This window comes from Zootoca vivipara, chromosome 5, assembly GCF_965207765.1.
Source record: "Zootoca vivipara chromosome 5, rZooViv2.hap1.1, whole genome shotgun sequence".
NCBI classification, from domain to species: Eukaryota; Metazoa; Chordata; class Lepidosauria; order Squamata; family Lacertidae; genus Zootoca; species Zootoca vivipara.
In genome coordinates, this window is record NC_142588.1 from 97,170,593 (window position 1) to 97,310,847 (window position 140,255).

The 140,255-nt window shown below is 49.4% G+C and overlaps 3 protein-coding genes across 21 annotated transcripts in view; all 3 read left to right on the forward strand.

The window, feature by feature from the left end:
* The first annotated feature begins 3,902 nt into the window (after positions 1 to 3,902).
* DLG1 (discs large MAGUK scaffold protein 1) lies at positions 3,903 to 94,705 on the forward strand. Of its 16 annotated transcripts, none has more exons than XM_035134092.3 (25): positions 3,903 to 4,142; positions 4,524 to 4,655; positions 6,461 to 6,627; positions 23,804 to 23,974; positions 57,674 to 57,763; positions 59,023 to 59,076; positions 61,813 to 61,863; positions 62,574 to 62,698; positions 63,434 to 63,603; positions 64,170 to 64,309; positions 67,155 to 67,299; positions 68,102 to 68,228; positions 70,728 to 70,884; positions 72,390 to 72,492; positions 76,804 to 76,918; positions 79,041 to 79,217; positions 80,513 to 80,582; positions 84,014 to 84,113; positions 87,923 to 87,964; positions 88,882 to 88,932; positions 89,433 to 89,534; positions 91,522 to 91,694; positions 92,853 to 92,962; positions 93,461 to 93,552; positions 93,678 to 94,705. In XM_035134092.3, the coding sequence occupies exons 1-25, from the start codon at positions 4,124 to 4,126 to the stop codon at positions 93,782 to 93,784; spliced, it is 2,790 nt and encodes a 929-aa protein (XP_034989983.1). In that variant the 5' UTR covers positions 3,903 to 4,123; the 3' UTR covers positions 93,785 to 94,705. The 16 variants fall into 16 exon arrangements, 15 of the variants coding, with proteins under 15 accessions (XP_034989983.1, XP_060130216.1, XP_060130217.1 ...); XM_060274233.2 differs by having other exon boundaries at positions 3,976 to 4,142; positions 84,017 to 84,113; XM_060274234.2 differs by lacking the exon at positions 84,014 to 84,113 and adding an exon at positions 84,546 to 84,579 and having other exon boundaries at positions 3,976 to 4,142.
* Positions 94,706 to 97,388: 2,683 nt separating this feature from the next.
* On the forward strand, positions 97,389 to 119,992 carry MELTF (melanotransferrin). The gene is made up of 16 exons (XM_035133903.3): positions 97,389 to 97,615; positions 99,871 to 100,025; positions 101,197 to 101,296; positions 101,673 to 101,855; positions 102,577 to 102,733; positions 103,310 to 103,377; positions 103,905 to 104,095; positions 104,668 to 104,848; positions 106,068 to 106,219; positions 108,125 to 108,221; positions 109,019 to 109,213; positions 110,001 to 110,157; positions 110,495 to 110,562; positions 110,667 to 110,854; positions 117,387 to 117,582; positions 119,127 to 119,992. Exons 1-16 carry the CDS (start codon positions 97,567 to 97,569, stop codon positions 119,195 to 119,197), a joined length of 2,208 nt encoding a protein of 735 aa, XP_034989794.1. The 5' UTR covers positions 97,389 to 97,566; the 3' UTR covers positions 119,198 to 119,992.
* A 3,945-nt stretch (positions 119,993 to 123,937) lies between these two features.
* Positions 123,938 to 140,255, forward strand: part of PIGZ (phosphatidylinositol glycan anchor biosynthesis class Z (Gwada blood group)) — a 16,750-nt gene continuing 432 nt past the window's right edge. The window contains exons 1-5 of one of the 4 annotated variants that reach the window (XM_088669375.1): positions 123,938 to 124,044; positions 124,460 to 131,951; positions 133,827 to 133,945; positions 134,741 to 134,939; positions 135,405 to 140,255. The exon at positions 135,405 to 140,255 is cut by the window's right edge and continues 432 nt beyond it. In XM_088669375.1, coding sequence (XP_088525501.1) covers positions 134,819 to 134,939; positions 135,405 to 137,011 — 1,728 coding nt within the window. In that variant the 5' untranslated portion in view covers positions 123,938 to 124,044; positions 124,460 to 131,951; positions 133,827 to 133,945; positions 134,741 to 134,818 and the 3' untranslated portion in view covers positions 137,012 to 140,255. Of the gene's footprint in view, positions 124,045 to 124,078; positions 131,952 to 133,826; positions 133,946 to 134,740; positions 134,940 to 135,404 lie in introns of those variants that run through there. The other 3 variants (XM_088669377.1, XM_088669376.1, XM_088669378.1) reach the window with 3 other exon arrangements.

The following is a 140,255-nucleotide window of genomic DNA, read 5'->3' on the forward strand; positions in this document are numbered from 1 at the left end:
TGGCTGAGAGGGGTGCAGGGCAGCTTCCGGATAAATCCTTGAACAGCAGCAAAGGTGCTTCATGCAAAAGAGAGAGTTGCAGGATGGCAGGAAGCCATTGTGATGGCCGGGGGGGGGGCAGGAAGGAGTACACATTCCGCAAATGTGGGAATAAAATAAATGCTGAAGTGGCCCAAAGGGGGCCTTGGGGGCTTCAAAGTCTACCTGGATGCAATTAGATGAAGATCAGCATCAAAGCACAATGCACAGCATTGAAAGCCAGGACCAATTTCCAGTCACTGTGCAGCATGGCCTCTGAGCAACCACCACTCCCTCATCCAGCACAAATAGCAGGGGCCACGAATCCTGGTATTATGGGATGCCAGCTCCTATCATCAGCCCAGGCAGCCAGCATGACTAGTGGTTAGGGAGGAGGGTGAGGGCTTCAGACTCTCTCAACTCCTCTGGCTGGCCACACAGGGCGCCCTCTGCCCTGCCCAAAACTCTCGAGGTGTGGCTGGCACTGCTGATGGGACAGAGTCCAACAGCCACACTGGAAGGGAATGAGCCACTGTTCAGAAAGAATTCTACAGGAAACTACACATCAGGATATTTGTGCTTTTATTATGCTCTTCTATTCTGAAGAAAAAGCAGGTGGAAACATCTCTGTTGGAAAGTAAAGAGTGTTTGTTATTCCCACTGAAAATCAAATATTGGATGCTTTTACTTGACTTTGAACAGATGGAGCCAGTTCTATGAGCTACAGAGAATATGGGTGACCTGTGTGACTGGACAGGGCCCTTCCGGTGATGGCTCCCTCCTTGCTTTGGGATGGATGCTGACAAGTCACAGCCTACCTTGCCCTGCTTTGCCCAACCTGCTCATTGGCTGGAATTCCAATGGCTGGAAGGAGAATACCTCTTGAGATTTGCTAAAACTTTTTCAGTCCATGGTAATAGAATCATGGTCACCTCCAGCATTTTGCAGGAAGGATTCCTTCTCATGCTGGCAATTTAGGATTGTGCAATGGGAGTGGGTGACAGTACTCAGTCAGAACAAATCCCCTTAAAAAACAACAAAGACTTTTTGAAGTTCAGAAAGTGATAGGGAAATGTACTAGAAAGTGTGGGAAAACAATCTGTTGGGGAGAAGATGTCTAACCTCCATGCAAACAATTCAGAGCAAATGCCCAAAGAGGAGGGACCTTGCTTAATTTCTGTGGGAGAAGCTTTGTGCAAGCAAAGCAGGAAGGGGGCTCAACAGCCTGGAGGACCCCAGAAGGGGATACAGAATCATAGAACTGGAAGGGACCCCATGGGTCATCTAGTCCAACCCTCTGCAATGCAGGAATTCAAGCAGGCATCCTTGTCCTGGCATTGGAGGCGCATTTCACTGATAATTTCAATGCTTCCTTGTGCGTGCTGCTTTTCCATGTTAATTTTCCCCCTAATAACATTTTCCTAGGGAGTCTCCTGTGAAGTGTAAGGATAGCCAATCTCTGGTTTTTGCGCCCCCTTTCCCTCCCCTCAGCTGTCCCTGTGGCTCAGACATTTTGCACCCTTCCAGGGGGCCTGATTCTGGAGGAGCAGGCTCCTTTGCGTGGCCCTGAGAGCGTGGGCCTCCCTCCCCATCAGTAAAAAGGGACAGAGAGTGGCTGGTCCATCCCACATAACTGCTTTGCGGGCAAACACTGAGGAATATCCCTTTGCACATTTTTACTGGGTCCATTTTGCTGGCAAAACTCCACCTGCAAAGGGCCAGTACCAGGCTTGATCTCTCTGCCCCACGACACTTTCCAGTGGGGCTGGCTCCACAAACGCCAAAGCTTCTTAGCCACAGAATAAGCTTGGCTGTTCAGAAGAATTTTCCTTTGCAATCATGAGAAATAAACATCTCAAATGTCACTGCCCATCCCCAGCCAGGCCCAACTTCAGCCTCATTCCAGAGGCAGCTCAGCGTTGGCCTCCAAGCAGAAGAACGAAAGGAAGATTTTCCTCTGGACGCCACCACATAGCAGTTGGCACAGGCAGGGCTGCCTCCTTCCCTGGGACCTGGAAACATACTGGAAGCTCCAGGCCGCTGAGCCTTTGAGCTCAGCATCACCTGCCCTGGCTGGAAGCAGCTCTCCAGCAATCCAGGACAGGAACTTCTCTTTGCCCCACCTGGGATGCCATGGGGACTGGGCCAGGGAACTTCTGCATGCCAAACAGGTGCCCCACCCCGTGCTATGGCCCTTCCATCCCCACAACCGACTACAGGAGCAGCTATTCCACACACTCACTCTCACAGAAACCTCTCCTTTGTGAGCCCTTACAGGCGAGGCAAAGCTGGATTTTAGCCTTTGCATTGGGAGGGGGGGGCAGCATATGTATTCACATCCAGTGGTCCACCAGCCTTCTGGCAAAATTGGGCTGGCTCAGGAAACAGAAGCAAGAGGCCATTCCTATTTCTGGATTTCCCAAGACCTCCGCCATCCTTCCCTTTCCTCCAATCCTGGGGTTGACACTGGCTGATCCAACACCTGTTAAATTTAATTCAAGCCCCCCCCCCCCAACTGCATTTGCTCAGTGCACTGTGCTTCTATTAATGTATTATATTTTTGACTTTGAGCATCACCTTGATACTGTTGTGGACTGGGTCCCTGCCTTCATGGCAGCCCATCAAACGGCCTGGCCAGCCTCCAGATTCACCAGCCATCTAGGGCATCTCTCCCAAGCCACATTAAGCCACCTGTGGAGAGAGCAAACAATGGCCCTTGCCCTGAAGTGAGGAAGAAGGCTGTGCCAAGAGATGTTATCTCCCCTGAAGGAGAGGCGCTCTCTCTCCTTCTTGAAATGCAGCAGCAGGATCCAGAGTCTGGGACCCAGAGTATGCATTTCGTAGGCTGCAAGATTTCCATGCGTTTGGGTACAAATGCCCCTCCAGAGTCCCCACACCCACAGAAGCAAATATGCCCCTCCCCACACCCACCAAGCAGTGGGAAGCAGCAGCAGCCCCAGCGCTGGACTTCTGGCCAGTTTCTGACCGCCTGAAGACCCACCACCACCTGACCTCTGTCCAGGACTGCTGGGTGCACCTGTGGGAGGCAGGCTGCCTTTCCCTTTGGGCAGAGATGGCCCAACCTGACTGACAGCAACCCACTCTCACCTCAAGGGTGGTGGTGGGGTAATCCTAGCGCACAGCAGGGACACAGGGCTGCTTCAGAGGGTCAAGGGCGCTGACATGATTCCAGCAGCATTCTCAGCCCCCTATTGCAGAGGGATGCTGCTGACCACTGGTGGAGATGGCTTGGAGATTTGAACCCAGCTCCAGCTCTTCGCCCCTGAGGCCCACGGAGCCTGTCCTGCTTCCAAGGCAAGGTGTGGCTGAGGAAATGGAAGGGACTCTTCCCGCAGAACTTCCGCCTCTTCGGCAGGACAAAGGACCTCCAGCTGCTCCCTGGGCGTCGCAAGGCAGGGAGAGCACTTTCCCCTGGGATTGGCCCTTTCCACGGGCCCAGCAGCCGAATAGGGAGGCCGGCGGCGAAGAGGTTCCCCAAAGGGTCTTCTGACAAACACGATGACGGGACCCCCGAAGGGCTCGCTGCCTGACGCCCGCTGAGGACTAGCGCCTTGGGAAGCCCTCCCTCGCTGTCCGCCCGACTCGGCTCCCCCCGGCGGCCGGGGCGAGGGGCGAGGGGCTCCCTGGGCGGGACGAGGCGCCGGAGCCGCCCGCCCGCCCGCCCCTCTCTGCCGCGCTTCTCCTCAGAGAACTCGGTGGGCGGGGCTCCGTCCGCCTCTCACCTGTTCCGCCCCGCCCCCTAGGTAGCGGGCGACGGGCGACGCCGCGGATTGGCGGGCGGGCGGCGACGGGGCGTGTCTGCCCCGCCCTCCTCCTCCGCCGGCCAGGCCCGCGACGCCATCTTGCCTGGAAAGTTTGGAATTTCGGAGCGGCCCCCCCGGAGGGAGCGGGAGAGGGAAGAAGGCGGCGGCGGAGGAGGAGGGGGAGGCCCAGGCGGCGCGGAGTTGGCCGCGCGGGAGCGGAGCCGCCGCTGGAGGTGGGGCAGCCGGAGGGCAGAGGAGCCCCCTGGGCCGCCCGGCGGGGGAGAAGGGCCGGCGTGGAGGGCGAGGCAGAGGCGGGCCCCGCGGCTGTCCCGCGCCCCGCCATGCCCGTCCGCAAACAAGGTGAGGAGCCGGAGGGAAGGCGAGAGCGAGCGAGCGCGCGCGCGCCCGGCAGCCCCGTCCGCCTCCTCCGGGAAAGTTTTCCGCGGCGGCGCCCCGGGCCGGGGCAGAGGGACGGAGGCGGGAGGGAGGGAGGGAGGGAGCCCCGTCTGCTCCCCCGGCTCCGAGGCGGCCCCTTCGCGGGGCAGCAGCTGCAGGAGGAGCCACGTGGGCGGCGCCGCTCGGGAGCCTCTGAGCGCGTGCAGAGCGCGGTCCGCCCGGGCGGCGCTGCCGGGTCTCTCGCCTCCCGCGCGGGCGAGCGAGGCAGCAGCGAGGGGCGGGGCGGGGCAGGGGCGCGAGGAGGTGCCCCCTTTTGCATGGCAGCCACGGTGCCCCCTTTTGCAGACACGCAGCGAGCCCTGCGCCTTCTGGAGGACTACCGCGCCAAGCTGAGCCGGGCGGACGAGAGGCAGCTGCGGAGCTCCGTGGAGAGAGTCATCGGCATCTTCCAGAGCAGCCTCTTCCAGGCTCTCCTAGGCGAGTATTGGGGCAGCGGCGGGGGGAAGGCTCCTGCGCAGACATCACTCGGCGCTCATTGAAACGGAATTGCATTTGCTGTCTTGCTTCTTTTGCAGCACACTCAGTTTGGCAAGTTCCTGTGTCATAGACAAACTTGGCTACCTCTCTGCACCTCCTAACTCCAGATCCTTTAGGAGCAAGTTTAAAAGGCAGTTTCCACTTTCTATATCTCCAGTTGGAAAACTCCATCTTTCTCTACCATTTAGCCATCTCCTAATCCACAAAGGGCCTCTCCTCTTAATCCATGATTGATAAATTTACTCAGAGGTCTTTGAAGAAGTAGGCTATCTTGTCAAAGTACACAATGTCAGTCAGATCACCTCTGTCTGTCTGCCTGTTGATGCTCTTGGAGAGCATAGTTTGTGAGACAGACTTTTTCCTTGCAGAAGCCTGATGCTTCTGCTTCATAGAATAGAATCATAGAATTGTAGAGTTGGATGGGACCCCAGTGTCTTTTAGTCCAACCCCCTGCAATGCAGAAATCTTAGCTAAAGTATCCATGACAGTTGGCCACCGAACCTCGGCTTAAAAACCTCCAAGGAAGGAGAGTCCACAACCTCTTTCCATTGTCAAAGAGCACCCGCCCTGTGGAACGCCCTCCCATCAGATGTCAAGGAAATAAACAATTATCTGATTTAGTAGACATCTGAAGGCAGTCCTGTTTAGGGAAGTTTTAATGTTTGATATTCTGTTGGGAGCCGTCCAGAGTGGCTGGGGCACCCTAGTCAGATGGGTGGCATACAGATAATAATAAAATAATTATTAATATTAATGTTAACTGTCAGGAAGCTCTTCCTGATGTTTAGGTGGAATCTCCTGTCTTGTAACTTGAAACCATTAATTTGAGTCCTGCACTCCAGAGCAAGAGAAAATCAGCTTGTTCCCTCCTCCATATGACAGCCCTTGAGATATTTCCTCTCAGTCTCCTCTTTTCCAGGCTAAACATACCCAGCTCAAAACAAAATAAAAAAATTCCTTCCAGTAGCACTTTAGAGACCAACTAAGTTTGTTATTGGTATGAGCTTTCATGTGCATGCATACTTCTTCAGATACCTGCACACGTTCCAGCTTGTCAACATCTTTCTTAAATTGTGGTGCCAAGAACTGGACACTGGACTCCAGGTGGGGTCTGACCAAGGCAGAATAGAGTTGGACAATTACTTCTCTTGATCTGGACACTCAACTTCTGTTGATGCAGCCTAGAATAGCATTAACGTTTTTTGCTGTTGCATCACACTGTTGACTCATGTTAATACTGTGGTCTACAAAGACCCCTAGATCCTTTTCACATGCACAACTGTTAAGCCAGGTGTCCCCTATCTTATGTTTTTAGTCTTTCGTGTTATACTGGCTGCTTTCCATTCCTCAGGTGTGGAGGCTGATCACAGTTAATTTTTTCTGTTAGAAGCTTAGCAGTTTCACATTTCTGTTCGTTGGGAACTCTCGGGTAGATGCTAGAAAGCCTGGAAAGGCTTTCTCATTCTGAGAGTTTACTGTCCCCCCATCTTGTATAATTGGCTGTACAGTATATCCTGAAGTTGTGCTTTCTTTACAGGCTTTGTAAGTTCTGCCACTGACAGTTAGCATATCTCTTTTTGTGTGTGCCATATGACACTGGTGTTTTTGTTCACAAGATGCTCCCTTATTCTGATGGAGATCTGATTATAAATTGAAGGTGGAAGGCAGATCAAGTAGAAAGCAACAACTGCATACAGTATCTATTCTGAAAATCAAGTGATGAACCATATTTTTTCGATCTCCAGATATTCAAGAATTTTATGAAGTGACTTTACTTGACAATCCCAAAAGTGTTGATCGCTCAAAGCAGATTGAATTTGTACAGCCTGTGAATACATGGGACTTCTCCAGCCTTCCAAGCACAACAGTGACTTCTGAAACACTGCCAAGCAGCCTTAGCCCAGCCACAGAGGTATGCCTTTAAAAAGTTTGCTCTGGCTCTTGAGCCAATGGGATGGCCATTCTTAAATCTAGATCTCCTGTACAGAAATGTGGTCAGTTTGACAGTAAATCAAAGAGTGGTGGTTGCCAAGCTTGTATCCTTGTGTGGCAGGGAATCTGCATTGGGCTGGAAACACCAGAATTGGAAATGGGGCTCAGGTAGGGTGTGCCCACCTTCCCTCACTTCTTCCAGGTTGTACAGTCTTCCTGTTTCTCCATATAGAAGTCATTGAAGAGTGAACAGTTGTGTCTCAGTGACTAGAATTAGGGCCATGTACGTGAGGAACCCAGGCTTATGAAGCTTGCTACTTGGTGGGATTTGAGGAATGTTGCTGTCCTTCAGTTTAATCAACCTACAAAACACTCTTGTGGCGTAAAGAGATAAGAGTACTGTATATACTCAAGTATATGCCTACTTTTTCAGCACAAAAAATGTGCTGAAAAAGCCGCCTTCGGCTTATACTCGAGTGAGGCGGGCGGCAGCGGAGAAAGGCACAGGACTGGGGGTTCAGAGAAGCGCTGCGCTGCAACGCTGCGACTCTCCAAACCCCTGTCCTATGCCTGCTCGATGCGAGGCAGCGGGGAGGGAGAAGCGGCGAGGAAGGGATCCTTCCTCGCCGCTTCTCCCCCTACCCCGCCGCTGACAGCTGGGAAAGGCATAGGGTGGTATTTATTTTTATTTTTGAAATTTACCAGTAGCTGCTGCATTTCCCACCCTCGGCTTATACTTGAGTCAATAGGTTTTCCCAGTTTTTTGAGGTAAAATTAGGTGCCTCGGCTTATATTCGGGTCGGTTTATACTTGAGTATATACGATACGTAATATTTGTCTATTCCAGTGGAAATGTCCACAAGAGTACATTGTCATCTGTTGCCCCATTAGGTTATGGAGGGATGTGGAATGTTCTATGTGTTGCCAAAGGTGGAAGTGAGCAATCTGAAAAGAAGTTGTAAAACAAAGGCCCATATGTTTTTGGATTTTATTGTTTGTAGTGAAGGCTTATTGTGCCATCCGGTCTCTCTCAGCATGTCTCCATTATTCAGCCTGCCTCTGTTTCACATTGGAGTAGGATTGACTCTCGGATGATGCTTAAGAAAGGTTAACATCTTCAAGTTGAGATATTCACCTGATGCTATATGTGATAAAATTGATTAAACTGAGGGTCTCTCCAGCTTAGCATTCTGTTTTGCCCCTCAGAATGATCCAAGGAGGAGTCTACCCCTTCTGAGGTGTCTAGTTTCTTTGATTCTGTGTCCTCTTTGATGTCGGAAGTGACAGCCCCCATGATCTTTCAAGACCTTCTTAGAGAGGCAGCTGGTTCCTGCTGCACGTTCATTGCGCCTAGTCCTACCCCTTCCCTGCTTGGATGATCAAATGTGCTTTGCCTTTAGGATGTAGGATTCCTCCTGAACTAGCCCCTGGAGGCTTTCTTCTAGGGGTCAGCTTAAAAGCTGCTCTGCCACCTTTTTGATATTAACTTCCAGTTTGATTTTAACTTCAATTTCAAGTAGAACCATTCCCTTTTGTACATCCTGGTTTGCCCCCAAATGTTTCTCAGCACATAGGAATCCAGGATACCTCCTCCCTCTTCCACTGTATCATCTGTACGGTGGCACCTTGGTTCTCAAACTTAATCCGTTCCGGAAGTCCATTCCAAAACCAAAGCGTTCCGAAACCAAGGCCCGTTTTCCCATAGAAAGTAATGCAAAACGGATTAATCTGTTCTAGACTTTTAAAAACAACCCCTAAAACATCAATTTAACATGAATTTTGCTATTGAACTAGACCATTGATCCATAAAATGAAAGCAATAAACAATGTACTGCAGTCACACAATCAATCAGCTGAACTGGGTTCCACACAGTCACAAAAACAAAACAAAAAGAGCCACAAAAACAGACAGACCTCAGCGTAACACTCAAAACGGAAGCGTAACACTCAAAACTGAGCACGTTCGGCTTCCGATGGAAGTTCGCACCCTGGAACACTTACTTCTGAGTTTGCAGTGTTTGGGTTCCAAGTTGTTTGAGTACCAAGGCGTTTGAGCACCAAGCTACATGGATATCCCTTAGCTCTGCTTGTTCCGCTGGCCGTACATGCAAAATACCTTGGAGGTACCCTATTCCAACTTTCTACCTAGCAACCTAAATTTTGCTTCTAGGATCACACTGTGACTTATCCCTAATGTACTGTGGCTGCAGGCCTGGGTGCTGGCCTGTCATAAATCCAAAGGCATATGCTCAGCATGTGAGCGTGCTGTGCTTCATCCTCCAAGAGTTCCTTCTAAGGAATAATTCCCTTCCTTCCCTGAGACCCTCCATCTCTGTGACGGCAGAGGAGCTGTCATACTGGGAGTGGCATGTTGCTACCACGTCCTTGGGGGCCTCATCCACAAATCTGTCTACCCCTTCTCAGTTTCTCCAGGTGAAGAAACTTGTACCTGGAGGACCAAGAGCTCATTGCACTGCTCAGCTGTCATGCGTGCAACTCTCTGTCATGCAAGACACATAATGTGTTTTGTGTGTCTTTTTCACTGATATCAGCATTTGTCTTACACTCCCTTAATAGTCGTTTGGGGAAACACATCACAAAATGTGTTTTGTGCGGATTCTGAAAGAAGGATGCATTTCAGTTCACATATTGTTTCAGGAAGTTCAAATTAGAAATCCAAGGCGAACTTCTCACCCACCCCAGGTTATACACATATAGTCCTCTCCTTAGACAGATGTGGCAGGATTTTGGAACACAATCTGTTTCCAAAAAAGTGCTAGGAGCAGCAGGACCTTCTTTCAAATCCAGCCTTAGGCTACACGTTATTAAAACAAGCCACATCCTAGACCAGGCACCCCCAAACTGCGGCCCTACAGATGTTTTGGCCTACAGCTCCCATGATCCCTAGCTAATAGGACCAGTGGTCGGGGAAGATGGGAATTGTAGTCCAAAACATCTGGAGGGCCGAAGTTTGGGGATGCCTGTCCTAGACGCTGTCACCTGCCTTTGCAAGACATTTCCCTGTGCCCCACCCACCCGGCTATAAACCGCTGGCCAATTAGGCCAACCCCAAAATTCCCTGTATACAATGGTACCTTGGTTCCCAAACTTAATCCGTTCCAGAAGTCCATTCTAAAACCAAAGCATTCCAAAACCAAGGTGCGTTTTCCCATAGAAAGTAATGCAGAATGGATTAATCCATTCCAGACTTAAAAACAGCCCCTAAAACAGCAATTTAACATGAATTTTACTATCAAACAAGACCATTGATCCATTAAATGAAAACAATATCAATGTACTGTACTATAAAATAAATAAAACAGTATTGTAGATGATAAAAATTTAAATTAAATTTTTTTTGTTACCTGCACTAATCATAGTCATTGTTTGGATGGGGGTCTTTTATCCATTTCCAAAGTCACACAATCAATCAGTAGCTGAACTGGGTTCTAGTCACAAAAGAAGTCACCAAAACGAAATCACAAGTCAGAGTCCCATAAAACAAAGAGCAAGTCACAGTCACAAAAACGAAAAAGCCACACAAATAAAAAATAAAAATAGCAAAAACAAAAGCACCAAATATCGCTTCAGAACACTGCAATCGGAAATGGAAGGCGTCAGTTACAATGGGGGGGGGGGGCGCAAATTAGCAGCACATCAGTACAATGGGAAGGCAGGAAGCTTTTAATTACGATGGGGGACACACAAATTAGCAGCGCAACAGTACAAACGGAAGCTCAGGAGCACGTTTGGCTTCCGAAGCAAAGCTTGCAAACCAGAACACTGACTTGTGGTGTTTGATTTCTAAGTTGCTGGGGAACTAAGCTACTTGAAAACCGAGGTCCCATTGTATACTCTTAATAAAGTTTCATAATTGGACCAGTGAGGTTTGTGTGTGCTTGCCAGTCTCAGGATTGAGGAATTCCCATGCACCTAGATGGATTTGAGTTCCACCTTGTTGGAAGACCAGAGTTAGTAAAGCCAGGAACTTGCCTTGTTCTCAGGGAGAAGCAGAGGTCTGGAGAGCTGGCTTGATGTTCTATAAATTGCAAGGGATTTGCTGGAGGTGCAAGGTGCGCTGGTCCAGGATCCCGGGATTTAATAATGGATCCTATATTCAAAGTGCCCCCCTTGTTTCTTGGGCTGATTGGTGACCTAGAAAGGGTAAGATTCAACAGGCAGAAGTTCGAGAAGGAAGGGGGAGGAGAGGCTCTCCTGAGTGTCCCTCCTCCTTCAAGTCTGTGTCTTGTTTCTTTAAGTTTGGTAACTTAACGCTTTGTCAGTGCTGCTAAGAGGGGCTCCCGCTCACACCTGTGGAGCAACTTTGTAGTCTTAGCGCAGATGCACACGTGGACTCCCTTCCTGCACAGTGAACTCTGGATCTCTCCATCGTTCAGGGTCATGGGGGTCTGGGTAGTGGTCTATGCAAGGGGAGGGAGGAGGAGAGCTCAGCCTGGCTGCCAGCCTCGGTGGGGATGGCCAGAGTAGCCCAGAGGGTCAGAGCCACTTGGGTTCTTCATCTGCCAACAAAGTTCCACTCACAGTAAGGTAAAGGGACCCCTGACCATTAGGTCCAGTCGTGACCGACTCGGGTTGCGGCGCTCATCTGGCGTTATTGGCCAAGGGAGCCGGCGTACAGCTTCCAGGTCATATGGCCAGCATGACAAAGCCACTTCTGGCGAACCGCAGCAGCACACGGAAACGCTGTTTACCTTCCCAGTAGACCCCTTTAAATGAATGGACCTAAATTAGCCATGACCATGAATCTCACTGGGTCTACTGGATAGAGCACACAGTTTATGTACATTGTGACTTTGTCTTGCACTGTGATCAGCAAAGCTTGCAGGAGTGCTGTTGGTCTGCTTGTAGCAGCTCCTGCTTTGTCTTTTTAGTGTTTACTTAAAAATAATAATAATTCCAGAAGCATTTGGACATAGGCAGAAGCTGTCTTAGGCAGAGTCTTGCTTAGTACTGACTTCTCAGCCCTGCTCCCTGAGCCCTTTGGATTGGAAAGAAATCGGGGTCTTCCATAGGCAAGCAGGTGCTGCCTTTGAGCCACACCCTGTGGAATCTAGTGCATTCAAGATTGGCAAGTGCTAAAAATAGTTAAATTCAAGCTTTGTTGTTTGTCTTCCTAAGCTCTGTTTTCACTTCCCACCCCTTCAAAAATTATACATGGAATATTCCATCTGTTATCTTACTGACTCCAGATGCTAAAATTGTTTCATTTACTGGAATGCTTCATTGGGGAGGGAGAGAGATATTTTTTAAATTCAGTGGTTTATTCAAAATATGTTTAATTAAATACGGCTTTGAATCTCATCCACTGAGCCATCTTTAGAACTGGGAGCACTGGAGCAAATTGCATGAAGAAGCAGGTTAATTGTCAACCTCAGGAATAATTTGGAGCACATTGGAAAAGCCTCCTTCTTCTACAGTTGTTTGTTTCCCATGTGTTTCTGCCTATTGGGTTCTTTCTTCCTTGGCTGCATCCTGCGACAGGTCTTGATGCTTTGACCCCCCCCCCTTTCTTTCTTTTTCCATCTTCCCCCCTTATCCCCCCCCCAGTTTTCAGTAAACCACCACAGGCCAAATAATGGACTTAAAGTAAACTAACTGGCTGTGTGGAGCAATGGACTGCTTATGCATTGTAACCACCAAGGTAAGAGATGGAGTTTCAGCAGGGCTGGTGGCTGTGTTTGTGGGAAGCCGTGGGTTAACTTCCATGCTTTGTAACTTTTTGTAGGGAAAATTTCATTTCAAGCCTGTCATTCAGCCTCCTCTGGGATATCTTAGCTTGCTTAGCAGGACACAAAACGAATGCATGTAAATGGATGTATTTTCTCTTCCCCATAATACTTTATGGTATTGAATGCATACAAATGCTAGCATCTTCTTGCTGCTTTGCTTGAACTCTCAGAATTGAACTCATATGCTAGTTTTACATAACCTTTAATCTTCCCTTTTTAATGGTTATCTTAATCTGAGGGATTCCCTTTTTAAATGCCCTGTGACACAAAAGTTCCATGTTGTCCAGGAGCTGTGCTGATGCTGCCCAGTGCTTGACAATGGTCAGTCTGCCTCATCGCTTGCAAACGGCCAAGCGTCCTGACTTGGGGAAGTGGAATGGGGGGTCCCGCAAGAGGTGGGCTGAGAGAGGTCTGGTGTGGCGGATTTGAAACTGTTATGCTATGTTTTTGTTTCGCAACCAACCTATCGAAGGGTTAACCCAGACTCCTGGTTAACTGGCAGCAACATTCCATGGGAGGCGTGGCCTGCATGGGGTTTTAAATGGAAAGGGGAACAGTTATGTCAGTTGGCGGTTGAGGGTTTTCTGTGTGGGAGCTTGGGTGGTTGTGGAGAAGGTAGATTTTAGAGTAGATGAAGTAGTGGATAGGTATTCTGTTATTTGATTACCAAGAACGTTACCTGTGAAATTAAGTTTGTACCAATGTTACCAGAAAGCAACCATTAAGATTCAAGCCAATAAATATCCATCTTTAAAGTGTCACATTAGTAATCGTCTATTTCATTTTCCAGCTAAGGTACCCAGGAACCCAGGTGGTGGGGAACTCTTAAACTGTCAAAACTGCCTTTTAGAGGAGAAAGGTTAGTTTGTGGCTGAGAGTGCACCAAGAAAGGGGGGGGCTAAAGGAGGAGACAGGTTCTGAGCGATAATAAAGTTACCTCAGGAAGGAGGCTAGCTTTACAGTAAGGGAGGTTCTAGTGAAGGGAAACCCTTATCTGAGCGCACATAGGAACAGTCTTATTTATAGCCCCAAGTCTATATAGGTACCTGGTCACGTTTAGGCTGGAAGAGGACTCTCTTTTATTTTTGAAAACCCACAAGTGCTAGAGGGTTTAAAGAAAGGCTAGAGGGATAAGTGGGAGGTTTGATTTACCTCAGAAATCCCTGCTAGTGCTTTTAATAATTGAGAGGTCAGAGTTATAAGACTGAAAGTGAGAGGACTTTCGTCGCATCTGGCGTGAAGACCTTTTCTTCCTGTGAGACTCTTCAAAGCCCATCCCCACCCCGTAATTCTGCCTTCAGCAAGCACAGTCATTGGAATGAAACTAAAACTACTTCATCAAGTCTGCATGTGAGAATAGAATCTGACAACTTTTAATTGAGAGTATCTTGGCAGTTTACAGGTGATGGCTTTTTAGAGCAATAGATGTGAAAGCCTGTGATTTTTTCTTATGGTAGGAAAATGAAGGCATCCTTTCATGCCTCCTCTCTATTTGCGCAAATGTTGCCTTCAAAGGGATTTGCCTTGATGGCAGAAACAGATGAAGTCTCGTCTTTTGCCTGACAGCTTTATCTTAGAGTTCTGTTTTGAGCTCAGGGAATGTTTAAGTGAGCGCTGCATTTGTTGGATCCAGGGTTGATGTCATTAAGATAACTGGCATTGCACATTGTCCATTTAGAGTGTCAGTCCCTGAGTGGGAAAACTTCTCTGGACCTTCCAAGCTCTGGGCTTTAATAGTGAACCTTCCAAGAGGTTTTGACTTCATTCTGTATAACAGGGTGCTGATCTGGGGTTTAGAAACTTGTCTCAAGCAATGTGAGCTGCTGCCATGCAGAATGAAGCATCCAGGTCATGTATTATTTATTTTAAGAAATGTATAACCCATTGTTTAATAAAATTGCAACATTTCAAAAGAATCAAAATTAAAAACTTGTAAAAGAAAAGCATATAAAATATACTGAAGATAGATTATGCTGTTCCTTTTTTAATTTTCACACTTTTGAAGCAACAGAGCTTCACAGGTAATCATAATATGAACCATAAATTTAACATCTGGGGCACTAAAAATACCATCTGTTCTAAGAAGATTACAAATAAATGGTTTAATCACATCAGTTCAATCTCTGTATTACTACAAGTAATCAGTTGTTCAAATATGCTACAAAAGGATTCTGTATGTTTTAAAGTTACATTTCTTTAACTTACTTTGTCTCACATGTGTGTGTTTTGGTTTTCAGCATATTGCACTTTGTTCTTTGAACATGAATCTTCCATTTAGATATTTTTAATATTGGTGAGGAGCCGATTTTTTTTAGCTGTCAGTGATACCTCGTTTTTATAATACCAATATAATTACGTAGAAGGAATCTAATGTTCAGATTGCCTTCCCTTCTTAATATTCCTATGTTTTAATTTATCACATTCTGTTATAAACACCTGAAGCAAATGAAAAGCTTAGTAATAGGGCAGCCTTGCATTCTTGTAGCTCTTCCTGATGTCTTAGCGACAGCGAGCCTGAGACATAGAGAAAACCCACTGGGAAGGAACTTGCCTATTGATTACAATGAGCCTAATGTTACAGTTGGGGATCACTCTCATCATTAGTATTATAACTGCTCCTTATTACCTGTCCTTCACCGTAAGGTTGCAGGGCAGGTTATAACATTAAAACACAGTATTTAAAACAGTTTTAAACAACTTACAATCATAGTAATAAGGTGGGTAATAGACATTTCATGTGTCAAAAGCTTCAAAAAGAGGTGTGTCTTCAGCATTCTTCAGAAGCTAAATAATGAAGGTGTCGGGCATACCTTTTATTGTGAGTTGTGGCAGTTTCTTTGCCATATAAAATAAACTTGCATTTTTGCCATGATGACTGTAGCTGGTATAAAGACTGGTAGTCTCTCTTTCAAATCTTCCTGATCAAGAAACACTCAGCACCCCACCTTGGCATCCCCCCCCACTTTCAACGCCTCTACTTCTGAAGTATAACATCTTATACCTTTGCTAAGATTTACACATCTTGAAGCTAAAGTTTATAACTAGATACTGGCCACCATTTTTTAATATAAATAATATGTCTAACAACTCAAAAACAGAAGGGAGGCAGTTTCTTGGGGACTGTAGGATACCAACCACATAATAAACTAACACTTAAGTTAAACTCCCAAGTTCCATCTGTTAGCCCTTTGGGGAAAGAGGATGTGCTTTGCAGGTACAGTCCCAGGTTTGATTCAGTGGAAACCAATTCTTCTTTTATATGTATCCTGTCTTTTTACATGGTTTTACACGGCTACACATTTGTACAATTGCAATGCTTACATGTGCGCAGTATCTTTGCAATGGAAGGAGGTTGGAGAAACCCAGAGCAAGTCAAGCACCACACTGTCTGTGGCCTCCTGAGGCCCTACCGGGTCCCGTGGCCACCATCCACCACTGGCTTAAAGGCCTAGCCCACCAATTCAGAGGTTTTAGGGCACAAATCTGTGAGGAAGGGTCTGCATTCTTCCACTATGGCAGTTTTGTTCTGTTTACTTTGCAATGTAAGTTTTGTGCTTTTTATTCATTTATAAGACACCTTATCAAAGGACAGAGTGTATTTACCATGTAAATAAGCTGAAAAGTGCCTACCTTTGGTTGAGATGTTTCTGTTTCCTGCATTGCAGAAAGGTGGACTGGATGTGACCCTGGGGGTTCCTCCCATCTCTGCCATTCGCTGATTCTATGGTTCTGGAGTGTTTTCAGGAATAGAGAAGACATGCTGCCCTCTGCTGTTGGCGAAAGGCATGTCTTGTTCTGACAGAACCACTGTGAGGAAAACGAAAGGGTTGGATGTGTTGCATCCATTTTGAGCAATGGGAAGGAAGGAATTGTGGGCCCTTTGCAGGTGGCTGATTCTCTGTGGAAAGGCGGAAGAGGAGCTGTGAGCATCCTCATTGTGTCTAGAGGAGATTATTGCAGCAATGCAACTTTCTCTCGCGTGCTCAGAAATATCAGGGCAGGAAAGCATCTAGATATAATAAATAAGGACAAAAACTTTCAGAGCTGTATAAACATCCTCTATGGATGTCAAACTTTTGCATTCCTAATGTTGAAAACTTTGTAGCCCTTTGTCGTGACTTTGTAACCTTTTTCACTGAAGTCTCATCTTGAGTCTCTCATACCTACAGAGACCTACAGTGTAATGCTGGCCCCAGAATTGCTTCCATCATCTTTTGTAAGCCTATTCCAGCTTTATTGATTTCAAATCAATATCAGCCACTCTTCAGCTGTAGCTCTCAGCTGTTTACAAAGTGTGGTATTAAAAACACAGCAAATAGCTAATTACAGGAGATGGAACAATCAGAATTAAAACCAAATAGAATGAAAAGGCCTGGATTTCAGCTGATGCTGAGAAGAAAATGAAAACGATGCCACTGAACCTCTTTTAAGAAGGGAATTCAAAAAATGGGGCACTCCCACCCAAGCCTCTCTTGCTGCAGCTGCAGCCGGCTGCTTCTCTCCCCTTGGAGCAGCGGCACCTCAGAGGCTGATTCTGCCACAGGGAGCAGCAGCCTTGAACCATCCGGCACAAGCCCCCAGTTCCTTATAACCAGATGTCACAGAATCAGACGTCTACTTCAGGGCTTTAGCATATTGTCACTCTTGATTATGATACACTTTCCATGAATTAAACGGGCCTCTCTTCCTGTGAGACAAATTCTACTTGTACAGTATATGCATTTTCTGTTTCTAAAGCTGGCTTTAGAGATGTATTGTGGACCATGGCTTTCTGTGAGCCATATATGTTTCTAGTGTTCTATCAGTCTGGTAGAGTTCCATGTATTGGCTGCATTGATTTCAATTAGAAAAGATGGCAAAATCATCTATGCACTGGTATTCTGCTGGTTTGAATGATTGTGAGCAAGTCCTTTGGACAAGCGGATCTTTGCAAGGCAGCCATTGCCTTGCTTTGCTGAAGTGGGAGTCCATGTCTGTGCATCGTATTGTTAGGCAAGACAACCTCTTAATGTGTCTCAAATGCATTCTCTGGGTGTGCCTGGCAGGGTGGGTCCTGAGGCATCATCCAAGAAAACGGGCTCAGAGCTTGTGATTCCCTACCCCCAGCACTGTATGGCCCCAAGGACTGCATCCTGCTCCTTTTATGCTGCTTGCTCAGGCTGGCTAAATCTTGGAGAGCCGGTCTGACTGTAATGTTATTTTAGAAAGGCCTTCGTAGAATAGGTATGGATGAACTCAACTAGAAACACATCAGGCATTTGAAAAACAAATCTGCAGTGTTCCTATTTTGAGGGCAATTAGTCTAAATCATTTGATCCGCCTGCAGTGTTTGTGAAAATGATATGCACATTAAGTGCCAGTGGTTGTGTACTGGATGTGGCCTTCCAGTCCATCACTTGGCTTCCAAGGTGTTCCTGGAGCTGAAGATGTTCCCTGTCGGAGAGAGAAGGAATCACACACAGTTCAGGTGTAAACCTGTGGTCCTTCTGCCCCCTCTTCTGTGTGTGTACCTGGCTAGGAGGGCTGGCTGGTCCTGGAATTGAAACAGCCAAGCTTGGACCAAGTAAGTGCTGCTAGTGCATTTTGGGCTAAAAAGCCTTCCCCCTCCTGGGGGGGAGGAGCGCAAAAGAACATAACTAGCCCCTCAAAGCCGGCCCAAACTATTCTGAGAAGTTAGCAGTGTCGTGGGATTGAACTGCTGAGCCTGCCACCTGTTTTTACCCTATCTACAGCCACACTGTCCTTGGGAGGGTTGCATCTGTTTTCTAGACTTGGTGATAGGAGGGGCAGTGGGGGGGGCACCACATTGCCTTGCACTGGCTGCTTCCCTTTGTTTTTGTTCCAAAGCAGTGCAAGCAGGGACCCTGCAGCAAAAGTGCCAGGTGCTGATAGACGACCCCCCCCCCCTTAGGCGGCAGCATAATGGTCAGATGAACGGTCAGCTCTGCCAGTTCCAGGTCTAAGTGCAAGAGCTTATTGTTTGAGGTGACAGATGAAACAATAACTCCTCTCTCCTGCAATTTCTTTAATGCAGCAATGAATATTGCTATTGGATTGCCCTTTTATTTCAAATCCTTATCTAGTCTCAGCAATAAATCCTGCTGCCCCAAAGCCATTGTCCAGCCCTGAGAAACTGGCTGTAAGGCTTGCTGATCAGAAGGTTGGCGGTTCAGATCCCCTCAATGGGGTGAGCTCCCGTTGCTTGGTTCCTGCTCCTGCCAACCTAGCAGTTTGAAAGCACGTCAAAGTGCAAGTAGATAAATAGGTACCGCTCCGGCGGGAAGGTAAACGGCGTTTCCATGCGCTGCTCTGGTTCACCAGAAGCGGCTTAGTCATGCTGGCCACATGACCCGGAAGCTATACGCCGGCTCCCTCAGCCAATAGAGCGAGCTGAGCGCCGCAACCCCAGAGTCGGTCACAACAGGACCTAATGCTCAGGGGTCCCTTTACCTTTACAGTGCTAATAACTCTTATTGCAGTCTGTGGGTTGGAAATGAATGCACAGTGGTGAGAAGGGAAGCCCCCTTCAGAAGATGGGAATGTCTGAGTGATTCATGGCTGCCCACATTGATGTCAGTTTTTCATTCCTGGTGCTGATTCACTGTGAAGCATTCCACAGGCACGGGCTGCAATAATTAACATTGGTCTTTCCAACCCACTAACACTGCTGCCCCTCGGTTGCCCTGTCATTGCGATGAAACCTCTGCTGATACCCAATGTCTTCCATTCACCGATGGAAATGGGCTCCAAGAGAGACAGCTTCAGGATGCCCCATATATTGGTGGGTTTTTCCAGGTGCCAGCCCTCCATGCCTTCCAGGTAGACAAAGCTAACAGATAGGACCGGGAAATGTGCAGTGAGTGGCTGAATTTTTTTGAAGTTGGCTGCATTTACTTGGATTTCCAAGTTCCTGCTACAGTCTGAAATGGGCTTGCTAGAGCTTTTCTTTCTCTCTCTCTCTGGTGCGTGCTTGTGTGTGCCCCCTGTGATGGGTCGGTTGCTGCAGCGTTTTGCCCCTCCCCCTCAGCATCTGGCATCAACAGAGCAGTGGCTGCGGCCAGATGAGCTGCTTTTATCCTTATGGAGGACATAGCGGAGCTGACTTTGCCTGCAGCAGGTGGAACTGCCTCCTCCCCTTCTCTCCCTCCCTTCCCGCTCCCCTCCCTGGAGATTTTTGGCCAAGAGGATTCCAAAAGGGAGCCCTTGCAGAGTTCTCGTCATGCTGATGCCTTTTCTCTAACTGAAGAGGGAGCCAGCCTCTTGGGAAGGGACACATGGACCTCTTCGGCTGGATCCCACAGGCGGTGGGGACTTCAGTGCTGTTTTTCTGTCTCAGCTTTCGGTTGAGAGGATCATGGACTCACACGTCCAAGGCAGGCAGCAAGCCCTTCTTTCCAAAAGTATTCTTCTTGAATCTCGGTTGCTGAATGATGGAGGTGTCCTGGGTCTGAAAAGATGTCTCCTAGCACAAAAAACGTGGATTGCTTTTCTCCAGTGCTGTGCCACTGCAAAGTAGCATGCAGCAACAACACTGTCTCTTTAATGTTTGGATGCAAGGTGGGTCCGAACGGCGTTTCTGCCGAACCTCCGGCACATCTAAATAAATGAGCAGCGTCTCCTTGTTAATGGGATCTGTAGCAATAGAATTGTGCCATGGGATGGGATTAAGTCATATGCTTTTGGTGACGTGCTGGGGGCAGGCAGGGAGCAGCAGCAGCGATCTCTGCTCGGTCCGAGGGATCTTGCACATGCACCCTCTGCAGGAGAACAATTAAAAGGCAGAGTAGAAAAACCTCCAGGGAATGCTGAAGCACTGCCCTGGCAAAGCACGGCATGTTTTTGTAGTTACCGTTTTTACTTTGTAATATTCATACCCTGTTCTTTTGTTTATTGAGCTCCTGGGGTGACTTATAGTAATAAAAAGGTATCTACAGCAGGAAGTAGCTCTATTAATTGCCATCTTAAATGTTCTGCTCCTGCTTTATTCTGTGGCTATCAAGGGTTCTGTCTGTCGGAATGGAAGCCTCCTGAGGTCCCTGGGGGGACACCTGAGGTCGTGGGGGGGGCTGAGTTGACAAACTGGGATGGAGCAAGAAGGGGGCATAGTGACCTTTAATGCAAAGCATCCATTTGGATTGACTTGATGGCTTTTCTTTCTTCCTTCCTTTTTAAAAAAGTGAAATGCATGTTATCACCCAGTATTTGGGGGTTTCCTCACAACAATGTGGGTTGAGATTCCCCAGGCTGCAATTGGTTTCCATCCCATGTTGCAGATACTTTAGAGAGAGAACAGCTGAAGCAGCACGAGCTGCATTTTGCCTCTGAGAAGATCTTCAGGCAGGTTCAGTTGACCCAGCCAGGGGGTTTGAGGACTGACTTGTGACTGAAACGTTGCGCGGAAAGTGCAGTGATGGGAAGGCAGCTTTGGGAGGGAAATGGGGGAGAGGGTTGCATGAAGGCAATAAAGAGTTTTCAGTGTTGGCAGCTGCCTCACAGCTGCCAACACTGGGGAAAAGCAAAAATGTTCAGCTCCATTCTTTTTTTAAAAAGTCTTCCTGTTGGGTGCATGTTTCATGTGAAATCTCAGCAGTTTGTGTATTAGCTCTTCCAACTTCCAGTGTGGCCTGCAAGTACCCAGTGCTAGGCGGACCCTTTAATTTAGTGGCTGAATAGACAGTCCCTTCACAGAGAAGTGTTGTGTAGCTTTTGTTATATGCTGAAGATGCACCGCTTTCCCCTGGCTTTTGACACCTGAGACATATTTGGAGGACCACCCTATGTTTTTGACCATGATTTGTTGTAACAGATTTTAATGTTGTACTTTAAAATAGTTGTAACCTGCCCAGAGACCTTGTGGAAATTTACGGTAAACAAATAAATAGTGTGTCTGAGTGTCTGGATGGCAGCTAAGACTTTCCCTACCGCACAGGCTGTGTTTTGCATGCCGGTTGTGAGCAGAGGAGGTTTAATGTGCCCGGGGAAAACTTGCCCTGAAGAGATTATACAGTAGATGCTGCCTGCAACTGCAGATTCATGTTTCCTTCTCTTCCCCACCAGTGACGGAACAATAACTTGGAGGGGTTGAGGTTTCAGGATGTTTCCCCTTCCTCCGTATTGACCTGGGGTGGGGTGGGGTGGGGTGGGGTGGGGCGCATCTCCACATTCCATTGTGGTTTCCACAAGGCTGCCAAGGTTTGTCTCTACAGATGCCCCCAAACACTCTGTGTGTGTGTCTTTTTCCAAAGTACCATTTTAAACTTCTTGGTCCCAGAGGCCAGTGAAGCCTCAGAGTCCCAGTGGTGCTTGCAGGTGTGTTTGTACGTCCCCCCCCCAGTTGTTTATTGCTGTTACTCCTGAAGCCGATCCAGCCCATAGAAAATGATTAAAATGCTCTGTTAACGGTGCCAAGCCCAAACCCCAAATGGAGAAGCTTACTTAGAAGTGCTTATTTCTGGTATGCTTTTTGCACAAGCGGGCTAAGAAATAACATGCCTAGAACATGTGAGCAGTATTGTAGCCTGAGCTGTACCAACACCAGCCCATTTGCAGTATCCTCTGTCTTGGCAGAAAGCAAGAACTAGATCTTTGGCTTCTGTTACTGGCCTAATGAAACAGTGACTGACCCATGGCTCCTAGCTCCAGCTGCTGTTCCTGAGTGCCAACGGTTGTGTGCCTTTCATAGTTCTTGCGCAGAACTTCAGATATTTATTACATCAAGGAGGAGAAAGGTCTCTTCTTCCTCCTCCTCTTCTTTAAAGAATCCCTTGGTGTTTCTTCCCTGTAACAGCTGATTTCCTCCTCCTGGCCATCCATCTTTGGTTCTCAGAATGATTCCTACAAAGAGGAGGGAGGGCTGCAAACTGCCATTTGCCCACTGCACTGAAACGGGTGGAGGAATGCTGGAGTTGGCAGCACTCTGTCTGCAGAGGGAGAACTGGGAGCCGCAGGGCAGAGAGAGCACTTGAATTCCCAGCCCCTGGCTCTGAACAAAAGGGAGAGCATGGCCTTTTTGCTTGAGTGCTCAGGCAGTCTCCAACCTGAAACAAACAGTAGGGATAAGTAGGGATAAGCTTTGAAGTTTTTCTGCATCCAAGCAGTATATAATTTTTAATGAAAATTTATGGAATAAATAAATAAATAAGTAAGTAAATATCCACTGGCACCCCATTCAGCCAGTGGCCCCCAGGGTAAGGTGGGGTAGGTTGGCCTCTAAACACACACGCAAGCACACCGCCCCTCCTCAGAGATTCGATGGAAGGCCCGGGCCTGCTGGCTATGCCTAGATGGCCTTGGCGACTGGTCCACCGGGATGCCTTTTCCCAGCATCATTTGGTGCCTCCGCTGCAGTCCTTTTGGTTCCAGGATGGCCTCATGCCAGGTGTCCCCCCCCCACGTGAGTCACATCCTGACTCACTTTTCTCAGTGCTTGTGCTGGGTCAAGCATGGCATCCCGGCTGTTGACTATTGGGGTTGTGAGCCTCTTGGCTTGGCTCTTCCCAGGGACTCTGTTGGCTCCTGGCTCATTTCTGGGCACAGTTCTAAATGGTGGCTTTAGAAATGGTCTCAGGTGGGTTTTCCAAAGGACTTCCTCTTGGTCTGTGAGCCTGCCCAGCAGCTGCTGTAGCCACCAGAGGCCCGTCTTCAGGGACCTTCGCTTGTGGGCGGCCTTTTTCTGGAGAAAACTTCTTTTTCTCTGTGTACCTTCCTTTGTTTCTCCCACCCCCGGCAGGGGAGTTCTCCTGGCATCTTGTTCACTAGCCTTTGGGTACTAGGTAAAATCTGCCATGTTTCTCTTGGCTTTTGGTTGTTAACGTGCTATTGGTTTGTTTGTGTCCAAGCTCTTTAGGTTATAGAACTGGTTTTCTAATGGCTAAAATGTTAAATGGATTTATTTCTTTATTTTGCTATTTTTTTTTGTTTTGTATTTTGCTTGAATGTATACTTTTTATTTGACTTTATTCATTGATGTTTTATTTTGGATTTTTAAAAATGTTTTAATGTAGGTTGTAAGCCACTATGAGATTTCTTTCTTAAAAGCATAAAGTGGTATAGAAATGAAATGAATAATAATAATAATTTATGGCATTTTCTGGGATGAGTATGTGTGTCATTTTGACTTAAGGTGTCTTGAATTCTGGTCTGCAGAAAGATGGAATTTAAATGTTACAAATAAGTAAAAGCGGGTGGTTCTACGTGGGGGTGGGGAGTCTGGCAGGGACTTGGCTGCACAAGGGGAGGGACGCAACCTTGATGTGCAACGTGGGGAGCCTGTGCTGGGACCGTTGCAGAGAAGCCAGAGCTCTCTTGTTGCCGCCTTCTTCTCCTCTTAAGTTGGGGAAGCAAGTTGTGTTGTTGAGGTTTGCCTTGTAAAATTGGTCTCCTTTTGAACCTTTTCCCTCCCCCCAGAAATTCCGGTCTCAAGATGACGACGACACTCCTTCGCCAGAGCACAGCTCCCCCCGGGAAGCTCCCAGTGAGGCAACAGCTCCAGAGCTTGTGCATGTTTCTGAGAAGAGCCTCTCTCAAGTTGAGAGCATCCATGGATTCGTGTCCCACTCTCACATTTCGCCAGTCAAGGTAGGAGGCGGGCACATATTTCAGAGCCTCTTTGGGTGTGACGTGTCAGGTGTCCAGTGAAAATTTGCATGCCTTCTTCTTGCTGTAAAGATTTCATGTTCATTCCAAGTCCTGCTCTTATGTCTTTCTAATTGGTGGGTTCTAATCATAACATGAAGTTCTGACGTGTTATTAATTCATTTCCTACTGCATCTCTGAAGCAATGTAACCGGTTCTTCCTGTTTGAGGAATCTAAGGTTTCACTCTCACACAAATTTGTTGTTTTAATGTCTGTGTAGGATTTTGTCTGCAAATTCTTAGTCCATTTCTAGGTTATGGCATGAAAACCAGAGTATTCCTCTGTTGTAAGATTTTTTTTATTCAGTTGAGTTTAGGGTTGAGAACAGGGTTTCCCAACAATGTGCGAAATTAGCCAGGTGAAGATGCCTGGGCACCAGGATTGCACCTGACATTTCCACTCTCTGGAGGTACAGGCGTGGGGATCAGTGGATCTGGACTGTTTTCACACACTAATACCCCATCCTGTAGAAATCTATCTGTTATCTTTTATCTGCACAATCAGAATGAAGGCAAAATGCTTTTTCTGTGCAGCCTGAGCAGGAGCAGTGAATGACTTACATCTTATTGTTGTCACTTGCCTTCACTTATCCCACCCCACAGTTGTGAAGAATATTTTTATGTGCTGAATGGCCTTTGCCATCATTAAGAAAAAGAGGTAGGAATCGGCCAGTATATATGTCGACTGTCCCTGGATCAAGTGACTTTTCTTCTTTAAGTTCTCAGAGTTCTTAACCTAGCTCAAGGTTGTCATGACCTGACTGCACTGGCTGCCAATTAGTTTCTGGGTCCTGTTAAAAGTGCTGGTGTTGACCTATAAAGCCTTAAATGGCTCAGGACCTTCAGAACCGTCTCTCCCCATGCCAACTGACCTGGGCTCTGCGCTTGTCACCTGAGGCCCTTCTCTATGTTCCTCCTCCTTGAGAGGTTTGGAGGGTGACAACACCAGAAAGGGCCTTTTCTGTGGTGACTCCCCAGTTGTGGAACACACTCATCAGAGAAGCTCGCCTGGCACTGTCCTTAGATGGTCTTCATGTGCCAGGCAAAAAGATTCTCTTTACCCAAGCCTCTGGCCATTAAATAATCTATGGTCTGTTAAAGCTGTAAAATGTGTTCTTAATGTTGCACATCACCCTGGAATCTTTTGATAAAGGGCAGTAAATAAATCAAATTAACAACTACCGGTACCATAACAATAATGTGCATGCCTCCATGTCAGTACCCTAGTTTCTCTGATGTGACCCTAAAAGAGGGGTGCTCAGAGCAACACACACAAGAACTGGACCGCTGGCAAATTTTGAGCCTGCACTGACCAGGCATTGACCTTTTGCATCATGGTGCCAGCAGTGAGAGTGGCGTGGGTTTCTGAGATTCAGGAGTTCCCTGCTCAGCACTAGCAAGGTTGCCTTGGGTGGCGAGTTCTGGGCAGTGGGTTCAAGAGGGCTGTGGACGAGCTGCCAGTGGGGCTGGAGGACAGCTGTGAGAAGGGCGGGACCCTGAAGCGGTTCTTTCAGTACTAAGGAGCAGCATCTGGTGGGCTGTTTTTGAAAAGCGGAATGGCTCATGGGGTGGGATGGAAGACAGTGGTTTGGTTTGTGCACGATGAACCAGACAAGAAGAGACCTTGTTTAAACAACAGAAAGGTGTAGCAAGTGAATGGTTGTTGTTGTTTAGTCATTTAGTTGTGTCCGACTCTTTGTGACCCCATGGACCAGAGCACGCCAGTGAATGGTAGATGGTGTAAAAGCAGTTCAGGAGAGGGGAGGCTGCCGTGGGAGGTTGTGGTGCAGCTGGCACAGTCCAGATGGTGTGCTGGGAGGCTGGGCATGAACTCCGAAGAAGAGGAAGAAGAAGGAGAAGAAGAAGAGGAGAAGTTTGGATTTGATATCCCGCTTTATTACTACCCGAAGGAGTTTCAAAGCGGCTAACAATCTCCTTTCCCTTCCTCCCCCACAACAAACACTCTGTGAGGTGAGGGGGGCTGAGAGACTTCAGAGAAGTGTGACTAGCCCAAGGTCACCCAGCAGCTGCATGTGGAGCGGCGGAGACTTGAACCTGGTTCCCCAGATTACAAGTCTACGGGTCTTAACCACTACACCACACTGGCTCTCCATCCTCCCCCAACATGCTGCCCTCCAGCTGCAACTGGGCGCAACTCCCATCATCCCTGAACATTGACTGGGATGGGTGGGACTGATGGGAGTTGTAGTTTACCAGCCGGGGGGCACCAGGTTGGGGAAGGCCGCCTTAGGAAAGTGGCTGTCCCCTCAGCCCCCTCCCTATTGCCCCCACCTACAGAACAGGGTTGCTTATGTTGAGCTGCTTCATAAGAATGCATGTGAAGTAGGTTGAATGATGGATAATGCAAAATTCTTCTTGGACTTTGGACACACGCAGTGTTTGAAACTCCCATTGTTCTAGGCGCATTTTGTGACAGGGAATTTCATTAGTGTGAGCAGTTTCTGAACTCTGGGTGCAATACTGTGCCTAAGATTTCAGATTAAAACTGCAGAGTGGAAGGAAAGGGGGACCTTTTTCTGCCTCCCCACTTCCAGCTACTCTCTGAAGACTGGAGAAGAGACCCTCTTAAGAATATTAGGGAGGGGGGCATGGGAAGGACTAGACCATGTGAAAAATGAACATAATATTTTAGCTGCAGTTCATTCATTTTCAGCTTTGTATTCTTGTTATTAAAAAGTGTGCATAGACATTCCGTTGTTGCGCCCATAACCTTGGTTTAAGGTGTCCTTTAGCTCCTAGCTTTCCTATCTCTGTTTCTAACCCTGCACACATCGGGGCCTGAGGTGTGCTAAAGGAGAGGCTGAATGAATTATTTGCCTCTGCCACCCTCACGGTGAGAAATGTAGGGCAGATAGGTGGGCCTGGACTCACTTTCACAGGAAGGGGGCTTGAAGAAATGAGGCGGATAGCAGTGTCAGACAGGGAATATGGGAAGTTGGTGTTAGAACTTGGAAGTAGCCCACAGCAGTCAGTGGCAGACACCTCTTGACCTTTCCTTCTCCCCAGCCCTGCCTTGAAACACACTCATGCCGGCCTCTTCTTACCTGAACCATCCCAGGGGAGAATTGGACTTGGCAGAGCAGGTCTCCCAGCTCCAGAAAGGCAGGGAGAAGCAGCCTGCTCAGGGATTTGGAGGGTGGGGGCGCCTGTCTGTCTGTCTGTCTGTCTGTCTGTCTGTCTGTCTGTCTGTCTGTCTGTCTGCCGCCTTCTTCTGCTTGGGGTTGGGGCAGAATCCTCAGGGACCCTGGAAGTGGCTGAATGGAATGGAATGTAGACTGGGGGCCTGCAGAGACTGGCTGGCTGGCTGAGGAATTCGAATTCTCCTCTACAGTGGTTGTCCCTCTGAATAAAAATCTTTGGCCGTGCATTTGGTTTTGTAATGGCCTCTAGGTGGAGATGTTGCAAAGGAAGACCTTGCCCACAGGCCTCTCAGGTTATCCAAGTACAGTACTGTACTGTTTGGGCTGCATTCACGTGACTAATGATTCCATTCTCCTGGCCTTCCCCAACTGTTGATTTCCATGTTATGTTTGAGCTTTCACACAGAAAACTGTAGTGGAATATAGTGGAACATATGGAAACAAATGCTAAACTTGCTCTATTATTGGCAAACTATTTTTTTCTGGAAGCAAAGAACATGGAAATGAGCACTAAGCTTGCACCACACTACAGTAGTTCGAGAAGTGTCTTTTACGTTGTGTGAAAACTGAAATATAATGGGGACTTGACAGTTAAGGAAAAGTCATGAAAACGGAGTAAACTGGCAGGTGAATGCAGCCTTGTTTGTTTGTTCAGTTTCATTCCTACCTTTCATCTACGCAGTCCCAGGATGCGATACATACAATCAATATCAGCCAGCAGATTCAGCACAGTTTCTGTGACATCGGAGGTGTGGCCAGGGAGAGTGGGCTGGATGAGGGCCAGCAAACTGAAGCGGGATTTTGACAAGGCCGGAGGTGCTCTTTTGGGTGGGTGGTTCTTGGGCCTGGGCATGAGAGAGACTGCCTGTTTAGGAGGCGGGGGTGCTCCGCCTGGAAGGGGCAAATGTGTGCCCTGGGGCTGCTTCCAGAGCCGTCGCAGCTGGAGGCTTGGTTTCAGCCATTCCGATGCCTGGAGCTGGTAACAGATGAATGGGTAGGCAGAGGAGGTGCAGCGCACATCAGGCCGTCCAGGCAAGGCAGAGACCATGGAGACGTCCCCCAGCACCACTCTCTGAGACCAGGTCTGCAGGAAGGATGAGAGTTGCAGCTGCCCTGCGCCTCCCAGGCCAGGCCGACAACTGATCCAGAAGCAGACTATGATCTGTGGCAGTGCTTCCCAATTGTTGGTCCATGGAGGGGTCTGTGGTACCATACACATAACAAAAACTACCATAGAGAGATCAAAATTTTAAAAAGTAGGGGGTCCATGGCTTGACTTTTGAAAAACAGGGGGCCTACAATACTTAGCTAATTGCGAACCACTGATCTATGGTTATCTTTCATGTCTATGATGATGAGCCCCCCTGGTATGAAGTGTGCGCGCTACAAGCATTGTTTTGGGTGGTGGGGGATGAGTGTTCAGACCCCTGGGCTCTCACTTGTGGGGTGCCTCAGGGTTCTGTCCTCTCCCCCATGCTTTTTAACATCTATATGCAGCCGCTGGGAGAGATCATCAGGGGGTTTGGGCTGGGTGTCCATCAGTATGCTGATGATACCCAGCTCTACCTCTCTTTTAAATCAGAACCAGTGAAGGCGGTGAAGGTCCTGTGTGAGTGCTTGGAGGCGGTTGGAGGATGGATGGCGGCTAACAGATTGAGATTGAATCCTGACAAGACAGAAGTACTGTTTGTGGGGGACAGGATACGGGCAGGTGTGGAGGACTCTCTGGTCCTGAATGGGGTAACTGTGCCCCTGAAAGACCAGGTGTGCAGCCTGGGAGTCATTTTAGACTCACAGCTGTCCATGGAGGCACAGGTCAACTCCGTGTCCAGGGCAGATGTTTATCAGCTCCATCTGGTACGCAGGTTGAGTCCCTACCTGCCCACTGACTGTCTCTCCAGAGTGGTGCATGTTCTAGTTATCTCTCGCTTGGACTACTGCAATGCGCTCTACGTGGGGCTACCTTTGAAGGTGACCCGGAAACTACAACTAATCCAGAATGCGGCAGCTAGACTGGTGACTGGGAGCGGCCGCCGAGATCACATAACACCGGTCCTAAAAGACCTACATTGGCTCCCAGTACGTTTCCGAGCACAATTCAAAGTGTTGGTGTTGACCTTTAAAGCCCTAAACGGCCTCGGTCCGGTATACCTGAAGGAGCGTCTCCACCCCCATCGTTCGGCCCGGACACTGAGGTCCAGCTCCGAGGGCCTTCTGGCGGTTCCCTCATTACGAGAAGCCAAGTTACAGGGAACCAGGCAGAGGGCCTTCTCGGTAGTGGCACCCACCCTGTGGAATGCCCTCCCACTAGAGGTCAAAGAGAACAATTACCAGACCTTTAGAAGGCATCTCAAGGCAGCCCTGTTTAGGGAAGCTTTTAATGTTTGATGGATTTCTGTATTTTAGAATTTCTGTTTTTTTGGAAGCCGCCCAGAGTGGCTGGGGGAACCCGGCCAGATGGGCGGGGTATAAATAATAAATTATTATTATTATTATTATTATTATTATTATTATTATTATTATTATTATTATTATTTTGGGTAGTAAATGTTCCCCAAAGTAAACCCAGGGTCAGCTTGGGGTCTGTTAGAAAAGGACTGTTGAAGAACAGGTTCCAGGTGTTTTTGTTGGCTGGAGGTGAGGCATCCTTCCCCTCTAGGTGGGAGCAGAAGGGCGCTCAGTGGGTGGCTCCTTGACCTGGATAACTGGGCAAGAAAGACTGCACTTGGGAGCAGCATAATCTGTAGATCTGAAGTGGGCAGAACATGTAACAGACGGAAGTTGGATTAATCAAGATGCACTAAGGCAGCTGGGGGTGGGGTGGAGGCAGTGCCCATCGGTCCGTCCATCACAGCTGCCGCTTGTGGTTCTGCTTTGAGCTGGGCTGCTTGTTTCTCCACCGCAAGGCGTTTTTGGAGCAACTTGCAATAAGGCCACCATGTTCATTTCGATGTGGTATGCTCAGAAGATGAGCAGGAGGTGGCATGCTCAGAAGATGAGCAGGAGGATCCTAAAGAGTGTCCGGGAGTCCAGGCACTTCAATCTTCATATTTTGGTAGGTGAACTAAAATAGCCTGATGATCCGGTTCTTAATTCAAGGGGAGATACTTCTGATACATAGAAAATGTGTATCTTTTGGCATTCTGCAATTTACAAATATTTAAACCACGCTTATTACAGGGGATTTTTCAAGACTAGAGGTGGGGAGATCCCTGGAGTCAGATTCAGGAAGATTTGGGGCATCTTCAGACGGCCCTTTGCTTTTGTACAGTCGTGTTTGTGCACTTCATTGCTTGGTGATGCTGCTGGATCCAGAGCTTGACTGATGCTGGGCTTCTTTGTTGGAAGTGCCAAATCTTTCAGAGCTCAATCTGCTTGTTCCTAGGACCAGAGCTGCTGTTTTTGCTTTGAATGTGGGTTTTTTAAAAGAAAAAGAAAGAATGTTGCTTCATGTTCCACATCTCTGCCATTCAAGGGTTGGAACATTTATTAGCCTTTGTATCCTCTCCCCTCTTGGAGTGCATATGCTGTAGCTGAGGCCTCCACTCATCATTTGAGTGTGGACCCAGGCAGGGGGATAGATAGAAGCTTTTACTAGGAATTGGGGGTCATTTGATAAAGCCAACTGGCAGGCCACTTGCTTGATCTGAGCCCATCACAAAACTCACAGCATATGCAATGTGATCTTTCCTCCCCATCCCGCGAGTTCCCTGTTGCTCTGGTGCTTCCTTCCAAGGGCCTGCTTCCTTGTCTCCAACTCTCTTTCTCCCTCTTCTCCCTGCTGTGATCCACTGGTCAGGAGAAAAAGAAAAAGAAAAACCAGCCCTCCCAGACAAGATAGAGAATACAACATGGACATAAAACTCCAAAGAGATAAATCCAAAGTGAAACCGACAGCAGAAAAACAGCAACAGTACTGCCAAAAATCTTTAAAATCTTTAAAATGTCAACACCTGTTTTGAAAACTAGAAGCCCTGGGGAAATGAGGTCTTCACGGTGCACTGGAAAAGACCACCCCCAGGACTATATCCCTTCCTTGGCCTCAAGTCTTTGTCCTTCTACCCATTGCAGCTATGAATAAGGTGCAGGCCATTTAAAAGCCCTGCTCAGAGTGAGCCTATGTCATCTCAGTGGCTGGTGGGTCACGCTGCTTGCCAGTCCCATTGAAGTGCTTGTGCTCCCTGACTGGTTTAGCCTCCCAGTCTGAAGCCCAACCAAAAGCATCTCTGCTTAACGCACATCCATTTCAGTAGCATTTGGAGAACATCAGTTATGTGGGGTGGAAATTTTTGAATTTTTAGAAATGCACTGTTTCCTGAAATAAATTAGGAACATAAATAAATGAACATAATGCCTGCCAAATCTAAAATCCAAGTTTGTTAAGCCATCCAGCATGCTACAGTTAGCATGTTGACTGTATTCAGTGCCTATATATTTTCTTTTAATTTTAATAATGTAAGGTAAGATTGAATCATAGAATCATAGGGCTGGGAGGGATCCCAAGAGCCGTCTGGTCGAACCCCCAAAGCTGTCATAAGTATTCCAATAAAAAGAGTTTCCAAGTAAAGCTTTGAATCTGTTTGCTCCGTCACTGTAATCTCACTGGCAAAAGCCAAACTTTCTTCTCCTGCAACTGCTGTATTGTGGCCCCCAAAGGCAGCCCCCCCCCGGACAGTGGAGAAGTGAGAGGCCCACAGCATCCTCTGGCCCCTCAGCCATCCCTCCTAGGATTGCTCTAAGTAGGCTAAGTGCCCCTTCCCCCCTGTTTGGATTCCAGTAAAAAATCCCCACAGCTTTTATCTGTGATAGCTTCTGTTTCTGTTTTGACAATGTTCATTAAAGTAATCTTAGCTTGGTTTCCTTTGGGATGTCCCCATGTGATATGTGAGAGAAATAACACAATACTTTTGCAAAGAGGAACATGATATTATTGCTCATGTAGTAATGTTAATCATCTGTTAATTATGTTGTCCCTATTACGGTATAGCTTTTGCATGCGAATAAAATTCTATAAAAAGAAAGCAAAATTCCCCTTTTCTCAGATTTCAGCAAAAGCCATTTATTGAAATTCCCTCTCAAGGCTCCTTGTAGGAGCCTCACATGTCATTGGCTTCTGTGAAGACTAGGTGTAATTTTAAACTAAAATAAAGTAAATCTTGCACATTAAGTCAGACCCAAATTAGAACAGAGGTTCTTATCTTTGATGCTGACTCAACCGCAGGCTCAACTCAGGAAGACACACACATGCACAGGGCCCCATTCTTCTCTCCTGACAGTCACTAAAGGAGAAACCTAAGAGTTAAAATTCATTTTGATCGCATTTTGTTGAGACGTTGGAGGATATTAAATTACTGTATGTTGCTGCTAACCAGTAAGAGGTTTTAGAAGTCTGCCACTGCTCTGAGATAATAGTTTTCCAGCTTCCTACTATTGAAGTTTTTTCCATGTTTACTTGTCTGTTGAGTAACCTCTCAACTGAGCATGAGTCCTCAAAGGCTCCCCCTGTCACATGCGTCTGAAAACCAGTTCCAGGAACTGCAGGAGGACAGAGGAGCTGCTTGGGGGCTTCCCATAGAGGCATCTGGTTGGCCAGGGTGAGCAGTGGATGCTGGACTGAATGGGCCCCTGGCCTCATCCAGAAGACTCTTCTTGTGTCCCAAGGAGCTCTTTGCATTTAGGGGAGGTGATCGAAAGACCAGCTAGAACTTTTTCAAGTGCCTACAAAATACAGTACCATAATTTAAATTATCTGAATAATTTCTTTCAGAAACCAGTCACCTAGCATTGTTGAATATGTATGTATATATTATTATTATGCACTGAGTCTATGGGGCAGCTTGCAGTATCAGATAAGCGAAGAGCAGGAGGAGCCTCATTACCTAGCCAGACCTTTAGGCCACCGGACCTGGTCTTCTCTCTGCACCAACTGACAGTGGCTGTTGGGATGTCAGGCTGGAGTTGCCTACCTGGAGAATTTTGCACCTGCCTCGTGCTCCATCACTGAGCTGGGCCCCTTCTCTGGAGAGGGAAGCTTGCAACAGAATGGAAAGTGCTAGGACTCGGAGTGATGGGCAGCAGCCAAAGCAAAATGACTCTCTGGAGAACCTCTGTTGTTATTTGCGAGTCAGCAGCTCAAGGAGATACAGATTTTCCATTAGGTGGTTGTATTCATTAATTTATGTATGAAATTTATGTACTGCTTAAGAGAAACATAAATCTCTTAAGCCGTTAAAATATAATCAGGAGCAAAAGAAAATTAATGCATTTTCCTTTAGGAAGCTCAGGAAGAGAATAAAACTATATACCGTAGATCAAACTTAGTAGTACACTAAAAGAAAGTTTAAGAACTAGGAATTGGAGTCCAGGGAAGTTAGGGGTAAACATAAATGTCTATAAGAGGCATTTAACGTTGCTTGCTGTCTCCGTCTCTCAAGCCAAGGGTGCTGCTGCCATGGCAGGAGCCCTCTTCTGTGTCACAAAGTGACCAGCGGCCAGGTACTCTGGTTCCCAGTTGCTTAGGGCTTGGACCCTGAACTTGGCTCAGTAGCTGAGAGGCAGTTAGTGGAGAGCTTGATGTGTGCAAAGCTAGGTGCCCCACTGAGCAGCCTAGAAGCTGTATTTTGTATTAACTACAGTTTGTGAACCCCAGTCTTCCAAAATTTCTGCTGTGGCACCTTATTTTTGGATACTCAGAGGGCTGTTGTATCACCTTAAAAAGATACTCCTCTTTCAGTGTATCTGAAGAAGTGTGCATGCACACAAAAGCTCATACCAAAATAAAAACTTAGTTGGTCTTTAAGGTGCTACTGAAGGAATTTTTTTATTTCACCTTAAAAAGAGAGGACGTGGCCTGGTGGGGATGCCGGAGCCCTTTTGCTTAGGGCCTTTTGCTTCAAGAGAATTATTTGGACGTGGCGTTTTCCCCCAGTGATGTGAATCTCCACCTCTGGTTCCAGTTTTCTTCCTCCCCTTTGTGTGAGATGCATCCTGTTTTGTGGGTGTCTCAGTCTTGCCTTGTTAGCCTGCGGGCAGGGATTGTGAACACCTAACGATACACAATATAGCAGCTCCTTGTTGGTTTATTATGGAGGAAATAGTATGAGCAATTACTGTTGCTGCTAGTTTCTAATAGGTGAGAAATGGAACCTGCTTGGCGGGTTTCCTGAACCTACCGCTTGTGTAGTTTCAGAGGTTTGTTCCGAGGCTTAAAAGGGGCTTCTGGTCTGCGTGTGTTTAAAGATGCTTCCAAATTATTAGCAACTGTTTGGCCATGAGGTGGGTGGACAGCGCTGCTCCCCCTTTTCCGGAGTGGCTGCAAGCAGCCGCAAGGCACCTCTGGCTTTTTCGCACAGACGCTGGTGGCGATTGGCTCCGGGTGTTCCTCCCCCCCCCCCAGCGCTGTGCTTTGTCAGGCGTCCCCAGAGAGCATCTGTTGTCTGATGCCGGCAGCATCGCTCTCTACCTGCTAATGGGTCTCTCCCCCCGAGTTCCACTCTGCCTGCCTTGCTGCTGACAAAAGGAGGAGGTTTTTGATCTTGGCAGACCACAGGAGCAGATAATAGCCTAGAAGGTGGCAGGATTGCTCCTTTGCCTTCCACCCATGGAAGTGCCCCCCGGGGAAGTAACAGGTGCGGCAAGAGTCTGGCCACAGGCGCGATGGATGGGAGCTGGCCTGGAGAGGAGTGTGAGCGAGTGAGGCTGGCTGCTGTCCTTCCCTGAGTGATGCAGCTGTAATCCTGCCTGCCGTTTGGCTGATCACTCACTGTGGCTCAGCAGCTGACGGGGACCCACGCCTGCCTGCCTGCCTGCCTGCCTGCCTGCCTGCCTGCCTGCCTGCCTGCCTGGCAGCCACCTGCTGGGCTGCAGAGATGAATTACATTTTTGGAAACAACACTCTGCTCTACTCACGTACCAGTCGGGGCGGCAACACTGGATCCGGCCATAGCTCGGGAGGGCCCAAGCAGAAGCTGTGGGCAAAGAAGGGCTCTGGGGATGCCCTGCCTTCCGAGGAGGCTGAGACTTCACGCTGGCAGCAGATTGCTGCCTTCTTCACTCGCAGGCATCGCCTCTTCTTCTTTGACTGCATCTCTGTGGCTGCCAGCTCCAGCCAGGTAAAGCATCACTTGATGAAATTGGGGGAGGGGGAGGGGGCAGCCATTGATAGAAGGGCTGGATCTGGCGATGGGATCTCCTTCCACAGCTGCCAGGATTAGGGCAGGGTGAGAAGAGGAAGGAATATTGCAGTCAGCCTCATAGGTGGCTGGATTTGACTTTGAGCATATTAAAAACTTGCATGAACACCAGCTTGGTGGCTTAACATTTCTTAACATTTATTCTGACCTGCCACATAAACAGGGATTTTGGCACAAATGTCTGCCACAGTTGAGGATGCAAAATTAGACTTAGTCAAACAGCTGGATCCCAGGGTGAGGCTAGGAGGGCAACATAGGGCACAGGTTGGCTGCATGGCCTTGTTTGGTTGGGTAGGCAAGCGTTGTCCTGGAGTGAAGAGTCCTGACTCTGTTCCAAGGGCTCTGGGTCGCCATGGCTGAGATGTCTGGCCCCAACGGGGTCTTGGTAGGCTTGGTGAGATAAAGGAAGAGAACACACTGGGAAGTGCCTCTTTACAGGAGGGAGCAGGCAGCCAAGACCGAGAGGCTTGTCTCTGCAGAGCCCCAAGAAACAACCAGGCCAGGAGGGCAGTGAGTTCAGTTTCCCACCCTGGGTGCAGGAAAGGAGAGCACTCCTATTCCCAGAGCATCCCTGGGATTGTAACTTGCCCAACTTTGTTTGAAAAGTTTCCAAGGGGTGAATTTCCACAGCTTTGCAAGGCAGCCTTGGCTCCTGCTGGGCTGCTCTGAGAGCTATGAAAAAATGTTGGGCTGCTTCCTTCCTGTAACTCAAGCACATTACTTTCATGTTCCTTCCTGGGTGGATATAGATAGGGCAAGTTTTCTCCTCCTCTTTGGCACCTTTGTCAATATCTGACACCCACATGCTCAGCCTTTACTTAGGACTTGCCTTTTCGACTTGGAGTCCTCCTCCCACCTCCATGGTTTATACCAACCACAATCCCACAATGCAGATATAGGCAGAGAGGGAAGGGGGCAGGTGGGTTGCAATGTCCTAGTGATTTGGGGCTGAGCCTGGGTGCTTCCTGGCTTCCAGCTCTCCCTCTGTCTCTTTTCTCTGCAGCCCAGTGGAGGTCCAGTGTCCTCCAGGCCTCTTGTCGCCAGCTAAATCTTAATGCTGCTGCTGCAGCACCTCATGAGCTCTCTGGCGTCATCCTTCTTTGCACATGTTCAGGCCCTTGATGTCCATACCACTTTTTTGCTTGCATCCTGTTGCTCTTTGCTGCCCAAGCATCCCATTCTCTTGCTCCAGGAGCATCATCCCATTCTGATGCTCCTGCAAGAGTGTTGACTTAGACTTCCTTCCAAATTGTTCCGAAGATGCTGACAATCTTTGAACCAGCTGAATTTCTCTTCTCTGTCTGATGCCGATCTGCTTTAGTTTGATCTTGGTATATGTATTCAGTAAGTTTGGTATCTTTTGGTGCTTTCATCTAATCTGGTAAGACAAGAATAGCTGCTTGTGCATGTTAGAATAGCTGTCTGTGCATTGTTAACCTCAAGCTTGGATTACTGCAGTCGGCTCTACGTGGGGCTGTCCTTGAGGCTGGTCCAGGCAGCAGCTGGTGCCTGTCTGTCCACGTCCCTATTCTCCCAGTGGCCAACCCCATGCTCCTATGGGGCACTTGCTCTCCCCACTGTTGTTCCCCAGCAGCTATTATTCAGAGACCTCATATCTGGAATCCGTTGAGCTTTATCCTCCACTAATTTGGCTAAACCCTTTCAAAGCCATCCATCCAAGATGGTGGCCATTGCTGCAACCCCTGGGAGCAAATTCCATAGTTGCAAGTCTGTGCTGTGTGAAGAGCTACTTGCCCATCCTGAATCCTCCAATATTCAGCTTTGTTGGATATCTCTGGGTTCTAGTATTATGTGAGAGGAAGACCACACCCGACATGATTTCATAAACTTCTATCATGCCACACCTAAACTAGGTTTTTTAAAATAGTTTTGTGTGTTTTTTTCAAAACTAAAAAGCCCCTCACAGCCTTTTCTCATAGAGGAATTGCTCCAACCTTGTTGTTGTTGTTTAGTCATTTAGTCGTTTCTGCCTCTTCATGACCCCCTGGACCATAGCACGCCAGGCCCTCCTGTCTTCCACTGCCTCCCACAGTTTGGTCAGACTCATGTTCGTAGCTTTGAGAACACTGTCCCACCATCTCGTCCTCTGTCGTCCCCTTCTCCTTGTGCCCTCCATCTTTCTCAACATCAGGGTCTTTTCCAGGGAGTCTTCTCTTCTCATGAGGTGGCCAAAGTCTTGGAGCCTCAGCTTCAGGGTCTGTCCTTCCAGTGAGCACTCAGGGCTGATTTCCTTCAAAATGGATCGGTTTAACCTCTTTAGCACACCTTTAACTCCCTTGTTCTCAAATGGTCCAGTTGCTTCCCCTGATTCATTGAAATATTTTTTATTGTGGATCCTAATGGTCTTGGCTATCTGCTGCTTGAATTCTTTTTTTGTACCCCTTACTGTCTGCTTGTCTTCCTTTTGCCGAAGTTTGTGTTCCTTTTTGTTCCCCTCATTTGAGCAGCCCTTCCGGTTTTTAAAAGGAGCCTCCTGGCCTCCTCCCAGCTTCCCTGACTGCTTGCTGATCCCACAGGTATCCTGTTGACCTTGGTGACACTTTCCCCCATCTATACCGTGTTTCCCCCTTTTTAAGACACCGTCTTATAACTTTTTTTACTCAAAAAAACAGACGGTGTCTTATTTTCAGGGGATGCCTTGTACCTTAAGGCCTCCTCGGAAGGGCCAGGCCACTGGCTCGGGGTGCTGCTGGGCGCTCTGCGCGGCACCGAGGTGGCAGGCTGCTGGCTCGGCGCTCTGCCCAGCGCTGCTGGGCGCTCCAGGCGCTCGGCGCTGCAGACTGGCGGTTCCGGCGGCGGGGGGCAGGCCTCGGGCAGCTCTCCCCCCAAAAGAAGAGGCCAGGCGCTGCAAGGCGCTCCGAGCGCTTGGCGCTTCGGAGCGCTCCGCTATGCAGCCGCCGCTTCCGACGGCGGGGGGCAGGCCTCGGGCAGCTCTCCCCCCCAAAGAAGAGGCCAGGCGCTGCAGGGCGCTCCGAGCGCTCGGCGCTTCGGAGCGCTCCGCTCTGCAGCCGCCGGCCTCGGGCAGCCAAACAAAAAGAGAAGAGGCCAGGCGCTGCAGGGCGCTCCGAGCGCTCGGCGCTTCGGAGTGCTCCGCTCTGCAGCCGCCGGTTCCGGCGGCGGGGCGGCAGGCCTCGGGCAGCTCCTCCCCCCAAAAAAAGAAGAGGCCAGGCGCTGCAGGGCGCTCCGAGCGCTCGGCGCTTCGGAGCGCTCCGCTCTGCAGCCGCCGGTTACAGCGGCGGGGCGGCAGGCCTCATGCAGCTCCCCCCCCCCGCAAAAGAAGAAGCCAGGTGCTGCAGGGCGCTCCGAGCGCTCGCTGCTTCGGAGCGCTCCGCTCTGCAGCCGCCGGTTCCGGTGGCGGGGCGGCAGGCCTCGGGCAGCCCAAAAAAAAGAAAAGAAGAGGCCAGGTGCTGCAGGGCGCTCCATGCGTTCACTGCAGCAACAGCAGCCGGTTCCAGGCCCCTTTGGCTGGCTGGGGCGCTCGGCGGTCTCGCATGGAGGTATGTCTTATTTTCGGGGGGTGTCTTAGATTTCACTAATGCTAAAAAATGCTGCCATGGCTTACTTTCTGACTACGTCTTAAAAAAGGGGAAACACGGTAGTATACATAATCACCTGTTTATTAATACTGTTTATTAATACATAATACTGTTTATTAATACATTATTACATTGATTTGTCACTTGCTACAAAATTGTCTCAAAACAACTTCTAATTATAAAGGCATTCCTAATATAAAATGTAAGAGATAGATAGATAGATATAGACACACACACACACACACACACACACGAACATTAATTAGCCAAAATCTTGCAAGAACGTCAAAAGGACCGATCCTTCTGGAACATCAATGAAGGCTTGGGGATGGTCCTACTTGCAACCCAATGCTTGGGTGACAGGGGAGCATTGCCCAGTTGGGGACCCACCCGTGTCAAGGCCTCTCCTCTTGTGGCCACTCTGTGGACCTCCCTCAGATGGTCCTGGCTGAGTTCCTAGGATGGTGGCTTTGAATAACCCCCAGGCGTTGTGGAGAGATTTGACCCTCTTGACTCGGCAACTTTTCAACTTCCTTTTTACCATTTGGGTCCTCCTTCAAAGTCAAATGTGACGGCTTGCTTGCTTGGTTGTTTCACTGATATCTACTTTTTGTTGTAACCTGCTCTAGCATCCCAGGGCACAGGGTGGGATATTAGTTTTAAAATTAATTAAGAAACACCATTTTCACTCCTATCCCTGTGCGAGGCTTTATCCTGGACCGGATGCTCCTTCGCTCCTGTCTGCCTCTCCCCCCCCCATGACTTATCTGTTCAATTTTTTTGTACCAATGGATTGCGTAAATGGAGCCACCTTTTTATTTTTAAAAACCCATTTATTTTACATTGTTATCAAGTACACAGCTTCCACAGCACGTGCACACGAACACACACACACACACACACACACAAACAACACAGAAATACCCATAGAAAATGGAATTTAAATTATTGTTATTTATTGTATTTGTTTGACTCCCAGCAATAAAATATATAATAATGTAATTCATCAAAAGTTCATCAGCTAAAACAATAGTTCTCATTCAATGTGTTTCTCCAGAATAAGTATGACCAGATACCACCCAAAGCCTCAGAACCATGTCCAAATGCCAAGGAAGAGAAAGATTTCCCTCTCCTATGGAAGAGGTCTTGGGGTTGGCCTTGGTCCAAGGCGCCAACTTCCTGGGGACGAGGTGCACGGGGGGGGGGGGGGGGAGAGTGCTCAGACAAAGGCCTGAGGTTCCCAGGGAGGCTTGTGTGGGGAGAGGTGATGCAGGAGGTGCCAAGAGTTGTAGGTTGAAACCAGCCTGTGGGGTTGGGCTTGCAAATGAATTGGCAGCCAGGTCAGAATTAGTAAAATGAGGTGCTTAGTATATGAAACATGGGAAGAACAGGCCTCCTTGGATGCTTCAGTGCAGGGGCAGCCACCCCCTTGGTGCCCTCCAGATGCTGTGGGCAAGAACTCACATCGCCCCCAGCCGCTCACGTCCAGGGATTACGGGAATTGTACTCTCTGCCCTGGCAGCGGCTGCTGAGGACTTCTGCCAGGTGCTGCTCTGGAGTCACCCTGCTGACGCCCATAGCGCCCGTCTCAGAGGCGCCCAAACACCGAGGGACAAAAACGCCCCCCAGCAGCTTGATGCCATTATTTGTGGCAGGGACCCTGCAGCATCCATTGTGGGCAGTTGCAGCCCAGGAGCTGCGGTTGCCACTGCAATGTATGAAAGCCTTTAAGCACTCCAGTGGCTTTCAGAAGGTTTTTGGCAATGACCCACCAGGGATGAAGGGGGAGGATTAGCTGGGTGGGGCAGAGTGAGCTGGGATGGGTGGTTAGGAGCCAGTCTTGCTGTCCCACAGGCAGAGATGCAGCATTTGGGTGGATAACAAACATGCTGTTGCAAAATGCTTGGGAAAGTCTTTATCTGTACTGTACACATGGAACAGTTAAATCTCAATTTGGTCTGGCATTTTTCTCCAAGGTGTTGCTTGAGCTTAAATGCTTCTAAAGTGCCGTCAGGAAGGCTTGCTGTGTGTTTAATTTCAGCTCTCCAACCCTGAATGGGAGCTGGGTATGTTTAGCCTGGAGAAGAGAAGCTTAAGGGGTGATATGATAACCTTGTTCAAATATATAAAAGGATGTCATATAAAGGAGGGAGAAAGGTTGTTTTCTGCTGCTCCAGAGAAGCGGACACGGAGCAACGGATTCAAACTACAAGAAAGAAAATTCCACCTAAACATTAGGAAGAACTTCCTGACAGTAAGAGCTGTTCGGCAGTGGAATTTGCTGCCAAGGAGTGTGGTGGAGTCTCCTTCTTTGGAGGTCTTTAAGCAGAGGCTTGACAGCCATCTGTCAGGAATGCTTTGATGGTGTTTCCTGCTTGGCAGGGGGTTGGACTGGATGGCCCTTGTGGTCTCTTCCAACTCTATGATTCTATGATTCTATGAATGTTCCTAGAAGGGGTGGCTGGAGGAGTAGAGGGATTGAGATTCTTCCTGTGTGCATCAATTATAGCTACTGACATTGAACCACATTTGTCATTTTGTTACATTTTCCTAGTAAGCAGCGATCTTTTTAGAACTCAGAAGGCCACTTGGATTTTCAATATTGTGAATAATTTGGTATCACCTGCAAATTTGGTCACCTCTCAGCTCACCCATAACTCCATATTGTTTGTGAAAACTTTGAAAAGCACCCGTTTCTTATCTGTCTTCATTGTGAGAGCTACTCTGCTATCATAGCATATCATATTTGGCAGCTGTGTAGCCAAAACAAGATGATGGAGAAACAAGAGGGGGGTGTATCAGACTGTGCAGCAGCAGCAGCAGCAGCACCCCCCCCCCCCGCAAACAAAGGTTTGCAAGAGTAGGGGGGAGCACAAACTGAGGGCTGGTGTCAACCTGCGTCATAACATCCTACTGTGGATTGAACATGCTCAGTGTTTTAGAAATCCCGACGGTCTGTTGGCTTGTTGGGGGATGGGAATGGAAAACTGGCAGGTGGGTGAAGGGCAGAATCCTGGAGAGAAGCAAGACTGGCTGCCTGCACACAAAACAGGAGCATTCTCTTTTGCAACACCTTGTTGTAGATCTCCTGCTCTGTTTTGTGTTCTTTAGCCATTTACCCATCCATATGAGGACTTACTTGCTGATTCCAGGAGTGTGAAGTTTGCTCAGGGAATTGGTTGAAACCTTTTGAAAGTGCAAGAATTTGATGTCTACCAGTTCATCTGTCTACTTGCTTGTTGACACTCTAAAACGACAGTCTAAAACAGGGTCCCCAAACTACGGCCCCCGGGCCGGATGCGGCCCAATCGGCCTTCCAATCCGGCCCGCGACGACCCCCGCCGCCCGCTGCCGCCGCCCGCTCTCACGGCGCGCGGCGCAGCGGCGATCTGAAAAATCGGCAAAAAATCGCCGAAAATCCTTTGTGCGCATGCGTACGGGCCTCTCCCGACCCGGAAGAGGTCATTTCTGGTGCACTTCCGGGTCGGGGGAGGCCCATACGCATGCGCACAAGCGATTTTCGCCGATTTTTTTCCGCCCGTGTGCGTGTGCGCATGCGCACGGGCGCGCACTCCCCCGCCCTCCGGCCCGCTGCGCGCGCACTCCCCTGCAGTCCGGCCCACCGCGCGGTCGGCGCGGCGGGCACCGGCCCGCCGCTCGGTAAGTCTGGGGACCCCTGGTCTAAAATGTTAGTAAGGCTTTCCTTTTGCAGAAGCCATGTTGATCCTGCTTCAGCAAGACTCAATAGTTGTATCTCACAAGCTTTCTACCCATTGGTTCGGAGCAAATGTTAAGCTAACTAGGGCTGGGCAATATTAGGTTTTCAACATTGTGGTGTGTCACCAGCCAAACATTGCGGTGTGTCACCAGTGCTGGGTGAAACTGCCATAGCTCTCACTGTGGGAGCCGAGGCTCTTTCACCCCAGAGCCTTGCAGGTCAGGGCCAATGCAGCTGGCCCAAGCCCCTGCTCAGCTGGGGGGGAGGCTTGCGCCCAACAGGTGAGTGAGCCAGACCACTCCCCAAGACGAAGGGAGCCCGCCTTCACCTTCACCGGCAAGGGGAAGGGTGGGCAAGCAACCTCCTCCTCCTGGGAGAAAGAGGCCACTTGCGGTTGGAGGATGGATGGCGGCTAAGAGATTGTGGTTGAATCCTGACAAGACAGAAGTACTGTTCGTGGGGGACAGGAGGCGGGCAGGTGTGGAGGACTCCCTGGTCCTGAATGGGGTAGCTGTGCCCCTGAAGGACCAGGTGCGCAGCCTGGGAGTCATTTTGGACTCACAGCTGTCCATGGAGGTGCAGGGCAGTTCTGTGTCCAGGGCAGCTGTCTATCAGCCCCATCTGGTACGCAGGCTGAGACCCTACCTGCCTGCAGACTGTCTCGCCAGAGTGGTGCATGCTCTAGTTATCTCTCACTTGGACTACTGTCATGCGCTCTACGTGGGGCTACCTTTGAAGGTGACCCGGAAACTACAACTAATCCAGAATGCGGCAGCTAGATTGGTGACTGGGAGTGGCCACCAAGACCACATAACACTGGTCTTGAAAGACCTACATTGGCTCCCAGTACATTTCCGAGCACAATTCAGTGTTGGTGCTGACCTTTAAAGCCCTAAATGGCCTCGGTCCAGTATACCTGAAGGAGCGTCTCCACCTCCATCATTCTGCCCAGACACTGAGGTCCAGCGCTGAGGGCCTTCTGGCGGTTCCCTCGTTGCGAGAAGCCAAGTTACAGGGAACCAGGCATAGGGCCTTCTTGGTAGTGGCGCCCACCCATCAGATGTCAAAGAGAAAAACAACTACGGTACCAGATTTTTAGAAGACATCTGAAGGCAGCCCTGTTTAGGGAGGCTTTTAATGTTTAATAGATTATTGTATTTTATTTTTCTGTTGGAAGCAGCCCAAAGTGGCTGGGGAAACCCAGCCAGATGGGTGGGGTATAAATAATAAATTATTATTATTATTATTATTATTATTATTATTATTATTATTATTATTATGCTTCCCCCTCCCCCCGCTGAGTGAGTCTGGGTCCTCCTCCTGCTCTCGTGCTTATCGGGGCTTTCTCAGCTTGGGAGCAGGAGCAGATTGACGGCACCCTCACCCCACCGATGACCTCCTGCTGGTGGGGCGGGTCTGGGGCTCCAAACTGCTTGGCTGAGGTGAGGGCACGGAGGGAGAATCAAGCTGTATTGGCGCCTGCACTGGTCTGGGGGACCGACCATGATGGTGGTTTCCCTCAGTGGGATATCGCTAGTGAAACCACTGTGGCTCTTGAGTCCCTTTGCCTCCAGCCCCCAGCTGCAGCTTGTTTCTCCCTCGGCACACTGAGCGTTGGGGGTGGGGGTGGGGGTCTCAGGAGTGGCAGAGGTTTCACCCGTGATATACCGCTGCGTGAAACCCCCATTGTGGTGAGCCCCTCATACTGGTCCTGGGTGATACATCAATATATCGCCGGGCCTGAAGCTGACCTGCCTTCAGTCTCAAGTCTTACTTTGGCTACTTTCCAGTTCTCTAGAATGTGGGCTGATTTTAGGGACAAGTTATGTAATTTCCTTAGAAGACCAGCCTTCCCATTTCCGTTCTTTAACTCACAGGTGGATGCTGTGGGGCCATGGTGAATTGTTAACTTTTAATTTGTCAATAAGCCCTTGTCTGCATGTGGCTCAATTTTTTTGCGCTCTCTCTCTCTCTTCTCTCTCTCTCTCTCTCTCTCACACACACACACACACACACACAGAGAGAGAGATTGAATTCCGCTTCTCTCCTTCCCAAGCACTCTGTTTGCTCCCTTGTGTAATGCTCCATCCTCTCCCCGGCTGGTTTCTTGCTTCTGGTGTATTTAAAGACATGGCTGTTGTTCTTATTATGCATCTCAGTTTTTTTCTGCCTTCCCACTCGCTGCTGGGAACTAGAGCAGTGCTTCTTGCCAGAGGTACCATATCTGTTCGGCAGGGATTGTGTGAGCTGTCAGTAGCTTTGAGGAGCCCAGATTGTGCCTCAACTCGCCGGCAGTTTCCCAGGGCCAGGAGTGGGGCTGCAGCTTGATCCCTCTCCCCGAGGTCCTGTGCTTTCTTTCCCCAAGCCAGTGCTTCTTGCAGACGGTTGCGTGAAAAGAAAGCCCAGTGGGCAAGCGCCTGCCTGTGTGTGGTGGAAAGGCTCCATGCAGCTGGGACACCTGTGCAGCCGAGTGCCTCAGCCATGTGAAGCCCCTACTCACGAGCAGGCACTTGCAGGTGGCAGATCTATGGCACCAGGTGAGGCCGAAAGGACAGCCCTCTGCTCCCTGCACACTTAGACCCTGGAGTCTGGAGAGGGTTGCATCCTGCCCTCTTGTGTGCGGTTGTGTACGGAGATTGCTTGGGGATTCTCCAGTGATGGATCCGTTGTCATGCAGACACACGACCAAATGCAGAAGCACCAGCAGAGGTTTCCCTTCACATATTTACAGTATATCACAGATGTCATCCTGAGCCACCAAATTGCCTCTCTTCTTCTTCTTCTTCTTCTTCTTCTTCTTCTTCTTCTTCTTCTTCTTCTTCTTCTTCTTCTTCTTCTTCTTCTTCTTCTTCTTCTTCTTCTTCTTCTTCTTCTTCTTCCCCTCCTGTGATGTTGGATGAATAATAATAATAATAATAATAATGATAATAAAGGTTGCCAGTTCATGTTTTTAGGTGAGATGGTGCATCATATTTTACTTCCAGTTTTAAAAGAAGCAATAGGAGATGCTTCCTTGGTTGCCTAGCAACTGTGTGAGATCCCACCTAGCCCCCCCCCTCCAGTAATTCTTTTTAGTTCCTGCTAAGGTGAAACCAGCTGGAATCAGACCCTCCTGCACTCACTTTCCTCTTGTCTCTTAAGTTAAGGTTTCCTCAAGGGGGAAAGTGACTTATCTGGGGCCAGTTGATGACCTTCTGTGGGCCTTCCTCTTCTCCCTAGAAAGAGAGGCAGAGTGAAATCATGTCCTGCTCTGTCTTCCCTCCATTGTTAGGTGCATGTTATGTCCAGTGGCAGATCAGGCTGTGAGCAGCCTGGCCCATGCAGGGGATACTTGGGACAGGTCTCTTGTCCTGGGACCAGGCGATGAATCCAGAGGCAGCTAATCATGGGCTCCTTGCTGTGTCCTGCCCATGTGTTTGATGCACCTGAGCTTTGCCAGCTTTTTATTCATGTATCTCAAGGATTTATATGTCCCCTTTTAGGGCATAGCCCTTACAAGATCATATACAGACGTACCTTGGATCCTGAACGCCTTGCAACTCAAACATTTTGGCTCCTGAACGCAGCAAATCCAGAAGTGAGTGTTCTGGTTTGCAAACGTTCTTTGGATCCCAAACATCCGACGCGGCAGCCAATTGGAAGCTGCACCTTGGTTGTCAAACATTTTCAGAAGTTGAACGGACTTCCAGAATGGATTCCAATCCTCAACCAATGTATGACTGTATCGTGATGGGGAAAGTTTCATTAAGATCCACCAGAATGGACCAAAAGAATTCTGTGTCCTAAGAAATTCAGGAGGACATGGGGACCTAAAACCTTTGGGGAAGGAGAGTCTTCAGGTCAGGAGCCATCTTGGATTGAGCTGCTCCACAGATGTTGGTGTCCAGTTTTCTTTCTCCTGTTCCCTCACAGTGGTGGCTCTGGCTTGCCTCAGAGGAGGTCTTGGAAGCCACACGTGATCCCTGCTTCCCAGGAAGGGGCTGAGGAAATGGTCTCCTCCCCAGTGAGTCCAAGAGCTGGTAAAGCCAGAGAAAGAGGCCCCAGAGTGTCTCAACGGTGGGCCCCTGCGCCTCTCCGCTACGTCCCCTGTCCCCTGAATTCTGAGCTGTTGAGTGAGGTGGATGCAGACCCTCTTGTTAATCCACAGAGCCCAGCTCTAAGAACTAGTTCCCACCCGGCAGCCCCTTGCACCTCCAAGACAGAAGCACAGCAGCCTTTGGAGGTAGGGGATCCACGTTGTGCCCTTCTCGTACTCTACCACTCTTTGTCTTCAGCAGCTGCAATCCACAAGAGTGGCTTGGGGGCAGGATGGTTTGGGAGGTCCTTTGGAGTCCTCCTCACCCTAGCAGCCGGAGCCCACCCCACCCCACTCCACCCTCCCTCATTCAGTAGCTCCTCCAGCAGGGACGCTTCCTCCCGCGCCTCCTTTTGGAGAGAGGCAGGGTGTTTCCAGCAGTGCGCAGCTTTTGGGTATCTTGATTGCCTCCTTTGCAGGGCCTGGAGGCGACATTCCATTTGGGTGCAGAAGGGCCGGCCTGGCCTTGGCAAGCAGACCTGGCCCTCCCCAGCACACTTGCAGCTATGGGATGTACTGATGAGCATTTGCCCCCATGCTCAGTCCTGGCTCAGGGTCTCAGGCTTCCTTGCCGTGTTGGAGTTTGCAGCATAAAGGCACTGTGGACATAAATGCCAGGTGACCTTTGGCGCAGCCTCCCTTCCCTCTGCAAAACATTGATTTTGTTTGCCTGGCAAAGGGGCCGACGGCATGTTGCCCAATGGGACGCCTTCTGTCTCTGGAGAGGGCGTGCAAAGCCGGGCTTCTGCTGGACTGGCCAGGAGAGCATTTTGCTCTGGCTGTCCGGAGGAAATGTGCCGCTGCCTTTCTGCTCCTGCCTGTGCTTCCTTTTAGCTGGCCGAGCAGCTTAGCTGGGCTCCCAGATGGCCGCCTGTTCCCCCCCACGCAAGTGCTGCTGTGGGGCTCCTGATGGCTGTGCAGTGGGGCCTCCGAGGCAGGCTGGCTCTGCTGCCAAGGCCTGGGCAGATGCACCTCCGGGGCTCCAGCCCCAGGATGCAGCTGGGCAACCGCCTTGTGTTTCAGCCACATTGCCTGTGGCATCCAAACAGAGGGGCAGGTTCACCAACCTGCGTGACAGTGTGAAGAAGAGTCCCACCAAGAGCACCGCCAAGGTGAGGGCTGCCAGCGGGTGGGGCTCTGACAGCTCGTGGTCCAATTGCTCCTCGGAGAAGGTAAGCCCCCCAGGCTCCGCCCCAGCTCCTCCCCCCTCTGTGCAGGACTCCAGCGCAAGGCGTCAGCCGGAAAGGGGCTGCGTGCTCTTGAAGCGCTTTCCTGCTCCCTTGAGTTGTCAGGATGTCAGGCCAAGGAAGGTGGTTTCCCCACATGTTGGTTGTGAGTGAGTGTTAGTTTTCTGAGGATTGGGTTTTCTGTGAATGGAGCTGTAAAATTGTGCAACCCCCAGAGCCTGCCCTTTGGAGGGGGCTTCAGCAGCAGGAGTGGTTTTTTAAACACTTTAAAAGGTATTTGGAGGAGTGGGGGGCACTGAGGGGGGTGCCTGATTCTTTGGTGGCTGAGTGTTTGTGGGTAGGAAACAAGGGGCAGCACATGATGAGCAGTGCTCTCCAGTGACCATATTGATTCTGTCCAATTCCAATAACCTATTTATAAAGCAGGTCACATGCTGTGTGCTTGTAGAGGATTCAGTTGAACCAGGGCTTGGCAGTCTTTTCTCTCACGCAGAGCCTTGCAGCAACTGGGAGCAGGAACAGAGTGGGTGCTGGCCAGGATCCTGCCCCTCCTTCTCTGACCCCCTCTTCTCTCTCCCTTTTGGCCCAGGTCACTCTGCCTCACTAGGGGGGCATTGGCATTTGGTTGAGGGCTCCATAAAATTAGGCCAAATAATTTGCCTGTGGCCCCAATTTAGAGGCCGGCTTGCTTGTCCTTTGCTTCTAAAGGGTGGCCAGGCTTGAGAGGTCTTTAGGGCACTTGCTTGCATCTTTAGTATTATTAATGTACATGTGCTGAACATTTACATAATGCCTAAGGGAGCTGTTTCTTCTTCACACCCTGACCAGGCTTGTCCCCTGGGGAGTCACTTTGGCAGCGGTTTGACTTGACTCCCAGAGGGACCCTCCGTTGTCTTTCGAGACAGATAGATGCCACCCTCTAGAACGCCCTCCCATCTGATGTCAAAGACAACAACAACTACCAGACTTTTAGAAGACATCTGAAGGCAGCCCTGTTTAGGGAGGCTTTTAATGTTTAATGGATTACTGTATTTTATTTTTCTGTTGGAAGCCGCCCAGAGTGGCTGGGGAAACCCAGCCAGATGGGCTGGGTATAAATAAAAAATATTATTATTATTATTATCATTATCATTATTAAAGTAAACTAATAATTCCATCCCACAAACACATTTCAAAGGCCGTTTGAATGTGTAATCAACAAAAGGCCTGGTTATAGAGGAACGTTTTCTCCTGGCACCCAAAGGTGTGTAATGAAGGCACCAGGCGAGTCTCCCTGGATGGATAGAATAGAGCAGGCATCCCCAAACTGCGGCCCTCCAGATGTTTTGGCCTACAACTCCCATGATCCCTAGCTAACAGGACCAGTGGTAGGGGAAGATGGGAATTGTAGTCCAAAACATCTGGAGGGCCGAAGTTTGCAGATTCCTGGGATAGAGGGACTCGGCCTTCAACATTCTGTGACGGCCGTCTGTCCTGCTCCTTTCTCCCTTAGTCTTTTCTTAATAAACTCCTTGAAATTGATGTGGGAGTCTTGGGTGCATTTCTGCAAGACTCAAAAGGAGAGTGTGAGAGGGCTTGCGCAGTGGAAAGCAAGGTAAGTTGGGTGGTCTCTCTGCTTTCCTTCTAAGGATTTGCCTTGTATTCTCAGAAAGAGCCTCCCCTGCCTTGAGAGGCCTACCTGGACTGGCCGTTGTGGGAGGAAGGCACTAAAAGGTCTCCCCTCCTCCTGTTACAGAACTTACTGCTCACTCTTCCTTGCTCCGTGGAAGTGCCTAATAGGATCAGTGAAGTAAAAATGGCAGCTGCATTATTCTTTTGAGTGATTGTGGGTTCAGCCTTGTGTGTGCTGGATGCCTCTGGGTAGGTGGAGATGTCTTAAATAGCATTGTGATTCTCCCCCCCCCCCCGACAGGGGGACGCAAGGGGAGGAAGGGGCACTCAGCCGCAGTTCTGCTCTGGCTCCCAGCAAACCCAGGGTGCCCCCAACATCTGAGGGTTTGACTTTGCGGATGCAAAAATATGACCCCCTGCTCCACTTTTGTCCGTCTGCTTGGTATCTGTTGTCTTCCCAGTTGAGAGTGTGCCGCGTGAGCAGCTTATAGGCTCTGGTGATTAGGGGTCTGGGGAGCGGGAAGAAGAGATACTCGAATGCTTCTTCAAGTGCTGCTTTGTTGCTGCTGATAGATGTGTGGGCAGCCAGGCTTTACAGGCGGCTGGCTGTGCAGAAATTATTTTTTAGTGGCCAGTGATCCTGTCAAGGGGTGGAATTAAGGTTGTGAAGACTCAGGAGTGAGGGAGCATCCTGATAACTTCCCCTCCCATTTTGGGGGGGTGGGGCATTTATTATATATTTATTCAAGTGTTTATATACCACCCAATTCCAAATCCTCAGGGCAGTGCATAGCATAACATCATAAAAACATTTAAAAGCAGCATGAAGCATTCATTAGAATGACAGGGTACTCGACAGACATTTTAAACTAGGCCTAGACCCATTGGCACCAGAAGGTTTCCAGGAAAGTCAGAATTTAGGGGGTGGGTGCTGTGCTCTTCTGTTTAAGCAGGATAGTGAGGTCTGCCTGGCCCACCTTTGGCCCCGTGAGGCTTTTCCAGGCAAGCGCGCGTGCGTATACACACACACACACACACACACCACACAGTAAGAGCCAGCTTGCTTCCTGCTGCTCCTGAAGGTAGGACTCGAACCAGTAGCAGAGTCCCACTAAGCAGGTGAAGAGCTTTCTGCCAGTGAGAGCTGTTCAACAGCGGAATGGACAGCCTCTCCAGGGGGTGGTCTTTCCTTCCCTGGAAGTTTTGAAGCAGAGGCTGGATGGCCACCTGCCAGGGATCCTGCAGCGACAATTGCTAACATTGTAATGACAATTTTCCGTTTCAAAACCAGAGAAATTCAGTGATAAAAAGATGTCAGTTCATATAGCCTCTGTACAGCCATGGACACTGGAGTTTGATTGTCTCTCATACATATATATATATATATAATATCAGTCAGTTAACATTAAGTTAACATATGAACTCTAGGTTATAGTCATACCTCGGTTTGCGTCTGCAATCTGTTCCGCAGAGCTGGTCACTCCCCGAATTGTTCGCTCCCTGATGCAAGCTTCTGCTCGTGTGCGAAGCGCCGATAGAGCACTTCTGTGCACGCGTGCGCTGCGCAGATTGCTTCTGTGCATCCAAGCGCCGCGGAACCCGGATGTAAACACTTCCGGGTCCGCGGTGGTCGGAAACGGAAGCGGTCGCAAACGGAGGCGGTCGCAAACCGAGGTATGACTGTATAAAATAACTATCTGATAGGAAAACCATTGTTTGTATCTGTATTTTTTCCTTTCCTATTAACAAAAAACCCCCCAAAAGTATAAAAAAATTGGGGGTGCACAGGGATTGGGAACCTGTGGCTCTCCACTAGTTGTTGGACTCCAGTGTGAGGAGTAACAAGTAACCAAAGAGTTAACTGTGTACTGTCCACCTGACCACTGAGGAAGATATCATGTTACAGAATGTACTAGAAGTGTTTCTGTGTGTAATCAGTTGGTTTCGTTTTTGCCTGGGAGACGGTCGCAAGATGTCTGCGCTCTCACCAGGTTGTTTGTTGTTTTCTCTGTAAAATAAACTTCAGTAGTTATTAGAACACCTTGGACTCTGTGTGTTCTTAAGAAGCTTTTTATCCAACGGCTATACAAGTTTCCGCTGTGTGTGAGAGAAGAAGAAGGCTCTGCTGTATGTTTTACTGCCAGCCCGGGTCTACGGAGCAGAGGCGCTAGAGAAAGCGTGCCGGGCGGTAATTAGTGGCTCCTAATTGAGTCATAAATAACTCAAAGGAGTCCTATATTCGTCACAGGTTATGGATGACAGGTTCTGGGAGATAAGAGGTCCTGAACCTAATCAATCACCAAAGCAATAAAAGGTGATTGCAGCTGTAAAAGCCTTGGAGAAAGCCGGTGTAAAGAGCTAGCTGGGAGAAACCTGTTGTTTTGCAGTCGGCAATTAACAGATGCACTCGCTAGCAGAAAGACCCTGGACTGGAGGCTGGGATCCGCAGTCTACCCGGAGGAGCAATGTCAGCTATTCTGAGTGAGTACAGTGCTGGACACGGAGCCCGGGGGTAGACAAGATGGCGGAGCAGCTCCAGGAGTCATTTGTCGTGCCGTTCCAGAGGTTGAATGGCGACAACTATGCAGAGTGGAGAGAAAGGGCAAGAATGTGGTTGCTAGGAAAGGATTTGTGGACTTGTGTGTCAAATCCTCCAACCCCTGCCGCTGATAATTCAGCAGCTGAAGCGCAGAGGTTTGCTGCAGAAACCAGGAAAGACAATAAGGCTCTATGTGCCATTGCCATGAGCTGTGATACTACGCAACTGCCCTATGTGCAAAATGCTGAAAATGCTAAGCAAGCCTGGGACAGTCTGGAAAGGGTCCATCAGAGAAAAACAGCTGGAGCTAAGCTGCATGCTATGAGACATCTCTTTGAGTTGAGACTGAGACCAGGGCAACCCATTAAGGAGCACATTGGCAATGTGATTGATGCATTCCATAAGCTGCAGCGGCATGAGCTTGTGTTCAAAGAGAAGGAAAAAGTTTATATCTTGCTGTCTAGTCTGGGAAACGTCTATGAGCATTTGTGCCTAACGTTTGAGGCAATGCCTGAAGATGAGCTTACGCTTGCTTACGTTTCTGGTCGTTTGGCGGATGAGGAACTGCGACGCCAGAGAGAATCGGCTGAGAAGGGGGGCCGTGGGCGCAGAGAAGCCAGTGGGGGTGCAGTAAAAAGCACTGAGGAATCCACTGTGAGTGCGTGCACAACAAGGCTTTGCTTTCGGTGCCAGGAGCCGGGGCACGTAGCGAGATTCTGCCCAGCTCCGGAAGCAGCCAAGGTCACTCAGCCAGGTGCCAGGCAACCCAGCGGACGTGGTCGTGGGACCAGCCAGCATCGACAAGGCAGACGGCGTGGGAAGACTACAGATAAGCCTGTCAGCCAACATCTTTCTGCTGCCTTAGCAACGGTTAGAAACAAAGGACAGTTTCACTTTTATTATCGACTCAGGCAGCAGCCATCATCTTGTACCGCCTTCAGGACAGATCCTGAACTGCAGGCCACTTGAAGATGAAAAAAGCCTGCATCTTGCTGATGGTTCTTGTGGAACAATTAAAAGCAAGGGTGTTTTTTATATGCAATGCTTAGACACTAACCTTGATGTTTATGTTGTACCAGGCATGGAAAATGGTCTCTTAAGTGTGTCTTGCTTATTGCGTGAGGGCTTTGAAATAAGTTTTGCCAATGGTGTTTGCAAAATTGCCAGAGATGGGGCTGAGCTAGTAAGTGTTACTGTTGGGTCTGATGGTCTGTTTGTCCTAGATGGGAGGGGGCAAGCAGGTGGAAGTAACACTGGTGATGCTCAGGCTAAAAGCGCTAATACCCCTAAGGGCACAGAGGGCGCTATCCATAAGGATTGTATTCATGCTTGGCACAGAAGATATTGTCACATGTCTTTTCCTTATGTGAAAAAAGCCCCTGATTTTGTCAAAGGTTGCAGGTTCAAGCCATGTCATAAACACCTGCAGTGCCACGCATGTGCGAAAGCGAAGACGAAGAGATGCTCTTATCCTAGGTCTGAAAGGAAGAGCACAAAACCATTTCAGTTAGTGCACATGGATATTTCTGGGCCTATATCTACGTCAAGTTTAGGTGGTTCAAAATATGTTTTGTGTCTTCTAGATGATTTCAGCCGTTTTTCTTGGGTCATAACACTGAAAGAGAAGGGGGAGGCTGCCAGAGTGATACAAGAATGGGTAGTTGAAGTAGAACTGCAGTTCTCCGTCACTGTCCAGTGTTTTCAGAGTGACAGGGCGGGGGAGTTTTTGAGTGCAGAACTACAAGGGTTCTTCCGCAGCAAGGGAATTAGGCACAGGAAGACCGCCCCTTTTAGTCCCCAGGAAAATGGTTTGGCTGAAAGAAAATTTAGAACGCTGTCTGAACTGGTAGAGGCAACGTTGTTTGATGCAGGACTACCCCAGAAGTTTTGGGGGGAAGCTTATAAATTTGTGAATTACTGTTCAAACCGCGCTTTTAATTCAGTTGTGGAAAACACACCCTACTACATGTTGTATGGCAAAGTTCCGAAGGTGCACTATTTCAGAACTTTTGGGTGTGAGGCTTGGGTTCTAATTCCAAAGCAGAAGCGCAGAAAGGGAGGTTCAAGATCCAGGAAAATGATCTTCTGTGGTTACGAACCAAACTCAAAGGCTTGGAGGTTTGTACCAGCAGAGGGGGACCAAACCCGCATTCACATTAGCAGGAGTGCTACATTCTGTGAACAAGAGGGTTGGAGACGCATTCATGCTAACCCCGAAGTTCTTCTTGACTGGTCTTCAGGTTTTGACCAGGAAGAGGAAACTCAGGTGGCTGATGCTGGAGTTCCAGGTGCTGCAGGACCAGATCCAGGTCAGGCAGCTGGTCCAAGTGGTGTAGCTCCTAGGGAAGTGAAGCAAGTAGTCAGAAGCGCACCGACTTCACCCCAGGTCAAGCCTGGGAAGTACAGCAAACGTGGTAGGTCACCCACTTCACCCAAAGCAAGCCCAGAGGGGGCTGCAAAGCGTAGTAAGTCTCTTGACAGTGCTGCTAGTCCGAGAGAGCCACAGTCAGAGACAAGCAGTTCGGATTTAGAGGGGGAGGATGTGGGACCAAGACGTTCAAAACGCACCACGAAAGGTAAACCACCTGAAAGGTTTTCAGCTGTCAGTGTATGGGCGAACCTAGCAGTGTGTGAGCCTGAAAGCTTTGAAGAGGTGCAACAGTTGTCAGTGGAGGAAGCTAGGAAGTGGAAAGTTGCAATGGAGAAAGAGTTGAACTCCATGCAATCTCTTGGTGTGTATAGCCTAACACAGTTGCCAGAAGGTAAGAAAGCAGTCAGTTGTAGGTGGGTCTACAGGCTGAAACCCACAGTGACTGGAGAGCCTCAGTACAAGGCTAGATTAGTGGCTAGAGGTTTTACTCAGAAGAAAGGAATCCACTACACAGATGTCTTTAGTCCCACTTCGAGGTGTGAATCTTTCAGGATGCTTTTAGCGACTGCAGCGCAGAGAGGCCTAGTGGTCAACCACTTTGATGTGGACACCGCTTATTTGAACTCTGACCTCCAGGAGGAGTTGTACATGTTGCCTCCTCCAGGGTTTGAGAGTGACGTGCCAGGTCAGGTGTGGAAGCTGCACAAGTCGATCTACGGTCTGAAGCAATCCGCTAAAAATTGGAATTCATGTCTTGATTCTGTTTTGAAGAGCCTAGGTTTCAAGAAGAGTCTAGCTGACAGTTGTCTGTATCTCAGAGGTGAAGGAGAACAGCAAGAACTGTTGCTTGTCTATGTAGATGACCTGATCTGCTTAGCAAAGAGCCAGATGCAAGTGCAGAAGTTTGCAAAGGAGCTAGGCAAGAGGTTCAAACTCAAGAATCTAGGTGCAGTGAATGTTTATCTAGGTGTGCAGATAGACAGAACTGAGGATGGAAGTTTTTTGCTCAGTCAGAAAGGCAAGATTGAACATTTGCTTGAGAAGTTCAGAATGTCTGACTGTAAAGGGGTCAGAACACCCATGGAGACAAACTTTGTGAAAGAGTCACAAGTGAAGGACAAAGTAGCGTTTGAGAGTCCTGAAGTGTTTCAGTCAGCGCTAGGGAGTCTGTTGTATTTGTCACAATGGAGCAGACCAGATATTGCTTTTGCAGTCAATTTGCTCAGTAGAGAAGCATCGAAACCTAGCGTGCATGCTTGGAATGGCATTAAGAGAGTGCTTAGGTATTTGCAGGAGACCAAAGAGTATTGTTTGGAGATGTCAGCGCAAGGTGAGCCACAACTCACTTGTTTTGCAGATGCTGATTGGGCCAATCAGGAGGACAGGAAGTCAGTGACTGGTTTGGTAGTCAAGTTTGGAAATGCCCTGATTGGTTGGCGGTTGCACAGGCAAAGCCTAATAGCAATGTCTTCCACGGAAGCCGAATTCTGTGTGTTGTCTGCGACATGCACTGAGTTGGAGTACTACAGATGTTTGGTCCAGGAAATCTGGGGTGATTGTAGCCAGCCCATCACTGTTTGGGGCGACAATCAACCATCTTTGAGACTGGCAGAGTCTGGACAGTTCAAGGCCAGAACCAAACACTTAGACATCCGCTTCCCAAACGTATGTCAGAGCATACAGGTAGGCTTGGTGAAGTTGAGGTATTGTCCAAGCCAGGAGAACCTAGCAGATGGGTTCACAAAACCCTTGAGTTTCCAACGGCATGGGGAATTCTGTGAAGGGTTGGTTTTGGGGTAAGTTTGGATACCCGCTATCCCCAGTGTTCAGGTGAGAGGGGGTGTGAGGAGTAACAAGTAACCAAAGAGTTAACTGTGTACTGTCCACCTGACCACTGAGGAAGATATCATGTTACAGAATGTACTAGAAGTGTTTCTGTGTGTAATCAGTTGGTTTCGTTTTTGCCTGGGAGACGGTCGCAAGATGTCTGCGCTCTCACCAGGTTGTTTGTTGTTTTCTCTGTAAAATAAACTTCAGTAGTTATTAGAACACCTTGGACTCTGTGTGTTCTTAAGAGGCTTTTTATCCAACGGCTATACAAGTTTCCGCTGTGTGAGAGAGAAGAAGAAGGCTCTGCTGTATGTTTTACTGCCAGCCCGGGTCTACGGAGCAGAGGCGCTAGAGAAAGCGTGCCGGGCGGTAATTAGTGGCTCCTAATTGAGTCATAAATAACTCAAAGGAGTCCTATATTCGTCACATCCAGCTCCCCCCAGTCCCAAGGATGCTGGGGGCTGTGCAGAGGGAGAGGGAGAGGGAGAGAGGCCTGCTGGTTTAAGGCCACAGTTAAGTCTACCTCATGTTGGCCTCAGCTCTACAAATCCAGCTGATTGGAAGCTAAGAAGACTATAACAGATGTGCCACAAGTTGTGCTTGTTTACGCCTTGCAGAGCCAAATCCAGGAGTGCCTGGGACTGGAAAGATGCTCCAGGCAGTCCTGGGTCTCTGGAACATAGCTGCGGACACAACTCCTGGGGTCCTTTGCAGCAGTGCCTCTCAGAGGGAGACCCCCTTCTCCCACTGCAGCGCAGTCTGCAAACTGGCCTGGGCCCACTCCAAGGAGGATTCCACACAGGGAAATGTGCCTCCTCCTATGGATTGGGGTCTGAAAGCCCAAGGAAATTGGGGAGGGGGCCCATGGAAATTAACTTGTAAGCCGTTGTGACTTTCAATGGTAAAGGGGCACAAATGTTACAGCATCAGCCTTCACTTCCTGCTTGGCAGGGGGTTGGACTGGATGGCCCTTGTGGTCTCTTCCAACTCTATGATTCCAGTTTCCTGAATTTGTGGAGCTTGAGCCAACTTAGAATCGTAGAGTTGGGAGGGACCCCAGGGGTCAGCTAGTCCAGCCCCTTTAATGAGGGAGCCTTGACCCTCAGAATCACCTGATAAGCTGCTGTGTTGTGCCTTGCTGGTGAGAAGAAAAGGGGAACGTGTGTGTGTTTTCCAAAAGATGCTGGGGTAGCAAGTTGATCTTTAGAGCAGCCCTTGCTGGACTTTTGCCTACAATGGCCCCAAATGTGAGACCACGTGCGCTGGGGTCGTAGGCATTTCTTCAGCATTTGGGGAATGTCTGCTCTGAGGCCAGTTCCATCTGCAAGAGGCCCTGTGGGGTGGGAGTGCCTCTTCCACTCTTAGATTCACCTCCTGACTTCTCTCCATTCCTGCTTTTAGATACCAGAAGCTGTTCCTCTTTCTCTTCCCGTTGTCTCTGTCCTGCCAGTCCCTGCTGAGACCACACTCATCCCATCTTCCATCTCACAGGTTTTTATTCCTCACCCCACCCCCTGGCATGCCAGGGCCTATCTTGCTATGGTTGTCTCTGTGATTGCATGCCAGTTTGGTCCTTTTTCTTCCCTTTTGGGGCATGCTGCAGAATGGAGTGGTTGCATTGCCCCCTTGGGTGGACTGCATGTGCATCTCAGTGGAAGGGGAAGGCTTTTCCCGCAGAAGGCCCCAGGCCCAGGCAGGAGCTGAGCCTGGCCATGTGGAGAGCTGCTGCCCAGGAGCCTGGCTCAACTGCCGTGGCCCCTGGACTCCTGCTGCACAGCGGTGCTGGGGGACTTGCTCCCACTGAGAGGAGAGGAAGTGGGCCTTGGCACCCACAACACGCCTTGCTTTAAAAGGCAGATGGGTAGGCTGGCTAATCCAGGCTAATTCTTTTCTCAGCTGAGTCATTCTCCACATACATAAAAGATGCCTCCTTATATTTGGCTCAGCAAAGCACTCTCTGAATTGTTGGTTTGGGGCAGTTGCATCAGAACTGCTTCCTGTTCTGGAATGTGAAGGTGAACAGCTTGTAGGCTTAACCTGTGCCCACTGGCTGACCTAGAAATAATAAAATGAAATAGTAGAATTTATTATATAGATTTCTATTCTGCCCTTCAAACAGATTTGTACATACCAAAGGCAGCAATATATAACAGAGCGGTGAATATAGCAGAGGCAAAGCAGATTGCAAGCCTGGAAAAATAATTGTTAATGTTTATTGTATGGTATCACCAGTGTCCTGGTGCTTTATAGTGAATGAGATGACAGGTCCCTGTCCCAAGGAGCTTACAGTCTAACATTAGTAGTTTTTGAGGAGAGTCAAAGAAGCTATCTTTTCAGGGGGGGGGAAGAGAAGTCATGTCCAAATGAAGAGAACTAAAAGGGGGGTTGGAGAGTGCAAGTGGGCAGTAAGGGATGCCAGGTCTTGCTCTAGCACATAACATTTGTCATCTCACAAGAGCAGGGAAATCTATGGGTTGGGGAGGTTTATGGGATTGCGTCAGCAAAGCATGTCTGTTGCATTCTGGCTTCGCAATGGGCTGCAGTTTATGAACCGCTTTGGTAGGGATCTGTTTTGCTCCTTCAACTGCACCTGGCCTCTTCCCTGGGTGTCCCCTGGTGACCCTGTTGCACTGCAAAGTGGGCGACTCTTTAAAGGGAGTGGCAGTCAAGTGCCCAGAAAGAAGCAAGGCTCTGTGGCTTCCCTTTGGGCATTCCTTCTAATGCATGGCCTTTCTCTTTGTAATCCAAAGGCAAATCCTCCTCCAGTGGTGGTGAACACCGAAACGTCAGAGACCCCAACCTACGTAAGTGTCTATTGATATTTAATTGCCTTGTATGTCTTTCCAATGAAGCTCAGTGAAAACATCTGCTCTGTGCTGCGCTAATTTTTTTTATTAAAAAAAGTGAAGCCACATTTAGGCAGTTATGCTTTAGCTCCCCATATCACCCGGGGTGGGGGTGAGGGGTGAGGGGTGGGCTATCTATCAATCTGCAGGGAAATTAGAAAACTCTCTGGCGGGGGGGAAAGAGAACATCTCTTGCCATGTGAGAAGTTGGGGGTGAACTAATTGTACTTAATAGGTTTGAGGCATCTGCAATGCATAGCTAGGACTGGGCATTGGTTGCCCCGCGATGGGGTGGCACCTGCCATCAGCTCCTAGCTCAGCTGAGATAGATGCCCAGACCAGGGTGCAAGGGGAAGAGGGCTCTGCCACGGGGTTGGGTGTGGAAGCCAAATGGAACTCCAGGCTCAAAGACCACATACAGTACAAGCTGTCTTGCTGGTTCAAGCCAAAGTTTACACTAGATTAGAATTGGGGAGCTTTGAGAGGTTGCTGAACTTACAACTACCATTGGCTTAGCAAGCATAGCCAATTGCCAGGCCTGATGGGGGTTGTAGTTTAGCAACACCGGGAGAGGACAATTCCCCACACCTGCCCTAGACCAACATTCTGTTGGCAACAGTAGCTGCACAGATGTCTTTGGAAACTCACAAGCAAGACATGCTGGCTAATAATTATTTTTTTAAAAAATTAATTGCTTACCACAGGAAAAAATGTCTCAAAGTGACTTTTTTTTATATAAAAAAGCATACAATACCAAATGGAAAACACATCGAAAGATTTTGAAGAATTACATTTTTTTAAAATAAAGTGCCCATCCTGCAATAACATACGGTAGCACAGCTCCCGTTCCACTCATCTCAAAGGTGAGCCCAGGGGTAAAGAAGCACATCTTCACTGTGCCTAAAGGCGCATCTGTCTAGGGAAAGCATCCCACAGTTGGGGAGCCACCACTGAGAAGGCCTGATCCCGTGCTGCCATCCACTGCTCAAAGGAGGCACACAAAGAAGGCCCTCAGGAGATGAATGTGGGGCCTGTTGATGCCCAGGTGAATGAGATTACATGCGATCTGCACGTTGATAATGGCACATTCCAAATCCCTGGCTGACTCCACTCTCTTCCATTCATCCTGAGACAGTGGAGGAGAATCGTTCCTCACAAGCCCCAGGATGGCTTCTCACATGACGGAGGTGTACTCTGTTTTGGCACAGGGTCCATTTCCAACCCTCCTTTGCCGGCAGGGCCAGACCCCAGTGCAATGCAGTGGTCTTTGCAGCTGCCATGCTCCAGAAGCGCCAGGTGCACTTAAATGTGGCCTCCCCACCCCTCCGTCGGCTGACCCATTTTCTGGTCTGTGGGGCTCTCTCAGCTCTTTCTGCTCCCCCTGCCCTGCCCTGCCCTGCCCTGCCTGGCTTCCTGTGTTCAGATAGGGCAGAAGCACAGCAGCAGCATCTTCGGCAGAGGGCTGTTTGTTCCCGACCTGTCGCCCTCCCCAGTGGAGTAATGCAACACCCAGGACTCCTTTGAGAGCCTTTGCTTTGTCTGGAGCCAGCCTGGAGGGGATCAGATTCCACATGTTAATGACTTTGGGCTGGCAGCCTCCTGCGCTGGAAGCAGGATCACATGTTGAACGCAGAGTCTGCTTCCAGCAGGAAGGAGCAAAACATGGCCTTTTGCTTGATTGGTGGCTTGTGAGCTGTTGCATTTTGAACAAGCTGCAGGGATGCCCAGGACTGGCTGCTGAGGGCTGGGTGAAGATTTTGATTTAATCTAGCCATGCCACCCTTTCTCCAAGGAGCTCAGGATTGCGTCTGCAGATGGATCTCTTTTGCATCGGTTTTACCTCCAGAACAAGATTGATTGATTGATAAGCCACTTGAGGATCACAGGGCAGTTTACAGTATAAAAACACAAAACTATACACCATGATAACAAAACAAAAACCAACCCCCTCCCAGTTTATAAGGCCATAGAGTGTTGAATCAGCCCAAGGCCTGGAGAAGAGGGAAATTTTTGCCTAGTGCCTAAAGATTTGTAATGAAGGAACCCAATTGTGTAATGCTTTGGATTTGTTTGAATTCCACTTGAACAGCACTTTTATTGAACTCCTCAGCTACTTTTCAGCTATTGTTAAAACACAAACTATCCAGATATTTCAGTAGCACATAGAACTAGCATGGCAAACTTTTCAAGTTTTGTTTATTAAATATGTCAAATAAACACAGTAAGTCAAATTTAGGCAGCAGAAGGTTTTCTGCACAGTTTATCCAATCACATTCCCCCAGAAAATCCACACCACTCGTCTTAAGCAGGTGACTGCTTCCTTTCCTCATCTACCCAAAGGGAGTGTGAGGAAGAGTCAATCTCTGAAGCAGGTGGACAAGTCAGATGGCAAACTATTGGGTGTTTTTCAAGTTAACCAGTCAGTCCCTGGGTCTGTCAGCACCTGTTGCTCTGCTGTGTTTTTCTGTTCCTTGAGCAACAAAATATTGTATTTATTTCTGTCTCTAGTGCGCATGCACACACCAGCAGGAAATGGGAGTTCTTAATATTTTCGCCATCTCTTCTCCCACGGCAGTTGCGCCAGGCAGAGTGACCATCAAACAGGGTGTCAGCAGCCGTCGGCAGGGGCCAGCCATGCTGTACATGCTTCCTCTGAAGAACCCACAAACATTTCATGCTTTTGTCTTCATGTAGGTCAATGGCACAGATGCAGATTTTGAATATGAAGAAATTACACTGGAAAGGGTAAGGAGGAGGAGCTCCTACAACCTTTGATTTCCCAAGGGATTTGGTTTTTTCCACTGTTTGGGAGGGGTTGCTTCTGCTTCCCTCTCTTGGCTGCTGCGGCTGAATCTGGCTGATGCCTTGCTCTTATGGCTTCTTAATGCCCATCTGGCAGAGGAGCTCTGTTGCCTGGCATGGTTTATGATGCCCTGGCCAAAGCAGGCAGGAGAAGCAGATCTGCCTGGCCTCATGGCACCCATCCTGCTGCTGCCGTGGCTTTTTGGAGCTGCCGTTCTTCACACATGTGGCTCCTGGAGTAGAGCCTGTTGGAAGGTCCACAGCTCAAATCCTTGCTCAAAGTCCAGCTGCCATTGCATTGTGTGGGGGCTTAAGCCAGGTACGGATCCTTGTGGCAAATGAATGAGATGGGAAGCTCCAGCTGCAAGCTTTTCTGCCAGCATCAGGAAGGTGATGTGGGGAGAGTTCACTAGTGCCAAGACCTTCACTTGCTGTATCAACAATCATAATGAAATAAGTTTAAATTCATTCCTTTTACTGTTAATTTTCCTGTGGAGCTGACAGTTTCCCCTGTCGAATGGAAATGTTGGCACCATACAGCATTTCCTGCTTCCTTCCACACGCTGACAACCCCTCTGAGCTCATCCAAAAGTATACTTTGAAGTCAGTGTCCCTCTTGGTCGATGACAGGTGCTTCGGTTCTCTTCCCCCAGGGCAATTCAGGACTTGGCTTCAGCATTGCAGGAGGTACGGACAACCCCCACATTGGGGACGACTCGAGTATCTTCATTACAAAGATCATCCCGGGAGGAGCTGCTGCGCAAGATGGAAGATTGCGGTACGTCAGTTCCTTCCCTGTTCCCGGCTTTGGCTCCATCTAATGTCCATCTTCACAACAGTCCTGGAAAAGAGGCAGCATGGCTGAGCTGGTGTGGGATTCCTCCAGTCCTGATTCCTGACTCTTCAGAGGATGCTTGCAGCAGCTTGGAGCCTTCAGCATTTGCCGCCTCTCCAGGGTTGGCCAGAAGGCAGAACTGGGGAACCAGTGCCCCTCCAGGTGTTCCCATCAGCCGCAGGCAGCAGGCCCAAAGGGGGTGGGGCTTTAGACCAGTGGCACTGGAGGCCTTCGGAGACCAAAGGGCGCCCTTCTAGCCCAGCATCTTGTGACCAGTGGCCCTCCAGGTGCCCATTACAGGCAGCCCACAAGCAGGACATGGGAGCAGCAGCTCCTCTCTGCTTGTGGTTCCCAGGAAGCATTGGTGCCTTGGACTGTGGAGAAAGAGGATAACCCTTGATCACCCTCTTCTTCATGAATTGGTCTCTTCCACTTTGGAAGCCATCCATGTTGGAAGCTAACCATGTACCGTCAGTACATCTTATGGCAGCGAATCTTCGTTTGTGTGTGTGTGTGTGCTGTGTAAGAAGTACAATCTTTCATCTTACCTTCCATCTTCCATCATTGAGTTCCGTTAGATGAGCCCATGGATTTAGCATTCTGAGAGGACAAAAGTGTGTGTGTGTGTGTGTACGTACCTGGATGCCATTCAGGGCCACCTTTGCTCTCCACCTGCAGGGTGAATGACTGCATTTTGCGTGTCAACGAGGTGGACGTCCGTGACGTGACGCATAGCAAAGCCGTAGAAGCCTTGAAGGAGGCAGGCTCCGTAGTCCGGCTGCATGTCAAGAGAAGAAAGCAAGTAACGGAAAAAATCATGGAGATCAAGCTTGTGAAAGGCCCCAAAGGTTTGTGGCGGAAGGGAGCAAGCTGTGCTTAGTTTAGGGATGGGATTGGGGTGGCTGCCGCTCCTCTTTGTGGTGGTTAGCCTGAGCAAGGGGTGGCATTTGGACTGCACACACAGCAGTGGGGTGGGAATTCCAGCTGCTCCTGTGGAAGCTGAAGGAAGGAGAGCCCCTGCCTTCCTGTGGGCAGCCTTCACCCCCAAGGTATGACTGGTGGATGACGGTGAGCCTTCCAGCGCATGAACTGGGGGGTGGGGGGATGTCACTGCCCTTGCTCCAGAATCCCCTGCTTGACAGTGGAACGATCTCCCTCAGGAGGTTGTGGATTCTCCTTCCATGGAGGTTTCTAAGCAGAAGTTGGAGGGCCCTCTGTCACGAGTGTTTTAGCCGATATTCTTGCATTGCAGGGGGTTGGGCTAGATGACCCACGGGGTGCCTTCCAGCTCTACCATTCCTCTGCTTTTCCCAGACACAGTACACAGTACTGGACTGTGGTCAGATATTCTGACATGCAGAGTTGCAGACGGTCTGCAGAAGTTGTGCTGATGATGGTATTTGCTCTCTTGAAGCAGGTCTTGGCTTTAGCATCGCTGGGGGTGTTGGAAACCAGCACATTCCTGGAGACAACAGCATCTATGTCACCAAGATTATTGAAGGAGGTGCAGCACACAAGGATGGCAAGCTTCAGATTGGAGACAAACTGATGGCTGTGAGTTGAAGTTGCAGTGTCCCTCTGCCTCCACAGAGGCTGCCCTCAAAGCCAGGGGTTGCCCTCCTTTCATGCAAGATCCTTTGTTGGGAGCCAATGAGTCATTTCTAAGCTACAAAGCAGCCTTGGGGGTCTCGCTGAGTCTCTGCAGTGTTGCCTGCTGCATCTTGGCAGGTCAGTGGTTTATCATGGAGAAGACTCCAAAGCTCACTCGACTGCTTCTGGCTCATCAGAGCCAGATGTCTACAGTTTTCTTTCCTGGGAAACGAGCCATGGACTCAGAACGCCTTGCACAACTAAGAAAGTCCTCTAAATGGCCCTGTAATATGGGGAGTCAAACATGGGAGGGCTGGACAGCCCTGAAGAAGCCACTGTCAGTCCACAGAAGAGGCTCTGTAATGTACAAAGACAGCAGTAGAGAACTGAAAACAAGATATGCTTCACTAGAGAAAACCCCGAGGTCTGTGCACTGGGCCTCATGTGCTGGCCCCTGCCTACTCCCAGCGGAGAAAAGGGCCTTGTGCTGCTCTCAGCCATTCCTGGGAGAATCCAGCCAGTGCCGTTTGATCAGGCTGTCCAGGGCCTGGTCTGGACCTGGGCTTGTAAACAAGGGACTTTGTTTTGGATTATGTGTTTTGAGCATCATAACTGAGAGGAAATGTGGAAATGGAAGCAGTCCTGATAATTAAATGACAGGAGATTTAAGAGATTAGGATTACATAATATAGCAGCATAGTTAAAGACAGCTAAGAAGACAGCTCTTGATAAGGAATAATGAAAATGAAGCCAAACCCCAAAGGAAGCCCTTCAGCCGATAAAAAAATGCTGCCCCCATTGTAATGCCTTTATGAAAAAGTACAGTGAGAACAAGAGCAGAGCTGCTCTGTGCTGGATCAGGCCAAAGGAGGCCCATCTAGGCCAGCATCCTGCTGTGGTCAACCAGGCAGCTTAGAAGCAGGATCCCACCTGATGGTGGTTTCCAGCAGACAGTGGGCAGAGAATAGAATTGGGGGCTCATGTTGAGCTCCCTGTTGTACTTTGTAGGCACACCCTGCAACAAGGAGGAACACAAGCTTTGGCCAAAAGAGTGCAAGCAGACAGTAAGATCCGAAAGAAAGAAAGAAAGAAAGAAGGAAAGAAAGAAAGAATTTAAGGAGCACATTGCCGTTAAGACCAACAAGAAGAAGTCCTTTAAAGGTGTTAGTAGCAGGACACTGTTGGACCGGCAGTTGGACCCTTAGATTAGGATGGTTGGTATTAAATTTCTATGCCACCTTTCATCTGAAGATCACAGGGCACTGTGCAATATAATAATAGAAAATGGCAGCATAATGACAAAGAAAACCAATACCCCACCTGTAGCAATAAGAGACCCTCTGTAATTCCCCACTTCCAGCAGACTTCCCCACTTCCAGCAGAGAATCCAGAGGGGCCTATTATCTTTTGGCAAACAAAACCCCAAGGAGGCTGCCACCCCTCCCACTCCGTATAACCCAGTAGAAGGGCTGGGAGATCAACTTCTACCCTTACTCAAGTTACACGCTAAAGGCTCACTCTGGCGTGCTGCCCTTTACCACCCCAAATTTTCCTTGTAGGGACCGAATTGGTTAGACACTGAATTCAGCTTCGCTTTTCAAGAGCAATTAACCACACAGGAATATAAACCAAAATTTTATTGGATAAAAAAATACCACTTAAAAGGGGTGCACGATTCTTTAAACAATCACAACCAAAAAAATAAAAACATTGTTTAATATAACTAAACTAATACTCACAACAAAAGTAATTTAACTCCAGATAAATCAAGCACTCCCTCGCAAACCCTTGCTCTTCTGCAGGACAGAACTGAGTCCTTGGCAGACCACCACTGGATTTCCCAATGACAGTAAAATGTTCCTCTGGCCCCCACCGGACTCTAATCAGCATCTGAGACGCCAACTAGTTATACTAATCCTCCCTCGTGGGACTCTGGCAATTATCCAATCAGAATTCCCTTAACCCTGCCAGGGGACCAATGATTAAAGACCCAAACCATAAATCACTTGTCAGCCAATCACTGCAGCTGGGCCATGGCTGATTGACAACCATCCGAGGAGTGTGGGTCACTCCCTACCTTCCCAGATCCAAGGCAATTAAGAGGAGAAAAACTTATCTTAAAGGAGCGCCAGACACGAAAGCCAAGCACCTTCCCAATTGCCAAACCTTGACTTCTCTCCCCAAGCTAAGCAGAACAGGGACCCAAAGTGAAGCTTTTCCAGAATCCCTCTTGCACTGCACCACCATAGTTTAAAAGGCCATAGATTGTAGTATAACTATTAAAGTTGAATGGCAAGCAAGTCAGAGGAGGATAAGGAGATTGTGGGGAATCTGAAGGAATCTCTTGTGCCTGTCTTCACAGCAGAGAAACAGGGCGGATCCCAGTGCCAGAACTCACTTTCACAGGAAGGGAGTCTGAGAAACTTAGTGGGTAACCATTTCAGGAGGATTTGGTGAGGGGGCATCCCATGGGACCACCCCTGCAAGATAAATGCCCTTTCTTCCTCTGAGAGCACCTTTGGAGGAAGGGTCCCTCATCTGACAGTCATCCAGGGTGGGGGCTTGTTGGAACAGAGGACCATCCTAGAACCCACTGCTCCTGAACGTCCCAAATTGGCTTTCTTTTTTAAAGACCATGTTGGTTGAGGCCAGTGGACACTGTTTCCAGTCGGAGGGGACAGCTGAGACCCTTCTAGACCCAAGGAGGTTGAATTCTGAGCAAAGTGCAGGCTCCTTCCCTACTGTTGTACATGTGGGGTCAGAGACTTCTGAGGGATGAGCTTGTTTGGTCTCCCCTCTCTCTCTCTAGGTCAACAGCGTTTGCTTAGAGGAAGTGACCCACGAAGAAGCAGTGACTGCCTTAAAAAACACCTCTGACTTTGTTTACCTGAAAGTGGCAAAACCCACCAGCATGTTCATGAACGACAACTACGCCCCGCCAGACATCACCAACGGTGAGTTGTTCTCTGGCAACTGGTGATTCCTGCTTGTATGGGGTGCCTGTAAAAGGAGATTTTCAGATTCTATGCCTCTTGGTCCGTTTCCTTTGTTCAGTTATGTAAAAGATGACGTAAGCAATAATTTTCAAGAAATAGTAACTTAATTATTACAAAATCTTGAGGTGACCTTTATATGGGGAAATGTGTTCATCTCATTAGTTTCTAAGAGAAAACAAGGCTTGAATTGGTTGAAACAGTGGCTATGACTAACAGGGCTATTATTTTCAATGAGCCTACTCTGAGCAGGAAGCACTTAATTGGATACAACTCTGTGCAGAGAGTTGTTTTTCTTAGAGCCAGGATGGGGCCAGGAGGGCTGTAGCTTTGCATGCAGGAGATCCCCGGCTCACCCCAGTGGCAGCATCCCCCGCTGTCTCCTTGAAATCAAGATAGGCCCATCTGTAGGTACACACTGAGGCATGCTACAAACTCAGCAGGCATTTACAAGGAAGCTGTGGTCCAGCTGAAGGAATGCTGGATCCTGTGCAAAACTGTGGCCCATCTAAATGGCCATCCAAAGAAGCCCCCCCCCCCAGCCAGCTGCTGGGGAGGTCAGTTTCCCCCTCTCTCCCCGTGAGTGCAGGAGGTGGCTTGGCCCAGACATTAGGAAGCAGCAGGAGGCACAGGCAGAGTTGAAAGCAAAATATTTGGCTTCAGCGCACATGGTTTGCACAGTTTTTTCTGATGTGCCAATAAGTAAAGTTCCCATATATGGCACTTGCACAGAGTTCACCATCTACATTTCTCTCCTTCCCAGCTTATTCTCAGCCTGCCGACAACCACATCAGCCCATCAACCTACTTGGGGCAGACCCTTCCGCCAGCGTCGCCAGGGAGATATTCCCCTATCCCCAAAGGGATGCTCGGAGACGACGAGATCACCAGGTAGGGAACTGCTGGGTCCCTTGCAGAATGTCCCCCAAGGCTCCACCACCTCCTCTTCCTCTTCTGGATCCACACGTCCTCCCACATTGGGGACATAGGTTTCCAGGCAGGAGCTGATCATGGCGAGGGTTTGCCAAATGTGCCTTCCTCTTAGCATGGAGTTCCCTTTCATCCTGAGTTTGTGCTTCTTCAAAGTCCATGACGCCTTTATGACACCTTTGGTCAAGGCTGTTCTCCAGTTGGAGCACTCGCAGGCCAGTGATTCCCAGTTGTCAGTGTTTATACTCCTTTGTTTTAGATTTGCCTTGAGAGCGTCTTTAAACCTCTTTTGTTGACCACCAGTATTTCATTTTCCATTCTTAAGTGGGTAATAATAATAATAATAATAATTTATTTATTTATTTATTTATTTATTTATTTATTTATTCATACATACCCCGCCCATCTGGCCGGGTTCCCCCAGCCACTCTGGGCGGCTTCCAACAAAACACCAAAATACAGAAATCCATCAAACATTAAAAGCTTCCCTAAACAGGGCTGCCTTAAGATGCCTTCTAAAGGTCTGGTAATTGTTCTCTTTGACCTCTGGTGGGAGGGCATTCCACAGGGTGGGTACCACTACCGAGAAGGCCCTCTGCCTGGTTCCCTGTAACTTAGCTTCTCGTAGCGAGGGAACCGCCAGAAGACCCTCGGCGCTGGACCTCAGTGTCCAGGCAGAACGATGGGGGAGGAGACGCTCCTTCAGGCATACTGGACCAAGGCCGTTTAGAGTAGAGTAGTTGCTTTGGAAGATGATAATCAGGCATCCAAACAACATGCCCAGTTGTTCTATCCTGCAGAGCCATAGGTGGGCTCACAGGGATCCAGAAACTCAGGTTCCCAAAGAAGGCTTCCCACACTACCAAGTTGATTGGTTGTTTATTTAAAGGAAAAAGCAAACTCACCACGAAAGGTCTGAAGGCTCCCTCCCTCACCCCTGTTTCCAGCACTCTGTGGGGCAGACTCCCCAGCAAGAAGACGGCTTGTCTTCCCCCAGGTACTGGAGCAATTGCACTTGATACAGTAGAGCAGCCCACAGGTGGCCATAAGCTCCACCACAGCCAAGGTTCCCCACAGGTGGCTGATACTGCTCTAATTAGGCCTGGAGCCTAGTATCCTATGCCCATGGATGACGGCAACTCCCTGGCGCTGGTCAGTTAACCTGCTTCCCAAGTGTGTTGCACAAAAGCTTAGTGTTACAGCTGCCACCAATTGTGAGTTTATCTTGAGTATTCAGCTAGCAGAGCTCCTGGTTCAACACAACCAGTCCAATGAAGTTGATGCTGAAGAATCATTGCTTCAACAAAGGTGATCTTTGCTTCTTCCAGTACACTGACATTAGTTCGCCAGTCTTCCCAAGGGATAGGTAAAAATTTTCAGAGACACCATTGATTGAATCTTTTGAGGAGTTGGAGATGGTGTTTAAAAGTGGTCCAGGATTCACAAGCATGCAGTAAAGTTCGTAGTAGAATAGGTTTGTAAATGAGCATCTAGGTTTCCCTGCGAATGTCCTGGTCCTCAAACATTCTATGCTTCAATTGGGAGAAAGCTGCACTTGCAGAGCTCAGGCAATGCTGGATTTCAGCATCAATGTTGGCCCTTGTGGAAAGATAACTGCCCAGGTAGGAGAAGTGATTGTCACTTTCCAACGTAACACCATTAAGTTAGATTTGTGGCACTGCGGAAGGGTTATTTTGTGCTTGTTGGTGCAGCATTTTGGTTTTTGGGATATTGAGTGATAGGCCAAGCTTTCTGTAAGCTTCTGTGAATACATTTAGGATGGTTTGGAGGTCATCCTCTGAGTGCGCGCACACTACGTTGTCATCAGCATATTGAAGCTCTATGACGGAAGTTATGGGAACCTTCCTCTTCACTTACAAGGCTTTACCAGGCAGAATCATTCAGGGACCTAGTCCACCTGGTGGAGGTGGATCAGCTTCAGACAGATGAGTGGGCAATACACAGGCAGGTGGAAGAAGGAAGGGTCACTGTATTCCTCCTAAGCTCCACCTGGCCAAGACATCCTTGGCTTCTAACTCTGACCAGCCTAACAGTTTCATGACTGGCAGTTTCTTTATTCTGTATTCTTTTGTTTATTATGTTTTTATATATGTTGGAAGCCGCCCAGAGTGGCTGAGGCAACCCAGTCTGATGAACGGGGTACAAATAAAACGACAATTATTATTACTATTATTGTTGTTGTTGCTGTTAACCAGGCATAGGCAAACTCCAGCCCTCCAGATGTTTGGGACTACAATTCCCATCATCCCTGACCACTGGTCCTGTTAGCTAGGGATGATGGGAATTGTAGTCCCAAACATTTGGAGGGCCGGAGTTTGCCTATGCCTGTTGTTAACTAACTGAAATCTAATTGACAAAAATGTGTTTTGAGTTCTAGCCCTAATAGTTACTCCATGCCATATTGGCAGGCTAATGGTGGGAATTCTTTCCATCTTTCAGGGAGCCACGGAAGCTGGTGCTCCATCGAGGATCCACAGGGCTTGGCTTCAACATAGTGGGAGGAGAAGACGGCGAAGGCATCTTTGTCTCCTTCATCCTTGCAGGGGGGCCTGCAGATCTAAGCGGCGAGCTCAGGAAAGGAGACCGTATAATTTCAGTAAGATGACAGAAAGCGGAAGAGCAGAGCGGAAAAATCTGCTTGGTTTTTTTACCCTTGAGGAAGGTGGGCAGCATGTAGCCAGGCCATGTGGGGCAGTGAGTGTGGGACAGTGTGCTTCTTGGAGCCACCAGGGGGGCAGTTCTGGGTCTCCCCAGCATCTCAGTCCGAGGGTTGTCTCTTGGAAGGTCTTGCTTCATTCATTCATTCATTCATTCATTCATTCATTCATTGCATTGTATCCCATCTTTTCTCCAAGGAGCTCAAAGGGACCTACATGGTTCTCCCCCTTCTCATTTATTCCCCACAACAACTGTGAGGTAGGTTAGCCTGAGAGGCAGTGATGGGCCAAAGGTCACCCAGCGAAGCTTTACAGCCAGGTGGGGATTTGAACCTAGTCTCCCAAGTCCTAGAATCCAGCACTCTACAATCTACACTACACTGCCTTTTTATTTATCTGTGATATTTATAAACCATCCACCAACCAAGTTCTCTGTGCAGTTTACATAATTTTGAGTGTCTAGGATAGGTCAGTAGAAAGTGCCAGAGTCTGCAGCATCTTGCCCCAGCTCAAAGATCCCAGCCTTTGCGTTCTGCGCAATGTTCCTCCCAGCTTTCCTAAATATTCTGTTTATTTAGGTAGCCGTGTTGGTCAACCCTTGTGAGGTACAGCCCATCACTTGGCAGAAGTCCATCTTCAAGAAACTGCAGACCATGATCTAAGAATCCAAACCATTCCTGCTTGCACCATTTGCGAAGCCAGTTGTTCAATTCCCCTATTTTACCCTCTCTCCCTGGGCTATGTTGTTCAACTGGGAGGACAGATGAGATGACAATTTGTGCATTTAATTGCTTCAACTTCCTGCCCAGAGCCTCATAATCACTTTTGATCTTCTGGAGGCTATGGCTTGCAGTGTCATTGGTTCCCACATGGACCAAAAGGAAGGGGTATTTGTCAGTGGGTTTTATGATTCCTTGCAGCCGTTCTGTTACATCTTGGATCTTGGCCCTGGGGAGACAGCACACCTCTCGAGACGTCTTGTCAGGCCCACAGATCACTGCTTCTGTACCCCTCAGTAGGGAATTGGGATCTCAGTAGGGAATCCCCTATCACCACTACACGCCTCCTAATAGGCTTGGTCATGATTCTTCCATGTGCTGTCCCTTCCAAAGTCACCTGCATATTCCTGGAGGACTGACTTTGCTGCTCGTCTTCATATTCCTGATCAACTGTGATGAGGGAGAGATCTTCAGATGGAGTCTGTTCTTCGTCTTCCATGTTAAGGGAGAGTACTTCAAATCAATTGTGTAGTTCTGAATCTAAACCCTCGGAGCGATCCCTGGGCCTTCTACTTCTATGAGTCACATTCCTCCATACATCTGTCTCCTGTGCATGCACACGAAAGTTCATACCAATAACAAACTTAGTTGGTCTCTAAAGTGCTACTGGAAGGAATTTTTTTTATTTTGTTTCTAAATATTCTGTGTTTACATTTGTTTTGCAGGTAAACGGTGTAGACCTCAAAGCTGCAACTCATGAAGAAGCAGCTGCTGCCTTGAAAAATGCTGGCCAAGCTGTCACCATTGTGGCTCAATACCGTCCAGAAGGCAAGTGAATTTCTGAGTTAATCCCCCTGTCCTGCAGGGGAAAGCTGCATTGATTAAGGCGTGGGGTGTGTGTGTGTTAGAGTACTGGCAACAGCAGACAGACAGAAAGAACACCTCCCTCTGAACATGAGCAGAATGTGCCCACCTGAAGCCCCGAGTTGGTTGGTTTCCCACCATGGCTTAGTGTTTCAGAGAAGGACACTGCACCCCCCCACACACACACGTGCTGGAACAATGCCAGTTGCTCAGAGCAGCGGAGGTTGACATCGCAAGTGGCCAAGGGATGTGTCCCACTCCTGGAATCGGCAGCGGAATCCTGTTCCTGTGCCAATGACTAACCTAAAGGGTTTAGCCAGCCTGACTTTCCCCCTGCAACTGTTAGCTACTCATGTCTACTCTTCCTTAGTGATTTCCCCTTTCTTCCACATGCCCTTCTTAACTCTCAGCTCATCTGTAAGCTTCTTATGCAGCCACACTGGTTTCCTTAGATGCCTCCCCCTTTTTTTTCTTGTTGCTATTGTCTGCATTTGGGCCTTCAATATTTCTCCTTTTAGAAACTCCTATCCTTCTTGGACTCCCTTCTCTTTGAGTATTTCTGACCATGGGATTACACCCAGTAGCTGCTTCAGCTTTTTGATATTGGCCTTGTCCGACTACACTCAGTTTTCCCTTTCCTCTGTATCCTGAAACCCGGGAGAACATGGTCACTTTCTCCCAAGTTTCCAAGTACTTCCACTTTGTTGATCAGTTCCTCCCTATTGGTGAGGACCCTTGTTGCTTCTTCCACCTTCTGGGAAATAAAATTGTCAGTGAAGCAAGAGAGGAATTTGTCAGACCTTACATTCTTGGCAGAGTCGTGAGTCCCAACAGATATTGGGGAAGTTGAAGTCCCCCATGATTACCAAACACTCAAAAATAAGAGATATATTAATCTGCTCTAATAAGGCATCATCCAAGTCTTCAGTCTGGCTTGGCGGTCTATAGCAGACACCCACAGTAAGGTCACTGTTTCTCCTACAATTTTTACCCCTATACTCTCCATCTGCTTTTCATGCTCCAGGTCATGGCTTTCTTCACAAGTGTACACATCCTTTATATATAACGCTGCTACTCCTCCCTTCCTGTTCGGTCTTCCTTTTGAACAGGTTATACCCCTCAATTCCTACCTCCCAGTCATGAATCTCATCCCACCAGGTTTCAGTAGTTCCTCCCAGGTCCTATTTGCCATCCTGTGCTAAAAGCTCCCGTTCATCTTGCTTGTTTCCCATATTCTGTGCATTTGTGTAGAGACAACTGAAACCATGAATCATTCCCTGCAGCTATTTCCTTCCTGTAGCTTCCTGCCCTTTATCAGGTTTCTGGAGCACCACCTCCGTCTCCTGTGCATCAATGAAGCTATTATCCCCAGTGCCAGGTGCCCTTTTGACATTTGTGTTGTGTTTTCTCCCTTCCCCTCAAGATCTGGTTTAAAGACAAACAGAGCCAGGTGTTGCAGGTCACTGCAGCAGCTCCCTCACCCTCCATGTCTCTTGGTCCTATGCACACCGAGAGACAGAGCTCTGGGCCTCCGCCTTAAACTCTCCCATTAAACACCCTTGCAAACATCCCTGTTTGCGAGCTCCCAGAATCTGCACTGAGTTAAGTTTGACTGCTGCTGGCTGCTCTCTCCTCCCTCAGGCTGGCTTCCTCTCAGCTGTCACTCCTCCCCATCTGATCTTGTGCTCCAGCAGAGAAATCAGCCACCCCCTCAGGCTCCCAGAGACACAGGCTTCCCTCTCTTCACTCTCCTCCAGCAATCCTTCCCCCTGTTTGCAAGGCCACTTTTCAGGCTCTGGTCACGAGCTCCCAGAATCTGCACTGATGGACACAAACACCTTTGCTCCCAACATCTTCTCTTCCAGGGGCAGAGAGTTGACTCTTCAAAACAAGTAAAGATTGGGCAATAGTCCAAGAATATCTCAAAAGTACTGTGATAATGCAAATCTCCTGAAGATTTAGATTGAATATTGAATTACAAGGAAACCATAAAAGTAAAAATTTCTCTTGATAAGTAACGGAAAAAGTAAGACAGTGTGTATAGATTAATAAGGTGTAAAAAGTACAATGAGGTGAATTGGAAGTTCAAGTATGTGTAATGTTAGATGGTATGTTGTTAGTGTCTATGGCTTGTTTATGGTGTTTTGTGTTTTGTTTCTGTTTTATGTAAATTGGAAAACAAACATAGAATTAAAACTATATATTGATATAAATATAAAAGGTCTATTAAAAACATACTGATGATTACAGTAAAAACAGCACAGCACCAGCTCTCCGATCACAATCATCTACTCTGTTTATCTGTGCCAGTTGGAGGTGGGAAGCTTTAGTTCCCAGCTGAAATTCAACTTTCTGTGCACTAAGTTAAGTTACTTATAGTGTGGCTTTCAAATAGCAATTCAGGCAGGAGCCTGAGAAATATATGTAGGCTTGTCCTATAGAAAGGAGGAGGGTTCTCGCCACTTGCTGATCTCCAGAGGCTGCCAACCCCCATGGCCCCTTGGTCTGGCGCTGCTGGGAGTCCAGCCCCTGTCAGCAGAGCAGGTGACGCTGCTGGCAGAGGAAGGAGCTCCTTGTCGCCATGGGCCCAAGTGGGATGTGTGCCATTTCCCAAATGGTCGTGGAGTGACAGGGCGGAAGCAGCACTCCAGGCAGGCAGCTGGGTGAGTTGGGCATGGAAGCCCCTCCCGGCACCCAGGCTGCCGCCTTCCCAGAGGTGCTTTGTGTTTCTTCATCCAAGCCTACAACCTTCACTGCTGATTTTTCCTTCTGGATGTTGTATGAAAGAGGCCACTGTGTCCTTTCAAGAGATGTCCAGTTTCTCTTTGATGTGACCGTGATCAGGACTCTGCAGCCGATGGTGTGGAGAGTGGGGAAGGAGGTCAGGATTGCCAAGGCTGCCGTTGGCACAACCCTCTCTACCCGTTCTGGAGCAGGTGGTGGCCCTGATGGGCTCCCCTTCCCTTGCTCTGCGTGAGCTCCCAGCGTGGACTGGCTTTAATCCGAGTCACGTGGGCAGCAGGCAGGGCCAGCGGAGGTGCGGCTTCTGCCCAGGAGGATTCAGAAGCAGAGCTGCCGTGAGTTCTGCTGCTTCCCGGCTGCTTTAGTGAAAGGGGCTTGGCTTGCTTTGGCTGAACCCGTCAGCTGGAGAGAGGCATGTGAGTAGAGAACTCCATCAGATCCGACCAGCAAACGTAGCACGGCCAGGGTGAGCAGGGGCCACTGGTTGGGGCTTTGTCTTGCTGGAGAAGGCAATCCAGTTAGTGCAGATTAGAGTGGGAGGAAGGAGGGAGATGCAGCTGGAGTGTTTTCTTGCAGGTGGCAACCAAGTTGTTAGAAAAAATCTCCGCCAGAATTGCCCCTGCAAGGGCCCTTTGCTGGCTCTTTGCTCTGGCTGGCTGGCCAGGAAGTGTTCCCAGAGCGCCTGGTGTTACGCTGTGCAAAGGATTCTCCTTGCTTAGAAGCAGCCATGGTGCTTCTGGTGTTGTCTTGGACAGTGGGCTGGCGGTCGGTATCCAAAGAGGGGAATTTTCTCCCCCGGACGTTTGCCACTTGCCAGGCATATTCCCTGCAGGCAGACCTGGGGAGTAGGGGTGGCTTGTTGAGTTGGTGGTCGGCAGAAGGTAATTGGGATCTGCCAGTAGATCTCTGCCTAATTTGTAGTAGATCAGCAAGGAGGGTTTCTGACTCCCAGCTGGTTAACCAATAGCAACAACAAACAACTTTCTCAAGCTACCTTAGGCTACTGAAATGAATAAAGCCAACCCAGAACAGACTGTGGCGATGAGCTCAGTTCAGTCCTAGGCTCAAAATGCCCTTTTGTGCTCTAGTTGTCCTGCTTTGTGCAAATGGCTCTTCTGGCAAAGGGCAGAGTAGATCCAGCAAGCTTGAGGTCTGCCCATTCTGGGCAGTGCTGGGTCCTGTCTTGGAATTCCTTATTGTAATTCTGCATGGCTCTGGGGACTGGGTGTGTGCTTATTTTTAATATTTTGTTTTATATATACTGTGGGTTTAAACCATTTTGTTTTGAGCCACTTTAATTGAAATGTGGTGCACACATTTTCAGAGAGTTAAAGTGCTGGTTTTATGCCAGGGAGAGAAAGAGTGCTGGAGACACTTCACCGTTTGTCACAAAATCTAGACTGTGGAAAACACAGCAGAACTTGGAGCCTTTGGAGGGAGCACACTTTGCAGCAGCAGCAGCCGTTGTAGGGTTCCAAGATGCTGACTTCTTTTGAGCTAGCAGCATTCCCCCTTTCCATTTCTTTTTGTCAGAATACAGCCGTTTTGAAGCTAAAATACACGACTTGCGAGAGCAGATGATGAGCAGCAGCATCAGTTCAGGGTCGGGGTCCCTGCGGACAAGCCAGAAACGGTCTCTCTATGTCAGGTAAGTTACCTTCTGAGCCACTTGGTCTGGATTTGCAGGAGGGGCAGCAGGAGGAGGACCATTCAGTGCCTGGTGGGACTTGCCCAGGAGCTGCTCTTTGGCGACTGGGCTTGTTCCTCAGAGGATGCGGAGACTGTGGCAGCCTGCACAGGATGCAGCTGTGCTGGGCGCTTTCTTGGTGGTTGGCTCAGTCACCTTGGAGCATTCAAGGTAATCAAATGGTCTGGGGGAAATTGGCTTTCTTGCTTGAATGCAATTTTCAAGTTCAAGAATATCCCAAAGGAAGTTGCCAAGGTTGCTGGCATGCACCTAGGAGGGCAGCAGGAGTCTCCCAGAATTCTGGTTCTGCAAGCATGTGTTGCACTGTGGCCTCTCCAAGGGGCGGAATTGCTGACCAGGGTTGCACCTTGGCTTAGGACATGTGCAGGTGTCTGTCACCCAGAATGGCAAGCTGGCAAAAGGGATTACACGATGGAGGGAGGTGGAGGAGGGTGAGCTGACCGACTGGAGGGCTTGCTGGTTAGTTGCCTTCCAGCTTAGTGGTTACGAGGCAGAGAGCTTGCTGAGGAAGGGCCACTGGCAGGCAGCCTATGCCTCCATTGCTGAAGTAGGGAGGTTTGTCAAAAGGGAGGTGACTGCAAGAGGGTGAGGGGGGGTGTTCTGCCTTTCTCTTGAGGAGAAGGAGAAACAGTGGTTGGCGGCTGATGTTGTTGAACAGTCAGAGTAGCTGCAGATGCAGGAGGCCACCTGCCTGTCGGAAACCCCTGTAAGCTCAAGTGCCCCATTCTCTCATTGCCTGGTACATAAAGAGGGGACTTGGGTGTTGGAACACGCCTGGGGGGGCACATGCAGCCCCCGGGCCGAGACAAACCTCTCCAGGCATTTTCCTTATGAAGCGCAGCCCGGGACATCCATAAATATTCAGTCCTGGTGCGCACCAGTGACACATATCCGAAGATAGGTGCACACTCAATCAGCAGAGTATAGCAGAAACGATGTGAAGTTTAGGTGTGTGCATTCTAAGTAACTTATTAAGCAATATATACAGGACAAAGCAATCCTGGCATCCTCACACATCTTCTCTAACAGAAAGAGAGAAAGTAATTACTAAAGTACAACACAGCGGAAGAGAGGAGACTGACTTCCGTTCTCACACTTTCCAAGCCTGGAAAATAAACACAGACATGTGATATAACAATCACATATCCAGCAACAGGAGAATGAAAATGCTGACCTCGGGAACGCCAGAAGAGCCTGCTGGATCCAGCCCATCTAGCCCAGCATCCTGTTCTCAGAGTGGCTGAACAGTTGCCTTGGCTGCTGGCTCCTGTGTTGGGTCTGCTGGGTCTTGAGTGTCCTCCCCTCCATGGGCCACAGGGTGAAAGTCTCCAGGCAAGGACAGGAGGCTCAGGTCAAGTCTTTGTGGACAGGCCTATTTGTCCTGCTAGTGCTGGTAGGGTGCAAATTAAAAACTGTGCTTCGTGTCCATAAGACTGAGGTATTGATTAGCAAGAGGAGGACTAGACCATGTTAATTCCTAATGCCTTGACAAATTTCTCTTGGGCTTTTGAATAAATGGTTTCTTCTCTCTTGGGTTTTCCACTTTTGCAGCTGTTAATAGACTTAAAAGTAGCATTGTCAAACCACAACAAGACCTCATGACGAAGGTGGAATAGCCAGGTTTGTCTTTTGCAGCAACAAGAAAGGGTCCTGAGCAAATGTATCATGGCATAAGCAGCCACAGACTAGAGTTCGGTCCGGTCTATGATCACTGATGCTGCAGTGTGTTTGTCTGTGAGGAGCCACGAGGCTCGTGAAACACAGAGTGCATTAAGAGGAGAATTAAAGGTTTTTTCTTGGGCGACTCATAGGCCCCGTTGTACAGAGCAGAGAGACACCCAGGAGCACAAGGGCGCTCAGCACTAGAGACCTTGCGCCTTGGGAGAGGGTGCTGCCTGCTCACACACAGCCGACATGCAGGCAGAGCTGCTTGAGGAGAAGGGCTGGGCTCCTCTTCTGCCACCGCCCAGTTCGACTGCAAGGCAGATCCAAGGCACCATTTCAGATGCCAGTGGGGCCTTTGTTTTCTCACTCATCCAATGTGCACCCCTTGTGCCTCCAGAGCCCTCTTTGACTACGACAAGACAAAAGACAGCGGCCTCCCAAGCCAGGGACTGAATTTCCGATTTGGCGACATCCTCCATGTCATCAACGCTTCTGATGATGAGTGGTGGCAGGCCCGGCCGGTCATGCCAGATGGCGAGAGGGATGAGGTTGGCGTCATCCCCAGCAAGCGCAGGTAGCTCTCTCTTTACTCTCTTCCTGGACCACAACCTTCAACGGGAGGGAGTGATGAGAAGACTCCCTGTGCCCCAAGACCCTTCCCCTTCCTGCCCAGAATCTCATAGAGCCTTGCTGGATGTCAAAGGCGGTGTCTGGCAGTATCTTTTGTATCTCCATGAATCAGAAGGAAGGGGTTGTGGTCAGCGGGCTTTATGAGACATGGCAACTTCTCTGTCGTGAATCCTGGAAGACAGCACACTTTCCCGGACAACTTGTTGCCTCTGCATACTGCTGCCTCCCCCCCCCCCCCTAAGTAAGGAGTCCTGTGTCACCACCACACTCCTCTTCCTCCGCTGGGGGAGTAGCAGGAATTGTTCTCTGCACTGCAACTTCCATAGCCATCTTGTCAAGCCCCTATAATCAAACAGTTCCTACCTACAGTTGACAAATATGACATAAGATGTAAGAAAGCATTTCATGTGATTCTGGCCTTGAAGACCCTTAATTTCTGTCCTATGCATCCAAACCAAATTCCCTCTTGCAGACATGTTTAAGTGTTTTAAAATGCTTCCCAGGTGTGGCACAGAGGTGCACCCCCTCCCAGGCCCACATTTGCCAGTTGGGCTCATGCCCCTGCGATGCTGCAGTGTTCCTGCCAGCAAGAGGGCATGTTTGGTTTCCTCCAGGGACCACCACAGTCAGTCACATGGGCCTCCAGCAGCCAAAATACTCACTCTAGGTTAGCCTGCATTAGGGCCAAGCAGGTCTTAGCCTTTAACATGCAGGTTTTAAACAAAACAAAACCAAACCAGCCTTTTCCTCCCCTCTCACTGTCCTGAGCAAAGCCTCTTCTCTAAAGCTGCCGTGTGCCCACTGGCAGGAAGAGCAGAGGTCACCAGGAGCACCGCTGCTTGGTTGGAACTGGCCGTGTTCCTTGACTCCAGCAGCCAGCCTGTATTGGTCTGGTGTCTGAGGCTGCCACTCTTGGCGCTTGTCCCCAAGGCCTTCCCATCCCTGCAGAGACTTGGAGAAGATTCCCTGCTCCTGCTTCCCTGCTGCAGCCACCTTTTGCAGGAGGGCTGTGGCTCCCCCCCCCAGCAGGTGGCTTGGCCCCTCCAGCAGCCATTCAGTTCTGCTATCCAAAGAAGGCAATCAAATCTAGGTCCCTTTGCCCTGACACTGTGGCCTCCCTCCAGGGCCCATGTGTTTTCCCGATTGCCCTCCCAGCAGCGCCTGCCATGGGCTGCAGCAGGATTTAGCGCAGAGCGCAGGTGCTGCAGATGCACTAATCTTTTTGTGCTTTTCTGGAAGGGTTGAGAAGAAGGAACGAGCTCGTTTAAAGACAGTGAAATTCAACTCTAAAGCAAGAGGGGACAAAGGGGTGAGTTTGGACTCTTTACGCTGTTGCTACTGTAAACTGTGTCATCATGAAAGCCTTGCATGCTCACTTCACCGACAGGAAAGCGATTCAGTGCCCTGTGAGTCTGGCATCTCCTAGGTGGAGACGGGACTAGAGAAATCGAGGGTAGAGCAGGAGAGGCCTCTTGGTGGCTGGCAGTGGGGACAAGGGAACCACCAAGACCTGCTTCTGAAGGAAGGGCTGTTGCCTTTGGCCCCCGCTTGCAGGCCTCCTGTCAGGGCACAGGACTGGCTACTGGGGAACAGGAGAATAAGGGACTCGGTCAGGATTCCTAGTCTGTTCCTCTCTTGAAAATCCTCCTTTAAAAACAGCTTTAGAATCAGGAGAGTCTGGTCACCAAGGGGTCACCCAAGAAAACTCAAGTCAAAAGTCTTTGGGAGTGAAAGCACATGAGATGGGTGGGTGGGTGGATGCATAGTCCAAGGAATGTTGTGCACTTGGCTGTTTTGCTTCCTTTGTGGGGACCACCTGGCTTCTGTCCCTTGAAGGGGTATCGTGAGGAAAGGTGAGGGCTGTGTCTTCCTGGCTCCCTCCTTGACGCCCCTGCGTGCCCAGAGACAAGACAGCCTCGAACATATGTAACCACAGGCTTGTGGGCAGCTGGGAGGCAGCAGGGAAGGGGAGAGCAGCGTCAGGAGAGGGTGGAGCAGGCCAGCCGACCGGCCTGCCCTCCTCTTCCTCCTGATCCCTGGGATGCCAGAGAGGAAGAGCAGCTGAGGGGAGGAGACTCAGTGGACCATCGGCCATGTTTATCTTTTAACAAACTTGTGTGAAATACCATAATCTTAAGGATAGAACAGTTTGTTACAGTAGACTCCAAATTAACACACCAGCAACATTATTTTTTTTTAAATATTTCTGTGACTTGTGCTAACAGACATCTGTTACAGACGCCCCCATGAAATGTATGCACTGAACATTTTGTGTGAAAAGGAACTGTTGGAAATGCAGTGGGGTGGGATTTAAGCAGACTGGTGCTGGAACAGGGCTGGGCACAGGCTGGGCTGTGTGTACAGCTGTGCAGGAGGGCAAGGAAGCTGCAGGATGCGAGCTTGGAGCCGAGGGGTCTCCCTGGTCTCCTTTCCAGAGCCACATTTCAGCCCTTGTGCCTGGGGAAGCCTCAGGCTCTGGGTGGGGGGGGGGTGCCCAGAGCCCAGGCGGTGGGGGTCAGTGCCCATCCCCATGGCAAGAAGGAGCAGAACACATTTAGTCACCTGGTGCAGCCAAGTACCACCTTTGTTTCCGCGCTGCCTGCACACACAGCCCGGGTCCCGTGGTGTTTTGAAACCTGGTTGTGTTGGAGTCACAGCCTTGTATGTTGACTGTTGCCAAGTTTGCACATGGCTCCCATGTCCTAACACTGCACCAGACCCATGCATGAGCCCCTGAGTGGAAACCAAACTACGCTTGCCATTGAGAGAGAACTGCCCGTCTTGTCTGTCTTCCCTCCTCTTAACATGGCCCTCTTGAGAGGGCTGCCTTCCTCTTGTCCTGCCACTTCTCGTTCTCTTTTTCTGTCTCTCCCCTCCTCTTTTTTGGTACCTTCCTGGGAACTCTTTGCATGCTTGCTGTTGGCAGGGGCTACTTTGCCTGGGGAATGTGGCAGCCTGGTCTTAATTCTAACACCTAACATGGCAAAGCAGAAAGAAGCAAAGTTGATGGTGTTGAAAACTGAAGCTGCTGTGATTGTTCCCCCCTCCATCTCTTCTTCTTTCAAACAGTCCTGCCAAGGACCCCCCCCTTTATTCCAGGCATCAGCCACTGACCTGCTTGTCTTTTTGCCTGGGCAAAATCAGCTTATGCCGCGTTGAGCACCCGGCGTAAGAGGAGAATGTCGAGTGGCCGCTACCCTGTGGGGTTTTTTCTGCTTCCTTTTCTAACCCATTTGTACTAATGATGCAATTCTGCAAAGAGGCTGTGAGAGCTTAATAAAGTGAATACACAGTACTAAAAGCAAGACTCTCCTGCCTGTAAGAGCCTTAAAGACACATGGCTGATATTTTCTGCAAATCAAAACATAATTACTTCTAACCATGTTTTTTGGGTTTTTTTGCTATTGGAGCCGACTTCTACCCACTCAACATGCAGTAGGTGAGGCTGTTGCTCTCCAGACTCTGCACAAGAGGAAATGCTGCTGTCTAGGAGACAGGAGAGCTCCAATGTGTCCCTCTTAGCCAGAAGGAGCCTCGCAACACCGTGATCTCCCAGCGGTAGAGGCAGGCACCTGGCTTGGCTTGCTTTGAGGCTGAGCAGCTTCTTCCCATGGAAGAACCCTGAGTTTCCGCTGTGGCTCTTCTGCCCTGCCTCTGCCCATTCCTCTGCTGCCACCAGGGACACGCAGCAGGTGGCTGCAGCAGGAAGAGGAGATCAGACGCGGCTCAGGCAGGTCCCACGGCATTTGGGTCTGCTGGACTTCCGTGGCAGCTAAGAGATCATGCTGGCTGGAGCTGCCAGCAGTTGGGATCCAGATGGCTGGGCTGTTTCTGACATCCTCTTTGTGCTGTAGCCCCTGGGGGTCACTGGTCCCTCGGGAGATTCATGCCTTGTGTGGGGTCAGGTGGCTGGGGGGGGGCTCAGTGACCCCTTGTGGTTGTGGTCCTTGGTTTATGAGCCACATGGACCTTCCCTCCCAGCACTGCTCTCCAGCTCAGACTCCGGCTGCTTTGTTCCTCTGGCTGTGGCTTCATCTGACATTGAAAATGCCCAGGAATCCTTCCTGAGAAGATGGAGGCCACATTTGCCCCCTTTTATTGGCCTCAGTTGCATAGACTGCCTTTCAGCCAGAGTTTTGGAGAGTACAGGGAGAAGAGCACACCAGGCAGCCTTATGCCCAGTCAGACCAGCAGTCCATCCAGGCAGGGATCCTTTTCCTATCCTACCTGGAAATCCTGGGGGTAGCACCAGGGCCTTCTGCATTCAGAGCAGATGCTCTACCCTGGAGCCCTCTGCAGAGGACAGCCACCCCCGCAACTTGCTCTGAGAAAGTCTGTGTTGCAAGAGGTCCCTGTAGCTTCTTCCTGCCTGCTTCTTCCTAAGGAGCAGTTGAAGGGGGGCTGTTTCCCACTCCTGCCAGCAGCATCCGGCAGCCTGCCTGGGCTAGTGTGGGGAGCCTGCAGAGGCAGAGCCCCTCCCCGCAGCCAGTGCTTCCTCAGAATGAAGCCGGCCGCTTGCTCCCCAAGGCCCTTCTCCCTCCTTGCCCCAGCCCTGGCTCCAGCTGCCACCTGGGAGCTGCCCCCTCCCCTCCAAGGAAAGGCTGTGGATCCAGCCAGCCTCGAACTGCTGCATGTTGTGGTCCTAGAAGTCGGCCTCTGCCAAGCTGCTGGACTGGGCCTCTGTGACACACTGGACATTCGACCTCCTTTGTTTTGCCCCTCCTTCCTTCTCTTCTTCAGCAGTCATTCAATGACAAGCGTAAAAAGAACCTCTTTTCCCGAAAATTTCCCTTCTACAAGAACAAGGACCAGAGTGAGCAAGAAACCAGTGATGTGGACCGTAAGTATGTGGGTGGGGGCAGGGCAAGCGCCAGCTGCGGATGTGCCGGTGGGCCTGCCTTGTGTGCCAGACGTGGCCTTGCCTTGAAGGGGCCCCAAGAGCTGCCACAGGGGCAGAGATGCCGCCATCCTCAGGGAGGGGCTAGCGAGTGGCCCAGCACTCCTTCCGCAGCTGATTGGGGGGGGGGGCAGCGAGTTCTGTTAGCTGCAGTTAAAAGGCAGGCAGCCTCTGGCTTTCAGAGGTGGGTTTGAGGGGCAGGAGGTTTAAGTGCTGCCCTTAAATTGCTTTCTGGCTGAGCTTTGGGCAAGCCCCTTGGACCCCTGTGGACGCTCTTGGGACCACCTTGCCGTAGCCCCTCATTGATATGCTACTGACGGTTATTTTCTTTGTGATTGTCTCTTTATTGCTTGCCCTCTGGGAACTTCTCTGCAGGAGATCCCTGAAGACATGGGATCAAAAGGCCTGAGTAAGTGACCCTCTTCCCAGAGGCCCCTGAGCCCCTCCTCTGCACGGCTCATCCTCACCGAGACAGAAGGAGCTTCCTCCTCCTCCTCCTCCTCCAAGGGCCCAGGCTCATTCCTCCCTGGGGTCTCTTTCCTCTGCAGTTCTTTGCCATCTCATCATCCAAGTCATGCCACTTCCATTTACAGTACTTTTTGGTTGGGAGGCTGGGAAACATTTCCCTGTTTTGCAAGCATGGAAGTCATAGAATTGTAGAGTTGGAAGGGACACCTGCAATGCAGGAATCCCAGCTAGATCATCCCTGACATTTGGCCATCCAACCTCTGCTTGAAAACCTCCAAGGAAGGAGAGCCCACCCCCTTCCGAGGGAGACCATGCCACTGTCCAGCAGGTTGTTTGAGCTGCTTCCTCTTTCTGGCTAGAGCCTCTAGCCAGAGGCAGGTCTGCTGTGATCTCCCCTGGGTTTCTCCTCCATTCTCTGCATGTCCCTTGGTGCCTGGTGTGGGCTCAGCAGATACAGTGGTACCTCGCAAGACGAAATTAATTCATTCCGCAAGTTGTGTCATATTGCAAAAACGTTGTCTTGCGAGGTACCACTGTATTTCCACTGTATATCCACTAGGTAGCGCTGTGGCTTTAGAAAACAATTGTCTTGTGAAGCACGGCCATATAAAACTTGGTTTTGCAAGACGCCTCGCGCAACGCAAAACGCTGTCTTGCGAGTTTTTCGTTGCGTGAGGCATTCGTCTTGCGAGGTACCACTGTACAATGGCCAGGGTGACCCTTTCAACAACTCTTTATGAGGGACTTGAGCTTTTCGGTGGGGATGTTTTAAAAGAGGTGCTTACTGATCATGAAGAAAATATTTATTATTATTATTATTATTATTATTATTATTATTATTATTATTATTCTATTATTTAATTAATTTGTATACCATTCTTCATCCAAAGATCACAGGGCAGTTCACAACATAAAAATGCAAAATGAGCACACAAAATACACGATCAACCAAAAATAGACCAATAACTGTCCTCCCACAATTTAAAAGGCTATACTGTAGAATGTTAATCAGCCAAACACCTGGTTATAGAGAAATGTTTTCACAAGGTGCCTAAAGATGATGATGATATTATTATTGTTGTTGTTGTTGTAATTATAATTATTTTGCTGCCCTTTATCAAAAGATTCCAGGGTGATGTACAACACTAAGAACACATAATAAAAATCATCATCATAAAATAAGCATAACATCCCCCCCCCTTAACAGACCATAGATTATTTAATGGCCAGAGGCTTGGGTAAAGAGGAAAGTTTTGGCCTGGCGACTAAAGACATGTAATGATGGTACCAGGCAAGCTTCTCTGGTGAGAGCGTTCCACAATCAGGGAGTCACCACAGAAACGTCCCGTTCTCATGTTGTCGCCCTCCAAACATCTCAGGTAACGGGGACCTAGAGAAGGACCTCAGATGACAAGTGCGGATCAGGGTCGGCTTGTATGGCAAGAGGCAGTTCTTAAGGTGTTGAGTCCTGAGCACCAACTGAAGCTGACAGAAGGCACTCCCCCAGGATAGGTGCAATATGCTCAGACAGTCTTGCCCCCGTGAGCAGCTTGGCCACCAAATTCTGCACCAGCTGAAGTTTCTGAACTGCCTTCAGAGGCAGCCCTATTGATAAGGTGTGGCAGTAACCTAGCGGTTCCCAGAGCATAGACATAAAACCATCAACCTGTCTGGGTTCCTGTCAAGTGGGATGGTGGTTGCTCTCTTCACATATATTTTCCCTCTCAAGGGCCATATTCCTCTTATCGGCCCTTCAGATGGAGAAAGCCCTGGGGGGCATGGGCAGTATTTTTGCTCAGCTGCCAGTGTTTCCAGGGTCTGTCATGGGCTCATCCTGGTGACAAGTCCAGCTCTTTTTTCAGATCCTCTGGAGCTGGTCTCCAGCAACAGCAATCTAGGGGCCGGTCTTATGCCCCTAGGGGGTGGGACACCCCCTTCAGTTCTCCGTGACCTGCAACAGATTAGGGTTTGGCTACAGGACAGAACTCCTTCTGCCCCATGTCCAAGTCTCCCTTGAAGCAACAAAGAGTGCAGGAGACCATCCCTTCTTCATCTTCTCAGAGTTCAGGTTGTTGAAGCAGTGACACCCAAAGACTGTTTCTTGGGGACCGACTTTATTTTTTTTTAATGGTACCCAAATGCAACAAGTCTTAGACCTGAAATTCCTCAAACAATTCATCCACCATCAAAAATTCTGGATAGAGTCACTTTTTATTGACAGGGTGCTCTACAGTCTGAATTTTCATGCCTCAGTAGACCTAGAAGAGGCTTCCCTCCACGTACCGAATCCCCTTCAGCACAGAAAGGTCCTGAGGTTCCCCTGCAGCCGAAGCCATTTCCAGTCCTGACTGTGCCATTTGGCCTTGTCTCCACACAAGAGGCTTCCTGGTGGGTCCTTGTGCCTCCAGGGTATCCCTATCTATCCTCCTTTGGAATACCTCTTGGTGTTGCAGGAGTGCTCTGAAAGCTCAAAAGGACGTTGGCATGCTTGTAATTGCTGGTGGCTCACAGCTTTCTAGCCCATGAAGCAAAGAGTCACCTGTCTCCTGCCCAGTGACTTGGCAGTGACTTTGGCGGCCTTCCCTGGCGATGCTTCCTAGATGGAGTTTTGCAAGGCCAGGTCTTCTTCAAACATGTTTATAGCTCCTGACAAGTTAAATGCTAGTGCCTTTGCTGGAGCTGCATTCAGAAGACATGGGCTTCAGCAGGTTCTTCTGCAGCTACAGACCACTGAACCCCTTTCTAACCTCCCTCGCCTTTGCCAGGTGATCTAGTGCATGGCTGCAGATGGTGTGTGAGCAGTTTAGCCCAGCAGTGGGGAGAGGCAGAACAGCGCTTTCAGCCTCCCAGTGGCCTTTCTGGCCTGACCCACTGAGCTCCACCGGTTTTCCGGCCACATCTGGCCCTCATGGTGGCAACCCCTCTGGCCATGACACATGCTGCAGGCTTGGCAGATCCCCCAGGAGGCACCAACAGCCTGGATGGGAAGGAGGCTCCCTCTGTGCCCTGTGCTTCTCCCACCGCCTCTGAGCTCCAGGCTGAGTTGGGAAGTCACAGAAACCCCTCTGGGGTTTGGGCCACCTTGTTCTGTGTCTGCACCCAAACGCCCTCTTGCCTCAGCCCCAGCCCTGTCCCATTCATTGAATGTGGAGAGAGATCCTTCATCCCTGCAGAGTGCAGGTCGTAGCAGCCCCGTCTGGCACTTGTCCTTGTCTTGCTCTGCTTTGGGAATTCTTTCTGGTCTGGTGCAGCTCCTCATTTCCTCCTTCCTGTTCCCGTTTCAGAGCACGTGACGTCCAACGCCAGCGACAGCGAAAGCAGCTACCGTGAGTGTCTTGGGGCCCTTCCCCACTTCTGCCTTTGGGGCAGGCTAGGAAGGCTTGCTTGGCTTTCCCTATGTTTGCAGCGAGAAGCATCTCTCAAGGCGCCCATTCAGCAGCAGAGCATACCTGAACTTTGCTGGGGGGGGGTCAAGCTTTGGCTCTTGCGATGGGGCTCTTCCCCAGTCCAGCTTACCTGGGCAGGGCAGCTGAGCAACGGACCCCCTCCTTCCGTGGTGCTGGGAGGGTGAGAGGGTCGGGATCAGCAGCTGATCCTCACAGGCCCCTCGCCTCTCAGGAAGCTCCACTCCAGGCATGAGACCGGATGCCAAACAGATTCTCCTTTGGCCGCATTGCTGCATTGCTGGCCTAAACTTGTGCTTAACTTACTCCGTTGTTCTGTTGTTTAATTTCAGTGACAGCCTGTTAACATATCCCTTGTTCTTGTTTTTTTTATTTTTCTCCTTTCTTCTGTAGTTTTTGGCTTAAGGCATCATATCCAAAGTCTTCCACTCCCTGAGCACTCTCAGGCTACCTGACCGTAGAGTCCTGTGTCTTTCTTCTAACCTAAATAAGATTCTAGAAATGTGGCAGGAGGCGTCACTAATATTTCTGGGCCTGTGGCCACATGTGAAATGTTGAGTGTGTCACAAGCTGCGTCCCCCAGTCGCTTCTTTAGCTATGTCACCTAAAACTGAGGCATACCTATTGAGATCACCACAAGAAACTCGCCTTAACTGAAATATAATTAAAAGGCTCACCACATATTTACAGAGAGTGGTGCTTATTAACTTCATATCTGGCTTCTATTGCAGTTTGTTTACCCTGAAAAGTCTTATATATGAGAGATACGTTGTGTACCTCTGTATTATTTTACGCAGACACTACATTCCAGCTCTAAACTGGTGTATCTGAATTTGCAGGTGGCCAAGAGGAATATGTCCTGTCTTATGAGCCGGTTACTCAGCAGGAAGGTTTGTAGTGTGTTTCATATAAAACAAAAAGCCCTGAAGGCCACAGAGGCCTTTGGCTCCCAAGGGCTCACTTTCAGCACCACCAGCCGCTTGGCACCCAGTGACCGTGGCTGCAGGAAGACCTTCTGCAAAGGAAGTGGGGAGGGAGGGCTCCCTTCAAGCTCACAGTCATTGCTCTGGAGTTGGGGGGGGGGATGGGGCATGTGCTCTCCCAACTAGGGCCGTGGGCTAGAGGTTCCTCAACCCTGCCGTCGGAAGGGAAGCCGTCAGGTCAATGTCTCCCGTCACTTGGCCATGGCCACAGGAAAGGCCTTCGCCTGCATTCTTGCCGAGCAAAGCTCTGGAACAAGCAGAATGCCCAATGGGGACTCCTGCTGGCAGGTGGACAGGGGGGGAGCTGGCTTAGGCGAGCCTTTGACCCCTAAGAACTCGGGGAAGGGACAGGAGGTTGTGGGTTGTTTTCCTTCCTCTCTGACTCGTGGGTCTGTTCCCCCCTTCAGTCAATTACACGCGGCCTGTGATAGTTCTGGGACCAATGAAAGACCGGATCAATGATGACCTCATCTCTGAATTCCCTGACGAGTTCGGATCCTGCGTTCCACGTATGTATGGCAAAGGCCTACCAGGGAAGGTTTTGTCACACAGGCGAGCAGCTCAGAAAGTGTGTTTCAGCTTGGGAAAGAGCAGGCCAGGGTCACAGCGCACGGGTGCGAGGAGCTGCAGTTGCACGTTGTTGGGCTTGGAGTCGGCTGTGAGTACAGAGCCCTTGCGGGGGCCAGAGTCCTGCTTGGCATGGCAGACATCCCAGGGCCTCCCTTGGGCAGCTCTGGGCATCGCCTGGCTGCAAGCAGAGGTGCCTCTTGCCCTCAAGAGCCCTTCCATGCAGTCCCCAGCTAAGCACAAGCCACAAGTGCTTTCCCTGGGGGAGAGAAGACCCCGTCTCAGTCAGGAGCCACGAGGAGCTCCTGGCCACAGCATCCTCCCAGCATCTTTGACATTGGACATGCTTTCCCCTCGGCCAGCCTGTCCAAGCATACTTTCATTGCCTCATTCGCGGGAAGGGGGGGCCTCTGGCCCCCGCCCCACTTTGGCTCCTTAGACCAGAGGCTTTCAACCTTTTTGAGTCCACGGCTCCCTTGACCAACTACCTTCTTTCTGCAGCTCCCCTGTGGGGCTCAGGGGCTCAGTTAGGTCCCCCCTTGCCTGCAGAGCTGGCAGCTTCTCACCCTCCCTTGTGGGGTGTTCCCTCAGCCTCCTCTCCCCTCTCCTTGGGAATCCTCTGGGCAGCAGCCCCTGGTCTCTGAGCTGCCCCACCCCACCCCAAAGAGACAGGCCTCCCACAGGCACCGTTTGCCTGGGGAGCTTATAGCCAGGGCTGCTGCAACAAACAGCTGCACCAGCCTTTGGGAGGCAGAGACACGAGTAAGGAGGGAAAGAAAGAAAGAAAGAAAGAGAAAGAAAGAAAGAAAGAAAGAAAGAGGAACAGAGGCCAGCGTTGCCCATGGCACCCTGACCGTCAGTCAAGGCACCCCAGGGTTGAAAGCCACTGCCTTAGACCCTTGCCCAAACCACACCAGCCTGGCACATTCTGAGGGCAGGATTTTGATCCTGCACAGGGAACGGTATCATGCAGCCTCGGCAGCAGGATTTAATCTGCTCATCAGCTGATAAGCAAAGATTGTAGCCCTTTTCCTTCCCTTTTAAGGGTGCAACAGAGCAAAGGGCTGTCCTTTAATTGGGGTGGGGGTCGGAGCTGGCTCAAAGGGCACTTTGCCTCTTCAATCATGGAGATGGGCTTCAGGCTCTTGGTGCCAAGTGCCGTGTGAAAGGAAGGTAGAGGCTGGCTCAGAGGGCACTTTGCAGAGCTGCCGTGGGCCGTTTGACTGCTGGGTGCGCACACACTCCCCCCACTGCCTGCCTGTCAGATCTGGCCCATGAGGCCCATCCTGATAAGGATCTGCCCATGGAGGCCATGAGATTCCCCAGCCCTGGCCTCCTTCTGCCCTGTTCCCCCTGCCTGCTGGCATCCCTGTGTTCTTCCTTTCCAAACCTGCTGGAGCGTCACCAGTGTGCAGACGACACCCAGTAGTGCTTCTCGCTCCTGTCAATCCAGGAAGGCAGTGGAATGGACTCAGTGCAGGAGGAGAGGGCTTTGCAAGCTAGGGCTTGGGCCACACAAGGCAGGGAGTTGGCTGCTGGGTGAGGGGGGCTCAGCCTGTTGTGGGTGGGTTGCTCCTTCCCTGGGGGCAGCTGACGCAGTGCCTTCTCTCCACTTGGGCCAATCTAGAGAAGGTAGGCTGGGTTCATTCCTGTATCCAGACAGGATTGCTGCCCTGCATTCCACATGGGGCTGCCTTTGAAGGCCGTCTGGAAGCTTCAGAGCCCTAGATGTGAAGGTCAGACTCTTGTCTAGCACTTGAAGGTCAAAGCACTTGTGGGGTGCAGGGTCCCCCCTTGGATCTGCTTCCTCCCACTGTTATGCACAGGAAGTGGAAGGTGCTTGGTGCCAATATTTGGAGCAAACCTTGAGGTTGAGTGTTGTGCTTGCCTGCCTGCCTGCCTGAAAGCTGCCTGTTTCTTTCCGCAAAGATACGACCCGGCCAAAGAGAGACTACGAGGTGGACGGTCGGGATTACCACTTTGTTACGTCCAGAGAACAAATGGAGAAAGATATCCAGGATCACAGGTTCATTGAAGCCGGCCAGTACAACAACCACCTGTATGGGACAAGTGTGCAGTCCGTGCGGGAGGTAGCAGAGAAGGTAAAGGAGCTCCTCTCTTTCCAAAGGGATGGTCCCGGTCTGCCCCAGGTTCTCCTTCCCCATCACGCCTTGATCCGGCAGTCATGACGCAGCCTCACAAGGAGGAAAGGGCATCTTGCTGTGGGACCTCCGCTAAACCTTCAGCGCTCCAGGAGCCTTCTGCGCCCAAAGATCTCTCTTCACTAAACGTCATGAAGTCAGTGCCCTCAGGCCATTGTCTCAGTTTTGCCATGGGAAATATCTGAGGATCTTGTACAGCAAAGCTAGTGCCCAGCACTGCCCGGGTATTTTTAGAAACCCCCAAAGATTGTGATTTTTAAGGGGATATGTACACCATACCTCAGGAGAAGTCGGTCCCAAGTCCCTCCTGGCCCCAGCACCCCATCAGCCTCAAAGGAGAGCTTTATAGCCCCTGAGAAAACGTTTCCACGCCCTTTGTGCTGCCTGGAGTCCATCCAAGTGAAAGGAGCAGAATTGGCCACTGAGGATTGCCTTGTAGGGTCCTTCTGGGAAAGGTGCTGGTATGCTACGCAAAAGAGATCTGTATTGCTTTTGCATTTCCCTATGAAGCATGTTGGCCGAGATCATCTGGGGGCATCCAATGCCAGAGGTTGGATCAGGAGTTCCCATGCCCAGATGTAGTTATTCCGAGTCTTAGGATGGGAGTCACAAAGGGAAGCTCAGTAAAGAAACGTTTGGGGGTCCCAGGGGGCTTTTTCCCAAGGCGCCTTGCAGCTTTGCTACATTCCCCCAAAGGGTACCAAAGAAAAAGCTGGCCAGGGTCCCCCATTCTGTATGCACCTGGGTGATTCTGACGGGGAGGAGCTTGGGCAAGGCCAGGGAGAGCTCTTTTTTATTGGCTCATCTGGAAGGGGTGTGGCTGCCAGGATGGGACCCTTCGTTTCTGAATTTGCCACTACACGGCAAAGGAAGTGGGCCTAGAGTTGCTGCCTAAGACAATGCCAAGTCCCCATAGGTTTGCCAAACAGGCCTCCTCTCAACCCCAAGAAAATGGCTTTCCAGGGAATGTCTGCAAATAGCTAAACTAAGGGGAGGAAGGGTGCTCAGTCTCAGCCGCCAGACTTTGAAATGCAGACAGGCTTGGCTGATCTGCCTTGGATGTTCTGCTCTGAGATGCCTCTTCCCTCCATCTGTCAGGGGAAGCACTGCATTCTTGATGTCTCCGGAAACGCAATCAAGAGGCTCCAAATCGCCCAGTTGCACCCAATCTCCGTTTTCATCAAACCCAAATCAGTGGAGAACATCATGTGAGTGAAAACTGGCCTTGTTCTGCCCCCTCTGACCTTTTCCTCTCTACGCGTGTTCTGGTGACCCTCCTTGCGGCATGGGACGTCCTCTTCCAGGAAGGTCGTCAACTACGGTCTCCGGGAAGGGAGCTTCCCCTGGGGGCTGGGTGTATTCCACAACCCATAATATCCTGCAGTTTTCAGCAGGAGAGAAAAAAGCAGCCAGCAAAGGTTCAATCCTCTGCAGGAAGAAGACAAGGCCAAACTTTATAAGCAAAGTGTCTGTCCTTCCTGCAGAGGAGGAGCCTTCTTCCGGTTTTTGGCTCTGCCTTCTGGAGAAGAGCAGGACAACTCGGATGCTCCCGAGCTGCTGCTTGAGGGAGCTCAGGAGTCCCCAACGTGGTGCCCTCCAGGGGTTGCAGGAAGGAGCTTCTCTTGGGATGCTTTGTTTTAAACGTCACATCCGAATGGCTGAGCCTTATCATCCGTATCTTGGTTTGATTTGTGCTGCAATTTCAGGGAAATGAATAAGCGGCTGACGGATGAGCAAGCTCGGAAGACCTTTGAGAGAGCCATGAAGTTGGAGCAAGAATTCACCGAACATTTCACAGGTTGGTTGCTCAGCTGTGTTCCTGTGATTTGCTGGTGGGGTTCCAGCGCTGGAGGGAGCGGTGCAAGAGCTGTGCCAGTCCAGCCCTCAAGAGCTGCCTCCTCCTCTTTCTTCTCTCCTCTACAGCTATTGTGCAAGGAGACACATTGGAAGAAATCTACAACCAAGTCAAGCAAGTCATTGAGGAGCACTCCAGCCCCTACATCTGGGTTCCCGCCAAGGAGAAGCTCTGAAGGCTGCCCAGCGGGGGCCCTGCGCCTCCCCCCTCCCGTGCTTCCCACCTGGGGGCAGCCCCTGTCCTGCATGGGCCCCCGTGGCTCCTGTAGCATTTCCCCAGTGCCCCCCTTTTGTGTGGATTCTCACAAGCTGCTGGCGGGTGGCCATTTTCTCAAGGGTCAAAGGGCAGGGGCTCGATCCGCTCGTGTGGATACGAAATGGAGAATTTTGTGGTAAAACTCCTTAATGTTTAAGGGAAAGTATCCTTCAGAGATTTTGAGAAAACAAATCTTTATATACACCCTTTTAAATATTTCCTAACAAAAGAAAAGTGGTCTTAATGATGTAAATGGTGAGCAGTTTTGCACGCGTGACGTGACCTGCATGATTTGATTCACGGGGTTGGCTGCAGGCCGCAGTTCCGTAGTTTTCTGTTGTTGGCAACACATTTATTTTACAGGCAGTTAAATAGGAGATTTTTGTTCAAATGTCCAAGATAATGTAAATGGAGTTGCCATTATTTCACAAGGGAAAACCCATTTTCATAATTTCATAAGAATATTCTTTATAGTCTATTTTTTCATTTTTTGCTGATGCCGTTGTTGGGGACAAGAATATCTCCTGTTTTTAAACTACCACATACGAGACTATTTGGAGTGTCTTACTGATGGGTAACGGTCATTGCATTTTTGAATCCAAATACAGTTTAGGTGCTTTAAAAGCTTGTACTTCATATAGGAATGATTAATTTTGTTCTGAAAATATTCTGAAAGATTATCATAAGAGACGATTCAGAGTCTGAAATATAAATATGTTCTTAGAAGTCAGATTTTAATGAATATTTTACCCACAATAACTGCCTATTTTGTTATAATAAAACATATTATATACATACAAATATATATATAAATATATATATTAAACTTTCTTTAACTAAAGTTGTACTGTGGGGATTTCTTTATGTTGCTGTACACAGAACTCCTTTGCTTGCAGCTGGTTTTCAGGATCCCTGAGAGAACTGCTTTATTGTCTGCATTTGAGGGGGGTTGCAGTGCACAACGTGATGGCGGCCCCTGGGAGCTGCCCAGCTCCCTCTCCTCCCCAGTTGTGGAACAGGAGCTCCTGACTCTCAAGTTTCGTCCTCTTCTTCCTAGAAGGATGTGCATCTTCACCCCAGAAGAGCTGGCCATTCCCCTAGACCAGGGGCCAGCAAATTTTTTCAGCAGGGGGCCGGTCTACTGTCCCTCAGACCTTGTGGTGGGCCGGACTATATTTTGAAAAAAAAAATGTACAAATTCCTATGCCCCACAAATAACCCAGAGATGCATTTTAAATAAAAGGACACATTCTACTCATGTAAAAACATGCTGATTCCTGGACCGTCCGCAGGCCGGGTTTAGAAGGCGATTGGGCCGCCTCCGGGCCTTAGTTTGGGAACCCCTGCCCTAGACTGACGCTCCCCTTCTCAGTGGAATTGGGAGCAAGAGGAGCAGAGAGCTTCTGCTTTACTCTCCCCCTCGCTAGGCGCAACTCTGGCCCCCTTCCTTCTGTTGCCCCAGCCACCAGACTCTGAGTCCTTTGTAAAGAGCTTCCATCATCTGCTGCTATTCAAATCCTCCAGGAGAGAGAGAAGGAGGGAGCTGGGCTTTTTAGTGGATGGGTGGGGGTAGCAACAAGCTAGGAATAATACTGAATGATACTGACCCAGGGAATCGCTCCCAGGGCTACAGTTCTGTGATTCTGTAATCTCTCAGTTTAGTTTTAAATTTCCTCTGTTGACCGATTGAACACTAAAGCAAAACATAAAGGTAAAGGGACCCCTGACCAATAGGTCCAGTCACGGACGACTCAGGTTGCGGCACTCATCTCGCTTTATTGGCCGAGGGAGCCAGCGTACAGCTTCCCGGTCATGTGGCCAGCATGACTAAGAAAGCAGAACATAAATTTTCTTAATAAACCTTTAAAAAGGCAGCAGGAGACATGCATACTCCAAAGGTCAACATAAGTTGCCCGAGTCATAGAATCGTAGAGTTGGAAGGTACACCAAGGGTCATCTAGTCCAACCCCCTGCAATGCAGGAATCCCAGCTAGATCATCCCTGACATTTGGCCATCCAACTTTGCTTAAAAACCTCCAAGGAAGGAGAGTCCACCCCCTTCCGAAGGAGACCATGCCACTGTCAAAACAGCTCTTACTGTCAGAAAGTTTTTCCTAGTGTTTAATCGGAATCTCCTTTCTTGTAACTTCAAGCCAGTCCAACAAAGTTGATGTTGAAGAATCATTGCTTCAACACTGGTGATCTTTGCTTCTTCCAGTACACTGATATTAGTTCGCCTGTCTTCCCAAGTGAATGTGTAAACATTTTCAGAGACCCCGTTGATGGAATCTTTCAAGGTGTTGGAGATGGTGTTTATGTGAAAGTATCTTGAAAAGATACGGCACAGCACCTACCGGTAGAAACATAAGGTAAAAAACCTATCTGCTCATTAGCAATGTCCAGCTGTGCCAGTTTCCCCAGTACGCTCCGTGGCGTTTTCCTCTGCTAAAACTTCAGAAACTTTCTTTCCGGTTCTAATTTGCAGAGCTTGATGCGCAGCTAGAAAAGTAATTCAGCTTCAGTGTCTAGAAATTACTTTCGGTGACTCCTCATTAAAACTCAGATGTTTATTTTAAGGTAAACTCCCCAGCTGAGAGATGCTTCCTCTCGGCTGTAAGAGCCACGACACACAGATACAGACGTAGTAAGGACGTTTCATATTATAGAGAATTACAACAGCAACCGAGCACATCGCATTCCTGAATGAAACGTCATTGGCCTGCGATTGCAGGGCGAACGCTGGGCTGGCTATCTCCCACAGCTCACAGTTTATAAGTGGTCCATGTTTCGCAAGCATACAGTAAGGTTGCTAGTACAATAGCTTTGTAAACGAGCATTTGGTTTCCCTGCAAATGTCCTGGTCCTCAAACACTCCAGTTAATCAGGAGAAAGCCGCACTCACAGAGCTCAGGTGATGCTGGATTTCAGCATCAATGTCGGCCCTTGTGGAAAGATAGCTGCCTAGGTAGGAGAAGTGATCAACATTTTCCAACCTTACACCATTGAGTTGGATTCGTGGCACTGCAGGGGGGCCAGCAGGTTCACACCACAAGGAACAGAATTAGGCATCACAAAGACTTTCATGATGGTGCCAGCTGGGAGGCAGATTCTTTTAAGCAGCAAAGGCGGGGAATCCCCCGCCTATCTGGGATCTTGTGGAAGAGGAGATTCCTGCTACCGTACTGTTGAACTTCCTTCCCCTTCTCTTGTTCTGCGCACTTTCTCGCCTCCTGAACCTGCCTTAATTTCCTCCAAGCAGAGGCTAGCTTTCCATCTGGGACCCCCAGGGCTGCACTCTTGTCTTTCTCATCTGTTGGTTGGTAGCTGCTGCCTCTCCCGCCTGCTGTTTTTCTGTCTGCATCTGCTGCAGAAGAGGAGGCTGCCCTTGCTAGTCCATTAGGCTGCAGCAGCTTCCAGGCTGCTGCCCTGTAAGGATATCCTGCCTTTCCATGGGCTGTTAATTGGCTCAGCCACTAGGTGGTAGTGAAGCAGTGCTAAGCTCTGTTGTCCCCTGACTGCCAGGTCTGATGGGGGGGGGGAGAGAGAGAGAGATTCCTTGAAGGCACTCATTCACCTTGCCAGATCCAAAGTCTTCCCCCCTCCCCCTGGAGGTGGGGACATGCAGGGTGGCATCGCCTGCCTCCTTTTCCAGACGAGGAATCCAGTTGAACAGCAGCTTCCAGAGAGCTCCCTTCCTCCACCATGAAGAGCGTCGCCCGTCCTTCTGCCCTTCTGCTCTGCTTTCAAGCTGGTAGGCTGAAGCTCTCTTCTCTGATGAGGGTCAGATTCCATGGAGAAGGAAGTTTATTGGGAATTCTGGAGGGGGGGGGAGGGCCAGGGCCAGAAGACCCCCCACACACACACCGCCTTCCTTTCATGGTGGGTTTAGGCACCCCGTGGCTTTTTAGGGCTGGCTGCCTCTCTTGGGGTTTCCACAGCCGCTCTCTAGCTTAAGCATGGCCCAATTACTAGCCACTACAGGGCAGTCCCAGAAATTCTGGGACCCCAGCAAGGGAAGAGGCCCTTCTGGCTATGCACAGATCCAAACAGGATGACCCAAGTGTTCATTTGGCAGGAATACCAATACTCTCTCGTGAGGCAAGGGCCCGATCCCACTCTTCCTTGGCAGAGCACCCTGTGGGGTCAAGAGCCTGACTTTCCCTTTCCGGTTCAGCCGTGTGAGTGTTAGGGAGGGGGCCCGTCCAAAGAGCAAAGGACCTGGCTAGGGCAGCAGCTGCTGTTCTTCCTGCTTTGGGGTAGACTGGCTTCCAGGAGCTTTTCCATTTAAAGCCAACTCTCTCAGGAAATGAGGAAATGGTCGTCCCACATCACCCGTTTTCTTGGCAGGCCTGGGGGGGGGGAGATGGCCAGAAACCCACCCACCCACACACACACACACACACACCCACACACACACACCCAGAACAAATAAATGGCATTTGCAGGTCCAAGGAGGGCCTTGCAGCTGTCAGGGTGGATTGCCATTGCCTTGTGTGCAGTCCTCTGTTCCAGTCCTCCATAAGGCCACCCGTATTGACCATCCCCTCATTCAGCAGAGTCCAAATTGTTTGGGGAATTGTACTGAACTACAAGATTCTGCTACAAGCTTTGAGTTTCAGAAGCACTTGAGGCTGCTGGGCCATAGACAGAGACCAGGAGGTGCCATGAGTTCAGCCATCCTGCTGAGGCAGCAGCAAAAACTGATACTTCAGGAGGGAAAGGGCCAGAAGGTCCCCTCTTTGCTCATCCACCGGCCATCCAGCTCTTCTCCAGCAACTTTGGGCCCCCAGTTTTAATACTGCTGACGGGAATGTTGTTTGTGGAAATATAGCAGCAGTCTGAGCTTTAGTTCTCCATCCACACAATGCTGAGTTGGAAGAAATGAGCCACTTTGAATCCTGTCAGGGAAAAAGCCAGGAGATATGACATATGTAGAAACTAAATGATTTGGCTTTGCTCAGCTTTGGTCCATTTGGTGCAAGGTCCTGGTGGGCCTCAGCTTTTGTCTTCTCTGCAAAGATGGGACAGAAAGGTACAGAAACAGCAACCGGCAAACACCACTTTGGCCAAGTTCCTATCATCATTTTTACCATAATCGAGGGAACATGAAAAAATGTTCCTGGTCATTTTCTCTTGGTGGACAACTGAATATGACCTCACATGATGGCAGCTGGCATTTGCCACATCAGGAGGAAAGTTGGAGACTAAACAAGTGATCTTGGGTGGTAATTTTCCACCTGTATTCACCACATAAAATTGACTGAGGAAGCCATTTCAGAAGCAAAGGGTGGGAGTGGGTTTGTGCCTCTGGGCCCTACAGAAGATGCAGCCACTGTTGCTCTTTACAAACAGCACCCACCCCTCTGCCCCCAAGCTGAACAATGCGCCCTGCTTGGCTCTTGTCCCAGGGGTCCCTGTGTCTGCGATCAAAGATCCCTACTGGAGAGGCCCAGCATGGCCCCTTGTGGCTAGATGGACAAATGGAAATGACAGATAAGCGTATTCCTGGAGGAGAAGGCTGTCCGTGGCTTCCGACCCCCGATGGCTGTGTTCTCTCTTCCCTGTTGGAGGCCTTGTGCCAGTGGATGCCAGCTGCTGAAGACAGCAAGAGGAGGGCAGCCCTGTTTAGGGATGTTTTTAACGTTTGATGTTTTATCCTGTTTTAATATTCTGTTGGAAGCTGCCCAGAGTGGCTGGGGCAACCCAGCCAGATGGGCGGGGTAAAATTATATTATTATTATTATTATTATTATTATTATTATTATTATTATTATTAGGGGAGCACTGCCCTTTCGCTCAGGTCCTACAGGAGGACTGCACTTTGGGAGCCAGGGCTGGACTAGGTGGGGCCCCTTTTGGCCTGATCCTGCTGCTGCTGCAGGGCTCTTCTGATGGGTCCTTGAGTATTTCCAGAGCAATGATCCCCAGGGGCACAAACAGGCCCTGATCAGATTCTCATCCCCAGCAGTTCCTCTCTGTCTCACTTGGCACATGTGTCCTTTTCAGTCTTCACCTTGGACCAGCTGAATTGGTGCACAGTCTCTGACAAAGAGCTTGCCAAGTGCAGCGACATGAGCAAAGCCTTCTTCAGGGCCAACATTCGACCCCTGCTGACTTGTGTGAAAGGTGTCTCAGCCAGCGACTGCATGTTGATGATCAATGTAAGTCTAACTTGCTTGGGTCTGCGGTTGGGGGGGGGGGACTGTTCTGGTTATGACTGGATGGAAATTCTGGCCGTGCCTGTCCTCTCAAGTGTAGAGTCTGTTATTCTCAGGCAGTAAAAAGGTAAAGGACCCCTGGACGGTTAAGTCCAGTCAAAGGTGACTTTGGGGTTGCGGCGCTCATCTCACTTTACAGGCTGAGGGAGCCAGCGTTTGTCCACAGACAGCTTTCTGGGTCATGTGGCCAGCAGGATTAAACCGCTTCTGGTGCAACGGGTTGAAATGCCATTTACCTTCCCGCCACAGCGGTACCTCTTTATCTATTTGCATTGGCGCGCTTTGAACTGCTAGGTCAGCAGGAGCTGAGACAGAGCAATGGAAGCTCACTCCATCACAGGGATTCAAACCGCCAACCTTCCAATTGGCAAGCCCAAGAGGCTCAGTGGTTTAGACCATAGCGCCACCGACGTCTCAGGCAGTACCACCCTATGGATGTGTTAGGAATTGCTGTGGACCACAGCAAGAGGGGTTGCTGGGCTTGTGTCCTGAGCACTCAGTGGCTGCCCCTGCTTCCCCTTCCGTCAGCCTGATGCCAGCTGGGCTGCACTTTGCTGATGCTGTCAGAGAGACAGGGAAGTTGGGAGATGGGCTTGCCCAGCCGTTGTGAAGGAGAAAGTGGCAAGCGACGGGCTTCTTCCTCCCGGCTGCTGCTCTTAATTACCAAGCAGGCAGGTGTGCAGAGCACAGGGTGATGCCTTTGCCTCTGTTTCTTCCTCCAGTCTCAGGTTTTGAATCCTTGTTTCTTCTGCTCCCCCTTGGTCACCTCCTTCCCTCCCTCAGGCACATCAGCAATTGCGGCCAGGCTAGGCTGGTGGCTTGGCTGTGCTGAAACATTCCTGTGGGATTCACCCTGTTTGCAACCTCTTTACGGCTCTCCTTAGAGTCCCTCTCTAGCATCACACTACCTTCAGAGGCTTCAATGAAACCCCAGGGAAACTTGGGGGCTGGGGGCTATGAGGAAGCCTGGTGGAAATGGTTACCCCCTTACCAAATTCTTGAAGGAGGGAGGCTGGGCTGGGCAGAGGGGGCTCTCGGTATGAGCCTGCAACTCCCTTCCCTCCTAAGGGGCTGCCAAGCAGGTACCTAAAATGCACTCCTGTTTCCTTGACAGACAAGTGTGGCAGATGTGGCAGCCGCGGATGGCGGCACCATTTATCAGGCTGGGAAGGAATACAACCTGAAGCCGGTGGTGGGAGAAGCCTATGGCCAAGGTAAGTGAGCTGTTGCCAGCATCCGTCCCTCTTTTCAGGCAGGACCCAGCAGCTGCTCCACTTGTGTGCCACAAATGCCTTTTCTGCTGATAACACATGGATGCTGGGCGGAAGATCAGTGCCACCTGGGCAAAGGCTCTTCCCACCCCCCTCCCTGCAGACTGTGGTCACAGCAGCAATTGATTCCATCCAGCAGGCCAAGTCAAGCACTGAGCACGGTTCAAATGTGGGGAGCAGCCAAGTGACTTTGTGTGCATGAAAGCCCATGCTGACTGGACAGGGCTCCATTGACATCCAGGGTACCATCCTGCTGAGGCCCTGGAGGTGCAAAGCCTTCCTCAGACTGACAGACCCCCTTCCCACTATCCCTGTGCAGATCTTGGCACCTCCTACTACGCAGTGGCTGTTGTGAGAGCAAACTCCAGCTTGACCATCGACAGCTTGTGGAGGACCAAGTCGTGCCACACGGGCATCAACAGGACGGCCGGCTGGAACGTCCCCATTGGCTTTCTTCGCGACAGCGGACGGATGGCAGTGATGGGCTGTGAGGTAGCTGAAGGTGAGGCCTGCCTGCAGAGGGCTGGTTGAGGACGTGCCACAAGCTTCTGAATTACAGAGAGTCTAGCTGCTCCTCTGAGCAGTTGTACAGATTGCCTGGGGTTGTGGTTGGGTTGCAGCTGGCACAGAAACACCCCCATGTCCTGCCAAAGGAGGTTTTGTGTGCAGAATTTGACCATGTTCTCTGCAGCTGCCAAGTCCAGAGCTTTGCTTTGCTTTGCAAAAGTCCCAGAGAGAGAGGGTTCTCTTGCCACCCCACAATTCCTCTCTCTCTCTCTCTCTCTCTCTCTCTGTGTGTGTGTGTGTGTGTGTGTGTGTGTGTGTTTCTTGGGGTTGGGGAAGGCACACAGCATCCCTTACAGAGCCCAGAACTTGCTGGGTCCTGATGTACTCAGTTGCACACACACGGAAGAGGACTCTCACTCTCCAGCACTTGGTTTGCGCTCAGCACAGATGGAAACGGGGGTTGTGTGTGCATGTGGGGCTTTGTGGCTCCTTGGCTGGCTGTGAGCTGCGCAGGTATGGCCCTTGAGCTGGGCCAGGGGGGCTCTCTTGGTCAGTGGGAGGACTGTCCCTCCTTGTGTTCAGCGCTCCTTCCAGCCTTGACCTGAGCCCAGCAAGGCTGCTTCTCCAGTTGCTTTCTCCCCTGGGGCCAGGAGGGCAGCGGGGGCTGCTCTGGCCTGGCTTGTGGGTCCAGCCCCTCACTTCTCCTTCTCTTCCAGCGGTGGGCAACTATTTCAGTGCCAGCTGCGTCCCTGGAGCCAGTGGAAACGGCTACCCAGCTAACCTCTGTGCGCTTTGCAAAGGAGACGGGGCTGGTCGGGGGAAATGTGAGCTGAGCCCCAACGAGGAATATTACGACTACATGGGCGCCTTCAGGTACCTTTGGGGGACAAGAGAGCGGGGCCCATTCCCCTGGAAATCTATGAATGCTGAGGAATAACGAAAGCTTGGCTTATAATATGACATGAAAGTAACAGAATATATCAATGCTGCTTCAGGCAGCAACATTACAACACGCTAAAGTGGCAATCACTCAGGTTTTGATTAGTTTTTAATGCTGGCTAGATTTACATACACTCTTCAATGTCTTCCAGGACATGTCTTTGAGATCAGACTAGTACGAGGGTCAAGAAAGTTCATAATGGGGATATCCTGCCATATTAAGTTATGCCAACTCATGTCCTGATGATCTACAGTAATAAACCATAGGAGAAGCTCAGGCTGACACTCCCCTAGGCACAGAGGGGCTCCCCACACTCTGCTCCCATGCAGATGGGCGTCTCTGACTTCTTGCCCCACTTGTTTAGGGCTGAGGCAGTGGGGCGGGCAGAGGCAGGCTTGGGGCAGGATCCTCACTCAGAGTCCTCCTGGGAGCAGCGGCCAAAAGCTTCTCACCATGCTGTGCTTCTGCAGCCATTGAGGGGCCTTGACTGTGCCTCGGTTTCCCCTTAGGTGCCTGGTGGACGGAGCAGGGGAGGTGGCCTTTGTGAAACACAGCACAGTCCCCGAAGCCACTGAGGGTGAGTCAGCCTGCGCAGCTTCTGCCCGGGGGGGGGGGGGAGCTGGTGGCCTCTTGGGTGAAAGCAGAGGGTGGGCCTGCCTTGGCCCTGGGGAGGGGGCTGAGAGCACCAGCCAGGGGTGGGGGTGGAGCTCTGCTGGAGATTTAGGCAGGTGCAGGTGCTGGGAGAGGGACAGAAGAGGGGGGCACTAAATCCCTTTCCAGGAGTTTAATTCTTCATTCAACGACATTGGATTTATGGGTCAGGAGGGAGTTATTCCCTCTGGTACTCTAGGTGAGAACGGAAACCTCACCTGGGGAAGGCACAAGGGCCTTTCTGCTAATGGTTCTCCTGGGGCAGTTTTTAAAATAAATGGAACGCAAAGGGCATGAAGCAAGAGTGACAAAACTGCTCAGCTTGGCACAGTTTCCTGTGGTCTCCCTTTCAGTGGTGCCCAGGGGAGTCCTGGTTTGCAGGCTGACGGAGTGGGGAAGGGAGCTGTCCCCAGCCTATGTGGGTCACTGCCTGTGCTCTGCTCTGCCTTCCAGGCCTAGCTCGTCCCTCATGGGCCCAGACGGGGCTTCAGGCCACGGACTTCCAGCTCCTTTGTCGGGATGGCAGCAGAGCAGCAGTGACGGCGTGGAGGTCCTGCCACTTGGCCCGTGTCCCTGCGCACGCCGTGGTGGCCAGGGAGGACATGAATGCGAGCCTCATCTTCCAGCTGCTCAACCAGGGGCAGGTGGGTCCCTCTGGCCTCCCCTGTCCCCTCCCCAGCTTCTGATTCATCTGCTGGCCTGGAGATGAGGGGTGCCCCAGCCCAGGCCCACGGAGGAGACCCCAGAACCCCTTGGGGCTCTTTCCTCGGCAGCCACGGCAGAGTGCAGAGGCCCGGCAGAGCTTGCCTTGCAGGCTCTCCTGGGTGGTGGTGCCACCTTTCCTCCCTAGAAAGGCACCTCTGCTTTCAGCTGCTGCAGAGCACATGCCACTATTTCTGATGGGCAGTGAAATCGGCTTCGGCTCCTGCACCTCCAGCACCTGTGGCTGACAGAAATCCAGAGCTGCAAAGATGCTTTCTTGGCATAACTCTCTCCAGGCTTTTGTGGGCACCAGCCAGCCAGACCCCCACAGCCTGCTGCATCTCCCCAATGCCCCCTGCTCTGCAGAGGTGGAAAGGAAGGTGGGAGGCCAAGCTGGTCCTGGGCCTTGCGCTTCTCTGGGCTCTTCTCACTCCATTGCAGACATTGGGGATATTGTGGTGTTAAGAATAGCAGAGTTTCCTAACCAAGACTTCCTTTTGTGTCCTTGTTGCAGCAAAGGTTTAACACCGAAGGTGCTGATTTCCAGATGTTTGACTCTTCAGCCTATGATGGGAAGAATCTTCTCTTCAAAGACTCCACTATGGAGCTGGTTCCCATCGTGGGGCAGTCCTACCAGGCCTGGCTGGGAGAGGAGTACATGCATGTCGTGCGGGGACTGGACTGTGACCCGACAAGTAGGGGGCATCTTGGGGTTGTCTCTCTAAGGAAGAGCGGTGGCTCTTTGATCTCAGAATCAGCCCCTGGGTGGAGGGGAGGCACTGGGAGTCGGGTGGGAGAGAAAGAGCCACAAGGGCTGGGCAGAGGGTCAGCAATGGGGCAGGGCAGGCAAACTAGCCAGGGTGTCTGTGGTCAAGGAGGCTTTGGGGTGAGAGCTGCCTCCTGGCGGGAGGGAGTTCCACAGGGGAATTCTGTGCTGCGTGAAGAAGGGCTTCCTCTTATCTGTCCAGAGTCTTCCAATGTTCAGCTTCAGGCGAGGTCCACCAGTTCTAGTGTTACAGTAGGAGAGAGGGAGGAAACTTTCTCTCTCTCCACTTTCTCAATGCTGCCTCTTGAAAGAGATGTCCCCAGCACTGCAGTCTTCTCTCGCAAGGGAGCGGCTGCACCCCTCTGACCCTTTTGCTGGTGCTTTCCTGAACCTTCCCCACCCAAGGCCCATGTGCTCTGACCCCCACATTCTGCTTCCCTTAACCTGTGGCCCTCCAGGTGTTTCTGATGAGTGTTAGAGTCCCACAACATCTGGAAGCACACAGCCTTTCTGAGAAGAGTGCTTTTGCAGCTTGGTTTTCTTTTCTTTTTATTAATATGTTTATTGAAGATTTTTGCATTAAAAATGTAATAAAAAGAAAAAGAAGAAAAAGAAAAAAGAAAACCACAAAAAAGCAAAAAGAAAACAAAACAAGAATCAAAAAATAAATCTTATTGATATCGAAGCATCGACTTCCCCGTCCCTCCCTTCCCGAGTCTATTTTAAATCCCATTGTACAGCTTTCACAATATTTTGCATAATAATTCAACAATTACAATTCTTATTCTTTACTCAATAATATAGCTTAATCAATTTCAAACAATATCTTAACTATCTCTAATTATTTCCCTTAGCCTTTAATTTCTCCCTGAAATTTTCCCAAATCTAACATCATCATATCTAATACATTACAATTCCTCTTAAATCTTCCCCTCCCTCCCCTGGATAACAATTCCCACGAAGTCTTGCAGCTTGGTTTTCTTTCCCCCCTTGTGGCATGCGCTGAGTTCCTTCTCAGTGTCTTTGCACAAGGACCCCCAGGATCTCAGCGTGGGATTTGCTGAACCATCCCTTGCTTGCCTGGGAGCTGCACCTGCTGTGGGCCTGCCATGTTCTCAGCCCTCCCACTCTTTTCTCTGGGGCTGCAGGGCTGCCTCCGTTCCTGCGCTGGTGCGTCTTGTCTACAGAGGAGATCTGGAAATGCAGCCAGATGGCAAAGGCCTTCAAGGACAAGCAGCTGAAGCCGGAGCTGCAGTGTGTTTCAGCTGAGAGTCCCGAGCAGTGCATGGAGCGCATCCAGGTGGGGTGCCCAGCGTGGTGGGTTAGCCTGGGGGCGGGGGCGGCTGCCCTCTGCTGGCAGGGCATGGCCCAGGGGTACCTGGGCAAATCTCAGGTGGCCATCAGGGAGATGGGGAGGGGTCTCATTCCAGGGTCCTTGCCAGGCAGGCAGAAGGCTCTTAGACTAGACTGGATTAGAGTACCTGGCATGGGGTGGTAGTGTCATATTGTACTGTATCTCTTTTTTATGTTTTCATTCTGCTTTCCAGGCAAATATTGTCTCCCAATGCAGCTCAGGACAACTGAAAGGGGGGGTGGAGAGACAGACAGATGGAGAGAAAGAGAGAGGCAGGAGAGAAAAGGCAGGAGGGAGAAGTGGGGGTGCAGGGGGCTGGGAAATGGGCAGAAGGGGAAGGGCAGCAGCCCAGGGCTCTGCATGCAGCTTCCATCCCGGAGGGATGTGGGAGGGCCTCACGCCAAAGCCCCGGAGAACCATGTCTGCCAGTCAGGGCAGACAGTGCTGGGAAGGGGGAGGCAGCTGCCCAGGATCCTCTGCCAGGCCCTGCTTCTGCTCTTCCCTCCCTGTGGCCCTGGCTGGGCAGAGGAGCTGCAACTGCCCCCTCTTTCTGCCCTTGGTGATGTATGGGGCTTGATTTTCCTTCCCTTCCCCCCCCCCCCGTACCAGGGCAGCTGACCATGGGAGCCAAGAGTTTGTTCTGGCCATGGGGGGGGGGCAGGCAGGGGGAGCCAGCTCCTGGCAGCTGCTCCTTCCTGTTCTTCACACCCAAATAGGCGCCTGGACACCAGCAGAATCAGTGCCTTGACTGACAGAGTTTGCAGTGGCCCTGAAGCACTGGGCAACTGTTGGGGCAGTTGGGGCCTTTCTCCTCCTCCCTGCTCCTCTTCCACTGGGGGTTGGCACCATTTGGACGCACAGCCTCCCAAGCACATCTCTCCAGGTGCAAATGGCTCTCACCTTACCAGGAGCACCAGAGCTCCTGGAGGAAGCCATGCCGGCCCTTTGCCTTATTCATTCAAAATAATGACCAGCAGCCAAAGAACAACATTAATTTGTTCACAAAACCTGCACCTATCAAAACCAATAAAAGACGTTGGGTAAAAACAGCAGGTGAAGCCCAGAGCATCACCATCAATGAATCCCAAGGTGGAGGTCTGGGCAATGAGCCGGGGGGGGGGGCATTGGCATCCAGAGCAGAGCCTCTGGCTAGTATTACCTTCACAGCCTGGCAGAGTTGCATGGGCTTAGAATCCTAGAATTGTAGGGTTGGAAGGACCCCTGAGGATCATCTAGTCCACCCCATTCAGTGCAGGAATCTCAGCTGAAAGCATCCATGACAGATGGCCATCCAACCTCTGCTCAAAACACCACCTTCTGAGGAAGTCCATTCCCCCATCGAACGACTCTTACCCCCTTGAAGTTCTTCCTAGCATGTGCCATGTGATTTCAGGCTGAGAATCTGGAATTCATGGCTTGTGCTCAGGGAGCCCTCCTTCGCCCAAGGGCAGGGGAGATGGAGTGAAGAAGAGGGATGCGTGTCTCTCTGTGAGCATCTGGACATGGACTAAGCCTGAGCAAAGCTATCAGGCAGCCATGCCGAGATGGGTCAGAGGGAAGGAGGGGTGCCACATACCTGGAAGGGCAGCTGTGGGTCCTGGCAGGGAACAGACCACCAGGCCACAGGGTGGCTTGCTGCACTGGCATCTCCTTGCCATCTCCTGGGTCTCGGCCTGCCCCTCTGCATCCATCTCCTTCTGTAACCTGTAAGCAAGACAGGACAGTGCAGAAGGAGGCCATTTGGGGGCAGGCATTAGGGCAGGCAGGCACCTCTGCTTCCCCCCACCCCACCTCACCCCACCCCCGTGTGACTTAGCTGGGTCTTAAAAGGATGTTTTGATTTCCTTTCAGAACAGAGACATTGACGTTGTGTCTCTGGACGGAGAGGATATTTACACGGCCGGGGAGACGTACGGCCTGGTGCCGGCTGCTGGCGAGCATTACGCAGGTGAGGAGCCTGGCAGGACTGAAGGCCTCTTGTGTGCAAGCTGTTTTGTGGCTGGCCGGCTGGCGACTCAGTGCCCACAGGCATGGCCACCGCCCAACTGAGCACCACAGAGCTGAACGAGGGGATTCTCTAAGGACCTTTCCAGGCCTCCAGCGAGGGCCCCCCAAGCGCAAAGGTCCGTGGGGCAATTGGCGATTGGCAGCAAAGCACCAAAGATTCTGGAGGCCTCAGCTTTCTGGCTCAGACTGTGCTCAAGTGCTGGTCTTCAAGGAGACAGGAGACCCACTGCGCTCCTTTCCCCCTTGCTCTCTTGCCCCAGGGGGCTCACAAGCTGAGGGCTTCCTTCCGGCCTTTGTGCTGGGGCAGCCTGTCAAGTTCCTGGGTCACGTTGGCCCCAGAAGGTTTGGCCAGGGAGGGCAAGAGTGGAGTCCTTCAGGAGCCGGGTTGCCCACCTGTAACCCCGACTGGGGCAGGGGCTTGCCTTGCCAGTCTCATCCTGTGCTTTGGAGGGGCACTTTGGCTGCCAGGCCTTGCCCAGCTCTTCCTCTTTCCTTTATGACAACAGCAGTTTAACAAGGAGGACCCAAGGAGGGAAGCATGTGTGTCTCTCGGGAGGGGGGGCTCTGCTGTCTAAACAGAAATGATCCCTGTGCCTCTATGGTGCCCCCTGCCTTTCCTGACCCCTTCGTTTCAAGCTCTTGTCCAAAATGCTGCTCTTTCTTAGAGACCCCTTTTAAACAGCTAAAGGAGGGGGCAGAGGGGGCTCAGGATTTATTTTGTGCTCCCCCCTCCCCCAGACGAGGACACCAACAGCACCTACTACGCAGTGGCCCTTGTGAGACGGGTGGCTGATGACGCCTTCACCATCTTCGAGCTGCAAGGAAGGAAGTCCTGCCACGCTGGCTATGGGACAATGGCTGGGTGGAAGATGCCCATTGGCCTCCTGCTGAAGAAGGGGTTCATTCGTCCTCAGGACTGCAACATCCCCAAAGGTAAGGGGGGCAGGAAGGGGGCTGCACAAGCAGACCTCTGTTGGAGAGAGAGAGAGAGAGAGAGAGAGAGAGAGAGAGAGAGAGAGAGAGAGAGAGAGAGAGAGAGAGAGAGAGAGAGAATGGGAGCAATGGGAGCAATGGGAGCAATGGGAGCAATGGGAGCAATGGGAGCAATGGGAGCAATGGGAGCAATGGGTGGAGGGGCCCTTAACCCCCCTTTCCCCCTGCCTTTCTCCCAGCTCCTGCATGATCATGGGGTCACCACCACCAGGCCAGGTAAGGCAGGTGCCAAGGCACCCTCTGGCCCAACAGAGGAAGCCGCCTGATCCTGAAGCAGGCCAATGATCCCCACCCCCTCAGTCTTGCCTATGCTGGCAGCAGAACTCGCCCTCTGGAGTCTCACTTCATTGTAGAATTGCAGAGTTGGAAGGGACCCCTGGGGTCATCTAGTCCATTCCTGGTCTCGGGCAGGGAGTCTTCTCCGGCTCTGCCTGGAGCTGCTGCCTGGAGTTGCACGGGGGACCTTCTGCATGCCTCCCCTTGAGCCCACCAGCCTCCCAGTTGAATCAGAGTTTGGCTTATGAGAACTTTGGCCCAAAGCTCTGCCCTCATCCTGGCTCACCTGGGACCTGATAAAGCCTCAGGCATCCAGGCAGGGCAAGGCCCCCTTCAACTCACTCTTTCCGAGTGCCCAGCTGTTCTCGGGGCTCCTCCTGGCCTTGCTGAACCTCCCCCTCCTGGGCTCATCAGAACCATGCCCAGCTTTGGCCTCCTCCTCTCATTCCAGCGGTGAGCACCTTCTTCTCCGGCAGCTGCGTTCCTGGGGCCCAGGGAGATGGCTACCCAGACAGCCTGTGTGAGCTCTGCATTGGGGACCTCAGTGGCCACTACAAGTGCAATGCCAGTAGCCAAGAACGTTACTATGGCCACGCTGGAGCCTTCAGGTAATGGGGACTGGCAGGGGGTGCCAGCTGGCCAGAGCCTCAAGTACCTGGCAGGAGAGAGGAGGAGTCTTTCCTCTTGCTTGCCACCTGAAAGCCTCTGGGGAGAGACTCTTGGGGTGTGAGCATGGGGCATTCCCTGAGATAGAGTGGCACATGTGTTGTCCAAGTCAGATGGCACTGATTGCAGTGTGGAAGCTGTTCATGTCAGCCCAAGCTCCTGGCTGCCGCTGGCCATTCCACTCGGGGGGGGGGGTGTCCATGCCTTGCTTTGCTGCTGCTGGAGGCCCTTCTGCCACCTGCTTCACACTTGCTGTCAACCTCTTTGTGCTCTTTGCAGGTGTTTAGCTGAGCGTCATGGCGATGTGGCCTTTGTCAAGCACTCCACAGTCTTTGAAAACACAGATGGTATGTTGCCCACTCCTGTCTTTTACGAGCCCTCCCTCCCTCCCTCCCTCCCTCCCTCCTTCCTTCTCCTTGAAACCACTCTCTGAGCACTTTTGTCCTTCCAGGGAACAACATGGACTCCTGGGCCTCCCAGCTGCGCCTGGGGGATTTCCAGCTCTTGTGCCCAAATGGTGCCCGTGCGGAAGTTAGCCAGTTTGCCCACTGTCATTGGGGACAGGTGCCCGCCCATGCCATCATGGTCCACCCAGACACAAATGCTTTGGCTGTTTTTGGACTTCTGAACATTGCACAGGTACCGGTTTGTCGCTTAGAAGAGAGAGAACACAAGAGGGCGCCATCGCCATCTTCATCCTCCTGAGGGTCCTCCTTTCTCTCACTGCTATGCTTCCTGTTGGGCACCTGGGTGGCCAGTGGGAGGTGGGCCCCCTTGGCCTGATCCAGCACTCCTTCTGTCTGCATTTCCTCTGGTGATTCTGCCCTCAGAGGCCAGGCTGGCGGCAAAGAGCCTAGAGCTCTCAGGAGGGGCCCCGACACCCCTTGGCACTCTGAGCCGTGGTGGGGATGCAAGATCAGACAGTGAAGGTCCCTGCCAGTTCTTGGGTCCCTGCAAAAGTCTGTTTGGTTTTCACATGGTTTAGGTAGTTTATTCGGTTGCTGGTTTATTTGAACTTGGGGCTTATCCACACCTCCCTTTCCTCTGCTCTTTGCAGGCATGGCCCACAATTTAATGCTCTGTGTCCAAGAGCTGCCCCCCTTTTTGCTCTGCAGCCTCCCCCTCCCCCCATATTTTTTTCAAATATGTTTATTGATTTTATAACAAACAAAAACACAAAAACAAAAACATACAAAATACAAAAACACAAAAACATCAACTGTTTAAGTCAGGGGTCCCCAGACTTACTGGCGTTTGGGCCGGTTCCCACCACGCCGATCGCGCGGCGGGCCGGAGGGCGGGGGAGCGCGCGCCTGTGCGGGCCAGCGGGCGGGGGAGTGTGCGCCCGTGCGCATGCGCATGGGCGCTTACTGGCGCGGCGGTGCGCTTCCCGGGTGGAAAAAGCGCCGAAAATCCGTTGTGCGCATGCACGTGGGCCTCCCCCGACCCGGAAGTGCACCAGAAATGACTTCTTCCGGGTCGGGAGAGGCCCATACGCATGCGCAGAAAGGATTTTCGGTGCTTTTTTCCCAACCCGGAAGAGCGCTGCCGCGCTGCGCGCTGTAAGAGCGGGCGGCGGGGGTCGTCGCGGGCCGGATTGGCAGGCTAATTGGGCTGCATCTGGCCCCCGGGCCGTAGTCTGGGGACCCCTGGTTTAAGTCTTCTGTCGATTCTAACATTGTTGACTTCCTCATGCCCCTTCCATCTGCGTTACATTGTATATCATCTTTAGTAATTTCTATATCTTGTTCCTGTAACATATTTACCACTTTAACTAATCTTTTTCTAATCTTTTCTTGTATCTTAACATAAATTCCCGCTCTTATTCCACACTTATAACTACATCTCAACATAATTATACACCTATACATTTTTTATTTCTACAACCTCCCTGTACCTCCTAAACTTCTATTAATCCATTCCAATAATCCTATTATTTCTTAAATAAACTTTGAATTTCTTCCAATCTTCTTCCACCGCTTCTTCCCTCTGGTCTCGAAGTCTCCTGGTCAGCTCCGCCAGTTCCATGAACTCCATCATCTTCTTCTGCCAATCGTCCACCATTGGTAATTCTTCAGTCTTCCAATTCTTAGCCAATAAAATCCTTGCTGCTGTTGTGGCATACAAAAAGAATGTTGTATCTTTCCTAGGTATTTCCTCTCTAACTATTCCAAGTAAAAAGGCTTCTGGTTTCTTAACAAAGGTGTTTTTCAACACTTTTTTCAATTCATTATAAATCTCTTCCCAAAAGCTCTTTACTTGGGGGCACGTCCACCACATATGGTAAAAGGTTCCTTCTTGAGTCTTACATTTCCAACATTTGTTATCATGCTTGTGATAAATCTTTGCTAGTTTTACGAGTGTAAGATACCACGTGTACATAATTTTCATCATATTTTCTCTTAAAGTGTTACACGCGGTGAATTTCATATTCTTCTTCTACAACCTTTCCCAATCCTCCATCATAATATTATGTCCCACATATTTCACCCATTTGATCATTGCAGATTTCATTTGTTCATCTTTCATATGCCATTCCAACAATAAATTATACATTTTTGAAAGATTCTTTGTTTTTGACTCTAACAATTCCGTCATTTTCACTTGAAAACCTACTTTTTTGTCCATTTTGTACATTTCATTAATTTGATGGTATTGTAACCAGTCATTTACATTGTTCTTCAACTGTTCATATGATTTTAATTTAATCTGATCTGCTTCATCAACCAGAATGTCTCTATATTTTAACCACTTGGTTTCCATATTCAGTCTTTTCTGTGTCTTAGCCTCTAAAGGTGAAATCCACCTGGGTGTTTTCGATTCTAACAAATCTTTATATCTATATTCCATACATTATACAAGGATTTAATAATAATAATAATAATAATAATAATATTTATACCCCGCACATCTGGCTGGGTTTCCCCAGCCACTCTGGGCGGCTTCCAACAGAAATATTAAAATACACTAATTTCTTAAAGATTAAAAGCTTCCCTAAACAGGGCTGCCTTCAGATGTCCTCTAAAAGTCTGGTAGTTATTTTTCTTTTTGACATCTGGTGGGAGGGCGTTCCACAGGGCGGGTGCCACTACCGAGAAGGCCCTCCTTAATATGGCTTTTAAGGTCCGTATAGTTAAAGCTATGGTTTTCCCAGTACAGTGGTGCCTCGCTAGACGAAATTAATTCATTCCACGGGTCAATTCGTGCAACGAATTTTTCGTCTAGCGAGTCCCAGTTTCCCATAGGAATGCATTGAAACTTAATCAATGCATTCCTATAGGCTCTGGGGGACTGGTGGCATGTGACGGGGCTTCGGAGAAGGTCTCCGAAGCCCCGTCCAATGCCGGCTGTGTGCGAGGCGGCTGGGGGAGAAGCTCTCTTCTCCCAGCCACCGCCTTGCCTGACTCCCCCGACATGGAGCGCAGCTTCGGAGACCTCTGAAGTTGCGCTCCATGCCGGCTGTGAGCGGTGAGAGGCGGCGGCGGGGGAAGCTTCTCCTGCCACCGCCGCCTCCCACCTCCCTTCTCCGGTGTGGTGTGCAGCTTTGGAAGCCTCCGAAACTGCATCCCATGCCGGCTTTACGCGGCGAGAAGCGGCGGCGGGGGAAGCTTCTTCCGCCACCGCCTCCCGTCTGCCTTTTCCGACATGAGACGGCGAGGCGGCGGGGGAGAGAAGCGCTTCTTCCCCCACCGCCTCCCGCCTGTCTTCCGGCCACAGTGATCCATGCGACGATCACCTCCAGGCTTGACTATTGTAACTCGCTCTACGCAGGGTTGCCCTTAAAGCTGACCCAGAAACTCCAGTGGGTGCAGAATGCCGCGGCGAGGCTCCTTACAGGGTCCCGGCCGCGGGATCACATTCATCCAGTGCTTTACCAGCTGCACTGGCTCCCGGTGGAGTACAGGATCAGGTTTAAGGTGCTGGTTTTGACCTTTAAAGCCCTATGCGACTTGGGACCCTCGTACCTACGGGACCGCCTCTCCTGGTATGCCCCACGGAGGACCTTAAGGTCCACAAATAATAATATTCTGGAGATCCCGAGTCATAAGATGGCTAGATTGGCCTCTACTAGAGCCAGGGCCTTTTCAGTACTGGCCCCAACCTGGTGGAATGCTCTTTCCCAGGAGACCAGGGCCCTGCGGGATTTGTCATCTTTCCGCAGGGCCTGCAAGACAGAGCTGTTCCGCCTGGCCTTTGGGTTAGACTCAGCCTGACCCCTGTGTTTTCCTCCCTCATGGCTTGGATTTATGGCCTACTTGAAATGAGGCTGCACTTTAAATTTTAATACTGTATTTTAATCTGTATTTTAATTAATTGTTTTTATGTTTTATTGTAATTTTGTTGGTGTGAGCCGCCCTGAGCCCGGTTTTTGACTGGGGAGGGCGGGGTATAAATAAAAAATTTATTATTATTATTATTATTCCCCGGTGGTGCGCGGCGGTGCGGTGGCTTCAAGGGGAAGACAGGCAGGGGCAGCCGCCGCAACGCCGCATTTCGGCTCCGCCCCCCCCCTCCCGGCAAAGGAAGATTAGCTGTCAGCTTCCCGCGCTGACAGCTGATCTTCCTTTGCCGCCTTCTATGGCCGCGCTTCGTAAGACGAAGCGGCGGTCATAGAAAATTTTGTTGTCTTACGAATGCCTCGCGCAACGCAAAACTCTTTCGTCTAGCGAGTTTTTCATTGTGCGAGGCATTTGTAAAGCGAGGCACCACTGTAGTGATGTATGGAAGTGAGAGCTGGACCATAAAGAAGGCTGATCGCTGAAGAATTGATGCTTTTGAATTCTGGTGCTGGAGGAGACTCTTGAGAGTCCCATGGATGGTTGGACAGTGTTCTTGAAGCTACAAACATGAGTTTGACCAAACTGCGGGAAATCCAAGACTACATCATCCCTGCTAGGTAGGCCATCCCAGACTGTGCTTAACTTCTGGATGCAAGTGAACAAGAAATGAGAATGGGATCAACATGGTCACAGCAGGATTGTGGAACAGCAGCAGTATTTCTCAGTAGCCAGGCTTGGCTTTTGCTAATACAGTATTTTTTTTTATAAGCTGCAAGCATGGAAATATTAAATGGGCACCTAGGTGCCATCAGCATGAAATGAAAATAAAATCAGGAAAAGGTTTTGGTACGGAGGAGAAGGGGCAGGTGAATGATGGGGGGGGGGTGAACAGTGCAAAGGTTGTTGCTAAAAGGTTTAGAGCGGAATTGTTGGTTATGTTTAAACTTTCATGGAAAAATCCAAGGAATCAGAGCGCTGCAGCGTCACCCATCCCTGGCAGCCCAGCAGACTCGGCCTCCTCCTTGAGCAAATATTTATAGCAGCACTGCAGGCTGTGAGTGGGAAGGATTCTTTGTCTGGAAGTGGCCCAGGAGCTTCCAGGCGAGTGAGGACAAATCTGTGATTCAGGAATACAGATTAGTTATGTCCATCTGTGATGCTACAAAGCAAAAAGCTAGCAAAACTATCCATCTATATTTCCAGCACTTACGGAATGTTTGAAAAGTATAAATTGTCTCATTCAAAAATAGGATCCCAAGAATATGATCTGAACCTCTCTGGGGTTTTTTTAATACATGAAATTAATTTTAAAACAGAGTTTTAAACCATCTCGTCCTCTGTCGTCCCCTTCTCCTTGTGCCCTCAATCTTTCCCAACATCAGGGTCTTTTCCAAGGATTCTTCTCTTCTCATGAGGTGGCCAAAGTATTGGAGCCTCAGCTTCACGATCTGTCCCTCTAGTGAGCACTCAGGGCTGATTTCCTTCAGAATGGATAGGTTTGATCTTCTTGCAGTCCATGGGACTCTCAAGAGTCTCCTCCAGCACCAGAATTCAAAAGCATCAATTCTTCGGCGATCAGCCTTCTTTATGGTCCAGCTCTCACTTCCATACATCACTACTGGGAAAAAGTGACTTATTGGTATACAAAGCTTCACTGAAAACATCTTATTATCTTCTCAGAAGATAATGGCATTTTGAAGTTAGGGGAAAACAAAACTACTTAAAGCAATGCAGCATAGTATTTTTTAGTACAGTATTGTAAGGGATGTCGTTGTCTACGCTTGAGTAATGACGCTCCAAGCTTGTCTTTAAGACTTTTATTGTGCATATTATTTACAGTGCAAAGAGCTCCAAAAAACATGTCTACTCAGTCTTCATCAGATTCTCGCAATCGCCTTTCGATTTCACGCCCAGCAAAGTAGTTTGGGGACTCCAAATCTCTGCCCCCTGTGTCTACGGGACGTTGCATGCCTCAATTCAGGCGTGGGGGGGGGAAGGGCGCCCCTCTGATACCTCTCCTCTAGAAACTTCTCCCCTGATTGTGTCACTAGCTGCAGGCTGTCAGAGCCCTTCGTCCTTCCGCTCATTTCCTCCCTCCTGTCCACTGACCCTCCGCTGGAGCCAAAGCCGTTGGAGGAGCTGGATTTGATGAGGGGGGGCTGTTCCCTGTAAGCCCACCCCCTTACAAGTATCATTTTAAAATGCTGTACGCCTAGCACTACAATGGCAGGGACAGAGCAACCAGCCAGTGTTTGCTTAATGTCAGAGCTCCCCTATCAGGGGTTGTTGTGGCTACTCTTGAGTAACGACCCTCCACATCTGCTTGTCTTTCAGATGTTTTTATTGGTGCATATTATTTACAGTGTAAAGTGTCCATAAAACATGTCTGCCTCAGTCCTAGTCAGAATCTCGCAGTGTTTGTTTTCTGTTTCGCGCCCAACACAACAGCCTGGGAACCTTTCTCCAACGGGGAGCCATTCACCCCAATTCCGGCGTGGGGGGGATGGCCTTCTGACTGACTGTTTGCCGGTCCCTTCTTCCCCTTCCCTCTCTCCCTCCCCTTGGAGCAAGGGCTCTCTGATGCTGTCAGAGCCTTGGCTCTCCCTTTCTGTCTCCCCAATTTCTTCTAGCGCATCTACGGTAGTTGTGAAGCATAATTTCTAAGCATGGTCACCTTTGGGAATTAAGTTAATAGTGAGCCAAACAAGGGAACCCAGTGTAGCAAACTCCTTGCTTTTCCCCGCTCTGGTGCTGGGAATCACAAGGCGGCTCTTCCTCCCCCTGCCTGCTCTCTGCAAACTCTGGCAGGCAGCAGCTCCCCCCTTGCCCCCCCTCGCCCCAAAAGGAGAGGCGCTCCTGGATGTAACCAGTGACCTCTGCTTGGCTTTCAGGACTTCTTTGGCAACCACCATAAAAATGGATTCCAAATGTTCAACTCTACAGCCTACAGAGGGAAAGATTTGATCTTCCGGGACTCCACCACAGCCATTGTGCCAGTCGGGGAGAGGAGGACGGCCATATCCTGGCTGGGGCAGCCATTTGTGGAGGCCCTGGAGGGCCTAAGGGCTTCCCAGTGCTCTGGCGCAGGTGAGTCTGGGGAGCCCCATGCCACCCCGCCCTCTCCTGTCCCTGCAGCAGGGAGAAGTGACCCATGGACTGTATCCAGCACCCCCCATGGCTTTGTGTGCCCCCCCAATCAGCATACTAGTTTATTATATGACATTTCAATTTCTGTCATTCCACTAATCGACAAAACAGGCCTGTCTCTCAACACAGTGAATAAGTCACAGCCTCCCTGCTCTCCATTGAATCAGTTCATTTGATTTGTCCATTTCTGCCATTTCTAAGTATATTAACATTACTTTCATTCAACGTATATCCCACCCATTCTCCCAAAGGAGCCTGGGGTGCAAAAGCATCATTGAAACAATGTCCTTTTAAAAGCATACATGAATTTTTGTTAATGAATGTGTCTGGCTACTCCTGAGGGTCCCTGGTGGGGAGGGGAGGCTTGCTGACAGAGCCTAGGGCTTTCCGATCAGAAAGTCAGCGGTTCAAATCCCTGCGACGGAGTGAGCTCCCATTGCTCGGTCCCAGCTCCTGCCAACCTAGCAGTTCGAAAGCACGCAGTGCAAGTAGATAAATAGGTACCGCTACAGCGGGAAGGTAAATAGCATTTCTGTGTGCTGCTCTGGTTCGCCAGAAGTGGCTTTGTCATGCTGGCCACATGACCTGGAAGCTCAACACTGACTCCCTCGGCCAATAATGCGAGATGGGCGCCACAACCCCAGAGTCGTCCGTGACTGGACCTAATGAGTCAGGGGTCCCTTTACCTTTACCTTTTTCCTCCTGAGGGTCCCTGGTGGGGAGGGGAGGGATCCCTGATCCTGGGCTGTGAGGGGAGAGGGAGCAATTCACATCCCAATCCTAGCACTGAGCTGAGAGGAAAGAGACTGCTCCCCCCCTCACCAATCTGGGGAAGGAGTGAGGGGAGGATAGGCATCTTTGTCCCTGGATATATCTGGGCCTCAAAGGTTCTGTGGAACACAGTAATCCTCACACCTTCCATGTACCATAGAAGTTTGTTTGCTTTTAAAATATTTTTAAATTAATTTTTCACAAAGAATTTTTTTTTACAAATTTTAACATAAACCATAACTTACTTTATCAATTGATTGGAAGTTTATAAAATTATGCATTGCATGGGGAAGGTAGATAGAGGAAAGCCTTTTTCCTCTCTCCCAACACTGAAACTTGTGGACATCCAATGAAGCCGAAGGTTGGAAGATTCAGGACAAAGAAAAAATCCTTCTTCAAACAGCGTAGTTAAACTCTGGAACTCCCTCCCACTGGAGGCAGTAATGGCCACCAACCTGGAAGGCTTTAAAAGAGGGTTCAACAAATTCGTGGAGGGTCAGTGGCTCCTTGCCCTGATAGCTCTGCTTTACCTCCACTGTGGGAAGCAGTTTGCCTCTGAATATCAGCTGCCAGGAATCCCAAATGCAACCAGTGCTATTACATGCAGGTCCTGCTTCTGGGCTTCCTACCAGCTTCCAGTTGGCCACTGTGAGAGCAGGTTGTTGGTCCTGCAGGCCCTTCTTATATCTTTATGTCCATATGTTACATTCCAGCTTTGTCAGTGAATGTCTTCCTCTTGCTGCTGACGACAAGCCTTGGTCTCGCTGGATTCTGCTGTTCGTGATCCATTGGTTGAATGCCAACATGCCATGAGGCAAAAAGCAGCTGCAACATGGACCACCACCACAAAGTCAACAAACCAATAAAATCAGCTCGCCTGATCCCTCTGGAAGAAGAAGTGGAGCATGCTGGGCCTTCCTTTTTCCTCAGAGCACAAACGATGGTTGCTAAAGCATTTTCATTGTGATGGGAACAAGCCTGGCCTCTCCAGGGCTCCTGCACTAGCCTTCCTTTCTCCTTCTCTGGCACAGTCCTGAGGGGGGGGGGCTCAGAAGCATTTGCTTACCATTTTGGTTAATTATCATGTCGTTCAGAACTGACAAACTGGTTATTAATAACCGAGATTTGTTTGAAACAAGTTAACTCCAAACGATGGCTTATGAAGCAGACTTGTTTCAACAAAGCAAATTTTAAAATAGCCATATCCTCTGTGCTTAAGTAAAAGGAGCAAAAGCTTCCAGTTTGCTCCTCACAACCTTGGAGTAGGTGAGCCGGGGGGGGGGGGGCTTGTCTCCTCCCCTCCAAGACTAGCCAGGCTTCCTTGTGATGTCTGACTGCAGCCCCTTTTTGTGGACTTTGCTCTGCATCCAGAGATAGCTCCCCCCTGTCTGCCCTCAGCTATGGCCCTGGGCTCAGGTGTGCTAGGAGGAGACAAGGGGCATGCTGGGAGCTGCATGTCTGCTTGCTGATTCCTTGGAGAGTGTCACTATGTCAATCTTTTTGTACTAACTAGACGAACACAATCACTGTATTTATTAACTCCCTTGAGAGTCCCACTATGAATAAAAAAGCAGGCTATAAACAGAATAAACAGGAGACAGAGGTGATGGTAAGGAAGGCATTTTCCAGCCCTGCCTATCTTGGCTATATGTTGCAGCACCTAGAAATCCAGCGCCAAAGAGCCCTCCAGTTCTGTAAGCAACAAAAGGGCAAAACCTCTTCGTAAATCCCTGCAGTAGCTACCGGTATCATGAAGGGAGACAAAGGTAAGTAACTGCAGCTTCCAGGCTTTTGCAGCAACAATAACAGCAAACCTTAGTAACATGAGATGTTGGCCATACCTGCCATGGTCTCTGGGGCTGGAAAAACTCACCTGGGTGCAGATGAAGAGTCTGAGAAAGAATATACCAGCCAACAATTGGGCAGTTGTCCACTGGAAATGACGACAATCCCTAGTTGTCAAAAGCCAGCTCTGAAAAGGACAAAATAAAGCATAATCTCCAGTCCGGGGCAGGTGCAGATTATCTGGATCAAAGAGGGTTGTCCTTCTGCCACAGACTCTACACAACCCAACATCTCCGTGTGATGGGAATAGGCACCTGGATCAGAATTTCTACTGAATAGCAGAGCCTTCAGGCCTCTGTCCTCCATTGCACCTGTTTCCAGCACAGCCCTGACTCCTTACAAAGTGCTCCTTGTTATGAGCTCCAGCATGTTTTGAGGGGTGGGAATGGAAGGCTTGATCTCCCACTAGACACAAAGGAAATTTGCACTAGACAGTGCAAAGGAAATAGATGGCCTTATCTGATGTCACATCAAGTGTGTGTGTGTGTGTGTGTGTGAGAGAGAGAGAGAGAGAGAGAGAGTAGGTCTAGGGGTTACTGAGAGAGGAGGCCAATGCAGGTCAGTATCCCAACACCTTAGAGTTGAGGAATGGCTGACTTTCCCCCAACATACATGCAATTCCCTGAGCTGCTCTGCGGGAACTTTTCCATCCTGGCAAAGGATGGTCTTTGTTGTTTTGCAAATGGTGTAATCTGCCCAACATAGTGTAAATATTGAAGCACCACTGGAGCAGGTGGCATTCTGGACCAACCTTTTTCTCTGAGCCTCAGACACGGAAAGCCACCTCATCTTGGTGAATTCTGGGCCAAGAGTGATGCCTCTTGTGCTGCTGGTGGCCGAAGAGAAATCCCCATTTGCCTCGAGCTTGTTCTGCCTGCCTGAGAGGCTGGCGATGGGCTGAGGAGGACTCCACGAAACCTTCCCTTTGACTCTAGCCTTGGCATGCTGTGAGAATTGCTCTGTTCCTGGGACTGTCATTGGTTTGCAATAAACAAAATCTGCCCTTATTCTCTTATGGGGTACACAAGAGCCCTTGTAGAGTCCTTTGTAGGTTCTCCATCGGCAGGAGAAAATAACAGAGGCCAACCAGAGAATATTGAGAAGCAAAGCAGCTAGTAAGCTTGATCTTTATTGAACTGTTGCAACAGGCTGCTCCCTCTCATGTAGGAGAAAAGAGAAGGACCCAGAACCAATATGTGCCTGCCCTTATATAGACATATTGAAATTCCCTGCCCTGGAGCTCAAGACCACCCCTCCATACATCATACATACCGTCTTTCCCACATTTTAAGACACCGTCTTATCACTTTTTTTCCTCAAAAAAACACTGGGTGGCTTATTTTCAGGGAATGTCTTACCGGTATTTTTATTACATCAGGAGCAGTGCCCCTCTTGCTCCCTGTCTCCCTGCGGGGCAGGACTCTTGACTGAAAGAAAATGACGGGCAACAGCCACCACCAAGCTCCATGAGAGGGAGTCTGAGGGAAGGGAGGTGTGTGCATCGCTGGCCCAGCCCTCTCTCCCTGGCCCTGGGATGTTCGTGAGGGAGGGAAGGAGCTCCTCCGAAGGGCTGCTCTCTCTCTCTCCCCTCACAGGTGGGGACTCACTTAATAGCAATCTGCTACACTGGAGCTTCTTAAATTTAAACCAGTACAGTATAATGGAATCTATCTGTGTGATGCAGTCGTAGCAGTAGCCTATACTAAAGCAAATAAGGATCTCTACCAGCCAGCCAACTGCCCAAGACTTAAGAGCGAAAGTTCCAACAATGTAGCACTTTGTAGCACTGATAGCAAAGAGGCTACCGGCTGAGATACTGTAGAAAACAAAGCAGCCAGCTGAGCAGCAATTAAGATGGTAAATGGTAGCAATTAAGTAGCAATTGAGCCAGCAGAAAGCGGGGTGAGATAATCTGCTGGTCCTAACAACCCGTCCGTGTTTCTCTTACCCACAAAATGTTAACTTTTGTGTAGGGTGTAGGGCAGTGTTTAGCAGCTCCTAAACAGCGAGAAGGGGAAAGTCCTTAATCCCCAAGGCAAGGACTGCGCCACCGGCAGCGATCCCGGTACCGGTACAAATCCTTAAAGGGGAAGCTCTACAGACAAGCAATGGAAAGAAAAAAGAATCCTCACTTTTTAAAAGGCTATTAAAAGGGGGAAAGTGGGGGGAAGCGAGAGGTGGGCTGTGTGTGTGTGTGTGAGAGAGAGAGAGAGAGAGAGAGAGAGAGAGGCGGGGGGGGGAGAGAGAGAGAGACGCGCACACAGAGTCTCTCCCTAAAGGGGAAGGCAGCGTCTTCAATCGCCCCTCTTTTTTCCCTCGTGCTTTCATCTTCTCCCCACCGCAAATGCCACTTTTCTCCTCTTCACCAAGCAAGCAGAGCTCACACAGCCTAGCTAAAAAAAAATATTTTGGAATCCTTTTACAGGTATTTTAAAAAATGCTTACAGAAACAGGAGGGGGAATCACGAGGCTGCAGGAACGGCTCTACGGTGCATTTTTACAAGCTTTTAAAAGAAATGCGTGTCTTTGGAGCGACAGTAAAATGGGGAGAGATTTTTATGGGGGAGAGTTGGCTGGCGGGAGGGGGGAAGGGTCTATCACTATGTCTTATTTTCGGGTTATGGCTTATATCGCGCAACTGCTTAGAAATCCTGCTATGTCTTATATTATGGCTACGTCTTAAAAAGGGGGAAACACGGTACACAGAAGGGGCAGTCTACAACAGAAATCTGAGTGCGTTGTTTATCTCCTGTCTGGCAGGTTACCTGTTAATGGTCACTTGATTGGATTACCTGGGGTGTCTGGCCAGTCTTTTTGTAATGATAAATACCGTAGTTCACAGGCTCACCATATTCAAATACAGACATACCCTTAAGACAGGATTTGTGGACGAAAAGACAATGGGGAGGCTTTCCCATTTTCCTTCGACCTTGCAGAGAAATAAGGTAAAGGTAAAGGGATCCCTGACTCTGGGGTTGCGGCGCTCATCTGGCGTTATTGGCCGAGGGAGCCGGCGTACAGCTTCCAGGTCATGTGGCCAGCATGACAAAGCCGCTTCTGGCGAACCACAGCAGCACACAGAAATGCCGTTTACCTTCCCGCCGGAGTGGTCCCTATTTACCTACTTGCACTTTGATGTGCTTTCGAACTGCTAGGTTGGCAGGAGCTGGGACCAAGCAATGGGAGCTCACCCCGTTGCGGGGATTCGAACCGCTGACCTTCTGATCGGAAAGCCCTAGGCTCTTTGGGAGGGACAAAATGGTTTCAGGACTTTTTCTGTACTGTTTTCAGTCATTGGTTTATATATTTATGTACGTGTTTGCCTTGTACATTTATGAACATTTCTAAGACCTTAAAATTCTTATAACAGGTTTATACTCTTTGTCATTCTGGATTTTAAACTGTTGCAACCTGGGACCGGGGGGGGGGGAAGCACAGGGAATCCATGGATGAACAACCACCATGCAAAGGAAGTCCACGGTCCACACACGGGGTCCCAGCAATAAATATACGGCCCACACACGGGGTCCCACACACGTTTGGCCGCCCCTCGCCCGCCGGGGGCTCCCAGGCGAGCATCCGGAAGTGGCCCAGCCAGAACACCAAGCGGTCCCCTCTAGCCTTTCGGATCTCTGCTGCCTGCTCGGCTTGGCAGCCGCCGCTCTAGCGCGCTCCTCTCGTCTGCCCTGGGGGACCTCCCGGCTCGGAGCTCTCCCGCCGACGAGAGGGCGCCCTAGCGTCCCGAAGAGCAGCTCATTTGCATGGATCCCGCCCATTGGCGCCCAGGTAAGCCTCTGCCACGCCCCCTGCGCTCCCGGGCGAGAGGCTGCCCGTCCGCCCTGCCGGCTTGGGACTGGGCTCGTCTCTGGGGAGATGCGCGTCCCTCTCCAGGACGTGTGAAAGGGGGCCGTGGCAGGGAGAGAAAGCGCAGCGTGGGAAGGGAGGGCAAAGCCGGCGTCGGGAGGGGGTCGCGCTCCGTCCGCATGAGGGCCGAGCGGGGCGAGCAGCGCTGCTGGGGGGCTTCCCCTGGGGGCGCCTGGTTGGCCCTTGGGAGAGCAGGAGGCCCGACCCGAAGGACCCTCCTGGGCACCAAGTCTGTTCCTAAGCTGGACAGCACCGAAGGGTCCTTGGGAGGCTCCGGAGACTCCATGCGCCCCTTTGCATGCAGCCCCCGACTGCCCAGGAAACCTCTGTGTTCCAGAGCATGAGCAGAGCTTCAGGAGAATCTCCAGCTGTGCCAGCAGGAAAGTCAAAGACCACAAGGGCCCTCCAGAGCCAGGATCGGACAGCCTTGCCAAGCAAAGCAGCTGGACTTCTGCCTGCACCAGCTGGACTTGCAGGCCAGGGCTAGGAATCTCGGGATGCCCAGACCTCCTGGTATCACAGACGGCTGCTTCACCCATTCTTGGATTGCCATCCTTTTGCCCAGCAGAGAACCCCAATTCCAATGGGATCTGCCACATGCATAGAGACCACAATGCTTTGGGATCGCCTTGTGGTTGTTAGAACAATGCCAGGGGTGTGGGGTGTGTGCTTGGTGTTGCTGAAGGCCCCCAAGAGCCAAATGCCTGACAGCCTGAAACACCAAATCTGAAGCCACCTCTGCCAATTCAGGCAGACTTCCCACTTGGCAGCGGCATGGGCAATGCGTTGACCATGGGTGATCTGGTATGCTGTAGAGAAGGAGTCCTGGAGATTGGCATGACAATAGCCTCTTCCAGGGAAAATGCCTTCCTGGTCAGGGAGTCTAAGTTGAAGATGCTGTCCCAAGAATCCAGCTCACAAGCTGATACGGCTTGCCTGGTCCATCCAGATCTTGTCAGTGCAAGACAAGTCAGCAACCTCCTCCATGTCCCCAACAGCAGCTGTTCGACTGGCATTTAACAGCAGTACTTCAATGCTCACGGGTACGTTCATGTGGCAATGAGGTCTCCTTTAAAATGGAGAGAAGCTAAGGGGGGGCGGGACTGTATTACAGGTCTGCCCACCAAATCATCATGGCCAGGGCTGGCATTTGGAGTACCTTCTTCCCTTCCCTGATTATCCCTTCTGATATTACCGGTAAATATGCCTAATGGGTATATTGTATCTGCTATAATGGAGCAATATAACAAAGACAGCACTATAGAACAGCAAGCACTGGGCTAGATTAGAATGAAAGAAAGTGACTGTGCTGTGCTGCCCCACTCTGGCCCCAACACTATCTTCACCAGGGGATAGTCCACTGCTCAGCTCTCATCTGGTCACCCTCTTTCCTCTTTCCAGGGGGTTCACAATTGGTATCCAGGTTCTCAGGTAAAAAAAATGCCCAGAGGTTGGAAGAAACGTCTAGAGTTGGAAGGAATGCCAAGGATCATTTAATCCAGGCTTCTCCAACCTAAGGCCCGGGGGCCGGATGTGGCCTGCGAGGCTTTTTTATGCGGCCCCTGGCACCACCTGCTGCCGCGTGCTCTTAACGGTGCGGCTCCCCACTTCCGGGTCACTGGAGCGTCGGAAATAGCTTGTGCGCATGCACAAACGTCATTTCCGGTTCACTTCTGGGTCGGAGGAGGCCCATGTGCATGCACACAAGCTATTTCTGCTGTTCCGGTGACCCGGAAGTGTGCTGGAAATCGTGTGTGCACACGTGCTCCGGCCCACAGCGCAATTGGCGCTGGCGGCACCGGCCCTCCGCAACGTAAGTTTGGGGACCCCTGATTTAATCCCACCCCCTGCAATGCAGGAATCTCAATTAAAGCAGCCATGACAGATGGCCGTCCAATCTCTGCTTTAAAACCTCCAAGGAAGGAAAGTCCACCAGCTTCTGAGGGAGTTTGTTCCACTGTCAAACAGCTATCAGAAAGTTATTCCTGATGTTGAGTTGGAATCTCCTTTCTTGTAACTTGAAGCCATTAGTTTGACTCCTACCCTCTGGACCAAGAGAAAACACACTTGTTCCATCTTCCGTGTGACAACCCTTTAGATATTTGAAGGTGGGTATCATTTCTCCCAGTCTCCTTTTCTGCAGGCTAAACATATCCAATTCCCTTAACCATTTCTCATACGGCTTGGTTTCCAGACCCTTGACTATCTTGGTTGCCCTCATCTGCACACATTCCAGGTTGTCAATATCCTCCTTAAATTATAGCACCCAGAACCAGACACAAGACTTCAGGTGTGGTCTGAGCAAGGCAGAAGAGAGCAGCGCTTCCCTCAATCGGGATACTACTGTTGATGCAGCCTAGAATCTTTTTGTTTTTTGCTGATGCTGCATCATATTGTTGACTCATGCTAAGCTTGTGGTCTGCTAAGACCCTAGAGCCTTTTCACATGTACTACTGGCAACCCAGGTGTCCCCCATTTTATATTTGTGCAGCTGGTTATTTTTGCCTATCTGTAGAACCTTACATGTGTCCCAGTGACCAAAGTAACACAGATATTTGGGTCCCCTTAGGCAGCCTCCAGAAGAGTAGAACTTCCAGTGAGATATATTATAATGTGACCCCCAACACCCTCCCACAGAGCTGGCTGCCCTGCTTGAAGGTGGAACCTGGAGTCCATTGATGCCTCCGCACCATCTGAACAGGCTGTGATAGATCAGTCCAAATCTAGTAGTTTAAAAGTTTTATTCAGCTATAGGTGTAACAGGATTAATAGAGTAACATTTGTTGTTGTTTAGTCATGTCCGACTCTTCATGACGCCATGGACCATAGCACGCCAGGCACTCCTGTCTTGCACTGCCTCCCGCAGTTTGGTCAAACTCATGTTCGTAGCTTCGAGAACACTGTCCAACCATCTCATCCTCTGTCGTCCCCTTCTCCTAGTGCCCTCCATCTTTCCCAACATCAGGGTATTTTCCAAGGATTCTTCTCTTCTCATGAGGTGGCCAAAGTATTGTAACATACACAAAAGAATAAAGCATTCGGAGTGTCTCCTGTGTCTAAACCCAGGTACTTTATTACTGTAATTATTAATTTAGAGCAGGCACGTCCAACAGGTAGATCATGATCTACTGGTAGATCACTGAACGTCTGTGGTAGATCACTGGTAGATCCCTGGCTCCCCCCAAACTTTAGCTCCCGTAAAAAAAAACCTCAACAAAGTTTGCCCTGCACCGCCCCAAAATGTGGCTTTACTCCTCCCTAAAAGGTCAACAACTTTGACCTGAACCAAAAAAACCAGGGCTTTCCTTCATAGAAAAAGTTCAACAACCTTGACCTGAACCCCCCAAAAGGGGGTAGATCACTGCCAGTTTTTAACCCTATGAGTAGATCGCAGTCTCTTGGGAGTTGGCCACCCCTGATTTAGAGCATTTGAAGAGCAGGTTACAAATGCTCCCAGAGCAGCTTACATAAAACCACAGAAGGCTTACAACTGAAGAAAAACACAACACACAAAGGGACAAGCAGGAAAGAGGAAAATCAGAACTTGGGCACCAATTTGTATTGGCCAGTGGCACAGTTCAGAGGCAGTAAGTGCCTAATGGCACTGGACCACCAGCCAAGCGGATGCAAGGAGCCTTGTGTTTCCCATCTCGCCCATGAAGACTGTTGGATGGAATGGCTGCCCCCCAAGTGACAATGGAGGAAGAAGAGGTGGTCCTGTCACAGCAGATGGATGGAGTGATCTCTGGCACCTCTCCTATGCTCCCCTAGTTATCCCACACTGTTCCACCACACTCTCCTGTACTTCCCAGCTCCTTCCTCCAGCTTCTTTTCCTTTCTGCTCCACCTTTGCCTTCCCCCCTATCTTCTTCCAATTTAGGGTGTGTCTTGGTGATTGGCTCCTGGCTCTTTGCTTCCCAGTGGTGACTCACCCGGTTCCTTGCCTTGCTGTTCCAGACCAGATAATGAAATCTAATCTTTTGATGCAGTCCCACATCTTCCACCCAGAGATTCCTCATTGAGAACTGTCCTCGTGAAAACCTCTGCATTCATCAGCTTCCTGTGTAAAACTCTCGCTTCATTCCCTCCTGTTCTGCCCCAGGAGAACTCTATCCAGGAGTTTGTGCTAGGCTGTGATACATCAGAGTGAACATGCACATGGGTCACACAGATCCCATGTTTTCCATGTGGGCTTTTGTTCACATTTGTTGACATGAACACTTTTACTTCAACTCCTCAATGTTTCCCAGCACGCTAGTAGGTTGTGCTCGCCTGGAGGCTATTGTCCCCTCCCTCAGGACTTCCCACACTCCCTGAGTGCCAGAAATCTGAGGTCCATTGCGGGCATACATGGAGGTATTTGTTTGCCTTTGTACATGGCCAATTTCTTTTTAAAAATAGATGTGAGTTTTCTGACAGAACAGTGTGTTGAACATATTTTCTGTAAAAAGTGTGGGTTCCAGCCCACCCTCCCTGAGCTTTGCTGAGAGGGCATTTGACTACCAGCGCTGGCAGCCATTTAAAAAACTTTATTTTGGAAATACAAAGTTTTCCAATATGCACAAAACAGTAGACTATTTTTTTAAGTGTTTGTCATGACTGCTGCCACCAGCAACTCACCTAAATCATCTCACCAACAGAAAGAGGGGGTGTATGGACAAATGGCACCTAGCAAACAAGCACATCCCAGGGGTAAGAATACATGCCCACACAATGCACTTCAATATGCTCACCATTTGGTAACATTTGTTATTTTCCCCACCTTACTGCAGTATCTATGGATCAGGAAAATCTCAATTAAATGACAGTTGGATGCAAGTACCACCAAGGCAAAAGACATGCATGTGTGGGATGCATCATATCCACTTAAAGCTGCTGGATGTATAAAGCCTTCATCATAGACCAATAAACTTAAAATAGTAGAGTTGGAAAAGACCCACAATTGTAATTCAACTCCCTGGAATGCTGGAATCACAGCTGAAGAATCCCTGATAGATGGCCACCCAACCTCTGTTGAAAACTCTTCAATGAAGGAGAGACCACCACCTGCCAAGGGAGTCCATTCCACTGCTCTCACTGTTAGATGTTTAGTGGGACTCTTCGATTGGTTTGAGTCTTATGATGAGGAGCATCAGGAAAAGCTTGCTTGTATGATTCTATGTCCCCTACCAAGGGTACTAAAGGAGCTTGCAGATGCAATCTTAGAGCCTCTGTCTAAAATATTTGAGAATTCTTGGAGAATAGGTGAGAATAGGTGAGGTCCCTGCAAATGTTGTCCAGGAGCCAGGTAACTAACGCCTGGTGAGGTTGACATCGATACCAGAAAAGCTCCTAGAACAGATAATTCAACGGTCAGTCTGTGAGCACTTAGGAAAGGATGCTGTGATTACTAAGACCCAGCGTGGGTTTCTCAAATGTAAGTGGTGCCAGATAAATCTCATTTCTTTTTTAAAAAATTGAGTTACAAGCTTGGTGGATCAGGGGGATGCTGTGGATATAGTGTATATTTATTTCAGTAAGTTTTTTGACAAAAGCCACCATGGTATTCTTGAGGAGAAGCTGGTAAAGTGGGGGTTGGATAATTTAACTTTTAGGTAGATTTATAGCTAGTTATCTGACAACCCCAAGATTGTTCTTTAATGACCTTAACAGATTTGAGAGCTGGGTCCAAGCTAGCAAAATGAATTTCAATAGGGACAAATATATGGTTCTGCATAAAATGGGGGACACCAGGCTTACCAGTAATGCATGTGAATAGGATCTAGGGATCTTAGTAGACCAAAAGCTTAACAGGGAACCAGGCAGAGGGCCTTCTCAGTAGTGGCGCCCACCCTGTGGAACGCCCTCCCATCAGATGTCAAGGAACAAACCACTATCTGACTTTTAGAAGACACCTGAAGGCAGCCCTGTTTAGCGAAGTTTTTCATATTTGATGTTGCTTTAATAATAATAATAATAATAATAATAATAATAATAATAATAATAATTTGGGAGCTGCCAGATGGGCGGGGTAGAAATAAACTATGATGATGATGAGTCAACCGTGAGATGCAGGAGCAAGAAAAGGTAATGCTATTAAGTCAAAGACGACTATGGGGCTGCGGTGCTCATCTCGCTTCAGGCCGAGAGAGCTGGTCATAGCTGCCAAGTTATCCCTTTTTTACAGGGATTTTCCCTTATGCTGAATAGGCTTCCTCGCGAGAAAAGCGAAAACTTGGCAGCTATGGAGCTGGTATTTGTCCATAGGCAGCTTTCCTCCTGCTCCGGAGGGTAGGACTGGTACCAATGACTTCGTGTACAGGAAAGGAGATTCCAACTAAACAGCAGGAAGAAATTTCTGATAGTAAGAGCTGATCAACAGTGATCAACTCCTTTCTCGGGAGTTTTTAACCATCTGTCATGGATGCTTTAGTTGAATTTCCTGCATTGCAGGGGGTGAAGTAAATGATCCTTGGGAACCCTTCCAACTATGATTCAATGATTTTAATTTTGAGTGCCCTTAGTTTTCCCTACAATTTACCAGTAAGAGATTTATCAGCTACTATGTATGTGACTATGAAGCTCCTCTACTTGGCTCCACAGGTGAATGCATGAAATATATGGGATATGTCAGGCACATGTCAGGCACATCCAACTCCCAAGAGACTGCAGTCTACTCACAGTAAAAAAAAAACCTGGCAGTGATCTACCCATTGTCATTGGAGGATGGATCACCAATTAATGAAACAAAATACTAATAGTAAACAATTCTTCACATTCCTTAACAACAGAAAAGCAGGGACTCGATTTTGTTCCTAAGCCTCACTATAATGCTTTTCACACCAAGGTAAGGGTAAAGGACCCCTGACCATTAGGTCCAGTCGTGACCGACTCTGGGGTTGCGCACTCATCTCGCATTATTGGCCGAGGGAGCCGGCGTATAGCTTCCAGGTCATGTGGCCAGCATGACAAAGCCACTTCTGGCGAACCAGAGCAGCACACGGAAACGCTGTTTACCTTCCCGCTGTAGCGGTTCCTATTTATCTACTTGCATTTTTTACGTGCTTTCGAACTGCTAGGTTGGCAGGAGACTATAATGCTTTAATGCTTTTCACTATAATGCTTTTTACACCAGGGTAGATTTATATAAATTGTGTGTAATATTAAGTTACGTGACATGTTTGGTATCAGAGATCAACAGCCACAGCAATTTAGACCTAAATCATCTTTTATCCTGCCTAGTTTTAATCCTTCCATAACTTTGTTTCATTAATTGGTGATCTGTGATTTGGTTAAACTTGAAAAGAGTTTATCTTATCCTAGGACCCAGGACAATTTAACCAATTCCCAACATGCCTGCCTTAATGACTTATCCAATGATACTAACATTATCATAAATCCAGCTGATAAAGGAAGGGGGAATTGTTATCATGAATAGACTTTGAAACAGTACAGTATAGTGTCATAAAAATATTGTCAGTATATTATTAGCCAACATGTTTCTTGCTGTTGTTCAGAGTGGTGCAGAGGAAGGCCATGATCATCTACAGGAGACTGGCATGGCTTGCATTACTGAGACGTAGGTGAGTGAGCTGGGAGGGCTTGACCATACCCAGCTGTGACCATATGGGTACTTGGTGCAGCATAAGGCTAGATGGGGGAGGGTTGAAGGGTTTGTGTGTGTAGCTATTGTGCATAAAGCATCATCTCCTTTACCTAAAAACCACTCTTGATTTTGGACAGCTTCAGAGGATCTCCGCCTGGCATTGGTCCAAAGAGGCAGATTGGGAATGCTGATGGTCTGTTGACCACCTTGTTGCCCAGCAGCTTCTCTGATGGAGCTGGCCAAGGTAATATATGGGGTACTAGGATGTTAGTTCTGGGTGACTTCAAAATTCTTACGTTGGCTCCCACTAGGCCAGCTGATGGGCTCCATGACAACCATGCAACTCTCTCAAGTGGCCATTGGTCAGGCAGAGCATCTCCTTGATGTAGTCTTTGCCCAAAGTGATATGTGAAGTGGACAAAGAATGGGCTGGGGTGAAATGCACTCCCTTTTCATGGTTGGACCATTGCCCAATAAAGCTTGGAATGGCAGTGGCAACTCCTGGCTGTAAGGTTGGTGGGCCTGTTTAGATGGCCTGCCCTCAGAGGCTAATGGAACTGAAATGTTTTTGAAAGCTCTGGGGATTTTCTAGTGGATAAAGCTTGGTTTCCAAGAGGGGGAAACCAAGATAGAACTTGTGAAAGTAACGATGGAAATGTGGAAAGATCTTCAAAGTCACACCAAGTTGGTGGGTGAATTATCAACAGAAATAAAGGCCCTTGCAAGCAAAACAAGTAATTTGGAAAAAAATGGTGCAAACCCTTCAAGATGCAATGCAAATGAATAAATAAAGAGGAAAATAAAGAAATGAGGGAACAGGAACAGATGCAGGAAGAAGTTGCGATGGCCAGAGCAACTCAGGAATTGATGGTGGATAATTTAGGTCTAATTGAATTAAGACAAAAAGAGAATAAGATGCTTTTGAGATTTAGATCCATCCCTCACCAACCAGATGGATTAATAAGGAATAAAATAATTGAGGCGCTTGCAAAGATGCAAAAACAGGATCTGGATAAAGCTATTGATCGTTTAAAAGGTAAAGGGACCCCTGACCGTTAAGTCCAGTCGCGGACGACTCTGGGGTTGCGGCACTCATCTCGCTCTATAGGCTGAGGGAGCCGGTGTTTTCCGCAGATAGCTTCTGGGTTGCTTCTGGCAAACCAGAGCAGCACACAGAAACACCGTGTATTTAGGGTTAAATCTCCATATGCCCAAAAGAAAAAAACTTCCAGGTGACTGGTTCTCTTTAACTCCAGAAGTATCAAACATAAAGTGCTCCAGACATGAGAAAGATCTCAAAATAGATGATGAAAGAATTATACAGTAATTTTAAAATAAATCCCAATTTTTTTATGGAGGCCCTTAAAAAGAAAATTATCTTCTTTAGATGGGAATTCCCTGTAGTGAGAATTTATGCCCCTAATGATTAAAAAACAGATTTTTAAAAAAAGATTAAAAGAGAAATTGTTTGATTTGGGAGATAGTAAAATAATAATGATGGGTGACTTTAATGGGGTTGTTTCCCTCGATCTAGACAGAAAATTTGGAAAATAGATTCAAAAGAAGGGAAACGCTGGCAGCATTAAGATAAATTCATCAGAGTAAATGATATTTGATTGATGTAAAAGTGTAAAATTGATTTGCATGATTACAGTACAATATGCAGGAATGTATGATATGTAATATGAACCATGGAAGGCGAAGTAGGGAAGTCATTGTATATTTTAAAGTTTGTATAATGTTTATTTTGAAATGTAGAAAAATGGAAAGTCAATAAAAACATTTTTTTTAAAAAAAGAAAGATAACAGAATGCTTGCACACCCTTTTACACAAGAGCAAGAGAATCAAACACAAGATCTTAAGCACAGTAGAAAGGCCTTGATATTATCAGAGTGGCAAGGAGTCTGCCTGAAGCTCTTCAGAAATGCCAAGAATGCCCAAATCTCCTTTTATGCCTTCATTATTACACAAAAGATTAATTTTATGCTACCGGTAAATCTAGGAATATAAGATCTCCCTTCCCAAAATGATAATGGATTGTTTCAATGGACATCCTGTTTTCAGTGACTTTTTGTAGCCACACGGCTACTTGAAACTGGTTTGTTTCCTGCTGTGCAGGAGCTGAAATCCAGGCCCTTGGGAAGACCGAACTGGATGGATAACTTACAGCACAAAGGTATCCATGTCTACCCAGAAGGAAGTGTCCTACCGGTAGTGTTAATAGGGCTTACTCCAAGGTAAGAGGGAACAGGATTACAAAATTAAATAATAATTTTAGCACAAACTATTATTAATAAAATAAGCTTTCTGCAACATTAAAAATACTGTTAGTTATCTCAATAATTTTCATGGGGCAAAGCAATGGAAAGTGGGGGCAGCTTAATTTTTTTAACTGAGCAATTAGGAAAAATGCTTTTCTGTTTCATCTGTAAAAGTAAAATCTAGCTCCCTGCTTTTCTCCTGCTCTCCTCTACTTATATGGGGTTGTTCTGCAACACTTTAGAGACAGGCTGTCTCGTTTCAGAATGATCTAGAGCCCCCTTTGGACTGGGCCTGAATTGGCCTGATTTGGTTCAGAATTCATCCAAAGCAGTTGCAAAGTCCTAGGGAAAATGTCAGCATATAACTAATAGCAATGTTTAATAATTAATCTTAAGGGGTGAGGCTTGAAAAAGGTGTCTATTTGTCTAACTAGGAATTATTTTAGTTACAGGTAGGTAGCCGTGTTGGTCTGACGTAGTCGAAACAAAATAAAAAAATTCCTTCCAGCAGCACCTTAAAGACCAACTAAGTTTTTATTTTGGTATGAGCTTTCGTGTGCATGCACACTTCTTCAGATACCTCTGATACTTCAGATACTTCTTCAGGTATCTGAAGAAGTGTGCATGCACACGAAAGCTCATACCAAAATAAAAACTTAGTTGGTCTTTAAGGTGCTGCTGGAAGGATTTTTTAAAATTTTGTTAGGAATTATTTCTGTCACCAGCAATGCTCAATCGGGTTGTGTGCTTTAAGTATTTTGTCCTTTTCAGGCCTGGATTTTGACAACTAGGACTGCTGCTGTTTCCAGTGGACAACCTTCCAATCTAGGCAGGTCTGGTGAAGCTGTGATGGCTTCACCCAAAACCTTTTGGAGAGTTCTTTGCATGCTTAGAGTTGGCTGGTGTCTTCTTCCTCAGACTGGCTACCTGCACCCAGATGAGTTTTTCCAGTCTCCAGAGGTCATGGCAGGTAAAGTAGACATCTTATGTATGTGGCATGAAAAGGTTTTGTGGTTTTACAAAACCTAGTCTTTGTGATAGCTCCAGTGTGGACAGCGCTTTGTACCTGGTTTCAAAAAGGTATTTGGGAGCGGGGGGGGGGGGAGGTCAGTGATGAGTTAAATTCTAGGGCCCCCACCATATGGCTGGTGAGCTGCTTTCCATTTCCTCCATTGTTCCAAACGGGCCACATAAAGGCAGCCTGGTTTATAAAGAGCAACAAGAGCAATTCTGAGTCTGCTGAATTATTGATCTTCTGCACTTGGTTCTGCTTTTAATAAGATTCTTTGCTTGGTTTTATTTGGTGAGTCAAATACTTCAATTATTTTTTGCTTTTCTAATCTTATGTTGCAAGTCACTTGGGGGCCAGGTTTTCTAGCTGACAGGGCTCCAGCTAGTGTACTAACTGTGTTAACCTTTCCCCACTCCTCCTCAGGCAGCGTATTGGACTTAAAGGTTTACCACCCCTGGGAATTCCTCCCCAAGTCTCCTTGCAGGACAGTAGTGTTTCCCTTGATCACATCTGGAGTTGCTTTCTGGGCCATCAAAGCCCTTCAGCACCTGGGCCTCTCGACCAGCTGCATCACCAGCTACACCCTCCTCGTCTCACCCCGCCTCCTCCTCACCATCTTTTCATTCATCCTTGACTACAGTGTTTACCAGCTGGCTCCTCTGTGGGGAGCGGATCCGTGGAACTCACTGGCTCTGCTTGCTGGCTCCTACGTCACACTTGTGTTTTACACGAGGACTTTTGCTAACACTGTTGAAGGACTTCTTTTTGCCTTGCTGCTTCTACTAGTGTCTTCAAAAGCAGCCAGCAAAACCTCGGCCTCAGCCTATCGGTGGCAGAATCCTCTCAATCACAGACTCATTGGGATTATCATAGTTGCTGGCTTTTTTAACAGGCCAACATTTCTGGCATTTGCTCTGGTGCCGCTGTTGCACTGGGTCTGTGCAGGTGCTACATGCCAGCAAAGCATTAGAAGGACAATGTACCATGTTCTCTGTCTTGCCCCAAGTGCTGCCTTCACTGCTGTTTTCTTCATAGCTGCTGACACATGGTATTTCACTTCTTCCCTGTCAGGACTTAGCCTGCATAGCTTTTATGAGGCCAGCCCACTGAGCATCCTCACCAGGCTCCGCCAGAGTGTCGTCGTGACCCCCTTGAACTTCCTCACCTATAACCTCAACCCTGATAACCTTGCGCAACACGGGACTCACCCACATCTTACACATTTTGCAGTTAACGGGGTCCTGCTTTTTGGGATCCTTCATGTAGAAGCTGTTAGCAATGGCATCAAACTCCTGAAAGTGCACATTAGCCAACTTATGTGGTTAAAGACCTTGAGGAGGAGCTCACATTCAGCTCTCACATGCCCAGAAGGCAGACTGGCACTGCTGGCTTTCTATTTTATCCCTCTGGCACTCCTTTCTTTATTCAGTCATCAAGAACCTCGCTTCCTCATCCCTCTCATCTTGCCTCTGGTCCTCTTGGTCACACAGCACAGACAGGCCCAGCAATGGAAATCCATCAACCTTGTGTTCAATCTCTGTGGTGCCCTTTTCTTTGGCTGCTTCCACCAGGGAGGCATAGTCCCTTGCCTCTTCCACTTGGAGCAGCTCACCCATTCCCCAGAGTCCCTGAGCCATCACACACACTACACACTACTCTTTGCTCGGACCTACATGCCTCCCAGGTTTCTGCTTAATGTTAACAAGAGCAACACGCTGGTGGAGCTTGTCGACATGGCTGGGGCAGAGAAAAGCTTCCTTTGTCAGATCCTGGGATCCATAGTGAATGGCCCTGCCTGTGTCAATAGAGAACTGGGCAAGGAAATAACTTGCCAGGTGCTGGTTATCATCCCAGGCACCGTCAGAACCATAATAGAGCAATGTCAGTTACTGGTCACGAAGGAGACAGTAATATTTCCACATCTGACGATGGAAGACCCACCACAAATGTCCTTTCTCCTTAGTGAAAAGTGGAGAAGCCAGTTAGGACTGTATATCCTGTATCTGGAGAGAAATAAAAAGAGCAACTAGCATCAAGGTGAGCGAAGCAAAGAAGCTAAAGAACATTTGGTGCACAAACATGCAGTCCACAACAACCCTAGTTATTCTCAGCCCTATATATATATATATATATATATATATATATATATATATATATATATAGTTGTTGTTGTTGTTTGGTCGTTTAGTCGTGTCCGACTCTTCGTGACCCCATGGACCAGAGCACGCCAGACACTCCTGTCTTCCACTGCCTCCCTCATGTTCGTAGCTTCAAGAACACTGTCCAACCATCTTGTCCTCTGTCGTCCCCTTCTCCTTGTGCCCTCCATCTTTCCCAACATCAAGGTCTTTTCCAGAGTCTTCTCTTCTCATGAGGTGGCCAAAGTATTGGAGCCTCAGCTTCAGGATCTGTCCTTCCAGTGAGCACTCGGGGCTGATTTCCTTCAGGATGGATAGGTTTGATCTTCTTGCAGTCCATGGGACTCTCAAGAGTCTCCTCCAGCACCAGAATTCAAAAGCATCAATTCTTCGGCGATCAGCCTTCTTTATGGTCCAGCTTTCACTTCCATACATCACTACTGGGAAAACCATAGCTTTAACTATAGGGACCTTTGTAGGCAAGGTGATGTCTCTGCTTTTTAAGATGCTGTCTAGGTTTGTCATTGCTTTTCTCCCAAGAAGCAGGCGTCTTTTAATTTCGTGACTGCTGTCACCATCTGCAGTGATCAAGGAGCCCAAGAAAGTGAAATCTCTCACTGCCTCCATTTCTTCCCCTTCTATTTGCCAGACCAGTGGCCATGATCTTGGTTTTTTGATGTTGAGCTTCAGACCATATTTTGCGCTCTCCTCCTTCACCCTCATTAAAAGGTTCTTTAATTCCTCCTCACTTTCTGCCATCAAGGTTCCTCACTTCCACTGTGTATTCATAAGGGATTTGATTTAGATTGTGTCTTACTGGCCCAGTGGTTTTTTCCTACTTTCTTCAGTTTAAGCTGGAATTTTGCTATAAGAAGCTGATGATCTGAGCCACAGTCAGCTCCAGGTCTTGTTTTTGCTGACTGTATAGAGCTTCTCCATCTTTGGCTACATTTTGTAGCTCCCATTTGCTGGTAGAAATCTCACAATACACCTTGCCCACCAAACACTGTGCACAACCCAAGCAACCCATTTCCTTTTCTTCAACTTCCAAGTGTCCCAAATGCCATCCATCCTAGTTCCTGCTTCTCAGTTTCCAGCATTTTCTGTTCTTTTCCAGCGAAAAACATAGCCATCTTGTCTCATAGCTGTGTGTCCTAGGGCCTCCATCTGCCTCTGCCTTCTAGGCACCCCAATACGCCACTGACCACAGGCACTTTGGCTATATGTGTGACTTTTCTCTGAAATGCTGCCAGGTTCATGTACAGGGCCTGGTAGAAAGGCACATCTGTGGAGCTTCAATGTGTGGATGAGACAGGAGTGTGGAGAGGAAAGGTTTGGATTAACTCTAGGCCCCAGGGAACATTTTGGGGCAAGCAGGATGGGCTTCACTTGAACCAGTGTGGAACCAGACTGCTGGCACTTACAATAAAAAGGTGGCAGAGCAATTTCTTTGGAGGGAAAGCCAAAAGAAACTCAGGAGGATCAGGTTCGGAACATATCTCCCCCTCTCCCCTAATAAGGATGAAGGTGAGAAAAGATCCATGATGATTTAAATAGGGGAGGGGTAGAATGAGGCATCAAGAGTGCAGAGAGGCCAAAGCTCCTTGGGCTAAAATGCTCGCGCCCAAGACTTTTGGAAGTGGACATGGAAATATGTCTGGTTACAGGTAGGTAGCCGTGTTGGTCTGGATCGAAGTAAAATAAAAAAATTCCTTCAGTAGCACCTTAAAGACCAACTAAGTTTTTATTTTGGTATGAGCTTTCGTGTGCATGCACACTTCTTCAGATATATGGAAATATGTGTTTATATGCTAATGTGAGAATCTCTAAGCCAAGATGGGCCAGCTGACATGTTTACAGACAGCCTGGGGGAAACAGCCTAGTGTAATGGTGAGAACCAGCTAGACCCAGTGGACTGCACCAGACTGAGCATCGAGACAAAAACTGCTACCAAGATGAGCAGCAGCATCCACCAACATACACTCCGTTTCTGGGCACGATTCAAGATACAGATTTTGCTGGGCGCTTTAAAAGTCTGAGGTGTATCAGAGGATCTTGAAGTGCTGCCTACCCCTCTAGGAAGCTGCCAGTTCATGGAGATCACCTTCAGAAACTCTGTTGCCACTTGAACCCGATACCTCTACCAGAGCCAATTGAGTGGGTGGCACATGGGGACAAGGCCTTTCCGGGAGAGAAACCGGACTGCCCCTGTTCTTCTGACCTTAGGGACCTGGTAAAGGCTGAGTTTCATGTGTACCATCATGTTCAAAAGCACCTCAATCTGTCATTATTGTTGTTTGCTTGTTTCTTTTGAAGAAATTGTTTTATAGTGTTGTTTATAAGAATGCATTCTAAAATTGATTCTAAGCTGCCTTGAGAAAACTTTGTGCAAAGACAGGATAATAATTATAAATAATGATAAAAATTAAGCTCAGTTTCAGGAGACTTTGACCAGGGCACTTGTGGCAACTGCCTTTGAAAGGTGCTCTTTGTGTTTGTAAGCCAGAAAGAGGCCCTTGCAAAAAGTTTGCTTTATGCACCACAATTGCCGCAGCTGAACTCCTCCTTTGTTAGTAAGGGACCAAGGACACATGATTGCATCAGTATTGATGGCATGGAACATTATCTGCTAGAAAATGAAAATGTCCAAAATCAAGATGTGCCTAAGACTGTACTGGGGTGGGGAGCTGCTATTTAGCACCCTCAAATCATCCAGATGAAATGCCTTGGTCAGTCTCTGCCACAGCAACCCTCATGGCTCCCTTCTGGAGCAACACCCCCACTCCCCCTGCAACAATGCCCAAACACTTCTGGCATCCTTTCTACCCATAACCCAGATGGCAATGTGAATTCTCCAGTAGGAGACACACTGCCTTGGCTGGGAGAAGCCACATTGGCAGCAAATCCAGCCTCCAAGGAATGCATTGCCCACTGCTGCTGCTGCTGCTGCTGCTGCTGCGCTGGCAGTGACAGCTGCAGAGCGCTTTGGATCTGCCCCACCCCCTGCCCCACCCCCAGCAGCCTCTTGGTGAACAGAAAGCGCTTCTGGTCTCCTTCCTCCCTTGTCCCTGACGTAAAGCTCCACCACCACCTTCTTCCCAGGTGTGGGGGAATTTTATGGTTTGCTTCAGGTGGC

Excerpts from the sequence above, each read along its gene's own strand:
- DLG1 (XM_035134092.3), top strand. Across the intron at positions 61,864-62,573 it reads AAGAAATTACACTGGAAAGG|GGCAATTCAGGACTTGGCTT; the intron begins GTAAGGAGGAGG and ends CTCTTCCCCCAG. Across the intron at positions 70,885-72,389 it reads AAGGAGACCGTATAATTTCA|GTAAACGGTGTAGACCTCAA; the intron begins GTAAGATGACAG and ends TTTGTTTTGCAG.
- MELTF (XM_035133903.3), top strand. The coding sequence starts at position 97,567 with ATGAAGAGCGTCGCCCGTCCTTCTGCCCTTCTGCTCTGCTTTCAAGCT. Across the intron at positions 103,378-103,904 it reads AGTCCCCGAAGCCACTGAGG|GCCTAGCTCGTCCCTCATGG; the intron begins GTGAGTCAGCCT and ends TCTGCCTTCCAG. Across the intron at positions 106,220-108,124 it reads AGTGCATGGAGCGCATCCAG|AACAGAGACATTGACGTTGT; the intron begins GTGGGGTGCCCA and ends ATTTCCTTTCAG.